The sequence below is a fragment of the Phyllopteryx taeniolatus genome, chromosome 16 (assembly GCF_024500385.1).
Source record: "Phyllopteryx taeniolatus isolate TA_2022b chromosome 16, UOR_Ptae_1.2, whole genome shotgun sequence".
In the NCBI taxonomy this organism is placed as follows: Eukaryota; Metazoa; Chordata; class Actinopteri; order Syngnathiformes; family Syngnathidae; genus Phyllopteryx; species Phyllopteryx taeniolatus.
The window spans coordinates 20566729-20683328 of NC_084517.1; the positions used below are offsets into that span (position 1 = coordinate 20566729).

A 116600-nucleotide genomic window follows, 5' to 3' on the forward strand; every position below is an offset into this window, starting at 1 on the left:
GCCTGAGGAAGACCAACATAAAAGAGACAGCAGGAGGACAGAAGGCGCTTCGCTGACTATTTTGGAATATCTGGAATTTTTTTTTTTTTTTTTTTTTAAATGCCCATTTCTCATTTGCTAACAACTGGGCAGAGTGAAGGGGACCTCAGGCAGCTGAGAGCATTCAGAACATTTATCACCTCTTTTTGATTAGAATTTATTGTGTCTTCCAAAAACAAAAATACAACTTGACTCTCCCACTAATGAGTCAAGCTACCAACGTGGGCTTGTTTCCAGCGCTAACGCTAGTTAAGTATTGCTAGCGCTGCCATTTTTGTTGAGGCTGCGACAACGTTGTCTACGCGCGGTGAGGCTCAAAACTGCGAACGACCCCTTCAAATAAAAATCGTACTTCAATATCATTATTCAACAAAAAATGCTATTTGATTGGATTCAAAAGTTTCATAAAACTCAACTGCACTTAATAAACGTGCTGTAACTTGAAAAGGAAAGTTTAAACATGCCGCATGCGTAGCTTTTCATTTCATGTTCAATCGTATTTCATGTTTCAAATGTTATTTGTATTTGATTCATTTATTCTTCACGAGTGGTACTCGTGCCGCACTTTGAAAATCAGTAGTGTAGCTTAAGGACCCTTTGGCATTTATTGTACCAGTGTTGCAGACGTGGTTATGTGTTTATAATGTACAAATGATGTATGAAAAAAAGAATTATAATAACATTTAAAAAAAAATTACTGGTGAATGATTTTAAACACGTTTTACCTGTGGGAAGCAGGAAATTAAACTTCAAACCGCTGTTGTCACCCAATCAAAATGTGCCCCGCCTAGGCACGTGACTTTGACGTTTGCCAAGTTTCGGCAAACGAAGCAGCTCGCTCGCTCGGTCGCTCGCTCGCCTTCAACGTGCAACTCGCAGGAGCCAGCGGGCGGCTTTATGGCTGCGGGTCGTCAAGTTTATGCTTTTATCGGCTTCGGAGAGCCATATTGATCTTCAAAAGGGAAGATGCGCCGGAACGAGGCGGGCAGTAAGAGAGACCATAATGCATTCACAATCCACACGCGCTTGCACCGCGTGCACGTTGGTGTCGCCACACTGCCATCTAGCGGCCCGCACCGAAACTGCTGCAGCGGGCGAGCCGCACTTCATGTACCACGCCTGAAAATCACATCATTCATTTTAATTGCAGCTAATGGGGTTCATTATCAGAACCACTCAGTCATGAGTCGAGCACACAGTTAGCAGGATTGCACCCTCTTTTCTTTTTTTCACTCAACAGTTTCCAACAACTGTGGTGAGTGACATCGAGTAACATACTCATAAAGGCTAGTCTATTATTAATTAAGATGTTTTGAAGAAGCCCAATTAGGATGTAGTTAACCCTTTAGAGGGCCATGATTGAAACACTTAAAAATATTTCATATTATATATAATACACTAGTGAGGACAAAAAAAAAATGAATGCGTGGATAATTTAGGCTACTTTGAATAGTTGAATAGTTTGGTTTCTTATATGTTGGTAATGCCATGGAAACAATACACAATTGCAATTGAGAGACAGTGAAGTAGAATTCAAGACTCAACTGTGACCCCCAGCGGCGAGATGAGGGAAGTGCTATGAATTGGAGGAAGTCGGAGTAACACACTAAAATCATCTTTCAAATCCATAATCCATGAGCCATAATCATTCCTTATCTCAGTAGAGTAAACCTATATTTATTTTTAATAATTTAATGTTAATATTAACTTTTTATTTTGTTTTTAATAATACCAAAGGTATATTAAAAAATAATAATTAAATTGAATGCATCTGCTGTGAACTCGTTTGTCTTTAATATGAATTAAATGGTAATATTTTAAATATTTATTCCCATATAATATTGTATTTACTTTAAATGAAATTTAATTTACAAATAACTACATTTAATGTGTGAACAGTGAAACAATATTGAGTTCTTATATGAATTAATTGTCAATAAGTATTTGTAATATTTTATTTTCTAACTGATATTGTAGGTTATTTTAACTGAAAATAAAAGTATATTAAAAACAATCAAAGTATGAGCAAGTACAGTGACCTAAGTATTTTTTATATTATGTTAAGGTTGATAATTTTTTGAAATATTTCTCATTGTATTTTGTATTAGAAATGAATTAAAAAGTATCATTAAAACTTACATCTCGACTAATATTTGACATTTAGCGCCACAGTCCTTGCGTGGCCACTGGAGGAAATACAGCTAGGGAAAAAATAAATCAATAAAAATAAAGCTATGGGGTGTACTGCATACATTCTCCACGAGGGGGCAGCAGATTACTACTATAAAAACAGAAAGGGCCCTGGCGTGCAACACCTTTCCAAATGGTGAAACTCTTAAAGGATATCATTGAGACTGTGAGTCACGACAATCAGCCAAAGTCTCCTAAAGAGGGATTAGTGTCATTTTGAAGGTTTTTACAATAATATAAGGAGAGGCTTGTTGACAGCAGCCTGGCTGGCGCTCATTTTCTCAGCACTTTTGCAGAAATAACGAGGACCGTTACTAACTGAGGGCGTATCTCTCATCCGAGGCCTTGACAGCCAATTACTGCACACTCGGCGGCCAAACATGAACGCCAGCACAAGAATGTTTAAATTTGCGAAGAAAAGTGTGCAGCGTCTGCAGCAGATTTCCTGCCGGTCACCACCTACAAGAAATATGTCCTTTACATTTATTTAAATTGAACATGAGTTTGAATGTGATAGGATAACTATGAACATAGCCACATTCCCTGTTATAAGAGGGTGTGCACACTTGTGCAACCACATTATCTCAGTTGTTTACTTTTATTTCTCCTCTCAAGAAGATTTCTGGGCTGGTTTTTTTTCCAATTAAGTTATGTGGTTTATCAGTGACATTAATTGTGGGAAAGGTTTTGAAATGACTTATCATCTCGTTTTTTTTTTTTATATATATCACTAAAACCTGGCATTTGAACAGTGTAGACTTTTTTTTATATCCACTTGGTGTACTGACAACACCCATCTTGTACAACTGGTTGAAAAAAAAAAAGTTTCTCATAGAGACGTCAATCATTTCTAAACAGAGCTGCATATGATTGTAATGTGTGTGCCAGGCCAGTAGAGGGCGATGTCTGATAAGTAACAACCCAGGCGGGCGTGTTAGTGGTTTAGCAAATGTAGGAGGAATGTGTAGCAAGGAACAAGTGATATTTAAGGTATGCATACAACCACAACCTCGTAAAAAAATGTGCTGATTCAAAAAGTTTCACATTCAGAAAAACAATATGCCTGCAAACATTGCAATGTGCATGCCAGGCCAGTAGATGGCAATGAAAATTGCCCATGTTAGTGGTTTTAGCATAACAGATAGCAATAAGAATGAGTGGTATTTAAGGTATGCTTACAACAAGCACCTAGTACATTTGGGACATTTACTTTAAAAGGTTACACGTACAGACGACAATATTACCTAAAAAGCTCCTTCTGACCATGAAAAACATTGCGATATGCATGCCAGGCCAGAAGATGGCATTAGTGGTATAGAAAATGGAGTAGGGGAAAGAAAAATAAGTTTTCTTTAAAAAGTTTCATGTACATGTATGAATACATCTGAGTCCTTCAGTCTTCTCGTGCCAAAGCCAAGGTTAAGAACACAACTGAAGGTCCGCCTCAAAACGTCTGTTAGCTACAACCCCAATTCCAATGAAGTTGGGACGTTGCGTCAAAGATAAATAAAAACAGAATACAATGATTTGCAAATCATGTTCAACCTATATTTAATTGAATACACTACTAAGACAAGATATGTAATGTTCAAACTGATCAACTTAATTGTTTTTAGCAAATAATCATTAACTTGGAATTTTACGGCTGCAGCACGTTCCAAAAAAGCTCAGACAGGGTTTGGTTTTCTGAAGTGTTCCTGAGCCCATGCGGTGATGTTCCTTACACATTGATGTCGGTTTTTGACGCAGTGCCGCCTGAGGGCTCGAAGGTCACGGCCATTCCATGTCGGTTTTCGGCCTTGCCGCTTACATGCAGTGATTTCTCCAGATTCTCTGAACCTTTTGATGATATTATGGACCGTAGATGATGAAATCCCGAAATTCCTTGCAATTGTACGTTGAGGAACATTGTCCTTAAACTGTTGGACTATTTTCTCACGCACTTGTTCACAAAGAGGTGAACCTTTGCTTGTGAATGACTGAGCAATTCAGGGAAGCTCCTTTTCTACCCAATCATGGCACCCGCCTGTTCACCTGTGGGATGTTCCAAACACGTGTTTGATGAGCATTCCTCAACTTTCTCAGTCTTTTTTGCCAGCTGTCCCAGCTTTTTTGGAACGCGTTGCAGCCATAAAATTCAAAGTTAATGATTATTTGCTAAAAACAATCAAGTTGATCAGTTTGAACATTAAATATCTTGTCTTTGTAGTGTATTCAATTAAATATAGGTCGAACATGATTTGCAAATCATTGCATTCAGTTTCTGTTTATTTATGTTTAACACAACGTCCCAACTTCATTGGAATTGGGGTTGTACAAAAAAAAAAGCAAAGCATGCAAAAAGAGAGTCAGTTACTTGCGTGTCAAGGTCTAGACGTGCCCTACCAATAACTCAAACAACAACTCTAAACCTACATTTAACCTTTGACCCTGTTCCCTAACCTGAACCCTAATTTGAATGTTGAACCCTAACCCCTAACTACCAAACCCTCAGATTAACCCTGAAACCCATCTCCTAACCTCAACAGTAACCGCCAACCACTAAACACTAACCTTAACACCTTCCATAACCTGAACCCTAACCCGAACTCTACTGTATCCCTATCCCTAATCCTAACCCTAAAATTTACCTTACATCTATTCCCAAACCTTAACGCAACCCCAATTCCCTAATCCTAACCTCTAACTCTCATCACCTAACTTTAACCCTTGTTGCTATTCCCTAATGTCACCCCAACCCCTACCCTTAACCATAACCCCTAACTTTGACGATAATATTAACCCTAATTCTAACCCCAATCATCTACCCTTATCCCTTCCCATTAACCCTAACTCCGTCCCCCAACCTAAGTAATCTCAACACTGCCCCCATGGTTTCCAGTGCCGCGTTTGTTAGGTCTCTGCGAGCTTCTAGAAAGAACAATTCGGACAGAAACACAGAATCGGGACAGAAGTCCTCAGACGGAACGACATACAATACAAATGCCCGGAGGAGTCAAATGATGGATTACTCTGCCCAATTCGTCCATTGGATATTTAAAGCCCCACCCTAGCGAAAATATTCACGCTTCTTGGGGAAGATTTCAGGTCAAGTCCACCAATACTGCAGTGTTGTCGCCCGAGATCGGACGATTTTACAGTAAGACGTCCAACCTCTTCGAGACAATTTTCTCACGCATTTACTTCCCAGATAAGTGGAAAAAAAAAAACAAACAAACAAAAAATAAATCCCCAAAACATTTCCACAGCAGAGCCCCGCTTTACAAAAAAACTCACTCCTTCTCCCACACACACGCATAAACACATACACCTCGGAAAACAAAGGTACCATTTTACTCAGGAAGGGTCAGCAGTTCTCTCCATCAGACGGGGGCTTGTTCTTGGTCAGAGGCTGCTGCCCAATCTCAGACCAACCTCCCCACCACCACCAACGAGCTCTGTCGACCCCCCCCTTCGGCCCCCCACCGTCCCCAGAGACAAGCTCCCCATTGTTTGTGCCGTACTAATAAATGACAGTTCTCCCGTTCTGACACGAAATACACGCGAAAACTGATGATGCAATTTACGCTAAGGATCATTTGCCATGATTCCCCACACTAAAAGGTCACCTGACAGGAATGATGAGGGGCTACTTTCCACAAAAGACAAACAAAAATAATAAATAGGTGTCAATAATGCGCAGTACATGCTCCTCCTGCTTCCCCGCCGGTCGGGAACACAGTGGGTCATGACACCCAGACGTCGGAGTTCACCATCAGGTCATGGTGAGCTTTTCACCTGCTACTGAGGTCTGGCTCTTTGAGTTTGATTCCGGACATGAGAAATCACAACCCGAGACCCGAGATCATAAACACATCATTAACACGCACGGCCGCGGCAACGCGACCCGTTTACCTTTAGCGCCATGCGAAAGACCGTCTAACAGCCACCCCGACTGCGCGAAGGCAAAGACTCAACAACTGATGGAACAACAAAAAAATGCTCAAATGTTCAACTAGTTAATTGATTGTTCGGAATTATATCGATTGCGTGGACTCGATTGTTGATTAATCACATCTTGAAGGGACAAAAGATGAAATGCAGTACTCAACTGCAACCAGCAGAGGCGTTGTCGATTTCGTCTCAACTAGTCTGCGATCTAAAGAGGAACATCAGTTTAGCGATTTGTCATGTGGTGTTTTTTATTTATATATATATATATATATATATACGTGGTAAAAATACACTGTTCTTAGTATCTCCTGCCATGCAAAATTAACAACGCAAAAATTTGCATTAATTCATTGTCAATTTTCCTGATAGTTGGAATTTAGTCGAATGCTAATAATTTGCTCAAAGTTCTAACCTTATTTGACAAACTCAAATAAAATGTGAGACTTTGCCTTTTGCCAGCGTAAAAACCAAATCCCCTCTGAAATTTTCAACTTGATCACGAGAAGATTAGTCAGAAAAGACAATGCCAAGGCACTGCCACAAAGCACTTAAGCGTAACACTAGAAGGACATATATCTTTAGATTGCAAATTTGCAATGATATCAACCACTGATATTGACCTCGCTGTTGCGCCGTTTGGCATTTTAGCTCGGCAAATGAATTTCAGATGCTACCGAAGGGCGGTGGCCAGTTCTGAAATCTGGACAAGAAGGTTTCTTTTAGCACCGTTTAAAACGCATCCCCACGAGGAGCGTGAGAACTTTCGACAGTTCCACGCAGGCAAACATGCTGAAACGTTTCGCCCGTGGTGGGAAGAAAATTCCTGGGGAGAGGGAAATCAGCAGCGGAGAAAAAAAAAATACTTGAGCTTGTTAAACGAGTCAAATCCCGGTGTGTAAATGGTTCTCTGCTGCGGTTGGGCCCAAGCCTATCATATGACAGCGCGCTTGACACTGCGTGAGAAAGCCAATTCCTGAGCGCTCGGCGACGACGGCCCAGAGACGTCAGGAAAACTTGCTACCCCACCTAAAAAACAACTCCTTGCTCACTTTGATCAATGTTGAGTATAAAGAGTGGACCTCCATTTCCTACAATAATCTACCCATCATGGCACTAATTATTTGACTTAGGAGTGAACAAGGTACAGGTGTTTTCCCAAGTTGTAAAAAAAGTAACGGGAAATCACAGAGGAGCCGAAGACCCAAATTTATCAATGAAACAACAATCCCTATGTTGGGGAAAAAAGGGATCGACGATACACCATCTATGTAAGCGAACATTGCTTATAAAGCATACAAGACATTAAAGGCTATAAGAAAAATGAAAACAAACAAAAAAAACTTCTCATAACTTTTTCAGAATAATATAATGGACAGAGAAGAGCAAAGTAACGGCTAATGAAACACGTTTTCATTTAGCTATCATTGCTGTCCAGAAAATGAATGTACAATATCTCTAGTTTCTCATTTTATTCCTAGATGTAATGAACTTTTTTTTTTTTGTCATCTTTTGAATGTAAAAAAAAAAATAATCTTTACAATATTTGGCAATGCATGTTCATCAAGGACAATGGTCGGCCCCGACATCCGGTGTTTCAAGGTCACGTACGATTACGCTAAATTAGCACTGCACTTACTGTTGTTCATTTGACTGCTTTTTCACGCAAACATTTACTGTAATTACAACTTTAGGTTAGTGATTGACGACGGCGTCTTCCGACTAGCGTACGCCAAATTCGGGTTATGCCATAGGAACTTAGTTTATGTACATATGTGATTAGTTTTCAATTTTAAAGTATCAATATTTGTTGCTGGTGCATCGATACTGCAATAGAATCGAGAATCAAGTATTCTACCAATTAGCCCATCGATTAATCGAGTAGTTACAAAACACGATAACGTGGATGTGAGGCGCCCCGAAACGTGGTACGCTACACAAACCTTTTTTTTTTTGTATTATTATTTATTTATTTTTTTGCTGCTGACACGAGTAAACCACGTGTCTATATCGGTCACCCGGGGGGGTCGATCAAGGGTCACGTCTGCAAACATGCGCCTTCTCCGCCACTCACATATGACAAAAAAACAGGAGGAAGAAGACGACGAAGAGCCAGTGTTTAGTCAAGGCCCCGCTCGCTGACACAAAGTCTGTCATTGTCCGCCTCCCGGGGTGCCGGATAAAGGAATTCTTGTGTGTCTTGGCCGTGGTTGGGGGTGGTGGGGTGAGCGCCGCTCTGACCGAGTTTATTTGACACTTCAGCTCCTTTTGTGAGGGCAAGTGTCCCACCGTCAATGCCGGCCATGAGAGTCACTTGGCACTCGACGGAGGGTCCCTCTTCAGTGGAGAAAGGGGGGTCTTGTGTGCTGGATTACTGACATATAAGAGGTGCTGTGTCCCTCCACCCCTGACAATAGACGCCGGTGTTTGTCGCTGAGACCCTCGCATACGGGCTGCTCTTTATGTTTGCCAATCGAGGTGTGATGATCCTGTGAGCGTCTCACCACGCTCACCTGAAGCGATTCAGCGTGGGACGGCGAGGGGAGGCTGCGAGCGATAAGGAGCAGGTGCGCAGGAGGTCATGGGATGAACGTAGAGCATTTCCGAGGGTCTTAAGACGAACCGGGGCGCGAGCAGATCACACGTGACTCAATTCAGCCGTATTGGAGCAGGTTGGAGCCAGGTTGACGTGGACGCAACTTGGCTCAAGCGCAGTTTATGCTAATATAACAGCTGAGCACCTTATTTCTATGTGGTGTTGTAGAAGTACAACTATAAGCCCAATCAACTTAAAATAAAAAAATAAAAATAAAAAAAACTATTACCAGCAAGTATGTGCAAATGACAGCTACCAGAATGCTTTCTTGCCAATCACTAAAATTGGCAAAGGCAGCCCAAGAGAAGCTGACCTGAGACCAGTCTTGATTCTGGAAAAAGGAATCAGTACCCAACAAAAATACTGTTGTTTTATTTGATTTGATTTGATTTTTTTTTTTTACCATTGGCACATTTGCTTAAGTCCTACCCCTAAAAGTACTGATTTTTCTCCAAATTTACCATTGTCACATGACATTATTGCAATATTTTGCCCAGGATATCGCAATTTTACGATATATATATAGCGAAGGGAAAACATCTACGACACATTCCAATATAGATGCAACAGAAAAGTATTGAAAACATTTGTTGAATTCAAATGAACAGTAATCATCCCCATCCTTTTGACAGTTTTGTGGTTATATAAAATGTTCTTGTGGCCCAATTCCGTTAAGTTATCTTGCTCTGCACTTTTCACTACTATTTCTTCATCAGTGAGCCTTAATGTGCCTCACAATCACTGACAATATTCATCATCAACATTTCCGTACAAATCCCACATACCTGCTTGATCAGGTGATGCTCCGTGAGGTCTCCCAGCATCTAGGCACCTCCGTAAATACTGTAAATATTCCAAAGTATGACAAGTTATTCCATTCCTTGTGTTTTCAAATCAGTCCCATCCACGGGAATATAAAATAAACGTGTGATGATGACGTTATCCCGTGAGAGTCGTTGGTCCCACATGTCCAGCAGCCGGACTTGAGGGAAATCACATTCCATTAGAAAACAAGGTGAAGATTCCACAAAAGAATTTGTTTCATCCATAACATTGATCCATATTTATCCATGTTCATGTGTATTACGATTAAATGTATTTTTTTTTAAAATTGTTTTTAGAAAAAAGAAGAAAACTGGCGGGTTTAAACTTCTCCACCCCCCCCCCCCCCCCCCCCCCCCCCCCCCCCCCAAAAAAAAAATAAATAAAATAAATCCTCGCGACATCCGTCGAAATTGTGTGTATTGGAATAAAAAATTCCGGCGATTAAATGACGTCCAGAGAAAGAGAGAGATGTAAGCAGGTCAATTCCTCAGGATGTCTCCAGCGCGGCGATGTACGAGGTTAGCGGCCGCTCGTTTCCTTGAACGCACCACTCCCGCCCAGCGTCGCAGTCACACTGAGCCATAGTTGCAACACCGCAGCCGAGCACGTGCTGCCCGCCCGTGACGTCTCGCGCAAAGCGACCTGGGACTTGGAGTTTCACTCCAAAAGGGAACACGTTCCCACGTATTTGGACAGTTGCGTTTTCAAATGATTGCAATGCAATATTTTAAAATGACCAGCAAGATATCATACAAGAAGCACAATAAGTAGTGCGAAATATATGTTTGCTTGTTTGTGAAGAATTATTATTTTTTTTTTTTTTTACAACAAAGAAAACAATTTAATATCCAATTTCCTGCTTTCTAAACAGGTAGACAGGTAATAAATAAAATTACATAAAATAAAATTTTGGTAATTTTACATCACTAATGAAAGTCGAGTAGATTTTATGTAGTAAAACTATAAAGAAAACCCTATTTGGCATAAAAAATGATTACAATTTTTAAAAAAAATGTTTCGCCGCAAAATATAAAATTACTTTTTTTAAGTCGGTATTTTCTGCACCAAGATGAAAGACATGAAAAAAAATGATCAAACGTCAATTAATTAAAAATGCAAAACATAATATTGTTTTATTTTATTTAACTATTAATTGAATCAATGATAAATTATTGTTTTACACATCTGAGCCATGCAATTGCATATAAAAGCCTATTATTCCATAACATATTTTCACAATATTAGGTGAAGGTTTTTTTCCCATTTGTGTATTATTCAAAATGATCTCCTTTTTATTGTTTACTAAATATTTTATATGTATCCATGTCACCATAAGTTAAATATGATAATAATTAACATTTAAAAAAAAGTATATTTGTCACACCACCGATCAGAAATAGACAGCCAAGTGTGTGATGATGTCATTAATGGTGGCAGTAGATTTGATTATCAGTCATCAGGCGTCAGCATGAAGGAGGCTTGCGTGTGAGCAACGATGATCACCTGTGGCGGCGCGCAGACACACGGGGGATGTTGCCGCATTAAATCACCTTCCCGTGAATGAATGAATCTCTTGTCTTTGCTTACTTCACTTTCATGTCCTCACGCCTCCGGGCCCGCTCGTGCGCTATTCCTGGGATCGGAGCTTCCTTTACAGCCCAAAAACAAGCACTGGAGTCTTTGGGAGTTGACTGGAGACGCCAGCGGGACAAAATACAGATATAATTGGACATTCAACACAATCTAATGAGAGCCTTTCGACCAGTGATTTTCAAAATCACTGCCTAAGTACAGTTCGGTTGTATTAAACCTTTTAGTACAATTAATTTGCATTTCATCTTGAACAACAGTTTCTCTTTATTTAGCTTTTATTTATGTACTTTTTCTAAACTTAAATTTTATCTGTACTAGTGAATCATTAAGTAGTTTTTAATTTTTACATTTTTTTTTTTTTTACACAGTATTTAAGTGTTAGTGTTCAAACTGTGCATGATGTTACACTTGCGTACAATATTAAATATACTTTTAGGAATAAAACCTTGGTTCTGCTTTTGATTAACACTTGAGCTTTGCCAAGCTTTGTAGTAAGTGTAGAGGCTATCTTCCACATACAGACGTTAAAAGAGTGAACCGCTGATTGGACGCCTGTTGCTAACCAAAACAGCAGCACCTACAGAGGCACATTCACAGATTTTTCAGATGAGAGACGATCTTACCGAGACAGTTTCTTGGAACGTCACTGATGTGTGGTCGCTCCGCAATGTCGTGTGCGTCCATTTTTGTGCCTCTCCCATCTGCAGTTAAGCGTGTGAACACACCTGGTTACTATTTGCAGAAATGCAGTACTTGAGTTCATAGATGCGATCGTTCACGAGCACAGAGACATTGAAGAGTTTACTGCTGAGCTCATTGGAGCCCCAGTTGCTAACCAAAACAACAGCACCTGTCACTCCACAATGTTGTGTGCCATATAGCCATTACCTACAGTCTTTTCGGTCTCAGAGTTTCACTCGACATAAATTGTAATATTGTGGTCATTTAAAAAATGCATTTGATCAAATTAAGACCTCCCCAAGTAGCAGTTGAATATATATATATATATCGAGTGTTGGCGGAAAGATGTGTGTATAAAATATGCTTTCGTTTACGCTCAAGGACATCTAAAAGTTAACTGCTGAGACTGTTTGAACACCATTGGCACTACTTTTCAGTTTTCTGTCCTAAACAAATAATAAAGAAATAAGATAATAAAATGCACCTCATACATCCCAATACCAAATTCGTGAGTAAGACATGCGCCTCATTATTTCAGTAGATATTATTTTTGTGGCATTTTTGCTTGACGGTGTGCTGTGAGATTTTGGCAATAATAATAATAATAATAAAAAAAGACTGCAAATGATTGAATTTAAAAGGCGTGGGGCCAGCCTAGCGTCGCTCCACTCCAGCTTTTCCGATTGTCCGCATTTGGCGACGCTCCAGTCCGCTCCCGCAATATCTGAGCCGCACGCGATTCTGTCAATCGCAGCTACTTGATGGCTTTCTTGTGTGCCAGGCGCTCAAAAGTTGCTGGTGTGTTTTTCTTTTTTTTTTTCTTCCTTTTTTTTTGCGCACGCACAACATTGCGTGACTACAGCCGGGGATGAAAACACAAAGACATTGTTTTCAGTGATCAGTAACCCCTTTATAGTAACAGAACAGCATTCCTGTCTCACATTCCTAAGCCTCCGCTGCTGTGTGAAGCCTTTTTTTTTTTTTTTTTTCTTCCTCTTAAGGAGAAAAATAAAGAAAGGAAAGGAGGACTAGACTTTCTAATGAAGCTCACTGTGTGGATCTCCCTCAGCTAGAATTACATCGACGATGAATTAGGCTCAATAAGATGAAAGGACACTTGGGGGGAAAGGGATCATATCTGAAACTATGTGACGAACGTAAATAACAGTCACATAGAACAGTTTGTTCTTGATCCGTGAACAAAATATGAATTTGGCCTGACTCATACGATTATCTTTAAATTTTAATCACACACACTGAAGAGTTAACTGCAAAACATGTCTGATAGTTGCTGACCAAAACAACAGCACCTATCGAGGCGTGGAAACAATCTCTCAGACACGCCAAACACACACACATGCCACACGCACTGGGCAGCTCGAAACACGCTGCTATTGGCGGATTGGTTGACGGACGATCGTGACTTCCGTGGCTGCTAACCAAAACAGCAGCACATGCCAAAGCGCGGTCTTTCAGAAGAAATTAAGCGCAGGGTCTTCCCTCATGAGTTCCCTGCGCAGTACTAACGATAAAGCTACATGTGTTCGGGTTTGCACTTGTGGCCCGGATGTAAGACCATGACAACGGCTATTAACTAAAACATCATAACATAAAAGAACATAAAAACATTTGGAGACGCAGCACGGTATATTATTAATCAAGTCAAATCAAAAACCTTAGCCATGAAATCCCACGTATCAATGAAACAGCTTTTGGCAATTGACTCGAGAAAAGAAACAACCGACGGTCCATTTTGGATTCTGAGACAAAGTTTGGGAAGACCTGGTCTAAAGAATAAAGTCTGATTTTGAAACCGAAACTTGAGATTTTCCGATGTAGACGCTTAAAAGATATGGAAGCGGTGTACCGTGCCGTAGCGCCTTGTGATAGCCTAACGGTTGCTAACCAAAACAGAAGCACCTACTAAGGAAGTTTTACTTGACATACATCGTAATACGGTGTCCCTGTAATACGGTTTAAATCATATTAAAAATGCACGATTACAAATAAAGTTCATTCCGCCTACAACAGACTTTTGTTGCACGGCTGCAAAAACGTGCCGATTATGATTTATTTGGTCAAATAAAAAAGCCGCGTGTCGTTCAACTGCGCGTGTGCTTGACGATCAGTAAAATAGCTCACGCCATTTTACCCTGACAGGTGACCCAATAAACATCGACCCGCGACCCTTTCACTTTTACTGATTTGGGTTCCCCCAACAACAACCACTCAGCCACGATGGCTCTCCATTTCCTTCAAGTCTTATAAACACAACCTTTTATAAAGCCACAAAAGTGTAATTATGTGCACGTCCTGCTCGAGCCAAATCTAATATTAACTGACCTACGCGGCCGTCCACCAACGCGGCAGCGAGGACAATGGCGTCAGTCATATCTTTGGGGCAGAGTGCGATCGTCACAAGACTGGAGGACATTCATTACTCGGACAGAGAGGGGGCTTCACAGCGCAGCGCTTGTGTTCAAACTGTTTGGATGTGCTCTCCTCTTGTATCTCTTTGACTACCTCCCGCACAAGCACTCCATTCAACGACGGCGGAAACAAATGTTTCCTTATGCGGCTCCGACTTCCCGAGCGCCGTCAACCGGAGCGCCGCGAATGCCGATGAGATGGAGGCGCCGTTGCGGAAAAAAATTCATCACCACAGCAAATTTGACAATAGTAATAAAAGTGGAGAAAAAAAAATTGTGTTTGTTTTTCCTTCTACGCGTTAGCCAGCTGTTACCTGGAGGCTAGCAGGCTAGCACGATGTAAGACAATGGCAATGTACCATTATGAGTTCTTGGGCTGGGAGGAATGCTTTCATTGTGAGTAAAAATGCAAAAAAATATGAATCTAACAGAATGGAGAACAATTTTGTCAAACGCAATATTTTTTTTGTCCTTCCATATGAACATAGAACTTCCTGGTTCACCGAGGACAACGTAAGACCGTGGGAATGTAGCATTTTTCATTCTGAGTTTGGGAAAACGTGTCTACTGTGGCTCAGAGATGAACGGACTGTTCTATTTTTGATTCTGTTGGGGGGGGGGGGGGGGGGGTGTTCAAATATGACTTGGGCAGCAACTGCGTACGATATGTTAGCTGGCTACTTGCTGGTTCAAGTGAAAGAAAAAATAATTGTTAAATACCAAATTCATTATTGTTCATCCTTCAGTATGTTAGCAGGCTATCTCCTGGTTTACGGAAGACCATGTCAGACAAAAATTCCGGGTGGGGAAGGCAGCTTTCAAATGGCGAAAAATAAAGAAATAATCATTTGCATTTTTGCAGAAATGTTTTTAGCGTAGCTTTGCTGACTCGCACTTGGCGGAGGAAATAATGATCCCCCATTAAGCAACAATTAAATGAACTTCTGACTCACAATGAAATGAGCGTGCGTGACTCAGGCATTCTTGTTGCGTGCATGCGAGAAAACATTTATTTCAACAAACACACCCTTCCGGGAACTGCGTGTGCATTTCCTCGGATGTACAACACAACTTTTCTGCAGCGGAAAGAAAGTATTCAAAAAGCATTTTTCTTTAGCCCTGCACTGCGTTTCACTGATAAACACAATTTGGTGTGGACACGGCTATCATAACGAGGACACACGAACAAATCTCGAGCAGCCATGCGCGAAATTGAACAGGACGTCTGCCATTTTGGTTACAAGAAGCCCAAACTTCTACTTGGCAATCCGTCCAAATGAGAAACGGAAACAGAAGCAGGTATCCTCAACTGACTGGCGAAATTAACTTGCCAAGCAACATCTGTCAAGTTCAGTTCAGTTCAGCTGTGTTGAACTTTTAGGTATAATATATTTGCATTTATTTCATTAACTTACATGCAAGTACTGTTTAGTTAATTTTCCTACATGGAAGCACAGTGCTAATGTTCCAGCTGTGCATAATGTTACCGGTGTGTATGTAGCAGCTGGATTTGTCCTGAAAAAGGCAAATCAATGTTTTTGTGTGTGTGTGTGTGTGACCGCAGATTTGAGGTTTTCCACTGCTGGCATCCACCGCGAGTGCAATATGTCTGCTGGCACCGGCGTGTGTGTCAGTATCAGGTTGTGTGGGAGTGTGGCTGGGCTGTGCGTGACTGGGACAGATACACCTGTCTCTGTGCTCAGGTAGGAAGGAGTGTTGTGCTGGGGGTGCAGGCGGGCAGGCAGGGGCCTGTCAAGCGAACAATGCTCTCGATTGTACGCGCAAACCTGACTGCAGACGCTCGCACGGGAGGAAACCCCGCGTGAAAGCGTATCCCTCGCACACTACAAGACATCGTCAAATTATTTATAGTATGCACGTTACGCCGACCGCAGGCGCCCGCCGGCTAAACCCCGGCGACGCTGCCTTTTACACGCAAGCTGCCAATCACACCTTTCGGACTGTAACAAAAAAAAAACAAACAAAAAAAAGTTGCTGCGGGCTTCATCTAATGAACTTGTTTCGTGTAACATTTTCAGCTTATTCTTGTTATGTTACAACTATATTCTCTGACGTTTCGAGCGTGCTCACGTAACAAATTACACTCTTTACATTTTCCAAATATTTAACATTTTTCTGTATTTGAAAAAAAAAACAAACAAACACCACAATCACCTGTGATTATAATTCATTCTTGTAACTGTAAACTGCACGCATAGGGGCACATAGGGGCACCTTGGGTCAAAAGTATGGGGGCATATGCCCCCAATGCCCCCACAGTTCTGCCGCCTCTGTTCATAAATTACTTCTTTTCTTGTAAATTTACAGCTTCACTGTTGTAACATTTCAACTTTATTACGACAATACGACTTTTCTTTCGTGTTACTGATCTTTATTTTCCTTATTTCTTGTAAAAATTGGGACTTCTCTTACAATACTATGCCTTATCGTCGTAACCATTTGACCTTTTCGCCGAAAAATACGACTTCGTAATAGTCCACATTGATTCACATCACCCATTAATACTTTCCGATTTTATGACGGCTAACTTTTGATTCCTGAATGAAACGAGACATTTCCTGGTCTGCGGTTCACAAAATGATACATGGTGAGATCCAACTGATCAACAGCACTTTGCCATCGCAAGAGACTGGAGGAGTAACAAAAAAAGCATAGAAGTGGACTCCCTTAGGAAATAATCATGTGTCACACACCACAATTTTGAATTTTGCTGTTCAGCAGGAGAACAGCAAGTTGTGCAAAACACCGAACAGTTGGATGTCAAATTGGGTTCACCTCGAAAGGTTATAGTGCATTTTAGGTTCATCCTGAACACTTCACCCGAAAGTCCAACATCTCGAACGTTTTGTAGAGTGGCGTGTATAAATAGTGTTACCATTTTTTTTTTTTTTGTCTTTTAACTGTGGCCTTAGTAGAGTGACGCTGAAAGCAAAAAAAAAAAAGAATGCAAAGTTTCCTAAAAAGATGGGTGGGGGGAAAAAAAACAAAAAACCGTGTGGCTCGGCTTTTGTTGTCTGTTATCGGTCCACTTTATCCCAGGAGTTTTGTTCTTGGCGCAGATAAGCGATGGAGAGCAAAGATAAACGAAAGAGGAAGACAAAGCAAGTGACACAAAAGTCAGACAAGGATGAAGGGCGGCGGTCGGCGAGCTCCAATTTCTCGGCCACTCTCATTTTGTCCATTTGTTGACGGGAAAACCATCACGTGGCAACACATTTTTTGCTCGTCGATCGCCGAATACTTGTTTGACACAGCTGTTGCACACATGCTGGATATTTTGCTTTTTTGATGGGAAGAAAATAAAAATAAAAAATAAAATAAAAAAAGGTCTTGCCTTACATGGCTGCAGTGTCATCGTCATCATCATGTTGCCATGAGATTCACTAGCAACCGTGCGTGTGCGTGCGTGTGCGTGTGTGTGTGTGTGTGTGTGACTAACGCAAGGCAGTCTCCATAAAGGTAGTATTGTTAAGTTGCGTGCGAAGCTCATGCTCTGGGCTTCGGGTCCCCGCCCACCCCTGTAAACCAGGGCCACCCCCCCACCCTCCTGCACCTTCCCCTTTCTTTTTGCTACAGGTAAACATTTGATGTCCGCACGCAATCCCCGGTGAGACTCCGCCCTTTGTTCTCGCGGCTGGCTTCTTTTCAGTGTTACTCACACACTCGGCTTCACTCCCCATTCTTTCTGGCATTCCTGTCCTCACTGACTCAGCACCTGTTTCCCTGAAGAGGTTTTGTGGCAAAAATGGTCTATGCCGCAAAGGGCCGGGACGTGTGTTCATATTTCAATGAAAGCGACGTTAATGCAACATGAAATTGTGAGTCCAAACTGTAATAAAATGGCTGATAGGAAAGTAGCAATTTGCGTTTTTACAGGTTGCGACATACTGTAAATGCCATTTATTTTCAAGGTTGAAATGATATTAATTCATTCACTGCCAGTCGTTTTCGGAAAATGCTTGAAAGCATTTTGATTCATCTTTCAAGAGCCGCATTTTGATTCTTGGCAAGAGAAAAGAGTACATTCTCCTCTTTCACCAGAAATGTGAAGTTTTTTCACCCCTGACCTTTTCCATTCTTAAAAAAATTATTATTTTTTTAATTTAAAAATTTCAATTTTCACCAAAAATCAGAGAAAACGAGCCTTTTTGTCCTTCTTCACGCAAACTATAAAACAACAAAAACAAAGACAGAGAAAGCACCTTTGATGGCAAAATCTGAATTTATTTACAGACGTACAACTATGAAACGGGCCGTGAGCGAGTTGAACGTCAGTGCCGTTTTTTACATGCCATTCACTTGCAAAAGACTTAAAATACACTCGCTACCCGCAACAAATACCGCACATATAATTACTGTGTTCAAGTGTGAGCTGCCAAAACCGTTCTTGCATTTCTTGTCAATTTCTCTCACATTTGAAAAATCAATTGAAATATGATCTGAAGGTTTAGAATTCTTCTAATATTGTGGACCATAATATGCTCGGCAAGTTCCCATGCTAATCAGTCACTCCGCCATATCTTGTAAATCGGCCTCCTACGCGGCCTAAACCGACAACAATGGTAAGCAACAAGACGCGGTGAAGTCTTTTCGATCGATTTTCCGAGCGTACTCGAGGACAAAGCGATCCCGCGAAAGAGATTATTTCAATCCCGGCATTGTTGTGTCTCCAGCGACAACTCGCGGTCACCTCTCGCTTTCATCGAGGGGTTTTGGCGGCGTCCGACCAGCCCAATTAGCGGCCCCGCTGAAGGCGGTGCTTTGTGCAACTACAAACTATTACTGTACCGGCAAGAGCGGCCCCCGCTGCCGCCGCCCACCGCCCCGCATGGGCCATGTTAAAGGAATATTAGATTTGTTGTGCCTACAACAAGTTACCTATTGTTGTGCTGGCCTTTCTGCTGCTCTGGAAAAGCCATTCTAACAAGATAATCTGTCTGCGTCCCGTCAATGCAGCGCTCTGTTCCACCGTGCTCGGATGAAACCCTCGAGACAAAGGGGCTGTTTGATTGCGAATACGAACACAAGGCGAGAGAAATGACCGACGGTAGCCATTATTTCATCTTCAATATTTCCCATGATGCAATTTCTGTGATTGTGTTTTGTTGTATCCATCCATCCATTTTCTTTAGCGCTTCTCCTCAGGCGGGTCGCGGGGCTGCTGGAGCCTATCCCAGCTGTCTTCGGGCGAGAGGCGGGGCACACCCGGAACCGGTCGCCAGCCAATCGCAGGGCACATAGTCACAAACTACCATTCGCACTCACATTCACACCTACGGGCAATTTGGAGTCTTCAATCAACCTACCACGCGTGTTTTTGGGATATGGGAGGAAACCGGCGTACCTGGAGAAAACCCACCCACGCACGGGGAGAACATGAAAACTCCACACAGGCGGGGCCGGGATTTGAACCCCGGTCCCCAGAACTGCGAGGCAGATGTACTAACCAGTCGTCCACCGCGCCGGCTGTTTTGTTGTATTTGTTACACAATTGTCTTTTGTGTCATCTGGTCCAGTTTTGCTGGTTGTCACTGGAGCCCAAGGATGTCCTGGATATGAGGTGCGACAGCTGGGTCGCAGCGATGAACGAGCTTATTGTCTCTGCTTGCGCCGCAAGGTGTGCCTGGAGGCATGCCAGCGACCTGGCACCGCTACCAGGAAGCATGCCCGCCCGCCCTCCAATACCAACTGTATTTTAAGGAGCTGCCCATCAGGGCCGTAATCAGGATTTTAGAAATTCCGAGGTCATAACTGTGGAGGTCCGAACAAAAAGTTTCAATAGGCGGATCCATCAGGAAACCTGTATTTTGAATGGACATTGTGTGTGTGTTTGTGTATGGAGTACCGAGAGTGCCAAAATTAAATAAATACATACATCATTAAATGTGTCATGAACTACAGTATTACATTATTGTATTTCATTATTTAGATTTTTTTAAATTATTTGACTGTATTTAATTGTCGCTCTTACTCTGTGCATCATTAAATAATTGTATCTGTCACTCTCTCCCATCAAAGACTAAGACTCGTTTATCACTAACTCTGAAACGACCATTTGTCGGCAGTTAACATTTGCTAGTTATGTTCTCACTAGTGACGGTTGATCACTAATTTGGGTCATCAATGTTTTGGATGGTTCATACTCATGGAGGAGGTTCAGTATCTGAAGTACTGTATTTTGGCCCTAAACCATTTTGAGCTTTACACACTAGCAAGTGTATTTTAATCAAATCTACCCTCTGACAGACAGGGAGCCAGTGTAAAGATCTCAGAACTGGAGTGACGTAGTCCATTTTCTTGGTTTTAGTTAGAACTCGAGCAGTGACGTTTTGAATTAGCTGCAGATGTTTAATGGCTTTTTTTTGTCAGCCCTGTAAATATACTGTTACAATAATCAAGCCTACTGAAGACAAATGCATGGCCGGGTCCTATTGAGACATCAGTTTTTTTATGCTAGATATGTGTTTTTAAATGATAGTAGGCTGACTTTGTAATTGTCTTAATATGCTTCTCAAGATTGAGGTCTGAGTCCATAAGTACACCTAGATTTTTAGCCTGCTCTGTGGTTATAAGATTTAACGAATGGAGCTGTCGGCATACTTCCGATCGCTCTCCTTAGCTCAAATGATAACAATCTCCATTTTGTCCTTGTCAAATGTAGCAAAGCCATGAATTTTTCAATTTCAATGCATTTAGTCAGTGCCTGTATAGGACCACAGTCACCTGATGAAACTGAGATGTATAATTGTGTACCTTCTGCATAGCTGTGGTAACATATATTATTGTTGTTTTCTATTATCTGAGCTACTGGGAGCATATAGATGCTAAATAGTAGAGGGCTGAGGATGGAGCCTTGAGGAACTCCACATGAATTTTGTTTGCTTAGACTAAGGATAGGATAATCCACTGTGGAGTCCACAGTGAAGAGGAAACAGATGAGCATGGGGTTTCGGCATTGACTTATTTGTCAACAGTTATCTTTTTTTTCCACTCAGGAAAAAATACTTAAGACATAACCTTGGTGTCCTCAATGGTAGTTACAGCCCTGCCTGCTGCCAATTAAGATGGCTCAATTCCATGTTTTCTGCTGGATGCGTCCACATTTGACTACTTTCACACCGGCCATCTAAGACGGCTTTTTCCCTTGTCGCTGTCCAGGACACCGATGAAGGATATCAGAGATGTGGCTTTTAGCCGCCACGTCAAAAATCGCTCGGAACGCGTGGCATGCTTGCGGCGTTCTCAGAGTTCATGTCAAGCAGCTCTTTGTGTACACTCCAACCAGCTAATAACAGGGCTGAGAGGAAAAATAATTGAAAAGAACAAAGCATCACTGACAAAGCAGAAGCAGCTCTGTAAACTATTTTGGTTTTTAAAAGAGGCCATATTGTCATGTATTTCTTTCATTTCGGAAAGGACAATAGTCTCCCGAGTATGCATCCAATTCAGTCAAGTGAAATTGTCTACAGTTAGCCTGCTTGATGTATGAATGGATCATTTGTATTGGAGCGTACACACGTAAAATCGCAACCGCTTCAAGGGAAGTGCCGACGTGAACGCTTACGGCTCAGCGTATGGAGTCGTTTTAGCTGCCTTTGATGTGTGAGAACCGTCCAAGTTTTTCTTTTTTTTTTTTCATAGCCGCTGACTCACTCGACCGCAAGCTAGCGTGACAGCAAAGGCAGGTTAACGCAACCCCTTACCCCCGCGCCCTCGTCCTCCCATCTCATGGACGACGCAAGTGAAATGAGCTAATAAGCGAGCGCATGCCCCGAGGCGCCGGACTTCAAATCCATCAGACATAAACTTCTCTGCTTGAGTGTCATTATGTTGTCACTATGAGAACATTTTTCCCAAGCGTCATTAGACACGGCTAACCTCGTCTTTGTGTGGGAGAAGTTAAACATTTATTCTAAACACATTTATTATTTGCACATACGCTCATTATCATGATCGGTGCTGTATGAAGCCACAAGTGAAGATGAATCTCATCTTATCAGTCCAGGTTGCCCCCTGGAAAGTTTGACATTTGTTTTGCCCCCTGTCCCCGTCAACCACTGAAGTAAATAATAATAATTTCTTTTTTGCTAAAAATAAATCAATAAATCAATGAATAATAACAATTTCAATGCTAATTAAAACGTTTACTTGTAGACATATTTCAAAGGGACCTTTCGTTCAATACAAATACCTAAATAAAATATAATTTAAATTTCAAGGGAAAATTATGAAGGAAAAAAATGATATGTCGGGGGACGCATCACTAAAATGTTGCTTTTTTTTTTTCAAATTCATTTTGAACATTTTGCCACTGTCATTTTGTCATTGACACCGTAGGGAGTCGTAAGTCACTTTCACTCCCGCGTCCTGCTCCTCGTTTTCTACTGCTTGACGTTTATGCCGTTAACCTCCCAGTAGCTCTTTATGATTTCTTTTTTTATTGGGGTCAGCTGTTTTTGTTGTTTTTCTACGTGTGACACAAAGTCCAGAGTCTACCGCCAACACATTGATGACGACGCCGAGGGTTTGTTCACCACTGAACGGGGCAGATTACGACAGCGCGCTCGTTTCTCTGGTAGATAAACAACCAATGAAATCGCCACGTCCCGATTTGACCAAGCATCTCCATCAGCACACCCATTCACTTTTGATAGGAGACTTCTGAAGACTGTCAAGACGAGAACAGATCGCTTTTATTTTGCTTCAACAAATCACGTTTTGAACAATTATCTCCATCAGCCTGCCTGAAGTGGTCTTTAAAATGTAGTTCCTCTTTCTGCCAGCCCATTCATTTTATAATGGAGATGAGTAAAGACGTCAGTATTTTGGTTTAAAAAAAAATTAAAAATAATGAAAAAATAAATAAATCACGTTTTTCAGCAAGTATCTCCATCGGAATGCCAGAATTGTTCATCACAACAAATGTACTCTCTTTATCACAACTCAACCATTCACTTAATTTTTTAGGTAAACCAAGATTGGATCGCAGTTACTTTGTTTCAATAAATAAAGTTTTTTTTAAAAAAAATATATCTCTATATATATATATAGTTTATTATATTTCTGCTGTAGCAGTGAACAAAAACAGAAGTATTTAAGCTCATACATATCCGTTCAACATAGGAAGCCAACAGTACATGAACAGTGTACATTTACTCCACTTAAACATTTTGCAACAAAAACTGAAGTTTTAGTTTTGATATATATTTTTTTTCATGAAATAGTTAGCCGTTAAACAGATTTTTTTAATTCCTCAAAAAATATGAATTGGAAATGTGTCATACGTCTTTAGCTAAACTGCAATATTTTTTAACAAATATCCCCAATGGCCTCTGTGAACGTACCAACTATTTCTACTATTTATTGTTTTACTATGTAAAAAAAAAAAAGAACAAAAATTCAAATTTGCAGCGGCCTGGCCAATAAATTCAAAACAACATCCATCAAATGCATCACAGGCTACCACGGGTGATGAGGAGCGAAATCAAGCCTGTCCAAAAAGTTGACTTAAATGTGTCTTAAACGGGATTTTGTAACACAACACAAAGCTGCGCATCCACGTGTGGAAGTATTAGCCGAGGTGTTGCAGCGCCCCGAGGGCGACGGCGGCGGCGTTCTGCCAACTAGAAAAAGCGGCCTGCGCGGTTATCTTGGCTTTGTGCGAGGAGTTGCTGGCGCGCCGACAACATCCACAAGATTAATAACATCTAGTCACGACACGGCGAAAACCAGGAATACAGCAGAGCGGGAGGAGGCGGCAAGATGGAGAAGGCAACGGCAGGGGGGGGGGGGGTCAAAGGTGAGGACGTGTTAGCAGGGGTGCTAGCTAGAGCTAGATCGATAGATAGATAGATAGATAGATAGATAGATAGATAGATAGATAGAGCTTTAGTACAGGGGTTGGCAAAGTATGGCCTGCGGGCCAGATGCGGCTCCCTCCGTACTATAATGTGGCACACCGAGCGTTGAGATTATCAAGAGTCCAGTTGTATTGCATTGTCATTTTTTCCCCCAGTTTTTTTTTCATCTTCAACAAAAAAATGAGAATGAATTATTATTATTAAAATAAACAATGTTACCATTTTACATATATATATTTTAAATTGTAATTTATATTTATTTAATTCACGACATCTACAAATAACTGGTCCATTTGTCTGCTGTAAAAGCAAAATGTTATTTCTTTTGTAATATTAGAGCTTAATTCTCAATATATAACTGTTTTTTTTTTTTAAATCTAATATTATGATGCAAAAGTCTCAGGGAATGTCAAATTTCAGGGAATATTGAAATTTGTTTTGCTCATAAAATTACACATTTCTTTTCATAAAAGCATTTTTTTTAATGTTTTGACTTTGTCCCTCCTATCGTAACTTTATTCTTGTTAAAGTCAGATGTTTTCTGGTAATGCAAAAAAAAAAAATTTAATTCCCAGAAAATTATGACTATTTGCTTTTTTTCTCTGAAACTTTCAACACTTCAATTCAAGCAATATTTCAATTTTTAGTCTTCTCATTTTTGTTGTGTTGTCACGTACTATGTGGACTGCTGCCATCAGTATAGACAACAGTATTTTTCCAATTATTTGTAATGTCTGAGCATAATTGGGACAGTTGCGTGACAAAACGGGGGGGGGGGGGGGAAATAAGTTTCCAACGGCGCACCTGGTTGAAAACGCATGTCGCGAAAGCAAAACAACTCATCTCGGCGCAACCTTTCAGCAGCACTTTATTTATTTGGCACAATGCGCTGCACATCTGCGTCGCTGCTCAACGTGTCTTTCCGCAGAGGTGGCGCCCTTACTGTCTCAACATCCGATTGGGCCAAATCCTACATGTACTCGATCCCGGCCACACGGTCTTGGCCAAACACCTGCCGCTGGTTGCGGTGGAGAAGGTTTGGGAGGAGAAGGGAGGGGTGCTTGTGTTGGCACGCCGCTGCACTCGTGTAGCCCGGGGAATGTGTCGAGGTGGAGAGGGGGGATTTAAAGCGAATAAACATTATTCTTTCGCAGAAATGCTTTGAATCACCGTCGAACAGCACATTTAAGGCTGTTGTAAAAGCTTTAAAATCAGTCACAGACTTGAAGTCAAGGTTTAGGAGCCCACCCCTTCGCTACATGCCGGACACTCACGCGCCGCATTGCTGGAATAATATTAGACAATGATGGTGGTAGCATTTCTCTCATGTGAAAGTGGCATTTAAAACTTCACAGTCAGGAGATCTGAGTTCAAATCTCCATTGGGAGTATTTCATGTTCTCCCCGTGCTTGAGTGGCTTTTCCCCAGGTACTTTGGCTGACCCCCACATTCCAAAAACAAGCATGTCCGGTTCAGTGAAGGTTCTGAAATGTGCATACGTAGGTGTGAGTGCGAGTGCGGTTGCTTGTTTGTCTATAGGTGCCCTGTGATCGGCTGGCGAACAGTCCCGGGGTCTACGCCATCGCTCGTCCGAAGTCAGCCGGGAAAGGCTTCGGGTCAGCACCACTCGAGACTTTTCCCAAAAGAGGGCAGAGGGGTGAAACAACTCCATATTTTTGCTGTTGTTGGTGCGGTCCCAAAGGCAACAGTGCTGGGTTGCGGCTCACAGAGAGGCCAGTGTTTGCGGCACAGGAACTCGGATGGACGAGGCACAAAGAGACCTTTGGTTTGGCCACGACACAGCGGGAATGCAATAGTCGTTCAGTGGGAAGAGGCGAGAAACCACCAGACGCATCTCGCTTCCTCCCTCTCTCACGGGAAAGGAGATGGTGACGCCAACAAAGCCCCGACATGCAACCGGCCCGTGAATCACTGGAGGCATTATGTCCTTCGAACACACGCTCCATTGATGAATAAAACAAGAGTTGGTTTTTTTTGTCAAATCCATAATCAATAAATAATAGCTGTCACTTTGTTTGCTGACATACCAGAGAGGGAACACAAAACAATCAGCACCAATTCTGGGACTCGGTTCAGACTGCACATGGTTGGAGCAAAAGTGTGAGACCCCGGCCCGGGTCAGCCATTGGTCAGAACACATTGAAGTACAACAATAGGCAGAAATAGAGGGACTCCACATCAGCCTTTTGGATTCAAGGTGAAACATCTTCAACAAACAAGAACAGTCCAGTTGCCTTGAGGCATGACATGGATGACTGAGAATCCACACAGACGTCCCAGTTTGTTGGTGGAGGTCTGTGCTCCGGGTCACCTAAAAATGCTTTGTATTCTCAAGCTGCCCAAACCGAAAACACATGCGCCGACCTTTTTACCTTGAAATTGACACTCGCGGTGACCTCCGGGGTCTCAGGCCACCAGCGGAAGGTTACCCCTGCATTGTCTTTAGCCTCCCGCGGACACCTTGACCTAAAACCTCACGGAAACCCTCGACGCCCCGTGCCCTCGCTGGCACCTCTGCCCTACGGCCCGGCCTCATTCATCTCGCCGCCCCTCTTCGGCCAGGCGAGCTGAAGGCCCTCTTTGTAAGCACTCCCTGGGAGATATTAACCCCCTGTCTCTGCGCTCCTGCCGCACAAAGAAAGCACTTACTAACCGCTAAAGCCTTAACAAACAGCGTCTTTCAAATGAACCCTGCTCCGTGTGTTGCGGAGGAAAAGAGAGGGGGGGGGGGGGGGGGGGGGGAGTGGGGAATCCAAGAGAGGAAGCTCATAACATTTCGCTTGTTTTTAGAGATTACAGAGAACCTTGTAGTACTTGCCGTACTTAGAACTCATTAAGATGGCTTCCTATTGGGTTCCTGTTTGATGGCGCCACAGTGGGAAGTTACGGTTATGGTTAGGGGTGGGTTAGGTAAAACCGGAGTGCTCAAAGAGGGTTAGAGTTAGGGTTAGGGTTTTAAAGCCAGTATTGTTTACAACAGTAAAAGTTAGATTGGCGAGGCGTGTTCCGACATTCCTACGCGAGTAAAAATTCCGTTTATGAAGCCGCCGTAGGGACGCAACTCCGTCGTCGAATATACAAGCGAGGATCGCTTGTATATTCTGATGTTTGTTGATGTGGACACTCGAGTATTCATTTATTTAGCGCGAGTCCACATGTGGGTTGTTTCAGGGGTTTGGGAAATTGAAACAAAGTGATATCACATTGATATACTGATATACTGCGGGCACTAAGTCGGCCTCAGCAAATGTTTTCTTACGGTCATACAAAAACAACTGTTCGGGATTATTTTTGTTGATTCTACGAATCAAGCCCAATACAAAAAAAAAAACGTTGACTGTTGAGGTTTGGCTAAAATCCCCAACCTCTGTCTCGTGGGTCTGGAACACATCCCGCAACTATACGACGCTTTGTCCCTTCAGAGTAGATCACATAAATCGCCAGTCAAACATTTCGGCAAGAGCTTTAAGAGCGGCAGAAATAGCATCGGGAGATAAAGACCAGACACATTTGTGAGTTCTGTGAACACCTGCGAAGGCAACCCGCGATCACACGATATCATCAATGACGTGTTCCGTCAGCGAGCAGGTGAACGGCAGGTCAGCGACCTGAAAACGCTGCCAGCGGCCACAAAACTAACGAGCAGACAAAGAACAAGGTCACGCGCTAAAATGTGAGCCACACGCGCGAAAAGTGCTGAATAGAAAAGAAAATGTTTGGACAAAAAGTGGAATGTGTCGCGTCTTACTTTTGACGTTTAGAAAGTGGCCCAAGAGTGAAACGGGCGGCTGTAAAGCAGTTAAGACTTTACAGCCATTGTTAAGATGAGGCGTTGACCGTTCAACCTGAACAATACGACAACGGAGGCGTTTGGGATTTCCTTATGGAAGTTATTACGCTGACTGCATGTTTCCAGAGATGAAGTGACACACCATGTGGTATTCTTTGGATCATGAGCTGCTCCTTTCTCCAGATGCAGCTACTGTACATACAGTAATATAGTTAGATGGATGACACATGATGTGGTATGCTTTGGATCATGAGCTGCTCTTTTCCATAGATAGCTACAGTATATGAACTAAGTAGTCTTTTTTATTTATTTATTTATTTTGCCGTTACAGTCCGCTTGCATTGTGGGGCAGTGACCCATCAGATTTACGGGATGGCTCTACGTTCCTACCCTCACCTTCGGCCGAAATGAGTTTCCGCCCTTAGAGATAGGGTGAGAAGCTCCATCATCCGGGAGGATCTCAGTGTAGAGCCGCTGCTCCTCCGCATCGAGAGGAGCCAGATGAGGTGGCCGGGGCATCCCCCCCTTCGGTTGGCCCGGGAACGCCTCGGGATCCCCCCGGAAGAGCTGGAGGAAGTGGCTGGGGAGAGGGAAGTCCGGGCGTCCCTGCTAAAGCTACTGCCCCCGCGACCCGACCTCGGATAAGCGATAGAAAATGGACGGATGGATGGATGGATGGATGGATCGAGTCGCAGTGAAAAAAAAGCTTGTTATTCGTGCATTACTGCCACCAACAGGACTGTGGCGGAACAGCAGAACCAGCACATCATCAGGTGAACATGTTTAGGATTGTTCAGGCCTGGCAGAGGTCTTTTGGGTGGACATATTTGCATAACGACGACAACAACAACAACAACAACAAAAAAGGGCCAAGCTTTTTTGTCAATAAAGCGACTTAAACGGATGTTCTTGCACGACAATGACTTTGTTCGTTCTCTGGGGCCTCTAATGGAAAACAAACTGCCGTCTACTTAAGTCCGACAAAATTGCAGGGTAAACAATCCCACCGTCCCGTCTCAAACACATCCTCCTATCCGTCCAAACACATGGTTGCGCGAGGTTCAAAATGAGTCCCAGAAGGCGGGAGGCGAGCGGCCGCGCTCCGGGTTGCTGGAATCGTCTTCCCACATCTGACTTTTCCGCCGATGAATAAGGCTTTGTCTGCCGAGGAATGAGATCCATATCTCCCATTTGGCATCTCTGCGTCGTCACTAATCACAAGCAGATGAGCAGACAAGTTGTGCTTTGCGCTGCGTGTGCGTGTGTGTGTGTGTGTGTGTGTGTATAGAGCTTGGATTTTGTTTTTTTGGGTTGGTTTTTTTTTTTTTAACCACAGAACTCGGAACACGACCAGGGTTAGATTGTGGTTTTATACGCCAATGGGAAAATGCACGCTAACATTTGAATGGCCTCTGTCAGTAACTCATTAAACACGTAAAACCAAAAGGTTTTCTGTGGGCACTCTGTTTTCCTCCCACACTCGAAAATCAAGCCAGCCAATCACAAGATGTTTATTGAGAGACAGGCAACTGTTCACCCGAACTAATTTGGTAGCAACCAGACAAAATCTCTTGCTGTTGAAGGAAATGCCCAAACTGACCCAAAAATGGACGCTTCGAGACATTTTTGTGGGGCTACTCATGATAGATCTTCCAAATTCCATGTTGCTATGTGATCTTATGGAGATGACTAATTCGAGTTTTGTGTTTTATGGCGAGTACTCAAACATGGCCACCGTGCGCCTCCTATACGCAATTACGGAACTCAAAGTTTTTACGATTTAGCAGCACCCAACTGCGCTGTGTACATGGTTCAAATTTGGCAGCAAGCGCACAGAATTTAGCATTTTTGGTGAACTCCCCCACAGACTACAGACTCCTTCGTGTTGTTGGCTAGACAATCTCCTGGACCGTGCTAGACAATCTCCTGGACAGCTAGCGGGATTTTTCATTTGGTGTCAATCATTCAACTCCTGCTCATTGTTGCGAGTCGGTGGTTATATTGCGCAATGACCCCGGCGGAGCGCACGCAGCGGAGAAGCCGACGCTCTCAAGCGCTTAACAAAACACGAGGCTGGTCGAGGGCACCTGATGTGCAGAAACAGCAGGGTAGGTGTTTGTTGACTCCGTGCCAAACGCCTCGCGAGCTGCTGGAGTCAAGACATGACCGCGGGCGTTTAGCGGCGCGGTTCCCACGTTGGGACGAGCTGACGGACGTGCGGTCGACCCGGAGCGGCGATGTCGAAAGCGCGCGGGTCCCGATCGGCGGGGCCTTCGTAAAACTTTGTGATGTTTCTCAAACCGCGACGTTCCCAAACTTCTCACGGGCCGCATTCATTCGGTACAAAGGATCTCTGTTCTGCTCCGGTCTCCCTCAGTAGATCCCTTTGTGAACGTAGGGCAGCAAGTCCTCCGCACTGGAATGCCCCGTTCTCAGGGTGAGGAGGTAAAGCTCACACAGGGGAGGGGGACGCGCAAATACGTCCACGCTCCTGCTTATTTTTTCAAAGACGCTCATAATTAGATGTAAGCAGAAGTCACACCGAGGTCAGCGCGCTTCGCTCCCTGAGAACGTCTCCCTCAATTAAGAGCGCCGGCCTTCGGCTGTCGTTGGGGTTAACCGCCGTCCGTGATGTTCAATGACTTTGCCATTTCCGTGGACGTGAATAGAATTAGAGAAGGGAAGGGAGCGCCCGGAGAAGGACGGTAAGACGACCTCTCCGCCACTAGACTTTATATATCGCCCTTTGTGCTGAGCAGACTTTGGGCTTCTATGTTTGTTAAAAAAAAAAAAAAAAAAAAAAACTTCTTGGCAGGCGAGGCTCGGGGTCTACAGATGTCTGGACGGCACCGCTCGGGCTCACCCTCCAAAGGCAGCGAGCAGCTGTTGCCAGAGAGAGACAGGCTGCCTCGGAGAGAGACTGGGAGGGGGCCAATGGACCAAAAAAAAAAAAACAAAAAAAAAAGAGAAACAACAAGAAAGAGCCTCTTTCACTGCCTGGTATGTCCTTCTGGATCCTTACACAATGTATCCTTTGAGCACCCAGAAGAATAACATTTACGTTAAAAGTTTTCTCATCCCGGGAAGTTTGGGTCATTCGCCTTGTGAAGGGTTGACGCCGAGGTGAGCGTCGCAGGAATGGCGCACAAGCGGATTCGGTCGGGAATTCCAACAACCCCGGGAACAGATGTGAAACTTCCATCCGCACATTTCCTATACCGGCGCTTCTCAAACTTTTGACCCCAAGTACCACATCAAAAAAAAAAAAAAAAAAAAATAGTACAATAAATAAATGCTTGAAAACAAAACAAACGATTCTAAAAGAGAAAATGCAAATGTACTTGACTTCCAAGTACAACTGAACCGCACATAATAAATATACTGTATATATATATATGTGTGTGTGTGTAACACAATGCACAGTTTACATTTGATTCTTTGACTCTTAGCGTAGCACTAGATGGTGCCGTACCACCCTTTGAAAATCAACGCACTCAACCAGCAGTGACTCAGACAACATTAAACATTGATTGATTTCTATTTGACCGCTTCGTTAGTCTTGTAAAACCTCGTTGAATGTGATACCGTATCAAAGCCTGGGCCTTGAGCTTAAAGGCTCGATGATGCCAACCCAGACAGTTTACAACCCAGAAAGACTCCCCAGGCGGGAAATCAATGATGTCCGGTTTATTATTAATAAGCTACTGGCTCTGTTTTGACTCAAGGACCTTAAAAATGGGAACGACGCCCAAAGAAATGCAACCACTCGGTCGTATTAGAGAAAGAATTTGTAGTAGATGAGGTGTTGGTCCGGAGAAAAATTCAGGAAGTGGTACACCTAGCCTGCAGTTATTGAGTGTGTTTTTACGATTGCATTGAAAATGTCTAATGTAGCGTTACAAGGCAAGCACAGTTTCAATGTTTTCATTTTCAAGTAACCCAAAGGAAAACAAGCATACAAGTTTGTATTTTCATACTTCTATAATACAGAATAGTGAAAGTGGTACTCAGGCTTTCTAGCTAGGATCACTAAATAAAATATTTAAACTGTGCGTAGTATTATAGTGGTCCAAAGCTTTTTTTTAAGTCCTGTACAATTCAATTGTATTTACCTTCGAAGCGCAATACATTTGCATTTAATCTTTTAAAATTGTATTTGTATTGAACTTTTATGTGGAACACACTTGAATGGAATCATTTCGGAACATTATGTGTTGATGTTCCTATATTTAGGCGCAGTGTTCTCGTGCTCTGCCTCGTTTTTGAATTTATACGTCGTCGGTCGTTAAATCGGCGTAGCGGTTGGAGGGCCATTGCTATAGATAATATGAATGTGGTCTGATCTGTAACGCCTTGTGTGAGAGAGAAGGCACGGTGTGAAGATTGACGCAAAAGGAAAGCAGCAAAGGGAGGATGTCTGGAAAATATCCGCGAGACAACAGGAGCGCTCAAAACATGGAAAAGCAGCAATCGCCTCGACCGCAAACGGCCTCGTCCAGCCGGAGAATTCAGAAACACGCGATGGGCTTTCTTGGGATTTCTGCTTATCCCGTGAATGTCGGCCGCCGAGACAACGTGGGACGCAACGGACGAAGCAGAGACAGTAAAAACCTTTCACACGGAGGGGAAAAAGTAGGAGGGTGGGGAAGGGGCCGCTTGGCAAGCGCTGAGCTCCAGTTAGCGTTCTGTCTGAGCGCTCCCTCCTGGCTCGCGGCACATTCGATCAATTCGGTCACGTTGAGTGTGCCGCTTGACGGATGCGAGGAGCCAGCACGGCAACGGAGGCGCTTCGGTTTCATTTGCACGTCACGCAACCCGCTCTGCTGATAACGCTTCTCAAATCAAGAACACAAGAACACAACATACAATAAAATTAAACAAATACACATATGCCAAAAGACATAACCTCTTCAACCTTTTCACGAAAGTACAGCATGGATAACTGAATACTCTTGGTTGGCGGTTAGCACATCTGCCTCACAACTCTGTGGTTCTGGGTTCGAATCCTGTGTGAAGGTAGCACGTTCTTCCCATGCTTGCGTGGGTTTTCTCCGGGTACTCCAACAGCGTGAGCTTCACTGAGGACTAAATAGATGTCGGATGCATGGACAATGACGCGATTAGGGACGAGTACTGCGGTATTAATAATCTCCTCCCGGTCAATTTTGCAGCTCTACGGTTGCCACTCGAAGTGTCTCCCTCAACAGAAGCCATCTCATCCCAACTGCCTGCCGTCACCATGCCTAACGCCGCGTAACGCCGGTTCCGCGACATCACGGCGTTACCACAGGTGACGAGTATCTCCGAGAGACGCACAGTGCGCCCTTTCTTTGGGCCACTGTTTGGTTTTCCCTCGCTTAATCGTTGGGGAGAGCCGCGGCTTGCAGAGGGAAAAAAAATAAAAATAAAAATAACAAACATACATTTGTTTACAGTTTACTACGAACGGAGCAGCAAATGGATTCTTACCCTCTGCCTCACCAACACAAATTAAAGTCCACTTGCATCAGGGGACGCGATCTGTCATGACCAACCAGATGTTTTTGGGTTAATGCTAACAGTTAAACACAGCCATCGAACAACGGTCTCGGGGGGATTCAGGCCGTCTCCCTCACGTCGGAATAATTCCTTCGCTAAAGTCGAGAGAGTCTTTCACAACAATAAGCTAAAGCGAACCCCGTTCAAAGGTGAAAATGGACGATATAGAGACAATATCAAGAATGCTTTTAAAAGTTTGAACGCTCCCACACGCTTTAGAGATTAAAACTTATTAAAACACATTTTTAGCACCTGTTCTCCCTCACTTGATCACAGTTCTTCAAAAAAAAAAAGAGGCACAGAGTGCTCGCTTCGAGCTCTTTATCTGTCACTGCCGTTTGAAGTTACCTGTAAAACTGACACCAAATACAAAAGGCAATCAAATGCATATTTAAACACCAAAATGTTCAACCAAACCGTATAATTTCATCTAATAAAAGTCTGCTAGCTTAATGCTAACAGATTTTAAAAACAAACAAAAAAAAAAACATCATAACGGGCTAATGAAAATTAGCATAGGAGTTACAGTACGTCACTGAATATGCACCAAATTCCGACTTGCTTGTAACGTACTGTTAAAACTCATGAAAAACACCCCAAGAAAATCTCGGGGGGGCACAAACAATGAACGAGGGCTCCATGCACTTTTACAGTAAAGGGGTCAAATTGTAAAACAGGCCCGCTACGTGTGATCGAGATCTGGAAGGTGTGTTTGAGCGTCTTTATCAGTCAAGTCCAAAGGAAGACGGCTTCGGGAGGAAGCGTGTTATAAATCACTTCAACAAAGGAACGCTTTGTCGGGAGCGAGAGAGAGACGGGTGGGGTGAGGTGGGGGGGTGGGGGGGGGGGGACATCTTGAGCAAACATGCACATCACCGGTGAACTTTGAAAGGCCAAGCAAGATGTTCTCGTGCGTGCGAGCTGCGCTGCAGTTCGCTCCAGGGAGGAGGAGGAGTAGGATGATGATGATGATGACGATGACGATGCACTACTGCATTGTTTCCAGTAGGTGGCAACACCTCACTGGCGTTTATACACAATGCAGGGGGCCGTGACAAGAAAGACTGCGCTGAGACACTTTGGGAAGAGGGGCCATTTTAATCGCAATAAAGTCGTTTGAGGGCCAACTAAATGATGATCGCTTTCTTTGTGTATATCCGTAAATCTGTATTATTCTGCCCCCAGGTGGCCAAGGTGCACATAACTGAAGGAGCAGCACAAAGTCCATTGAATTGAAGCAGGAAAAAAAAAATGTCAAAAATGGTTACTTAATATTACTATACAATTTTATAAAGTAAAATATTATAAAGTGCTGTTTTTTTTCCCCCGAATAAAAACACGTTCCAAAGTTTTGGGGATTAGATTAATGCTGGCATGGGGAAAAGAGGATTGTTAGTTACGAGCGTGGTCACGGAACGAACTAAACTCGCATCTCAAGGAACCACTGTATTAAATCATGAATTGTTAAGCCAATTGAATGAAAATAATTAACCTTTTTAATTGGGTAAAATGCTCAAATCACAGGAAGAATGAATTATTTCCATTTAAATCACCAAGCAGTCATAAAACTTTAAATCACTTTCATCCACATTTGCAAAAATTCTCATACTCAGTGGCTCAATCGTCCAAATACTTTTGAGTCACTGTAAACGGAAGTAGGCTGTATAAAGAAATATTGAATACTATATTGTGAAATCTCTTCAAATAAAGTCCAACGTATTACTCTTATTTCAAATCTATAAAAAAATAAATAAAAAAAAGTCACTGCCCAAAGACTTAACTGATACGATTAACATACAACTTACATGTAATTTTTGTATTTTTTTTTTATGATGAATAACTCAAGCTCCTGCATTTTCAATGAGATCCCAGAAGCCGCAGATCGAAAAATGTTTTTAACAACTCATGATACGCTTCCAGCTCCTTCAGGTTGGACTAATCTCTAATCGGAGAAAAAAGGTCTTCTAATAATAAAATCTTGTATTCCTGGAATCAAGTAAGACCAAATCTCGACTTCGAGGGGGATATTGCCGCGCTTATCATGAGATTTAACCGACAGACGCGCTATCCGAGAGGAACTCGGATGTGCCCCGGTCGTCGTTCATTTGTCCATTTGTCAAAAGGCTTCAGCCTGTGCGCTGACAGCCGAGTAATAAATCCAGATAGCGTCCATCACACGTTTGCCAAAGATGGCGCTTCGTCATCTGCGGCGAGCGACGACAGATAAGGCTGACAAAAGCTCCTTTCGTGGAGCCGTGTTCTGTAATCGCTCAAAGTGTCGCTTTTACTCCAAAGCGGCTTCGTAAAAATGATTTCAGCTCAACGGTGACAAAAGGCTCTCATTTGCACGCCGGGCAAAAAAAAGTTGACCCTAGACTAAGGGTTTCCAAAATACGGCCCAGGGGGCATGTACAGGTACTACGAGTCACCCAACTTGGGAGTTTTTCAAGATACAAGCTGATTTCTCCGTCTCGAGTTGCGAGCGCTAAATGGCAGCAAATAGTGAACGATTCTTCAAAATCTTCATCCTTCTTTTCCCCCCCCCCCCCCCCCCTTTGGATGCCAAGTCCATGCCACTCCCAGTTAAAGTTTACACAAAAAAACAAAGAGAATTACGCATTATGGATTAAAGTCAGACAAATACACCATCAGTCACTGTGATCCACTGTGCAATATATTATGAATAACTAAACAAATGAAGCCTTGAGTGTAACGAAATATATTTAAGGAAGTCACAGGAGAGCAAGTGCAACCCGTTACGTCGATATCGATTCATTTCAATTCAAGCGTCCATGTTAAGAAGGATGTTTAAATCGATCCGCTTTGAAAACTGTTTTCAAGGGCTTTGGCTTTGCCCTCTGTGGGGGGAAAAAAAAAAAAATGTAATTTGAAAAAAAGAAGACAGCAAAGATCCAACGTTGCCCTTTTTCAAGAGTAGTAATCGACTCCACTTTGAGCGATTAAGGCCTTTGGCGCCTGTGAGGAAATTGATCCAAGTCCTCTGCAGTCAAACACCCCTCGGGAGTTTCTCCCATTTGATTCATTGATTTGAACCATCACGCGGCGGACAGATAGTGGGCGAGCTCGGATGTCAATTCTTTCAAATTACCGCACAGTCAGTCCTTCTGTTCAATTTTCATTCCCCCCCCCCCCCCCCCCCCCCCCCCCCACACACACACACCCCAGTCTGCAATGGAACACTCCAACTGAGGACAGCTTCACATCACCATAAAGTTTTACATCACCCCGAGAGTCACGTCTCCTGCGCCGGTTGGGACGGAACTCAAGTAGCTGTGACAACCTCATGACGACCAATCAAACGCATCCCCTTTTTCGCTCCATTACAGTCACCGTAGGAGGCTGCAAAACGCAATTTGTGCAGAAATTGCGGCTCGATGCGGAACAGCTGACGCTGAACTGAAATGCTGTAGAATTTATTGAAATGTAGGAAATGGAGAATGTCAGAAACACTGCATTTCGTATGAATGTCATGAGATAGAATGCTAACAGTTGCAAAAGCAGCACAAAAAGCGCCAAGGCCGATTGATGAGGGGTTTCCACCTTGCCCTTTATTCATCTACTATTTCTAATGAGAATGGATGAAATGCTGAATCGGTTGAGAAATGTTGAATGATTAGGAAAATGTATACAAATGTTTCCCATGGTGAAGGGAATGTTGCCATGGAAAACGTGGAATTCTAAAATTCGAAGGGATTTTTGGAATGTGAAAAATAGTTCCCAAGATGTCCTGAATGAGCTGATCGTTTTGACTTTGGAATGGTTTGAATCGGTTAAGAAACAGCAATATTTGTCAAATGTCTCCATTCATTTGGGCATTTTACCATGCAACGTAGAATTCTAGAATTTTGAGAGTTGTTGAACTTTTAAAATTTTCAACGAATGAGCTAACATTGAGAAATGTGCAAGTTTTGTAAGGACAAAAAAAAAAAAAAAAAGCAGGCATCATAATAATCAACCTAAGAATATATAGCATAAGAATAAAAATGTCTAATGTGCTTCAGCTTTCCCACAATAACATGGCTGGATAGTTTTTAATCTCTTCAGAAAGACAAAAGACAGCAAGCCCGATGTGTGGTCTTTTTCAACTTTTTTCCTGCCCCTCCCCCTCCTCCTCCCCCGATAGCATGCCTTATCCTCGCCTGGCATTTAGGTTTATGGCATACAAGCTAATTGCAAAGCTGTCACAAACGCGCGCACACACACAGGCTTTTGATCTCAGAAGAAGGTCTGGGTCTAGCCCCACAGAAGAGCCAATCTTATTGTCCAATGCTCCAACCACACACTCATTAAATATGGCAAACACGACCTCTGTATACTGTTTGGTGGATATAAAAAGTAGTAAAAAGCTCCCATCGGGAGCCAAAATCAGCCTATTACAGCAGTCTCACACTGATAGGATTGCAGTCAAGCCTGACGGAAGCAAGAAAATTAAACTCAATAATGATGATATCTTTCTTGCCCATAATTGTACTATTTTTGAAGACCTTTCCTAATTCCTAATCCTTGTCACAGACACTTAAACCAAACCAAATATACACCAGTTTAAGACAATTTATGGAAGAACGGCATAAGGTAGGCCTCTTTTATAACTACTATACTTATTAACATTGTTATAACGCTATATAAAAGTGTTTTCATGATGATGAGATGTGATTTAAAGGTTTTGTTACAAAATATTATATAGCTGAGAACCTTCCCAACGTGCTGGCTTAGCGGTATTTTATGTTCCATCTTGAGCCTTACGCTCACGACATGCTGGTCTTTTGGGAAGTCCAAGAGCTAAAAAGAAGTCAGCATGTTCTAGAGCATTCTCTACTGGGACTCCAGTGCGCGGCAGAAATTAGAGCGGCTGCAAAATACACACTGAATAAGACGACTGTAATGATGCAGAAACAGCGCATTAACTTTTCATGCTGAGTTTTTCCCAAAACAAATTAAAAAAACGCAGCAAATGAGACGCCATTTGGCATCTTTGTAAATATCATTAATTCGTGTTGATTTCGCCACTGCTATACTTATTGCCTCACCTCTCTCCAGAACATTCCACCTCTTGGAATCATGACACCCCCCCCAACAAATTTATTTCACCATTCATGCTCTGGTCAGGCAATTTGTCAGGAGGAGCATCTTCGCGTGAAAGTACCCCAAACAGGCTCAGTGGAGGTGGTACTAGTAATGCCTGGATGCTGCACTGCTGGATGGCTGGCTGCTAAATTGAATGTCAAAACATAAAAAGTTCACGCCGGGAGTGTCTCCGGAGAGGGAAATGAATAAATGCAACAAGTCTGCAGGTGACACAAAACCTCTCAAAGAAGTATAAACAAAAAACTTTATGTGCTCTATATTACTGTCATAAACATTGCAAAATACCGAGAGTTGTCTTTCTAGTTTATGCTTTGCTAGGAAGAAGAAAGAATGCGTGGAGCAGACATGCACGGAATGCAACATCTGAGGTCTTCTGGCTAACAACAATTATATTCGCTCGTTTACATTCATCAACTGGAATTCAACCATTCACTGCCACCAACAAATATATTCGTCAATTAGGCTTTTCAACAGGTAAGGATAAACGCCCCGCTTGTCTTTTTTAATAATTACCAGATCCCTGTAGATGGCGACGTTGCATCGCTTTGGATTTGAGATCAGCACAGCTTTTGAGTATAAGATAAAGATTAGGTGCCGACGCTGCGTGACGTTTCGTTTCATAAAAAGCACATTTTCTCCGCTTTTAGCTCAGAAACCGGTGTTTATGGTGACGTCAAACCATGTTCCACCGTTGTTGTTTACAAAAGAAGTTAGAAATAAACTATACTTTCTGGTGAAAGAGGATTTCCTATGTGCTAAACATTGAGTCGCCTCCTAATCACAAACATACAGTTGTTTACAAGGCGTGCAAAAAAAAAAAAAAAAAAAAAAAAAAAAACCTTGAATGAGGATCTACATCATGCTTCACCATGTCTAAGGACAGACACATTATTATATGATCACATGTAGCAGCCTGCTCTGGTGCATTTTCCTGACACAAGGTCGAACTGAACACCCTTGAAGCTTCCCGAGAAGATCGACATCATCACACTAGGGAGCCTCTAAACCATGTGCGCCATCATAATTATTTGTTACTGTGTTGAAAAACATCACCACTCCTGCTGTGAGTGAATAAGATGAAATTGTTTATTTTGTTGCTTGACTACGGTCAAAGAAGTCTCACGTGGGGCAATTGGACAATGGTACACAGGCCAAATCCGAATGTGTTTTGCTTGCAAACTTTCAGAGTCAACTCGCACATGCTGCAGATCTGCATTCAGCCAGTTTGTGTGCAGCCTCGTTCCGCCTCGGGTGCGTGCGGCATGTCTCTCCTGAGAGGCAGCAGGCCTGACGACAACAGGGAGCCAAAGGGAGGTGAGAAGATTCCGTGATCACCAACTGCTCTTCAACCTCGTGTAAAAGCCACTCTGTGAGTTCCATAATGTCGGGATAGTGGCGGAATATGAGGTTTTGTTGTTGTTGTTTTTATACGTACTGATGCAGATGGAGGAATGCAATGGTGCATCCTGGTGGCACAGTTGTTTAAAACACTATTCCAATTTCGTGTCTATATATGATTTTGGGGGGATTGTTTACATACAGAGGTTAACAATGATTAATACATAACGTTTGGAATGGAAATTTACCAGAACTGGCTGGAACTTGCGATCAGATGAAAAATGGTGAAGCAGCATGTGGTTCATTGTCAGCGAACCTCAGCTATTAGCGAGAGCTCAATATTCCCCTCGAACAGCAAAAATCCACCAATTACAGAAACTATCCCCCAAAAGAGATTTGTAATTGTGTATAGATACCACAAGATGGCAACAAAGCACTTCAAACAGATAACACCATAAAGTACCAATAGTATCAATAGTATTACTATATACTAGCCTAAATAACAAACTGACATGACATCAAATGTGTATACTAGCACTTTACACAAATAATACTCAGTCATTAAACTCGCCTTGTGAAATTTAAACAATAAATAAACATCAGGGAATACAGGCCAATTGGAATGGCAAAGTGGACAACACGGGCTTTTAGTCGCTGCATCGGGAGAGAGAAGCAGAAACATACTTTCAGTTTCACTTTTGACAGATATGTTCCGCGAATAACGTTGAAACGGTTCCAAAAACAAGTCTGCGAATATGCAAATTCATGTCTGCCAAACTGCGAATATGTGGACTTTCACTGTATAACTACAGTAGTACAGCACAGACACGCTCCCACAACTCATTTTCAAACGGGGGAATTTCGGAATTGTATCAATCAATTGAATTTCACATGAACCATGTTGCGTCACTCTAGACTGAGTTACAACACTGTCACATTCTCGGAATCATCTGATTGCTAACAAAACAAACCTGATGAGTTATTTTCCTGACTTTTTTTTTTTTTGCTCTTCTGTAAAGATGGCATCACCAATGCAAAATGGGGAATACCTTACGGCATCACCAATGCAAAATGGGGGATACTTTTCTTCCCAAAAAATGAATCTCCAAAGTTATGTAGTGAAAAATAAATAAATAAATAATTTAAAAAAAAAGGCAAATATATGGCTACAAATTCTTGCATACCGCTCAACTATAACAACAGAGGATTACCAATAAGTACACAAAGAAGACAAAGCATGCGGCAGGAGCTACAGCCAACAATCTAATTGCTTATTTGAGGACAACAGGTGTGCATGTGAGATTGTCATTTCCAGGGGGAAGTGAGAGTCAGATGGGCCCGGTAATTTCACTTCTGAATGGAAAAAGCTTCGTCTCTCTTTTGGTAGCTGAAAAACAGGAATCGGAGAAGGAGTTGCCAGAGAGGCTTTCAGTGAAGGTTCCTGGGAAAGTCTGTTGGAGTCATTTCAAAACAACCAAAGTCATTGGCTTGACCAACGTCAGAACAATGGGAAAGTCCAAAGAACACAGTGGAGATCTTAGCAGAAGTTGGGACAATCTTTTTTGAGTCATTTTTAAGCAACTGCACTTATTGGGGATCAACCAATACTCGGAAGAATGGGAAACTTTGAGGAGCTCAGTGAAGGAAGTAGAAGAATTAAAGATTTACACAAGTTGGGACATTCTTTTGGAGCCATTTCTGAACAACCGCAGATTACAAGACATCAAACAACTGCACACACTATGGGCCATACGTCCCTGTTTGTGGGTACAGTACAGAGTTTTTTGGTTTTTTTAAACACATCTGGCTTGCGTACCTTTCACTTAAGCGCATTCACCCATCGTGCGTAGCATGGAAATTTGTGCACAACCACCAAAGAGCCGTGACTCACTGAAGTCTGAGGCTGGCTGTAAATCATGGAGCATGGAACTTTCCTGAAAATTGTGAATGTCATACAATCCACTCAGAAAATATAGCACACTTTAAATATGAAAATACCTTCTGTAGCATTGTTGCTAATGCGATGTGTAAACCGCTCATCTAACACACGATACTTTGAGTTGTGTGTTGTTGTTGTTTTTTTTTTAATCCTGTATGTGTGTGCATTTGCGGCACAGTGGAACGGTGGTTCCGCCTGTTATTAGACCATAAGTCCAACATATGCAGCTCGGGTCAGAGAAACAAAAAGTCTTCTAAATTCCGAGCACAAATTTAAGCAAGAGAAGATTGCACTATTTTCCATAGCCATAGTAGCCCCTCAAGCCTTCAAAGAAATGCAGCGTACGCAGTTGTATCTTTACGTCGTATTTCTCGTTCTGTTGAATTCTAACGACCCCGTCGCAGTCGTCAACCGCGCCGCCATCTGTATTTGCATTTAGAGAGAAGCACAAGTGAGAGCCCACTGACCACAAGTGGTCTCAGGAGGCACGTATTGATGTCCATGTTAATAGCACGCGTGGATGCGCTCGCAATACATCTTAGTGGCAGCTCGGAGTCAGCCAGCCTATTACATATGATAAGTAGTTCGCCTCCAAGGGAAGCATCTTCAAGTATTTTAAGCTATTCATATCAGTGAGGTTTGGAACTTCAGTTAAAAAGGATTACATGGGGCCTTTGGTAGTGTAGTGGTTCACATAGCTGACTTTAGTGAAGCTGGTGTGGGCTCAATTTCCACTCAATGCGTCGTCGACAGTCATCTGTCATTGACAGAAAGGCTATAATTAGTGTGGATTTCACAGGTTGCTGTATTCATGTTGCTAGTGTAGTAGTTCACATTGCTTACTATTGTGAAGCTATTGTAGGTTCAATTCCGTCTTCATGTGCGCGTCACAACCACTCTGGTATTCAGCAACCTTTAACCTTTTTTCGGTTTTACAGGAGAATGCACTTAAACTGCAGTTTTTCACTTTAGTACTCTTGTCTCTCTGCACACAATAACATTTAATAATCAACATTTGCTCGTGAGTATGATGAATTTGATGTCCATTTCTTATGATTTTGGTGGATGAAGTAGGGTATGTTCCCACCAAATGCACAAATGCCCATCCATAGTTTTATTTTACAGTGCTTCATGATTTGCATTGGAAATTCGTTCCGCACGCTCACTGACTCCGTGGTGACGAGCACTCAAAAGTCAGCGCTTCCCAAGTCGTGTTTTTCAACCAAAACTCCCATCTCTGCACCGTCTTGAGGGGCCGACGAGTGCCGCTGCCGCGAGGCTCCCGGCGCATCTGCCCTGATTAGCTGCTCTTGGGTCACGGCTCGGCGGCGACTGTGTCAGCTGGGTTATATCGGCGCTCCCCGTGCGACGCTTGTTAAAAACAAACGCAGGTGCTCCTTGTTGCATCGCCATGGCGACACTTTTGGACTATCTCTGCAGCGGAGTTAGTAGTGGGCGGGTGGGGAGCGGAGAATCATCATGGTTGCATGCAGACCACAATGAGATTAGGATTGCTTTTTTAATCCGTATTCGGTTTAGGATGACAACATCCCAAAACAAATATAGTAATCCTTTCATATTTAGATTGACGCGTTCATTTAAGAGATAACGATATACAGTATGATCCGATGCACGTCATTCTAAGATTCTTATTGAGCCTTGTTCGGCTCTTTGGATTATAAAGAGTATTTAAAAAAAATATTTATTCCTTCAATTTAGACCAGGGTTAGCGCATAACTCTGTGCTCAAGAGCCACGTTTGATTTTTAAATCAGACAGATGGGCCAGGTCGTTCGTGAAATTGAGACATGCAGTTAGCTAGCGAGGCTATGCCTACACCGCGAAAATGCATCATCCCTTCGCATAGTCCGCTAGCATGACTGCTTTAGAGCGCCTCGTTGTCAGCCGTGAGTGCGCGCAAGTCCTGGTGAGAATGACAGAAGTGCAAGGAGGGGAGCAGAAGGTGAGACATGGAAAAAATAAAAGCCAGAATTGTCAGCCAGCGTGTAAACCAGGGCTTTGCATTGGTGTAGCTGCTTTAGAGTGACTCGTTGTTGGTCACGCGTACATGCATGACACGAGGAGAAAAGCGGAAGAGAGGGGGGTGAGTTTTTTTATTTTTTAAGTCTGAATTGACAGCTAACTTGCTTTGGGTTGGTGTGGCCACTTTAGAGCGCCTCGTTGTAGCGACATGGAAAAGCCCCCCACTACCAAAGGCTTTCAGCGGATATATTTTCGTGGCTCAAACATGTAGCTATGTGCAGGCATAAAGATGCTGGATGACGTGGCATCCATTTTTCATTGGACTTGAAGCCTCATTTTATGTACGTGGCGATTTTTTAAATCATTCAAATTTGGCAGGGTTGTTCACAACACTTCTCTGGGGTGTTCAATTTATTTTCACCTTAGAAGTTGGAAATGACAAAATATTTGCATGTAGCAGTTCAAAACAAAACAAAAACAAAGCGAGGTGAACTCAAGTGGCCAGCAGAGGGTTAAGAAATCTGACAACTGTTTTAAATCACGGAAATATTGCATCAATATGTCTTCTTTCAATCAATACGCCGCGATTGAGCCCCGAAAGCAGTCGCTCATCTGTTGCCTCTGAGTCATTCCCGCCTCATTTATATTTCACGACTTGTAACGTTTACAAATGCGCCATTATGCACTCGATAGCATGTGGCCTCGATAGTAAATAAATGCGCGCGCGGTTTGTTAAATATTCGGTGTTCATTAAGAAAGTGTGACTGCTTTATCGACACGCAGCAGCCGCAGGCGCCCGTGCCGGGCGCAGGAAAATGTAACCTTCATGTTCCATAAAATTCTCTGCATACTTTATCTCCTTACACAGCCATCTGGCCTTGTTTTTTAATGGCTTTCATATTGTTTGCTGGTAAGGAAACATTATACAGACCTCTGTCTTCCATTTTATATACACTAGCTGCGGTGTACTCCAATAAATCTTGCAAATTGCTTCAAAGTGACGGACTGAATTGAATTCGGTTTACTCCACAAGGATAACATGAAACTAAGCAGGAACCCAAGACATATGGGCTATTGGAGACTCAACTTATTTTGCAACAAGCAGCAGTTTTTTTTTATTTTTTTTAAACAATTATTCCAAAAAATGATTCAATGTGTTAATTGCCACTCCCAGTTGGTGTTGACTGTCAAACTAAATATGAACAAGAATCACATTGCACATTTAAAACACATCACTCTGTATGTCCGCTAGCTTAATGCCAACAAACAACGCAAAACACCCTAAACAGGCTAATGAATAACAGCGACACAGATGATATAACAATATATATATATATATAGGTGAAACAGTGGATGACTGCTTAGCACATCTGGCTCACAGTTCTGAGGACGGGGGTTCAAATCCCGGTCCCGCCTGAGTAGAGTTTGCATATTTTCCCCGTGCCTGTGTGGGTTTTCTCCGGGTACTCCGGTTTCCTCCCACATCCCCAAAACATGCATGGTAGGTTAATTGAAGACTCTAAATTGCCCGTAGGTATGAATGTGAGTGCGAATGGTTGTTTGTTTGTATGTGGCCTGCGATTGGCTGGCGACCAGTTCAGAGTTCACTCCGCCTGTCGCGCGGAGCTAGCTGGGATAGGCTCCAGCACGCCTGCAACCCTAATGAGGATAAGGGGGACGAAAGATTAATGACTATATATACTCTTTATCCTTTGCAAAAAAAAAAAAAAAAAAAAAATTGACTGCAGCTTACCGAGTCAGTTGTGAAACTCTTCTTAGTGTGTTTCTGTATGTGTGTATTAAACCGCCCCCTGGTGGCCAAGGCACACACGCCAGAGGGAGCACAGTGTGGAGTCAGAATCGATTAATAGCATTCCCATGTTGTTCAAAGGTGTTTTGAGTTACAAGCATCACGGAACAAATGAAACTCGTAAGTCAAGGCGCCATTATACATTATTTGTAGTAAATAAATACTGCAAATCTTTGCAAATCAGTCTCTTCCCTCATTTGGCGAAATAACCTATCCTCTGTTATTTGTTTTTGTTGCACTCAGGCCAAAGCCATGTCTAATATCAAAATATTGTTTTGGCAACATCTTTTTTTTTTTTAAAACCCAGAAAAATTCTTGAATAAGCGGGGATAAACCACTAGTAAAGGTTTTTGGTGTCGGTTCCCCCAGAAAAATGTAAAGAAAATGTAAAAGGGGGGGAAAAAAGGACTTTTTTTTTTTTTTTTTTTGCCAAACTGTGACTATGCGTGGGTCCACGATACTCACTGTAATAACTTTTGGCCACATTAAGTTAAATCAGATCATTGGAAGCCCCACACTTATACCACGTATTAATTTTGAGTACTAAACGATGCCAGCTTTATTTACGGTGCCTGCACACTATCGACCAACACAGTAAATGTCTGGTTTAGAAAAGCACTGTGGGTACACTGTGCCACTGTTCAATGATAACATTGTCCAGGCAGTGAAAAACTCAGCGTTGTGACATTTACAAAGCACCCCCCAGTCCCCCCCAAAAAAAGGATAAAAATAAGCACATCAGGGGAGGTGGACATTGTCCACACTGATCCACAGGGAGTCAATACAATACAAAGCAGAGAAAGATTGAAAATGGAGACCTACACCAGGTCATGTTTCATGTAGCTTATTAAAATGGACACTCACGTAAGCCTTTAGGTGGAGAGGCTGTGCTTTTATAGCCATTGTGATGCAAAAAAGGCTACACTACAATGTGGTGCTTATTAACGCTCCATAATGGGAACATTCACAGCCTATCAAACACTGAAAAGAGTCTAATTTCAGTTAGATGGCATTAAGGATCCCTGCTTTTTAGTCAACGCTCATTTCCATGTCTGTCATTATTGTCACAGTCTGCGAGGACAACCAATCACGTGCTGCTAGCCACACTCAGATACAGCTCCCTATTTAAGGCTTTGTTGATGATGCAATCATTGTCATTGTACACACCTCAAGACAAATGGACTGTTTTGGTCCCAATTTTCCCGACAATGGACGTCGAACGCCAGACTATCTTATGTCTAATAAGATTATCCTTGGGTCTGATGTGTGTTGAGAGTGGATTGGTCCCGATTATAGGGTCCAAAACGGCTCGGGCCGGCAATCTTAAGTATTGAACGCGTGCAATATTTACGACCAAAACTCTTCATGTCTGTGGGCAAGGCCAACTACTCTCGAGACATGAATTTGTGAACTGTGACGTGAAACGGCATGAAGCCAATCAAAAAAACTGTGACTGTGGAGTCAATGAATAATGTGGACAATTGTAAAATGTCTTTGAGTATCATGAAAAGCAATAAGTGTGCCGTATAAGTGTATTATTATTATTATTATTATAATAGCAGCAGAGATTTTGATTTGTTTTACGTATGAGGCCTTGAGAAAAATAACAGTACAATGTTATTTATGATATTATTTGCAATGCAGCATAACAATAAAATTGCCGGGCTTCATGAGAGTCCACATGGAATAGACAGATGACGCATACAAGACAAATAAACCTTTGTTTGAAATTACAGTGGAGGCATTCGACAGCTAAATGTCAAGGCTATGCTCGTAGCTTCTTGCTATTCTATGATACTTTTTTTGTGTGTTTTTACAGCTTTTTAATACCAACATGATGTTTATTGTCACTTGGTTCCATTTTCTCAAATGTCAAGAGGCCATTATCCATCACCCAAAGCATGTGCGCAACATAGAGCAGACACATGTGAGACCGCAGATGGGATTTTCATTTCAGCCTGCGTTGCGCTTCAGACACCCTTGACACGCTTCACATACTCCTTGAAACTCAACCTGTTGGCAAAAGGCTGCCCCCTACTGGTTTGGAGTGTACAATGATGGCCGACAAATGCCGCTTTTACGATATTATTCGCTTGTCGATATTGTCTAAAATGGCTAATAAAAGTTTTATTGACTTACCAAACACTGTAATTTGAATTATTTAAACATTTTAAATAAATTAATTGATTCATTACTAAATAAAAAAAAAAAAAATAGACCTGGGTTCAAATCCGGCCTCACTTGCGTGGAGTTTGCATGTTCTCCCCGTGCCTGCGTGGGTTTTCTCCGGCTACCCCGGTTTCCTCCCACATCCTAAAAGCATGCATTAATTGGAGCCGCTAAATTGCCCGTAGGTGTGAATGTGAGTGCGAATGGTTGTTTGTTTAAATGTGCCCTGCGATTGGCTGGCGACCATTTCAGGGTGTACCCCGCCTCTCGCCCGAAGATAGCTGCGATAGGCTCCAGCACGCCCTAGACCCGAGTGAGGAGAAGCGGTACGGAAAATCAATGAATGAATGATACTTGAAAATAATGTTAAAACATATTAAGAAATAATTGCACGAATAATTTTATGACAAATACACATGCATTAAAATAATAAGCAAATTGATAAATAATCACATTCACTGCCATTGACAGCTTTAGAAGTCAAATATCCATGTTAACTGGAAAAGGTGACCTCAATGAATGAATGAGTTTTTAATAATACAAAATTTATTGTCATTGACTAAAAACTAATTACAAAAAGTGATGTCAAATATACATTGATATATATAGTATATATATATATATATATATATAGTAATACTGTACTGTAATAATGATACGTTTTATATTGCACCGGTTGCTAGGCAGTTATATAATAATGATAATAATAATAATACGCGTTCAACAAACTCAGTGTTCAGGGAATGACTTAAAAATAGTCATGACGTGTTCAAATCCAATGGGAACATTGTATCACGAATGACATGATTTATTGTATCATTTATTGTATCACATTCAAGATAAGACGTACAGTGTTGTGCTGTGTTGTGTGTGTTTTTATTTATAAAGGTAAACGCACAAATGGAGCAAATCAAAAGTGAGTGGACACAATCTTGTCGCCTGGCGCTTTGGTTGACTCGGGCCGTCGTTATCTCAGCAGCCAGACGCATTTTATGTGCACAGCATGTGAAGAGGACACACGTTGCAGTTTTTTATTTTTATTTTTAAAGATATAACATCGAAAATCTGGGGGGAAATGGGTTGGCTACAAAAAAAAACAAAAACAGTTTTTGCTGACTCCAAGCTGGCCTCTGTGTTTCGACACCCTGTTGGCTCCGGCAAAAATTCAATTTGCGGACAACAGCTGACACAGAAAGTGAGATAACAGTCATCTATAAACAGACGTTCTGACAATTAGAAGATGAGAATACACTAACTAAAAGGTGCGTTTTTAAGGCATATGGCAGAATAAATTGGGCACCGTTGTGGAACCTGCGGCCATTGATAATGAATTTCTTCAGTTATTGCAAAAAGTGTTGTCATGTTGTTTGCCTACTCTCCTCGTGGCTTCAGGCGACAAATTGTTTTCAATTTGTCCTGGACAAGATGTTTAATCAGTGTTTGGTGCACTAAAGGTGCTAATCACGCCTGCCTCCTCGGAAAGCAAATGAACAAATACTGTAAAACGCTTGCACCTCTGTCCTTTTAAAGTAATTCCAAATTAATTAAACTGGAGATGCACCAAAGGACACAAAACTCCAAGGCCACTTTAGCTGAGAGTGTGCATTGATTTTCAATAGCTACAATTGAAACCAGAAGTTAACATACACTATATTAACATTTACAATAGCTGAACATTGCCATGGTGTTTATACTACCTTCAGGCATCTGGAAATTGCACCCAAGGATGAACCAGACTTGTGAAAGTCCACATCTTTCTTCCCGAAATCTTGGCTGATTTCTTTTGTTATTGCCATGATGTTACGCAAAGAAGCAGTGTGTTTTAAGTGTGCCTGTGTTTCTAATTAACTTAAATGTTGTCAATAAAAATATCAGAAGCTTCCAAAGACATGGCATCATCATCTGGGTTTTCCCACCAATTTTTTAAAGGCATAGTAATCTTCCTGTATGTAAACCGCTCATGAAAAATTGTCTAAAACAAATCCTCTCTTTATTTTGGCAGTCATAAAATAGAAACAATTTTGGTGCTCTTAATTGACCTAAAATAAGGAGAGTTTAGTCTGATTTCATGTCAGACAGTGAGAATTGTTTTTATATAGTGTATGTATAATTCTGGTTTCAACTGTATATGTCTAAACAAATGTCGGTAATAAATGCCTGGTACTCTGCAGTTACGTACATAAACATCCAGAGCCACAACATTAAAAAATATGATCATAAAAAATGATTTGTACAAATGAAGGCCTGATCTACATCTGATATTCTCTGCAAATAGTTCCGATATAGATTAGATAATTGAAAAATAAATGCCATACCCTTAATAAATGCCTTGAACTTGAGTAAATAAATGCTCCCAAGGTACTATATGAGGAAATGGTGAATTCCAGTCTATAGTTTTTATTATATCACAGAGCTACTGCATTTTAAATTCACTTGCATGCGGGGGGTTATATCAGAATGAAGATCAGACAGTTTTACAATATCTGGACTGGCTTTAATGACATCTAAAGCCAAAGACAGATTAGGACGGACTCAGTGGACTCACTAAAGTGGATTTTTACCTGGAACACACAGCGATCACATCAGACGCGTCACTCCAGTCAAATGAATAATAAACATTGAAGCCGCGCTGTGAAAATGGCTTTTTGCTTCTCACAACAACTCCACAGAAACGACAGACACTTTGTGATTTTCTTACTTTTTTGTAAATATTGACCATGATGAAATGAATGGATGCTAATATACATAAAAACACGTTGATGAAAACAAAAATCTGTAAAGACTAGTCGATTAGTCGACTTTACTATTACACAATGATGCTTCGACTAGTCGATAGTAACTCATTTTTGGCTTTAGATGGGGCCTGCCATTATGTCACAAATTCTGGCAGGCTCGAGCAGGATTTTGAATAATATTTCGGCCCTCACGAAGTGAGGAATTATTCCACCGCAGAACAGGTGTGCAAACACTGCAAATATCTGAGGTGGGCCCAGAACAAGGACAGTTTGGCAAAGTTGTGCAAGCGTTACCTGTCTGCCGAGAGGCTCCCCCCCCCTCCCCTGCTAAAAATAGCAACACACCACAGCGGGCGAGTACTTCAGCCAGCCCACGTCCATGCGCTTGTGTTCTTACGCGTATGTTCTGCGTAAATTCAGTTTATCAGCTGCCCTGACATATCACATCAATACGGTGGTGTTAGAACGTTTTAAGTAATGGATATTTGAACACAAACGGTGCAGCAACACATACACACAGACACTATATAAAATACACACAGGCATATATTCTTGATCCTCGGTGAAGAATGACTAACTGCAGTCACACTATTATACTGCCCACCCTGGTGGCCAAGTCGCACACACCAAAACGAGCCGCAATGAATGTTTAATTTTTTTTTTTACATTCTATTTCCGTATGTTTTTGTTATAAAAAGTAAAACATACAGTGCTATTTTCTCAATTAGAAAAACAGAATTTTTGTTGTGTATTGGGGATTAATGGCATTTTCATTGATTTCAACATAGCAGAATGTACAATTAGTCTAGTGGAAGAGCAAATCATTTACCACGACACACTTGATGATCTCTTGGTTGTATCACTGTACTAATCCAGTGTGTGGCTATTATTTTTGAATGTGTGTTTTGTGGCGATAGCATAAATGACTTGTGCTTGTGTGCACGTGCGCTCTCTCTCTTTCTCTCTCTCCTGTGCATGCGCATCCTGAAACGTCTCGGCGCTCTCCACCAGGATTCACTTGTGAGTGCGCAACAAAGGCGTGCATATCATTCGCTCTCTCGCTTTTATTTTTAATTCAAACAAATGAGATTTTTACGAGTACGTCGCACAGTCGGAACACCAGGACTACTTTTTTTACTTTATGTTTTTGCACGCAGGTAAGACTGGTGTTGACTTCCATCCTTAGGAATTGTGCATTGTCATCATTTTTTATAACTGTGATTTGCTTTATTTGTTGAATGCATGCTCATTATTTACTATATTTAGGTAATTACCATGAATTAAGATTGACTGTAAACCTACATTTGTACAGCTGTTCCTTAAATAAATCCTAAATCAATGTTATAATAATTTTGTCATAATTGTAATTTGTATTATATATAAGTGAAATATTATTTTGAAGTATATAATAATCTTATTTTTCCCCCAAATAATTGAACTTATTTAAAAAAAAAAAAACAATTGCCAGAAAGGAGATGTAAAAAAGTTTATACTTACAAAAGCAACTCGATTAAAGTAATGTTTGTCAAGAAAAAAAAACATTTTTCATAATTTTGTAAAGCCTGCTCTACACTGTGCTCCAAACGCAGTCATTCTAAAATGCGTTGTGCAAAATGAAAAATGAAATGTTAAACATCATATATACAACATTATTTTGTGTTTTTCTTCAATTCATATTTATACTGTTGGTCTAGCTAATACAATAATGTGCTTCTGCTATGTAAGACAATGGAAAGCTTTCCTAATGAATCGTAACCATTGAAAGACCCCCATTGTGCACTTGAACGTGATTGCAGCGCCCTTATTGGCAATACAATGATGCCACACCTCCTCTCCCGCTTTCAATTAACTTCGGCTCATTTACATCCACGCCCAACCCCCCCACCCCTAATAAATCCCCCCTCCGCGCCTCTTGAAAAATGCCTTGAGCTGTCAGGCAGGGACCATTTAGAAAGAGAGCATCCTCCCCCGGGGGGAAGATACTGAGTCTGCGAGTGTGTAACAAGTGATTTCCCCAGGCAGGGCCGAACCTGGTACTAAATGAGCACACGCTCTGAACGGCACCCAATCCTTTGAGAGCCTCCTCGTCTTGCATGGCGTCAATCAAGGATGGGGGGGAATCAGGCGCAAAATCTAGGAGAACCATCCACCCTAACCGAATGCTCAGTTTCAACCAACTCCGAGCCTGAATTCTCCTCCAGATGGCGGCGTTTTTGTTTGAATTGCCCATTTTGTAGTTCATACAGAGCAGTGATTCGATTCTCTCCTAATCCTTGTTGTTGTTGTGCACCATCATCACCTGTTTTACTGGCCGACGGAGCAGATACGATTGATAGTAAGTCATAAAAAGATTTGTTATTTAGGAATTCTGCCTAGCAACAATTGAATATTGGTAGTTCTGTCAGATACGTCTTCTGTATAGTTATGAAGGTTTTTACAGTTAAAAAAAAAAAAAAAAAAGGTCGATTTGGAACTGCAGCGAACACTCGGATACTCACAATTCGGCATTTTTTTTCTTCAAATTTCTTTGCGTTTTTTCTTTGTTGTCGGGGAAACCACACGTGAAAACACTTATTTGTGATTTATCCTCGCTTATTCAAAAATGGGCGTCAACCATCCGCAGACTTTCTGGTCACTATCACCCACGAATAGCGGGGGTCCGCCGTATACGATTTTAAAAACTTGGCCTAGCAAGGACAAGGACCAGAGTAATTCTGTCGATCAACGTGAAAGTGCCTGCTATGTACTTGTGAAGTGTGGGACTGGAGTAAATTCATAAATTATTGCTGTTGTCTGCAATTATACAATATATGAACTGTTCCCAGCAACAAATGTCTGCACAAAAATGTGCAGACATATTGTTATATTGTTTCGCCTACTCACCAGAATTTAGGGTATTGGAATATCAACTGTAATTTGTTAAAAAAAAAAACATTCCTTAAAAAAAGGGTTTAAAGAATAATAATGAAATAGTCTAGTCAGAAAAAAATCCATCACTTTTTTTGTCCAATTTCCTACTAAATTCTCACGTTGACTCAATATTTACAGATTAATTGTGTTTTCGTATTGCAGATAGGATGTTATAATTCCAAGAGTGGGCGAGAGCGAGATCGGCAGCATGGACTCCTGGATCTTCCCGTCATCCTTTCCGAACATGTCGGAGCATCTCATGTACGGCGGCTTCCTGCCGACGAACGAGTCGGACCCGCAGAGGAACGACGCGGACCAGAGCTTCAACAGAACCAGCACGGTGGTCATCACCTGCATGTACTTGCTGGTGTGCACCGTGGGCCTGTGCGGGAACGCCCTGGTCATCTACGTCATCCTGCGCTACGCCAAGATGAAGACCGTCACCAACATCTACATCCTCAACCTGGCGGTGGCCGACGTGCTCTTCATGCTGGGCCTGCCCTTCATCGCCATCCAATTGGCGCTGGTCCACTGGCCGTTCGGCCCGGTGCTGTGCCGGGTGGTAATGACCGTCGACTCCCTCAATCAGTTCACCTCCATCTTCTGCCTGACGGTGATGAGCGTCGACCGCTACCTGGCCGTGGTGCATCCCATCCGCTCCACCGAATGGCGCAAGCCCCGCGTGGCCAAGACCGTCAACGTGGCGGTGTGGGGGGTGTCGCTCATGGTCAACCTGCCCATCGTCATCTACAGTGGCATCCTCACCAAACACGACAGCTGCTTCTGCACCATCGTGTGGCCCGAGCCTCAGGAGGCCTACTACACCGCCTTCATGTTCTACACCTTCATACTGGGCTTCTTCCTTCCCCTCGTGGTCATCTGTATGTGCTACCTGCTCATCATCATCAAAGTGAAGTCGTCGGGCATCCGCGTCAGCTCCTCGTCCATGCGACGACGCTCGGAGAGGAAGGTGACACGAATGGTGTCCATCGTGGTGGCCGTTTTCGTCTTGTGCTGGCTGCCCTTCTACGTCTTCAATGTCACCTCGGTGACGGGCACACTCAGCACCACGCCGGTACTGCGCAGCACCTTCGCCTTCGTAGTGGCGCTGGGCTACGCCAACAGCTGCGCCAACCCCATCCTCTACGCCTTCCTGTCAGAGAACTTCAAGAAGAGCTTCCAGAACGTTCTGTGTCTCAAGAAGGTGGGCGGGCTGGACGAGGTCGAGTGCAGCGATAGCCGCCAGGACAAGTCCCGCATGATGGCCAACCCCACAGAGACTCAAAGTAGTCTACTGAATGGTGACCTGCAGACCAGTATCTGATGTTCCTTGTCTCCCTGTACTCACCTTGACATGGCTCTACTCGCTAATCATGTTTTCTATTGGCAAAAGCCAACTACCAGGGAGGTAAGCTGAGCTCAGCAACAGCCGTGAAGGCAAGTCTCGCGTGACAACTACCCCCGCAGAAACCCTGATGAATGGTGACCTGTAGACCAGTATCAGATCTTTACTTGCTCTCCTTCACTCCCGCTGACATGGCTCTGCTCGCTATTTAAATTTTTCTGATGGGAGGTAGGATGAGCGCAAGAGTCGCCAGGACGAGTCTTTCACGACGGCAGACGCAACGGCGACCTAAACTACTTGGTGACCTGCAGGCCTAGATCTGATCTGATCTGACCTGACCTCTTTGGTCACCTTGACATGGATCGACTCACTACGGACACTTTTTCAATTGGGAAAAGCCAACTGAGCGCAACAATCCCTAGGACAAGTCCCACATGATGCCCAACCCCATGGAGATCCAAAGTACTCTGTTGAATCTTGACCTAAAGACCAGTATGTCACCTGACTGACTGTCTGACCTGTTCCCCTCTAGGGCCAACGCACACCGAGCAACGTGACCGAACAAAATTGAACTGTCGCGCAGTGAGCAAGGTTCTATAGCGACTTTTCATGAGTGGCACACCAGCGTCAAGTAGTTTTGCTGCGATTCGTAGTTTGAATCACAGGTGAACAGCGTTGCAACGTCGCACTTGTAACAGCCAATCAAAAATGCTCCGTTGTATCACATGATCTTTTACAGCAAAAATGACATTTCCAGGTACCGAACGAGATCCAGCCGGCTTCCGTCGAGTTCAGCTCCTGTTGCCAGGACAACCTCTGCATGATGGCCGACCCACGGAGACCCAAAGTACTCTGCTACTCGTCCTTTGGCAAAAGCCAACTACTATTGCTAGTACCTGATCAGTGTTGATCAGATGACTTCTGGTGAAGCAGATTAAGAACGTTAGCTCGCCCGTTGCTGTGCCATAGCTCTGGACATGGCAGTACTATACTCCACAGTCTCCACTTTGCCGCCATTATTTCTCCTCAGTCTAACTCACCATGCAAGTGTTTGTTCTGCGCTGTAAATGAAACCGGGACTGTTTCCCTCGGTGTATATTGACATTAGAAAATGATCCCTCAGACGAATGAACACACAGATGCGCACACACTTCCTCAGAGGCACTGGATTATTTACATGACCCGCGTGACCGTAGTTTTGTGTAAATATGACTTCAAAACTCCATTTCAAAGTCCAACCTTCCCCTAAATATTTTCTCCGGAGCGGTTTTAAATCAGACTAAATGGAGGTGGCACTTTCAATGGACTTCGGTTTTCTTGCTTGCTAATTATTGTATTTTAGTGTTATTTATTCTGTCATTCAATGTGATGTAATACGAGGGAAGAAATGCGCAATTTACTGGAGGAACAGAACAACATGTGACCAGCTAAATTATATTGGATGTCACTTTAAAGCCTATTTCATTTGATAGTAGTTGTTTGCATTTCATGGTTTTCTTTTGATGGGATGAGTAGTATTATATTTTTGTAGTAAAAAAAGAAAAATTATTAAAACAATTCATGATCAATACATGTGGGGGGTGGGGGGGACTATGTCTTATATATGCTTGCATGATTTGTAAAAAGTATTCAAGTTTTGGTAGTGTATTTCTTTCCCTTTTTTTGCACCCAGCAAAACATGAATTTGAGATCGGCTCCAATATTTAAACACTTAACACACAAATATAACACATTTGTTGGATCGCTGCATAGGGTTTAAGTTTTTTTTTTTTTTTTTTTTTTGCTGGTGCTGATTTCATGTATAAGTGTTGGCAGACATGCCAACGTGACTAATACAAATTGTAGTCCACGACTGCCTCTTTTTGAGGCAGGAGGACACACTTGGAGTGTTCTATATTTCCATAGCAACAGTGACCACAAGTGTTGGTCCCGCTGAATAATGCATAAGCACCATAATACAAGAAATGACTCTGTGGGATGACTAATCAAATTTTGGTCCACTCCACTTCTTACTGCGACGCTTACGGTGCTTTTTATACGCCCATTTGTTGTTCGTCAGTATGTGGCACCATTTCAACAACAGCCCGTTTTCCTCATAAAGTGAACTACTCACATATCAGGATGAACCTTAAATCAACTCTAACCTTTACAGGTGAATTTAATTTGACCTTCTCCAAACTTTTGAATGCACGTCCACCACAGTGGCATGTGTGTTATGTGCGCCAACTGTTCAATGTTCACATACTCCTCCCCCCCCACGCCCATAACTTGCCATCTTATAACAACGGGCTGAATGGCAAAAATTACGACAGGTGTTTGATTCATACATTTCCAAGGACATCCACTTCTATTCCTTTGTGTGACGTTTCCAGTCTCTGTTGTGAACTGCTAATGGCACTCTAAGCACAGAAAAGATACAGTATGTCACAGTTTAATAAGCATTGTAGTAAATATGCTATATTTCCACAAATAGTGGCCAGGGGGCATTTATTTACTCAACTGTAGATGTGATTAGGCATATATTGGGGGGAGTCAGTTACAGTATTTTAGAGGGGAGCGCATTTTCTCAGTTGCCTCTTCACCTTAGACAGGCCCATTCACTTCCTGTTTTTAAATAAAAACATGCAGTTTTTTTTTTCTGGCTTTTGCCTCAGTTTGAGATGTTGACTTATATACTGATCTCTTTTTGTGTTTTACTGTTAAATTGTTTTCTGCTATTTTTCAAATTGGTGTTTATACCTTCGGTTTGTATCGGTCTTTATCTACTTACGTGTATTGTTCCTCGCTGTTTTTATTTCGATGTTGTTTTAAGCACGTTGGTCAATTGTAAGGTTCTTAAAGCGCTCTATAAACAAAGCTGGATTGGTTTTATCGCATGGAGTAAATTAAACAAAGGAACTGGTGTATTTCAATGTACATCAAGTGAAACTGTTGCTTAAGACTAAGTAAGACTACAGAACATAAACATGGAGGCACACAACATTGTCCAGCAATTAAATTGGAGTGGTTAGGCCTTGGAACTCTGCCCTGGATGCCATTTTTGTTTTGTCTGTTCTCGTCCTTGTTGTTGAGTCATGAACACTGACCTTAACTGAGGTAAGGGATGCCTGCAGTTCTTCAGATGCTGTCCTGGATTCCTTTGTGACCTCCTGAATGCATCGTCACTGTGCTCTTGGGGTCATTTTTGTAGGCCGCCCGCTCCTGGGAAGGTTCACCACTGTTCCATGTTTTCTCCATTTGTAGATAACGGCTCTCACCGTGGCGGCACGGTGGCCGACTGGTTAGAGCGTCAGCCTCACGGTTCTGAGGACCCGGGTTCAATCCCCGGCCCCGCCTGTGTGGAGTTTGCATGTTCTCCCCGTGCCTGCGTGGGTTTTCTCCGGGCACTCCGGTTTCCTCCCACATCCCAAAAACATGCATGAATTGGAGACTCTAAATTGCCCGTAGGTATGACTGTGAGTGCGAATGGTTGTTTGTTCCTATGTGCCCTGCAATTGGCTGGCAACCAGTTCAGGGTGTACCCCGCCTCCTGCCCGATGACAGCTGGGATAGGCTCCAGCATGCCCGCGACCCTAGTGAGGAGAAGCGGCTCAGAAAATGGATGGATGGATGGCTCTCACCGTGGTTCGCGGGAGTCCTAAAACTTGAGAAATTGTTTTGTAATCCTTTCCAGAGTGATAGATGTCAATTACTATATTTCTCATCTGTTTTTGAATTTCATTGGATCATGGCATTTTGTTGCAAGCTTTCTGGGATCTTTTTGGCTGACTTCATTTTGTCAGACAGGTTCTATTGAAGTAATTTCTTGATTGATCAGGTGTGGAGGTAATCAGGCTTGGTTGTGGCCAATGAAAATTAACCCAAAAATGTGATTAGCCACAGTTAATTTTACTTTTTCACACAGGGGCCAGGTAGATTTCAATCATTTTTTTTCCCGTGAATAAATAAGATCACAATTTAAAAACTGCATTTTATGTTTATTTGCATTATCTTTGTCTGATATTAAGATTTGTTTGATGATCTTCGACATTACAGTGCGGAAACGGCAACAACAACAACAACAAAAAAACATTTGAGAGGGAAAAAGCTATCACGGCACTGTGTTTCTACAGACCTCTGTATGATGGAGAAAATTGCATGAAGTATATTGAATTTTTTTTTTTTAAACAAGCTCTTTTTGTTGTAAAATGAAATAATTACACGCAACAAAATGTCACATTATTGTAATTTGTTACAGAATTCAGTGCAAAATCACAGATTAAGATCTCCCCTTGTGTTTCCTATTATGTCCAGTGAGTGTCACTATAACACCTTGTAGTCATATTTTGAATGCACAACATTACATTGTAATAATTGCTTTGGGCCTTCTCTGAAATGTTCCTATAGGGGCACAATCCATCACAGCAGACCTGAAATTACGCCCTTGCGTATGCGCTTTACTGTGGAGTGCCGTGTTTATTGCACCGCACTGCGACACGCACCGGCAAACGCAACGTTGCTGTGAAGAAGTTATCACCCAATCAGGCTCAGGGATGCGGTCCCGTGCATGTGCAATGCAACCTGCTTTACAGGGCCACAGCACACATCAACTGAGATTCCACTAAGGAGTTGTTGTTATAGAAGACAGCAGCGTGGTCATATGGCTGTTACGGGCCATGTTTTGGTCCATCCACAGCAAAAAAAAAATAATAAAAAAAATAAGGTAAGCCTCCTTTTAATCAGCACCATCATCATCATATACTAACAATTCCACAAGAATGAAAGTAGCATATACGTCCAGAAATATTTCCAGTAACAGGAACAGCGAAGGACATATGAAAAATATTTAAAAAATAAAATAAAACACAAGTAGTAAACAAAGTAAATGTGTCCATGAGTGCTAAAATAACCATAACAAAAAACAAACAAAACAAAAAAAAAAAACAGTCCCTGCCGGCAAGCAGATTTGAAAACATCGGAGACGGTAAATTGATGAGGGAGCACACCGACAGTCCAAAGGGTTTCCATGGTAACGCTGGCCTTAGCAACAGGCCTGGCGGGTAAGCGTCTCTTGGCTCGTCTCAAAAAATAAAAATAAAATGAAATTTAAAAAAATGTATTTGATCCGCTCATAGCATATAATAGCCATAAAAATGCTCCTGCAAAGTTCTTAATACATTTATTTATTTTATTTTTGCTTTCCCGTGATGCATAATGGCGGCCATCAGAATTAAATGCTTGGTCAGATGAGACGAGAGCACCGTGGGAGAGAATTTTTTTTTTTTTTGGGGGGGGGGGGGTCAGAATACTGTACTAAGATGTGCCCAGGGACGTCTCCTCTTACTCTTCGTCCTCTTCATTCAGTTTCGTCAGGTAGATGCCAAGAAGTAGCTCAGTGCTTGTTTTGTTGTTGTTGAAAGGTTGCATGATGTCATACGTTGTCTTTTGTTTTTTAATGTCCTCCACATTCGGAGGAGCAGCCTCTTTTTTTTTTTTTAAGTCAGTCAGGTAGTTCAGGTAGGCTTGTGTGCATGTGTGTGTGTGTGTGTGTGTGTGTGTGTGTGTGTTGCCAACTGTCCAACAGTGGTTCTTCATGGTCTTCACGAAGAGGAAGGAGGGGACAAGAACTACTCATACTCCAGGAACTGTTTATGGTAGAATAAGAGATACCTACAAAAGGGTGGGTGGGGTTCAAGACAGAAAATAAAGAAGATATATTCAATATACAAATGTGTTTAGGAACATTTTGTTAGTGTTCTTGTACTTCGGTAAATGGGAACGCTCCATTTTCACCCCAAAAAATACATTTAAAAAAGAAACAAGACTGTGGTGGAGTGAGCGAATTGGGACGGTGCAGCCTCATTTCTTAATCGTTGCGACCTCAAAACTCCTCACATGACTTCTTAGTTTCTTCTAGTTTGAATGTATTGTTTTGTTACATTTATACGGTTGGTGCCTTGAGATTCGTGTAAGGCAACTTACAAGTTTTTCCAAGATACGAGCAACATAAAAAATGTCTAATTTGGGTGTTGAGCTACTAACAGGTTGTTCATTTTGCTCGGGTGTATGATTTGCGTGGCGCCTTCTCACCCTTCGCTATCAAGTACATCCTTAATGCTGGCCTTGGTGATGATGGCGTCGTCACATTTGAACCACTGGTCCTTGTGCTGTCGGATGAAGCTGGTGTAGTGTCCGCTCTCTAACGTGCCTTGGTGGTTGACCACCGCAAACAAGGAATACCTGGGCATAAAAACACAGCTTGTTTTTGTAAGTCTGTGTCCTCAAATAGTGGGCGCCAACTGTAATAGTGTCTCAATTACTCTCATTACCTCAGACTGTATCATTTACACGTGGGCGCTTAACTGCTAAACTCATTTGAACTCAGTCGCAAACCAAAACAGCAGCACCTGCCAAAGTACGTAGATGCTGTCTCAGTTTAAAGTCAGAATTTCATACTTACTTATTATCATTGTTTAACACGTCCACCGTTTGTTGGTACTGCCCGTTCATTCTGCTCTCTTTGCTGTGGGAGACATGAGAGAGATGAAGATAAAAAAAAATTTTTTTAAACATGCAGCAGTGTTGTAGAACGTCCACAACGTGGTGCCATTGTGCAATTTGTGACGCACACATTCTGTTTTTTTTGGGGGGGGGGAGTCACGTGTCTCAAAAGAGATGAATGGACTGCTCCACGCAGGGTGGGGCTGCACACTGCTGCATGGTCCACTGACACTCATACACACCAAAACATCCATCCATCCATTTTCTGAGCCGCTTCTCCTCACTCGGGTCGCGGGCGTGCCGGAGCCTATCCCAGCTATCATCGGGCAGGAGGCGCGGTACACCCTGAACTGGATGCCAACCATTCGCACTCACATTCACACCTACGGGCATGTTCTCCCCGTGCCTGCGTGGGTTTTCTCCCACACCAAAACAGTATTATATATATATATATATATATTTTTTTTACATGCATTCAAATTCATTTAAGAATGTTTTTATCACGTTATTATTATTACAACTCAACTGCATCATACTGAGAACTGCTTCTATTATATATTTATATGAGGTTAACAAAATATGATAAATTCTTCAAAACCAAAAGCATGTTTATTACAATGAATATTGACAACGGAGATTTACATAACTAACTGTGGAATTAAGCTATATCTTAGTTTTTCTTTTTTGGATTAGGTTCACATTTCGTTTAATCTCTTCTCAATGCTCTTCTCTTTGTTTTTGCTTGTACTTTCTATCAACCTACCTATGAACAATATGATTTGGTAAACGTACAATATTTAATAAAAACCCTTGGATTGGATCTCATCGGATACGTGATGTTATGTCTGGTGAGTGCACAGAAACAAACACAGCATTTCCTACGTGACGTGAGGCTGCAAGAAAAGGGCAATAGAGTATGTGGGATTTTGTGTGCTCTTCTTTCCCCCACCTGGATGCCATGAAGGGCGTCATGTCCAGCTCGAGAGGAAAGGAAACGTACGTAGTGATCTTCCGCCGCAATTTGGCGGAGTGCTCGAACCGCTGGGGTTGGCCGGAGAGGGAGGATGGGAGAGGAGGGAGAGAGGGGTGGGGAGGGGGGAGAAAATGACAAGTGGGAGACAGGGGGGTGGGGGAAGGGGGTGAACGGAAAATGCAGAATGGTTACAACAGATAATAAAAGACAGCTTTTTTTTTTTTTTTTTTTTTTTTTTTAAACCTGGCTGTTACATGCATGTGAATTAACAGAAATGATAACAACAACACGGATTTATCCAAAACGACCATCTTTTAGTCGGCCCGTTTCTCTGAATTGCATCAATATATTATGAGCGTCCGAGACTATGATAAATAAAACATGGCGGACGAGGGTGCGCTGTGCCAGCGCTTCACGTCGAAAGTATTCTTGGACGATACAAATGGATCCAATTGTGGAATGAACGAAAAGCTGGTCAGCCTTTTGGCAAAAGATGCAATTCAAATGGTGCAATGGTGCAACAATGAGACGGGGGAAAGCCTGTGTCCGGACTCACTTTGAGATGGAAACACGCTACAATGGGCAGCTTCTTCATCGTCAGCTGTTTGGTGGACTCCTGGTAACTATGGCAACCGCCACACTTGATTTTGGCACCGCTTCCAAGATGCTCGGGCCGCGTAAACCTGCGGAAAAGTCATGGAAAAGGGGCTTAGGAAGGCTTAGGTCCGGTCGTCCTGCATTGCATTGCATGTCGGTACACCCAAAAAGCGACTCGGCCTCGCCGGTGTTGCCAACGCCTCTATCGCCACGGCAACCGGGCCTGTAGCTTTAATAGACTTTGCTGCAGCGACTAAGGGGGGGTGTGAGGAGCCGCAGCAGAGGGGAGGGAAAAAAGTCAGGGGAAAGGCGAAGACGACGACATTGGAGAGGATACGAGGGGGAGAAAAAAAAAAAGAAAATAAAAAGCAATTCGGCGAGCAAATAAGATAAGGAGAAGAGGGGAGGAGGGAAAAGACATTGCAAGAATTGGCAACCTTGTTATCAGCTCTGCCGATAACAAGGTTGTTAGTGAGCATACAGTGGTGTGAAAAAGTATTTGGCCCCTTTTTTATTTGTTTGTCATCATCAAACAAATTTAAATATTAGTCAAAGACAACACAAGTAAACACAAAATGCAGTTTTCAAATGAAGGTTTTTATTATTAAGGGAGAACAAAAAAATCCCAAACTACATGGCCCTGTGTGAAAAAGTGATTGACCCCTAAACCTAATAACTGGTTGGGACACGCTTGGCAGCAACAACTGCAATCAAGCCTTTGCCATAACTTCTTACAGCCCATGTGGAGGAATTTCATCTTTGCAGAATTGTTGTAATTCAGCCACGTTGGAGGGTTTTCGAGCATGATGCGCCTTTTCAAGGGCTTGCCACAACCCAAGTTCAGACGGCCGGACATTCTCCTTCAGGATTTTTTGTTAGACGGCAGAATTCAAGGTTCCATTTTACACAGCAAGTCTTCCAGGTCCTGAAGCAGCAAAACAGCCCCAGACCATCACACTACCACCACCATGTTTTACTGTTAGTATGATGTTCTTTTTCTAAAATGCTGTGTTTCTTTTACACCAGATATAATGGGAAACACACCTTCCAAAAAGTTCAACTTTTGTCTCATCAGACCACAGAGTATTTTCCCCAAAGTCTTGGGGATCATCAAGATGTCTTCTGGCAAAATTGAAACGAGCCTTAATGTTCTTTTTGCTCCGCAGTGGCCTTGCAGGCCATTTTTGCCCATTGTCTTTCTTACGGTGGAGTCATGAACGCTGACCTTAACTGAGGCAAATGAGGCCTGCAGTTCTTTGGATGTTGTTGTGAGGTCTTTTGTGACCTCTTGGATGAGTCGTCGCTGCGCTCTTGGAATAATTTTGGTCGACCGGCCACACCTGGGCAAGTACATTGCTACATTCGCCATTTATGGATAATGGCTCTCACTGTGGTTCGCTGGAGTCCCACAGCTCTTGGTGCTCTTTCAGGTGTTTACTGAATGCCGGGACAACAGTAAAACACAAACGCATTGAGCAACTCACGCAGCAGGCCAGGACACTTACACGCAGACTCACCGATGCCACACGCCAATTCCAATGAAGTTGGGACATTGTGTTAAACCTAAATAAAAACAGAATACAATGATTTGCAAATCACGTTCAACCTATATTTAATTGAACACACTACAAAGACAAGATATTTAATGTTCAACCTGATAAACTTTATTGTTTTTAGCAAATAATCATTAACTTAGAATTTTGTGGTTGCAACATGTTCCAAAAAACTGGGCCAGGGTCATGTTTACCACTGTGTTACATCACCTTTTCTTTTAACAACATTCAATAAACGTTTGGAAACTGAGGACAGGACTGAGGAAAACTGGGCAGCCGTGGCCCAATGGTTAAGATCATCGCTTGCCACCGTGGGGGACCTAGGTTCAAGACCCCGACTGGACCATCCGCCAACATTCCCCGGACTCACGGCTGTGGTGTCCTTGAGCAAGACACTGATACCCCGAAATGCTCCCCGGGCGCTTCACCTGCCCCCTGCTCCAGTGTGTTCCACTAACATGTGTATGTGTTCACTATGATGGGTTAAATGCAGAGAACAAATTTCGTGTACATGCATGCATGTTCATGACAATAAAAGATGATTCTTCTTCTTCTTCTAATTGTTGAAGGTTTGTTGGTGGAATTCTTTCCCATTCTTGCTTGATGTACAGCTTCAGCTGTACAACAGTCCTGGGTCTCCGTTGTCGTATTTTACACTTCATAATGAGCTACACATGTTCAATGGGAGACAGGTCTGGACTGCAGGCAGGCCAGTCTAGTACCCGCACTCTTTTACTACGAAGCCACACTGTTATAACACGTGCAGAATGTGGTTTGGCATTGTCTTGCTGAAATAAGCAGGGGCGTCCATGAAAAAGATGTTGCTTGGATGGCAGCATACGTTTCTCCAAAACCTGTATGTACCTTTCAGCATGAATGGTGCCTTCACAGATGTGTAAGTGACCAATGCCATTGGCACTAACACAGCCCCACACCATCACAGATGTTGGCTTTTGAACTTTGCGTCCATAACAGGTTCTTTTCCTCTTTGGCCCGGAGGACACGACGTCCACAATTTCCAAAAACAATTTGAAATGTGGACTCGTCGGACCACAGAACACTTTTCCACTTTGCATCAGTCCATCTTAGATGAAACTCGGGCGCAGAGAAGCCGGCGGCGTTTCTGGGTGTTGTTGATGAATGGCTTTTGATTGGCAATGATTTCTCCAGATTCTCTGAACCTTTTGATGATATTATGGACCGTAGATGATGAAATCCCTAAATTCTTTGCAATTGTACGTTGAGGAACATTGTCCTTAAACTGTTGGACTATTTTCTTACGCACTTGTTCACAAAGAGGTGAACCTCGCCCCATCTTTGCTTGTGAATGACTGAGCAATTCAGGGAAGCTCCTTTTCTACCCAATCATGGCACCCACCAGTTTCCAATTAGCCTGTTCACCTGTGGGATGTTCCAAACAGGTGTTTGATGAACATTCCTCAACTTATTTGCCACCTGTCCCAGCTTTTTTTGGAACATGTCGCAGCCATAAAATTCAAAGTTAATGATTATTTGCTAAAAACAATAAGGTTTATTAGTTTGAACATTCAATATCTTGTCTTTGTAGTGCATTCAATTAAATATAGGTTGAACATGATTTGCAAATCATTGTATTCTATTTTTATTTATGTTTAACAGAACGTCCCAACTTCATTGGAATTATTGTTGTACATTTGTTATTCTAGTCATTCATATTATTATTGATGTTATGTTTTGTTTTATTTCAGTTTTTTTTATTTTGCCTTTATTCTTCCAACCTCGAGGTGTCATAAACAAGTAACTGCCCTGTTGTATTATTGGATAACCAGCACAGATATAGAATGACTCTAAAATGGAGAAGAAGAAGCATTTCATGTCAAGTGTACCTGCGTAGGCAGTCCGTGAGCGTCGTGGACCCCGACAGGTGGCTTTCCCCGTTGACAGTGCCGCCGTCGCCTCCAGGACTGAGGGGCCAAAACGGCGTGGATGAGCCGGGCAGGTCCAAACTGATGTCCCAGAAGGGATCTATCGTCGTGGAAACCCCACTGCAAAGGTGGAGATGACAGGAAACAGTATCATTCGAGAAGTAACGTGCGCTTGTGTGTTTTGTGTGTACGGAGCTTTGTCTCCCATAACGAGTCCTGATGAGAAGATGATGACACGAGTTGTAATCACGTGAGCTTGCATGCAACACCGCCATACTTTTGTGTGAGCAGTACTCTCTTTGACTGGCCATTACTCACAAACTTCATTTTGATTTTGATATTTAGTTACATAGATACAAGTCTAACCAGTTCAATTCTTATGGGAAAAAAAAAAAGAGGCTTCAAGCTGTTTATTTTGCCAATCCCACCCTATATTTACTGTCAAAACATAAAACAAAGAGCATTACACTTTGTGTATTTAAATCAACTGCATCACTTAATGATGAATATCAGCTAACTTTATGCTAACACACAATGTAAAAATACCAGACGGGCTAGCGAAATCTATGGGTGTCGTGGTGCTAGTGAACGGTTATGTTGAGGGTCTGTATATACAGTACAGATCGTGGCGATCTGGTTATGTGTGTGCTCACTGTGCTGAGCTCTAGTGATCATCTTGAGTATAGCACACACTGTAAGCGCAATAAATACACGCACACAGCGATTGAACAGTGGGTCTATCAGTTATGATACTAAAAATTGTTAAGTGTGTACATTGGACGCCGGCATACCCGCGGTTCGGCACCTGTGGATTCACCGATCGGTGGATTTCTTTTTTTTCCAATACGCTTATTTGTTTATCTCCACTTTTTAAAGAAATGTTCAGGTAAAAAAAAAATAATAATTCCAGCGCAATTAGAGGTTAATTGGAAATTCTAAATTGCCCGTAGGTATGAATGTGAGCGCGAATGATAGTTTGTTTCTATGTGCCCTGCGATTGGCTGGCGACCGGTTCAGGGTGTACCCCGCCTCTCGCCCGAAGATAGTTGGCATAGGCGCCAGCAGCCCGCGACCCTCGTGAGGATAAGCGGTGAAGAAATGGAAATTATCATGGAAGTCAGTTATCTGCAGCTTTTCGGGATTCGCGGTCCAGCTCGGTTGTTATCCCTGGTGAACAGCGGGGGTCCACTGTACCCCGCTTGACTGAATGCAAAGGGACTGCAGTCATGCTCACGGTGGCAGTCGACCGAACCGATGAGTCATGATACTGTAATACAAAGAGGTACCAGCAGGTAGCCATTGATAACCTGCATAACAGGGCAGCGATTTTGTGCCGTTCCAGGAGAAAAACATTCTTTTGCACAAACTACGGCGTCAATGAGGATTTGATATGGCCTAAATGGGCCTTTAGAGTGCTAATGCTCCACGAGCTGCACACGAGCGGTTCATATTGAGCAAGGGTGCAGCTTGGCTGGCTGGCTGGCTGGCGGAGGTCAGTGCACCGTGCTCGTGTTAATGTGACAGAACAGCTCAGGGTTGGGGTGGGGACCAAGCTTGCCGTCTAGACAACTATGCCCCCCTCCCCTCCTTATCGTCGTCCCACCAACTGTATGGGGACTGGCCCTTGCGCAGGGATGAGAGGCGACGTGGCAATTAATGACTTCTGCTGCGAAGGAGCGCTCTTATCTGCTTCGCACTTACTGGCAAACCTGACAGGTAACGTCCGACTGGAGCCCTCCGGTGAAGATTTGGTCGATGATGCAGTTACAGTGGTTCGGATTGTTGGCCTTCTTCCCATTGTCGTCTCCTGCGGAGCGTGGTGAGGTGATAGGTTAAATGCAGATAACAGACACTTTAACACGTCAAAAGGCCTCGCTCTCACTCTCACAAGAAGCAAATGGAGGCGGGCTGCTTGCTGCTTGGTCAGCCCGCCATCATTGCACCAATTGACATTCCTCACAATGTCGACTCGGCACACAATATTGTCAGTCAAGTCAAGGTATGCCTCAAATTGCTGCATTTGAGAACACTGGGAACTTGGACCTTGACTAAGAAAAGAGCTCTGACTCTGATTTCAGCGGTCCATTCAAACATTTTATAGTCCGCAAGTTATATGTATCCATTGGTTATGCAGTGAATTCTCGCCTAATCGAGGCTCTCTCGTCACAAATTCCCCTATTCACTTTTTTTTCTGTGGAACCTATCCCCAGCTATTTGCTGAAAAACTCACCTATTTTATTAATTTTTTTACTCTTTTACAAACCAAAGATGCCACGAGATGTTATCAATGCGCTGGCTGATATGAAAGTACTAATTGGTGTCAAGGAAGTATGCTGAGGTGATCTTCGTATGTCGGGGAGGAGCTAAGTGTAGCCTGTGTTGTTAGCGGAAGTTAGGGTGCGTCTTTGGCACAAGTGTACATTTTTACTCTATTATTACTCTTACGCTATTAAAAAGCTCAAGTCAGTAAACAAGATAGGTCTCGTTATTGCTTGATAATTGATATTTTTACAGGTTGGGTTGCAAATGCAACATTTTTACAAAATCAAAACAAAGTTTTTTATTTTTGAGGTTAATGTTGTAAGACAAAATTATACTAGTGTTTTGGAGTCAGAGTTTGTGGTATATTTACAGTTTAACTTGAAAATATGGAAAAAAATGAAGAATTATCGGGGATCATCAATTGTTGTTTTCGCTACTCACGGCAGCGCTTTCCAAGCACTGCAACACGAACCATTACATAATTCATAAAATAATGAACTCGACAAAGGTGCACACACAAACAAACCCACCCAGGTGAACGCGTCCAATTACCTTCCTGCACTTGCGACATACAGACCCATTCGCACGTCGCTATTTAGTCGGGAGGCCGAGCTTACTGATGGTGTCCCCTTTGCAGTGCCGGTGTAGAACATCCAGCGCGGCGATGAGGAACTCGTGGGCGTCCTGCTGCTCGTAGCCGGCCAGGTGGCGCGCGTGCGTCCACACCAGGTGCAGCAGCCGGAAGGGAATGTGAGGCGAACGGTGGCCCGAGTAGAACTGCAGGGGAAGGAAAGAGGAGGAGAGGTGATCATGTCGTTGCGGCTGCATCGCTGTCAACTTTGATTTATTGAGGCGACCCGTGCTGAACATTTAACAGAGACTTTATCCTACAAGTTCACTTAGACACAAAGCGTTTGCTCACGTAGCGTATGTCGGCTTTCAATTGATATCTACACATTCATTTTCGATACCGCTTATGCTCATTAGGTTTCACATTCACACCTAGGGACAAATAAAGAGACATAAAGAGAGGAAGATGGAGTACATCGCAGAAAACCCCCACAAGCACAGGGGAGCACATGCTAATGGGGTTGGATAATGAGAAAAAGATAATGACATTCAAACAAAACAACAATACAATAAAATACGTTTTTGGTAAATTTCAGCGATTGGCGTGACAGTGAGCACACATTTCTTGACATGAAATTTTTTAAAAACAAGTTTTAAAAAAAAAAAAAAAAAAAAAAAAAAAAAAGGCTCCCGTTTCAGCTTAACATTGTCTGTGTACATCATATATCTCAAATGCAACGTTGTCAAAGATAACATTTTTTTAACATCTGAGAAAGGTGGCTTTGGTTTTTTATTTGAAGTCATCATTTAATGGCAAAGAAAATAATGGAATAGAAGAAATGGGATTAACGTTAAAGGGCATCATGCATAATGTTTCTTTCAATAACTTCATTCATTATGTCGCTTACACACTGCATGACTTAAATCTTTTGCGTGTTTTTTTTTTTTTTTGTCCTTGATAATTCCTCTCTGTTGTAAAGTGAAACAAATACTAAAAGACAAAGTACTGTAAAACGGTCAAATATTAGACTTGCAATTCATATCTTTATTTTTGTATGCATTAAGGGACCCAAAACTTATTTTATTCATTACATATATTTTTAATTAATCGGCCATCGGAATTTTATTCTGCCAAATATCAGAATCAGCCTCAAATAATCCATATCAGTCGGGATGTAGTTCTAAAAATTTGGGGGGTATTTCCCCCCCCCACACACACGACTGCTACCCTCCTGCTGGGGCACAAAAAAAAAAAAAAGTTAATCATGGAAGAAGTCTCGCACAATTTGTTGCCATCTCGCACGACTACGCTTTATTTCACTTGTGACAGTTTTGACTTTGGAGGTTCCACAAATGTGTGAATGAGCGTGTATTTTGTGTCACACGGGCGCAGTTCAATACTCAGTCAGCGTCTGCTGCCCGCCCCGAGCGATGACGAGGGGGGCGAGCGATTAGGGCTCAGCCGAGTGAGACGAGGCAGGGGGATTGCTCGCGTGCGCGTCTGTATATGCGAGCTGAGGAAGAGGCGAGGGCGATGACTCAAATCATTCTAGCGCCACTTCCCATCTGTGAGGCCGTTTACAGTATACAGTGCAGTGAGAGGGTGTCGAAAAAAACAAAAATGAGGCAGTGTGGGAGCGCAATAGGCAGCGATTATGTAACCGTCAGCGCCCATGACTTGCAAAATGGTGTAAACGAAGAACGAGAATTGGCAAGAGAACAAAGTTGAATCATTACCAAAATATTGCCTGAATTTTAGCAGAACAGTCAAATAAGTGAATTCAGTCATAATTACACGAGAACAGTCAAAATTACAACAACAACAAAACTTTGGACCAGAGAAGAAAAATTATAAATTAATGACCATAAAGTCAAAATATTGTGGTGTTGCACATATAGTTGTGACTTGTATGAGATCAGTCATAATTTTACCAGAAATTTTTTTATTTTGGTTTGTACAGGAAATTCAACATTAAATAAAAAAACATTTCTATTAATATTTAGTTTTTAATTGTATAAAAGTAGAGTTATGAGCAAAACTTTCATGAGAAAACATTGATTTTTGTGTGAGAATTTTGACATTCAATCTCTCAGATCCACTTTACAAAAGTATTGCGTAACTTGAGAAAAAAAAAATTGTTTTACATGAACAAAGCTGTAATTTTAACAGAAATCAAAATATTACAAAAATATACTATGTACATTTGTGTTGGAATTTTTACGTTTATTCTGAAATCCTTTTAGTACAATTACCACCGTATTCATGTAACACTGACTTTTTAGTGGCACAAAAGCACAGTTGTAATTTTTACAACAGATTTACACGTTTTAAACCACCTAACTTTGCATTATACGTAAGTCCACTAGCTAAATGCTAACACACAGTGGAGAAGGCCATAGACGGGCTAACAAATCTAGCATTGATGTGACGGTGTTATAACTTTAAGCAATGGATATTTGAACACAAACGGTGCAGAAACACACATAGACAGACAATAAAAGTACTCAAAGGCGTATCATTTTTATTTAACACGAGCATTGCTGCAGCTGATTGGGCAGTTGTGTGCGTTTATAGCCCTACGTCTGTATTCTACTACCTGCACAAAGAATTTACAATGATGCACAAACTGTTGAAATGTTTTTATTATGTTATTCCTGTATTTTTTGTTTTTTTCATCAAGCACCGCCGTATATTCATCACTCATCGTTTGTCCTACCTCCTGAAAGAGCTGCGACATCTCGCACACCAGACAGGAGTTGGATTGCATCTCACACTTGTGCCTGTCGGAGAGGAAGAAGTCCCGCAGCAGCGGCGTGTGCGTGAGGGCCTGCACGATGCAGTTCATGAAACACGTGTTGCCCAGATTAATTAACCCTCGTAAACCTGCGGGGACATAACAGCGGGGGCGGGGGAGGGGGGGGGGGGGGGGGGGGGGGGGGGGGGGGTTGCGGGACAAACAAGCAATGCACACAATTTAGATCCCTTGAAGTGAGCACTGAATCCATGATCAAGAAGCATTTATCCCGACAGCTGAGCGGCGAGGAGAAAGCGGTAGTTTTGTAAGAATGTACAGTACTGATAAGGCAGGTCTGCCAGCGGAAACCGTGGGAATCGTGGAGGAGAAGCCAAAGCTGTGGAAGGATTCATTTAGAGAGCCGCTGTCTTCCAGTCGCGGCCAACGGAGCAGGTGAGTTACAGCGAGGTTTTGGGTGGAATCCAACAGAGCGAGCGTTGGGGTTTATTTTTGGGGAGACTGTGCTCAGCGTGGTTCCAAACGCTTTGGAGTGCACTTGGTGCGCTCGCGCACATAAACACGAAGGCCCGATGGGGCCTACGCTCAGCTCAATGCCGAACGGCGAACAACAACCTTGAGGGACATTTAAACACGGCCCACCTATGGTACAGTTCGTAGTGATTTTCCTCCGCTTTGGATTGTGTCGTAATAACTCGAGCTCTCGCTTGGTGGGCTCCCACGTTGTGTATTTCTCGCCTATGCCTGCGGATATGAAAGGAAAAGCATGAAGTTTTGACTATGAGGAAAACATTTTCAAATCACAAAAATATTGTTTTAGTATTACTTTTAGTATTTAAAAAAAAATATTAAAGGGGGAGTTTTACATGAATAAAATCTTCATTAAGAATAATATTTTACAAGAATAAAAAGTTTTAATCTTACCAGAGAAGTGTAAATATAGCAAGAATGTTGAAATTTTACAACAGTCGAAATATGTAAAAATGTAACTATTTTCGTGGGGAAAAAAGCATACCATAGCCGTTTACACGGCAAAACATGACAAGAACAAAAGTTTTAATTTTATGAACACTAAGGCAAATGTGACGTGATTTAATTTGTAACTTCATGACAACAAAGTCTGTTTAGTACAGGAATAAATTATACATTTGTATGTGGAAAAGATATTGCAAAATGGCAATATTTTGATTTGTGCGAAACCTTTTATATTCACCCATTAAAAAGATGTGTTGTTCTTGTTATATTGCCACTTGATGTTCCTACGATGACTACTTTCTTTTCATAGACTGACCATGTTTTTGTTATTTGTTGTTGTATTTTTTTTTCCCAGTGTGACTCCAAGTCAGAACTTGTGTATATACCTTGTAATTTCCAGGCTTTCCTCTGTTCCTCTTTGGCAATCTGCTCCATATCTTTGTCGTATATGTAGTCTTGACACACAAAACAATATATTCCGCCGTATAATAAGTCTATAGCTGGAAGCAGAAGGGAGAGAGAGAGACAGAGAGGGGAAAAAAAAAGAGATTGCGCCGTAATTACAGCACTGTAACACACAATGGGCTTTACTTGGCAGTTAGTTTGACCTCGAGACGAGCGCCGTCTCTTGGCCTAAATTTCCCACTCGAAGCAATCTTTTCAGTCTCCCGCTTGCGCTCGACAATCACCGCAGAGGACGGAACAGAATTAGTGTCTCCTGTCGCCACCTGTGTGTGCAGCCATGGCCAGCCAGCCTCCTCCATTCTCAAACTCCGCTGGAAACAATACCTCTAGCTCTGTTGCCGTGACAACCTATTTTTAGTCGACTGACAGATCTTTACATTTTTGGCATTGCCCACGCTGGGAAATTGAGCTAATGCGTGATGTTGTGTTACATTGGCGTTCTGGCGGAGGATGTGCATGTCCTGCATGACGGTGTGCACTTTTTGGATATGAAAATGTCGGGAAATCACACCAACCCGTGGTTGTAATTGTAGTTTAATTATTTAATGATGACCCCTCGTCATAGTGAAGTTGTGATTTGTAATGTAAAGTGACAGAGTGCAGTTTAAAGCTTAAAACGCTTGAGTTGATCAGCTACAGAGCTCAAATTTGAAGGGGTGACGTGCTGCGCTAGGAGAGTGGCTCATGTTCCTATTGCATGGAAAATCGTAAATGTTAAACCTGTTCAATATTTAGGATAGCAAATCTTAATGTGCGTGTGTGTGTGTGTGTGTGTGTGTGTGGTCAACAACAAATTAGGCCGAGTCACTCCGTGAGTGTGACCTGAATCTCTTATTGTTGCCGGACACAAACAGAGGATCAACTGGTTGTGTGGAGTCTTTGTAAAACGTGTCGAGTGTCATTTAACACAATAGAAAAGACAAGAAGTACTGCAACTACAACTGCAATACAGTTACCAGATAAGTTAATAGTTATGTTAGCTTCATGTATTCTACAACTACTCTTCAGGGATACAGCTATTATTTTGAGAATCAATTATTCTACCGATTATCCCATCAACTAATCGGATAAAAACTGACTTTGCATTATTAAACAACAAGATGTGGATGTGACGCACAGATATTATTGTTGTCCACTTGGGGTCGCCATCCTCACGTTTCCACATTATAATATATATATATATATATATGACGTTGAGTGTGTGTGGCTTTAAAAGGTGGGCCATGACCTGGTGAGTGACATGAGAGTCAGCAAATAAGAGGGTAGAGTAATCGTTTTGGGCCGGTCTACTCTTTCTTCTTTCTATATCTATACATTTGGCTTGGGGGCGGAGCCTCGCGATTGTCGACGGTGACGTCCTCCTGTGCGGTGTGCCGTATTGGCACAAAGCCGTTTTTTTTTCATCGTCAAGTTTGGCTCTCATAGTTTAAAAAGTGGTGTGTACCACGCTAGAATAATGACAACAAAAGAAGCATAAAATCAATCCATCTATACATCCATGTTTATGAGTCGCGTCCTTACCTAGATTGTGCCTCTTGTTTTTGGCGTGCTCGTGGATGTGTTTCTTGGTGAAGCAGCCGAAAAAAACGCAGTAGAGACAAGAGTGGAGTCTGTTCAGGTGGGCGCCACACATGTGACAGATACAAGACTTGGCCTGGGGAAAGGGAGACAGAACAAGAACGGTTCGGTTAGGAGAAAACAGAGGACAGTCAAGCAAAAAAAAAAAAAAAAAAATGACAAAATTTAAAAAAGAAATAAGCGCTACTAATGTAAGCGAGCGTGGCGGAACAGCCTGCCATGTGAATTTGAAGGTGTATTCTTCAGCACGCCCCTTGGCTGGAGACAGACGGAGATTACCCCAGTGCAAAACCAGACGCAGCCCAACGGCAACATATTTCCACTCTCAACTCTCTCACACAGCCGAGGCTTGATGGGATTTAATGCTTGGCCGGCAGAGTTGAATCGGGTCTGGAGCGGCTGCAGTATAGTGCGATCGCGGACAGGCCCAAACATGAAACGCGAGCTCAGGACTCAGGAACACAATTTGTCTTGTGTGCGCCAAAATTAAAACGCAGTCGCAAAATGGAGCGGCCGAGCAAGGACTGTTAGGGCAACCGAAAGAAACGTGTGGTCAGAAAATTACCACACTGTATCCCTTTAGCTGTTTTTGATAATGCATATGTATGGACCATAAAATGTGTTTCCAATAATAAGGTCAACATGAGTTCAATTTTACTCAATATCAATCAAAAATTTTATATTTGTGTAAATAGCATTGATTTTGTAATAGTCCTGATATAGTTTTTCTGAGAAAAACATTGAAGATTTGCAAACCAAATCAAAATTATAAATAGATGAAGTCAAACTTTTTCATCTTATAACTTCAGACTTTTACCAGTACAAAACAGTAATAGGCTACGGCAAAACTACAGTTCCAATTGTATGTTTTTTTTCCCCACCAAAACAAAGTTCCTAAAATTAGGTGAATACAATCTGACTTTATTGAGAATAAAGTGGAAATTTGACGATAATAAAGACAGAATTTACAATATGCTTGTAATTTTGTTGAATATATCACAAAATACAAGTTGTCGTTCTTTGACAATACAAAGTGATATTTTGTGTGAAAAAAGGTAATTTTATGAGAAAAATCATAATTTCTAGGAGTGATTCACTAGTTGAATAGTAATTTTACAAATTATTTGGCAACTCTGACTTGTTATAGTCACTGAAATTACCCCATAAGGGAATTTCTTTTATATATCATTATCAATATTGGATAGAAATGTTTGGCCCTTGTTGAGCTCTCAAGCAAGCATGCTGAATTGTAACAAGGTTATTTATTTAAAAAAAAAAAAAAAAAATAAATAAAAAAAAAAAGTGTTCTGTCCCTTTACAGTGCTATGAAGGCTATATCTGCATGACGATGCCAGTAAATCAATTTCGATTATTATACCATGTTTCAGCAACTGCTAAGTCAACAAAGGGCCATTATGCCAAATCGAGGGCATCTACTTGATCACACTGCAAGAGCTCCAGGTGCATTCCCGCTTGAGGAAGAGAAGTCTGAATAATAACAGCAGCGATGGAGGAAGGAGGAGGGGAGTGGAGGGTGTAGTGTGATCGGAGCGTGGCAGCAGACTTTTACAAGGTTTCAGTTTCTGGTGCGCTGTGTGAAAGAAACTAGATCATAACACAGACGCACACTCCCACGCGCCACAGATAAAGCTAATGGACACAAACTCCACAACCCCGCACTGCATTGTCTGCGTTTTGCAGAATGGAGAATACGATGCGGCATGAGGTGACACCATCCCGACCTTAACGGCTAGCATAAAAGTCGGTTTCACTTGCTTCACCCTGGAGGACGCGCTTTCGAGTCCAAATAAGGAAAATAAACAACTTAAATAGCAATACTTTAACATCAAACAAGGAGATATAGAAAATGTAAATTTATTCAAAGACAAACAGTGGGCACAAAAAAACAAAAACATTTTTGAGAGGTTGGCTTAATGCGCACTGTTATTGCTTAGAATTGCATAAAGAATTACATGGAGCAACACCAACATGTTTGAAACAAAAATACCCGTGCGTTGGAAAGGCTCATCTGTGCGAGTGGGCGGACTGGAAATTGGAATTTCTGCACAAGTGGGTGGGTGGGTAAAAGAGCAGTCCCATGCATATCTATGATGGCAGTGGAAAGTGCGTGTCCACATGAACCGACACAATGCGTCGCCAAACACACACACACCGGTTGGTGTGTTGACTTAGCCTTTGGAGGGCTCAATAGTGATGACATTGAGGTGCAGGGGATATTGCAGTTAGCACACACTAAGTTCCATTTGTTTTTACTGACATGGTACAGTTAGCCAACCGGGTGTGAGTGGTTTAGGAAGGAAGGGGTGACACTGAAGCGTGGGTGGCCTTTGCGTGTAGGGAAAAGAGCTACGAGAACCCAAACCGACGGCCGCAGCAGAGTTTTAAACGTTTGATTGCCAAGACAAGAGTCAATATCACGGACCAATCACCAGTCAATTGCAGGGCTTCATTCCTGTTGCTGCACGCAAATGGACAACTATGAACTCTCACGACACATCAGCGGGTTTAGTTCCACGTTTCTACCAAGCGGTCCAGTTCTGCTTGGTTCCCCGTACTACAGTTGTGACTTGTATTTCCAATGGGGAACTGTGTGGGCTGGATAACGATAGCTGCGTCACCCAAGCTAAGAGCGAGACATCCTCTCTTCCAAAGCACTTTGGACGCTCAATGAATAGACAGGCGATCATTTCTTGCTCCTGGTCCCCCGCTCGGCTTGATTTACTCTCACGGTTCACAAGCGATGTAACTCCTCAATCTCATCAGCCGTGAGTCGCACTCCACCCTGGGCTTTTAATGTTCTATTAGAGAAGCTATTGATCAGCCAGTGGCTCAAATGACTGGAACAACTGTCAGACTGGTACGGGGGGGGGGTCATGTTTGCAACCTGCTAGACCGGATCTTCCATCTGGAGCACGCTCTTTGACACCAGCTCTTTGGCTGGTGTTCAAAGCAATGACCACACTTCACTGAAGAAGAAAAAAGGCTGCTGGCTGATTGAAGAGCAGATGTATGCTTGTAATTACCGGGATGATGTGTTAGGTCCAGGGATCAAGCAATCCACATACCACACATGATCAATTTCCGTATTTTCCCATATGCATTCGTATTTGCAATGAGAGCCAGCTCAAGTAGATAGGATGACAACAACTATAAAGATGTGGACAAAGGTCTGGCTCCAAAGCGCACACTTCTGCCGCAAAGAACAGACCGGGGAGGGGGGGGAGGATAAACTCAATACAGTGCAGGCCACGGATATATGAGAGCGGTGACTCACACTGTATTTCGCTGGCACATAATTCTCAGCGTACATCTGCAGCACGTACCGAAATTAACAGCGGAGATGCACGCAAAATATATACATATTAAAACACAATACCTGAAATAGATATGATTATGACCCTATGGGGGCTGCAGCTGTTGCCTAACCAACATTAACACTGTTACACATTCGAAAAGAATTGCAATAGCTGATGGATTTGTGCTCCATTGGCTTCATTGTGATATTCAAGATTATAAAATCAGTTGATGAAGGAAACTTAAGGGGTAATTGTTCAAAATTGGCTCTATCCATTCATACTTTGGTAATCAATAAATCGATAGGCGGTCAGAGTGTGCTTACTTCAACAATCACCACCAAAAAAAGAAAAAAAGAAACCGGTCCAACCACCTCGGAAAGAAGAAGGAAAGCCTCACTGTACTAGAGCACCAGCCCATTTTAATGCAATTCAGGTTGACTAATGCAGCAGAAAAAACAACACAAAAACAGCAACAACCAAGTATACAAGAAAAGCAGATTAGGCACACAGCTGTGCTTAGATTGTGGCACAGACGGACGACTTTATTGTGACCTTAACAAAAGGTTATACAATAAATTGTCATCACAGCAACCAGATGCCATCAGGCGTGTTAGTACTGGCATCCTTTCCCTAAAGTAACTCACAACAGCTGGCCCTGGGGGACTCCGAGGCATTCCCCTGCCAGAGGGGAGAATCTCCCGAGAGAATTTGGGGTTTACCGACCATCTCCTACCTGATGGAGGTGTCAAAACACAAAAACTCACCTTAGCGGATGACCAGACCACCTCATCAGTGGATCTTCCGTCAAGGCCATTCGGATATCCATTCCAGAAGTCCTTTCTCTCAGGATATTCGTTCTGGAGCCCGCGGGATCTCCTACGGGACGGAGGTGTCTGACCCGGAAATCTTATCAGATAACCAAACCGCCTCATCCAACTATTCTCAAAGTGAGGAAGCAGCAGTCCTTTCGTTAAGTCCAGAGGGCCAAACTTCTTACCCTAATTCTGAGCTAGGTTAAGGTGGGCTACACTGTGAAGGGATTCCAAACCAATTCCATCATTCATGATGATCGTTTACAATCTAGTCAGGCATAACCAACAGACACTGGTATACCATCCACACTACAGCAGGTTAAGCACCAACGTATTCTCGCCCAAGTACAAGACCCTAAGATTCTTCAGTCTCATTCCTTCAAGGTATGAAGAAAATTACCCCAATGACATTGCAAAATCACTAAAGTGGGAGAATTGTGGAACTATTAGCACAAGACTTGTTAGGTCAGTTAATATTTGAGAGCAAACCGAGTTCATTAATTTGCAGACTGGCTAGCCATCAATCCATCCATTTTCTACCGCTTAATTCTCACGTTTTGCATTTTTTTTTTTTTTTTTTTTTTTTTTCCCCACAAGGACAAAAACCCATTTCCAGGCCAAAGACAGCACCTGGGGGTCCCAGGTTTTAACAAAAGAGAATAATCGAGTGTCCATGCGAGAGGAGATTGATTGCCTCTTGGGTTCTTAGTCTTGGCCAGACCCTGGAGAGTGATTGACAGGTCATTAGCCAGATGGTGATACAAAAGGAAAGCGCGCTGGCCGACTTGGGCCACAAGCAGCATGCAAGCTCGGAGTGCGGCCTCTGTGGTGTCTGCTGGCCCGTCAAATGAGGAGTAGCAGTGGGAGGATTGGCGAGGAAGAAATGTGGACCGGTGGGAGGGTGAGGTGAAGGAGAGAATCAATCAAAGGCCTCTTGTCTATGAGACAGAACGGGGGTTACACCGTGAGCTTCTTCAAAATCTTCATTGGTTCAAGCGTCCTTGAATATGATTGGCGGCAGGAGCACCCAATACTAAATATTTCGGAATTTTCAACCAACAAAAGTTGCTCTTGAAGACATCGTGTGTAAAGCAAAAGACATTGTAGATGTTTCATTTTTCTACAGGTGCATTGTCCCAGTCACCTTCCACGGTGCTCTGCCAGTGACCTGAACCGGAAGGAAGTGCCTCATCCTGTTTTGCCGAATGCGGACGGTGGTTGCACATAACCACATAACCCTATTGATGAAATGCTGACTATGAGTGCACGCTTCGCAGTACCGGTAACGCACTAATAATTGGTCACAAGCTTGCTCTTTGAGTTTGTGCTCAAGCAGTCAGTGACAAAAACATAGCATTGGATTGACGCTCTTTGATTATGGTACAAATTATCACAAGTATTCGATATTTAAGAAGCAAAACTTTCCCTGGCGGACGTTTGAGTAGTTTCACTCCTGCCGCTATGGCTACAAGCTACATTACATGAAAGAAATAGGCTTGGATGAGGGCCAGAGACCGAAGTCCGACGTGGCCAAACCCAGCAAAGTGTGAAATCTGTGAGGTAGTACGATGAGGAGAAACAGAGGAACCTGGAGCTTAGCTTATCAGGCTCACACCAAATTGGAAAAAAAGATTGGGGTTGCTGTTGCGGTATGCGAGTCAGATTTTGAGTTTCAGCGCAAGTTTTACTGGGGGAGAATAATCAATCCTTGGGGGGGAAACTGACGCCACAAACATGATGATGAGCGGAACAATCTGGAGAGTCATTTGAATCCCATCGGTGTGAATCTGCAATGAAGAGGGATAAAAGGGAGCATCACAATGAAGTGCCATCATTACAATTGGGTAGATTCCCAGCAACATTGTGAAAATTAGAGGACAGTGGGTTTTTTTTTGTTTTTTTTTTTGGCTCTTGTGATCATCGGTTCATTAAAAACTGGGAAAATGGAGCATTCATACAGCTTCCAGTCCTTTCATCTAATTGACAGTAAATTCTCCACAGGAAACCAAGCCTCCGTTGGATGGCCATTTTGCTTTGGAAAGCGCAACACATTCCTTCCTGGCAGAATCCTTTCTTCTATAGCGCTCTATACGGTACGTCGTATGCAGGAGCACACGCGCAATAAATAACCATGGCCTTATGAATATTCATGCGAACGAAGCCACTGGCATCCCCGTTCACAATATATATAAATTATTAATAGGACCAGCGTAATGCAGCTCGGTGAGGGAGGGACTCACCGGTTTAAAAAAAAAAAAAAAAAAAAAGGCAAAGAACTGATTTGTGGAACAACACGAAAAGAGCATAATAAGGCAGGGCTTAGGCCTACTATTTTTCTTGGTAGGTCGTCCGCATCTTAAGCACGGCACAGTGTGTCAAGGTAAACACGATCCCAAGACGATATCACCAGCGTACGGAAATATAAAAAAATAAATTAAAAAAACACACACACACATACCAGCCCACAGTGGGCCGCAACTCAATCTGGCATTTGTTCCGCCATTCGTTATCACCATACGGGAGTTTACAATTGTGCAGGCAGAAGAGGTGACGGCTTTTCGACCCATTTTTTCCATCGCAGCCTGGGAAACGATTTGAGCTTTGGGTGGATGAGATCGACAGCAAAAAATGAAGACAGGGCGAAAAACAACAATTTGGGATTAATGAGAATACAAAGACAAAAAATATATCTGTTGTATTGTTTTTAAATGGCTGAGACAGTCTTCAACAGTCAGCAAGGTAGGGACTGACGGCATCTTGGACTCCGCTGCTTGCAGTGCGGTTGCTATGACAGTCAAGGAGAATTTATGAGAAGCAGTACAATTGGCAACAAAGAGATACAGGTTCCACAACAGGGAAAAGGTTCTCGTCTGAGTTGCTTCCGCTATGGGCTCACCAAACATTCATTAGGTACAGCCGCACGATATTAAAGCCCTTTCACGGCCCCCGTCAAGGCCGATCGTTCCCCTCGTGTTGCTGGTAGGTAGGCAGATACTTCATTTTTCCCGGAGGAAATGCCGGTGACCTGCGAATTTTATGCCTTCAGACACAGTAACAGAGGCGGAATGACAAGCGTGCGAAAGGCAATGCGGGGTAGGCGACCGCCACTATTCGCGGGGGATGGGGACCTGGCCTTGCCGTGAATAACAAAAATCCGTGAGTAATTGACGCCTCCCCCTAAGATGGTCCAGAATTGCCATCAGCTGCCACAACATGGCGACAAAGCACTACTTTCCTATTTTACAGGCGCTGTGGACTGACTAAACAAAGTCTCAATATAGTTCCTAAGCACCAAGATGCCACAAGATGGCGTCAAACATCAATACCTAGTGTTGGCGAACGTAGATGTGCTGTTTGTTGTGGGAGACACAATACACTTCATCTTCCTTGTTACGTGTGAAATGATCCCAAACTTCAGACATTCTCTGTCGTTTATGCACTTTCCTCCTGGCTCGCCGTCATCACAGCAACGGAGTGGTGCATGCGACTTTAGTTACATTTGTCTGTGTGGAAAAATGATCCCCGCGACGCTTCGAGGCAGATTTTACTTTGACAATTTTTTTTTTTTTGTAGTTGAATTATTCAATTAATCGTTGCGGCTCTAGTACTGTCGTAAACAGAGGACGCCCTGTATCGATAGTGTGGTTCAGAATGTTTCTTTCAACAATGCCTGTAGAGTTAATACACTTTTACTGATGGTGACCGTTAGACCGAGGAACTGACAAAGCTGATTTACAAAAAAAAAAACACACATTGATGTTTTTTAATAGCGCTTGTCTATTACGACTGACTTGGGGCCAGAGGTGGGGTACACCCTGAACTGGTCGCATTGGCACGTATACACAAACAACCATTCACACCTCTGGACAATTAAGACACTTCAATTAAGCTAACAAGCATGCTTTCAGAACATTAAAGGAAACCCAGGAAAACGCACGCGAGCACAGGGAGAGCATGCAAATGCCCGACAAGTAGACCGGCGCTGAGATTCAAACCCAGAACCTCAGAAATGTGAGGCAGGCGTGCTAACCACTAGAGCCCTCCGCTGCCCGTTGTTGAAAAAGGAAGCACTGTATGCTGTGTGACACAGCAATGCAAACCAAATACACCATAACAAATATGTTATATGAGTATCGTGGGAAAACCAAACTGAGCATCATGACCTTGGCAGAGGCAGAAATTGGGATACAGATCTTGGGCAGTGCGCAGGTATACTCTGGCTCTTTCACAGCAGGGTACTGTAAGCCACACACCGGCTCCTGCCTCCAAAATCACATCACATAACGGCAAAGTTCTACGGATAGGTGCTACACGTGTTAGCTTCCCGATGATTACTGTACATGTAATGAGAGAGAGAGAGGAAGAGGAAGAAGATGAGCTGGAGGAGGAAGAGGATAAGCATCAACTCACCAGCTCTGTCCATCCCGCATCACCCTGAAGCACCTATTTCATCACAACAAAATACAAAATGTGTGACGCTTAAAAGGCTGCACAGCACAACTTGAGGCAGAAAAGAAAGGAAAAAAATCATTGAGAAATTGACACGACACACGGGCAGGAGTATTGAGGGAGCTCAATGGGGAAGTGAGTGGCCAGCTGGGGCGCACGTTGTAAACGTTGGCAGCATTGCCTCTTTTGCATGCACACAATGGGGTCCATTTGATATGGTAATGTTGACCCACCGACCCGAACTCAACACCGGCATGAATGAAAAGTGTTGTGTCTGGCTGCAAGGGAGCAGCACCTTTTGCCGACCGACTTGACCACTACTAGCGACGTTGATTTGTGGTGCATCATGTTGCACTCCTGCACCGTGCCCCTCTTCCTTTGTGTCACGTTAATGTCCCAGTGCATTGCAGAATTTATTTTTATTTTTTTTAAAGCAGACGTTGTTTCAAATTGTTGTTGTTGTTGTTTACCTTTCGTCTCCTGGTTTCAGCAGTGCTACTCCAAACAAAGCATTGGTATATGACGCGGAGGTTTTGCTTCCAATTGTCCACCTTATAACCGTTCACATGGGGGCACCCGGCCGGACTCATGACAGACAAAACATTCGCGGTTGGGGTTTGCCGGCTGACAGCGTCAAAAAGTCTCCGGGGTGATTGGCTTGGGCTAGCCAGCTAGCTGTAGCTCAACCACCCACCCACCCCCCTCCAACTATTTGTCCACAAATGCTTTCCGCTTGGAAACGGGACAAGCGATGGAGTATCCCAAAAACGCTCCGTTCCTCTGGCATCTGACAAGCGCCGCCTCGCACGTTAGCACCCTGGAAACATTCTTGCGGAGTCCACTCGGAGTCAAGTAGCCGTCTGCCGCCGCTGTGTTGACACTTGCTTATTTTTCCATGATCATTTTTTTTAAAAAAATTGTTTTGTTTTGTTTTGGGTTTTTTTAGCCGGCGCCTCTTACACTAGTCTGACGATTAGTTAGCTTTCTTTCTCCTTCACTTTAGCCTGCCCTGCTAACGCTTCAACTACTGCTTCACAATGCCCCGGCCAGCGTGCGCCGTGATTGGGCAAGACAAAGGGTGACGTCACTACGCCGAGCCCGACGAATGTTTTGGGAACGTTCGTTTCTGGTCCACGTCGCGCCGGACGAGCGGGGTTCACATTCTAGCCGTTGAGTTACATGAATGAAGTGACACTGAAAAAAAGCTAAAAACAATCCCAACTCTTGAATACCAAACCAAAATATCTCCACTAATGTTATATTTTGTATTAAAATATTTAAAATGTCTTATGTGTTACATATCATGAGATACAACTGTGTATTTATAAATAATACATTTTTTTTTTTAAAACTATTTACGATTTTAAAACCCACAGCAATGTGACGAAAACATCACGTTCTCACGAGCAGGCAAGGTTAAAAGACGATTATCGTCTGCCATCTAGTGGCCACGCGTAACAATTACTCAAGTGCATTAAACGGATTCAAATGAGGCGTGTAAATCTCAATTACCAAGACCTCGTTGCCATGATGTAGTGACCGCATAATTGCAGACAAATGGGATCAGTAGGTGTGGAAGCTGCGTTCACTTGAATAACTCGTGTTTCATGAACAAACTAGTTACATACTGCCTTGGATGGTCACGGCTGACCACCCCACTTCTGACACAATTTCTCACACAACACTAAGGAGCTGACATTGTCTAGTAGTGCCTCACAATTCTCTGGAGTCTACCCACTTCTTACACCTAGAACTGATGAGAAGCACTCTCCACCTATGATTTGAACTAACCACTACAAACAATTGTCATAATAGCACAGTGGTCACCAGTCCTACAGATCCTTCCAATTGGACAATGGGATAACCATCCCACTTCTCACACCAATTTCCATGGTACCGTCTTCCAGAACTGCAGGCACTCAATCGCATTAACTATATATAATAATAACTTCAAATGTACAGTAAACCTCCATTCATCGCAGGGAATATGTTCCAGACAAAAATCTGCCATATAGAGACCATATTAATTTTTTTCTACATCATTCTATTCCTCCCACACACTTTAAACACATTAAAATGGAAAATACTCTTGTAAATGCATTTGAATGAACACGAAAAAATTCCAAGCATAAAATGTATAGAAAATACTGTCCGCATTGTAGTGTCTGTGTGTTAAATATGTGCCTTTAAGAGGCGGGGCCTGGTTGGGTGGCGAGACGTCGACGAGTCTGTGTGTGTGTGTGTGTGTGTGAGTGTCTGGTCGTAAGCTGAGGCCTACAGCAGCTCCTGAGTGAGTGTGCTGATTGTGCTTTACTGTTCTCTGGGCATTCATATAAATAAACAACTAAAAAGTGCATCTGTGGCTCTTCTTTCCCACGTGCGAGGGCATTACAGTAAGTAATTTAAAAAAAAAAAAAATATCGGCGAAAACTAGATGGGCGCGAACGAGGAACTGCGAAACTAAGCGACGACTGTGATGGAGACCACGTGCCGTGGCCGAGTCGATGCAATACCTGACAACTGAACCGCACACACGCATTGTATTCCCCCCCCCCCCGCAGAGCGAGCTCGATTATGAGACTATTCACCATTATGTTTGCTTAACAAACGGCCCTATCAGTCAAGATAAACATAGACATATGCCACTATAGATATACAAAGCATCTTGTCGGCTTCCACTTGGAGGCAGCACAGTTCTACGTTATCCACAGTTTAGTGTCGCTCTGCAAATTATTCCCAAACACTGACGACTGAATGAGGGATATGAAGGCCAACAAGGTCTACGTATTTTTTATCAGGACAAATGACCCCTGACCTTTTTTAGCGTGCTGGACGGACAGTAAGTTGGATGGCGCTGCCTTTTATTTGTCGTTAAAGCTCCTCTCTGACAAATTTCGTTCCATTGTGTTTATTATGGGGTGAATGGAGGACAGACACGTGCCCCGGCCCGCGGCATTATTATGGATTCACACAAAAAGACTCTTTGACAATGTGGCCAACACACACACACCACGCGTTTTAGTTCATGTTTTACTGACAATAGTGTAATAACATTATGAATGCTCAACCACACGCACACACATACACAAAACATTAGACCAGCAGAATCTAATAAAATATGTAGAAAATATTCTTCGCAATGACTTAAGCCTCAAGGAAGTGATTGTTGTTTAAATATAAAATGAAAGAATGTTGAACAATTGATTCCGAGATGTGACTCATAGATGGTTAAAATCCAAAATGTTGTGCTTTGCAAATTGGTCTTTGTTTCTTTTTCTATGTCTGTAAATTTGTTTTTTCCTGCTGTCTGTCTTGGCCAGATGTCTCTTGAATTATTATTATTATGTTTTTAATCTCAATGGGACCCACCTGGGTACATAAAGGTTCAGTTAAAAAAAAAAAAAAACGAGAGAAAATCTGATTCATTTCGTCAGACATTTGTGAGAAAAAACAAAAAAAGAGAACAGAATCGAGATGATCAATGATTTATGGTTTTACGTAGCGCCGACCTCGCACGGTCGTCATGACGTTAACGAATGCAAGGCGACTCAACCGGATATTCCGCAGCCTTTATTGTCAGCACGTGTCAATTTCCTCACGATATAACGTTGCATATTTGAACAGAGCCCGAGTAGGTACTGCTGGGTCGTGACCCACTTTTCACAACTTAGCAATGCGAGGTGACCATGATATGACAAATATGGCCTACAAGCTCAAATCTGGGTCAGCATCAACGCACACTGTCTGTATGTAGTTTGTGTTCTGTACGTGTTATTACTTGGAATGGGCTGAGCAGCATTCGGTTATGCCTTTACGTTTAATTTCCGATCACGATTCGCTAAGGGTGTGTCCTAATTATTCGGCAGGTGTGAGTCTTTGAAATGAATAGTCGTGACGATATGTAGGTCAGTGTGCTTTTGAAGGTCAACAGATCAAATCCGGTCCATGGGCCGCGAGACAACAAAGCTATTGTGCGTACAGCTGTGTTCAATAAATGCAGCCTAATTGTAGTATCCGCAAACATACATCCTAGTCAGCGGTCCAACACAATCACTTCTGTGACGCTGTTTGTCCTCATTTCAGATTTTGTCTTTTTCCAATTCCTGTAACACAAAGTGAATTCCAGGCAGTTGTCGCCATCACAGAGCATTTATTATCTCAACAGTCACAGAAGTTTGTTTGACTTCCAAAGCATTTCTTTTCCAGAGCATTTTGGTGAAACTCTTCTTTTTTTCTTTTTTTTAACACTTTTGGGGCATTCAACAGTGCCAACATGATCTGAACGTCTCTACTATAGGTTCAAGGCCGCTTACATGACTGAGACCGGATATTATGGGAATTTTGCTCAATGAAGTGGGAGAAAAAGACGGGTCAGCTCAGCTGGATTCGACATGCCTGGCAAAGCGTGAGCAGCAAGCAGCGATGCATTCACAGATTGAGTCGATCCATCTTCTTTGTTTCTTCTAAAAGGACGAAGGGCACCCTTAAGACATCTAAAAATTGTTCATCACAGTCCACTGACTGAACCACCGAAGCTACCAGGTGTTACGTTTAGCTACAGGTCCTCAAGGCTGCTAGGTTGTACACGAGGAGAGCAAAATATTCCATCAACCTTGTTAGATAATCGACATGCAATTTTGGAGATTTGTCAACAGTGAAAAGAAGAGGAAGAAAAGAGAGGAAGAGAGAAACCAGACCAATATTACTCAATGTGACGCATTAAAATGATGCTGTCTGCCTGTGAGTGGTCGAGTCAGGTAAAATAATGATATACGTGTGTATGTAAATATAGCTAAACAAATCAACGGTGACAGACAAAATCTAAGTACTTCATCATATATACATATATATGTATATATATTTAACTTTAGTCCTTTGGTCGTTTATGTTCTGACGTCATCAGGAGGCGCATTTAGTGCATGACGCAATCGATCTGCGACGAGAAAGCGGGAAGCTAGCAATGATGGCGGTGCCGCAACCCAAGCAGGCGAAAGAGGGCGAAGATTGCTCTCTGCTGCCTTTGGTTCACGACATTATCAAGTGGTAAGTTAAGCGTCGTAACTTTAAGGGGAGCTCAATTTTCTTGGCGGAAAAGCATTATAATGCTTTCGTTGTTGACATAATCGCCCCAGCCGGACTAAGAAGAACAGCAGAATATAAAATGTCGTCTTCGGTTGTGTGTTCAAGCATGGACAAGGAGAGCCAGGACGTCCACCAGGAGCTGAGTAAGCTGAAGGCGAAGATCCAGGAGGCCCGGGAACAGATCTCCGTCATGCCGGGCATTAAGAGCAGCCCCGCCGAGCAACAGCAGCAGCTGGCGATGCTGCGGGAGCAGGTCCGCACCAAGAACCAGTTGCTGCAGAAATACAAAAGCTTGTGCATGTTCGACGTGCCCAAAGCGTCTTGAATTAGCAGCTCGGACTTCCAAGATGCCGGGGACACTTTGTTTACAGTGTAAGCCTTACACGTTGGTTCGGATCAAATGGACTTTTCACGAGGGACTGACTTCGAGGTTACTCCATTGCTCTGGGAGGCGATTTCAACGTCCTATATTATTTTTCTTTGGTTGGCTATATGTTTTGTAATGAAGTCATGCAGAACAACCAATTGAATCATTGGCTATTATTCTTTCGACACGTGACCCCGTGAAAGTTTATGGACCGTAGATTTAAGTGTTCTGAACATCGCAAAACATAGTTATTCCCCAACTTCTCCAACTTAAACATCTTCGTTTTGTATTTGTGCCTGTCTTCTTTTTTTTATTATTAATGCACCAGATTGTAACAACACTCAAATCTCAAACACCGTCTGACTACTGTGTGCAAAGTCAATTTTGTACATTACCTGTGCTGCTTTGAGTTCCACTAAGGTGTACAATTTTAGTGTTTTTAAGTTGATAAATAGTGGCTTGGTTGGCTCGTTTTTACGTCCAGCGCCAAAAAGGAGAACCGTTTACATTTTGTGATTTATTAACGTCGAAAACCATATTCAATGTATTGCATTCATTTCCCACAGCAGTGAGAAGCTGTCTACTTTATAAAAGCCCATTAAAGTCATTCGGTACACTTTTACCTAAAATTCTGAGTAATCGACCCTCCCCCCCCGAAAAGGTTTATACGGCACTGTAATTGCCTGCATGTATCACAAGATGGCGGCAAAGCGTTTGTCAAAATGAAACTCCTCAACACACATACTTCCTTGCCACTAAGGTGGCATCAAAATAATACAGCGGTGGCTTAAAGGTTACAACTAATGCTTCATTGATGCTAGTTTGGTAGCCAGTCTATGGCGTTTTGCACTCTGCGTTAGCGTGAAGCTCGTGATTTACGACGAAACATTTTTTACGTTTCAACTTGAAGTGGAAATAAACATCTTGAAGTAATGGAGTCTTATTTTTGGAAAAAAAATAGTTCATTGTCTGCACTTGTCACTGCCAACATCTCGTGCTCGCAACTCAAAATGTTTCGCTTTTTTCTTAAGAGCAAATAACGGAGGACGATCTGACGATAGGTGAATTTGCGAACAGCAAATATGCGAGGGTGTTCTTTCAAATGGGGCATCCAAATAAGAGGGAAGCAAGATTATGAAAGTAACCATTTTTTTTGTTTTTAATTCATTTGATGCAAAATCTATTGACAGACATAATAAATAAGTACACATTCAGATTTTGTTCGTAGTGTAACAAACATTCAAGTCTGCTGGGGCATGTAAACATGGCATGGAGGACCTTCGTCCCAGTCTTCATCTCTGCGGTCCCAAAAAGTCTTTCGTTGCCCTCTCCACGGGGGTCAGCATATGACGCAAGCTTTCTCCTTCGCCTGACCTCCTCCCACGGCCTTCTCCTTGATGTACATCAAGTCGCTGTGGACGCTGGGCCTTCGCGCGAACGGCGCCACGATGCCGTAGGCGTCCTTGCACTTCTTGGCGCGGAAGGACTTGCGGTGCAGCAGCTCGCACGACTGTAGCGACACCTTGCAGTGCCGGTCGGGGCTCATCTCGTCCGGCAGCTTGGCCGTGGCGAACAGCGTCTGGAACATCCGGTCCACGTTGGTGTTCTTCTTGGCCGAGATCTCGAAGTAGGCGCAGCGGCGCTCCTCGTCGCCGCGGAGCAGCTGCTCGATCTCCTCGTCCCGCACCTGGCGCTGGGACTCGCGGTCGCACTTGTTGCCGCAGATGACGAGCGGCACGTCGGCGCTCTCCTTGGTCTTGTTTCTCAGGCACGATTTGGTCTCGTAGATCTGCCGCTTGAGGCGCTGCACCTCCTGGAAGGAGTCTCTGTTGTCCAGGCTGAACACCAAAATGAACACGTCGCCTGCGGGAGACGGAAGGGCCAATTGGACGGTTAATACCAACAAATTGATGACGTGGCAGCTCTGCACAAGTATTTCGATGAATTTCTCGTTCAACCGAATTGCATTATGTTGATGAGGAAACTACATTGCATCTATTTTTATGCCCAGACCTTTTGATCTTGCGCACTAATGGCATTACATGACACGAATGAGCAACTTTGCATTGCATTGACTGCTGTTAATGACTAAACTGCATTGCATACTCCCCCCCCCCCCCCCCCTTCTATATCCCGAGTGAACTCTGTCTTGCCTTGACTTGAAATCCACACATTGACCATAAAATAGCGAATAAACTGCATCGTATTGATATCGCTGAAGCAGATCGCATGGCATTCATGAGGAAAACTGTGAGTAATTGAATTGTGAGTGAACTGCATTGGGCGCACGTGCGCTAATTGAGCACATGAGTTGAATTATAAGTCAACTGTTAAATGCACGTTAATTGTCTCCAAAACTGCAAAACGCACCTGTCAGGATGGAGAGCCTCCTCATGGCTGGGAAAGGATGGTTCCCGGACGTGTCCAAAATGTCCAGCTGGTAAACGCTCCCTCGGATGCTGTAGAACTTCCTGTGGAAGTCCTCGATCGTCGGCGTGTACTGCTCGTCCACCCGCGCGTTCAAAAAACGCGAGATGATGGCCGTCTTGCCCACTTTGGTGGAGCCGAGGATGACCATCCTGCGGCAGTTCTTGGCCGGGATGTTCAACTCGATCTCGGAGGGTGTCATCTTCTTGATCATGGTGGATGCAAGTTCCAAAAAAAAAATACAAATAAAAAAAGAATCCACTGTGTGTGAGGATGGGTGCTGGTGTGCAAGTAACACGCAACCCGTGGGTCTCACCGATGCCACAAGTGGTGCGAGGTGGCGCTTTTATGGAGGGAGATGGCCGCGCCTCCGCTGTGCGTCACGCGTCACGCTCCACAGCAGACACACCACCAAATGATTGTTACTAAAGCTGGGTTTTGGGGTGTGTGTGCGTGTCCGTGACATCAGTCCACACAGGCCTGTAATAAGATGGGGGGGAAAATAAAAAAAAATACTGCATCTCAAAAAGTCCTCCCATCATCAAACAAAACTGGAGTGCGAGGTTAGACCAGAAGGAGGCACAAAACCTCAGCAATACAAGAGCAGGCTTTCTGGTACAGTGCAGTACTTTGGATTCTTGTCGTTGAGGTTTGCAATTTGGGAAGATACAAAGTCACTTTTTTTTTTTGTTTGTTTTTGATCCGAGAAAAGGTGCAAAAAGCGCACAGTGTTTCCCAAACCTGATTGAGCCGAGGTGGCACCCATTTTACGTAAAAACAAATATAGATATATATTAGCGCACACCACCAAACAAAAATGGCACAAAAAAAAGTATAAATACTGAAATAATGATGATCTGGTGTCAACTGACTCAGTGTGAAATGTGGGCCTGTTCAATTGAACACAAAGCTGTTGTGCTTGCAGCCATGACTTATTCTGTTTAATGAATGGCAACGAGTGGATATCAAGTACACGAATCTTCCTGAACCGAACATTCTCGTTTTGGGACTATGGGACGATTCCAGAATAGCCAAAGAAAACCTACAAGCACGAAAAGGTGCAAACTTCAAAGATTCAAACCCAGAAGCCAGTGCCGTCACTAGGTCTATTTAAAAAATAAAAATAAAATTAAGCCAACATTTTTGGGTTGTTGTGGTTCGTCCAAAATGTATATCTCTTAGCCCCCCCTAAAATTGGTCTCAAGCCCCCCTAAATGATTTGGTCGTTCCCAATTTGTTTTCCAGGTGTCAGTCGAAACATGCACAATAGACGGATGACTCTTAAAAGTGATATGTGGGCGCCCTCCGGTGGTGTGTGAAAGAATCACTGAATTAATTGTTCCAACTGTGCATATCGCTACAATGGCTTAACTTTTTATTTATTTATTTATTTATTTATTTATTTTTTTATCATTAGTTAAGCACATATACCGTTTAGATTTTTGTACAATGTTCAAAGAAATTCTCAGAGGATGCCAGAGTGACATTTTCCATGTTTATGCTGACAAAGGTCAAACATATCCGAGAGGGGATTCATGACACTTAATGTGAATGTTGAGACCTGCAGCAGCAGCAGCAGGCGTGTTTACTCTGCTCCAAGGCCACCTTACTGCATCGGTGGACGTGCTGAGGGCTTTGCTGTTCTTCAGCCCCCCTCGCAGAATACACACAACGATGGCGTGCTACGTTAAAGGCACATATACAGTAGCAATGACCCTCCAATGGTTTTCAGGTGAAAATCCTGTTCCTGTTTGCCCTTTAAGTGCAAGAGAATGTTCTGGGAACGTGTTTTTCTTTCTTGTTACCATAGCAAGACCTTCTACAAACACTACCACAGCAGATTGGAAAACATTATTGCCACATTACATGACTTGTGAGTGACAATACTTACGTTTACGTCCCGCAGTGTTACAGCAGAGCGAACGGCTCGACGCGTGTGCCCGGCGGAGGGAACACGCCGGTTTCGTTGTTGACCAATGGTCGAAGGGAGCGGCGGCGGACCGCCTCCACCTCGGTTACACAAACCCGTCGCTCCGAGCCCAGAACAGCCGGGCTTAAGTACACCTATCTGATTTCATCCCTCGTAGCCTACACAGGGCCAAAAAAGGTCAGGGCCGTTTGTACGTTAAATACGATAGTGTAGAACTGTGTTTGATTTGTAGAAATGAATTTTTAAGGTGTGAAAACCAAATAGTCTATCTTGTCTATCCAGTGAGATCTAACGGAAACATTCTACCCACGAGGTCCACCATAAATCTGTTCGGCGATGCCTACTCGACTATCAAAGCACAATTTTGATTGGAGATGAATTACTTTTTTACTAATTCGATCATAAAAACTTAAGTAACTGTATACATGTTTTTCCTGTCCTACAAGTATACGCAGAAATTAACGGGTGTGATATTAACATAACAATCTAAACTCTCTTCACTTGAGCGGCTATCACTTTAACTCACTTTTTCATTTGAAGGGGACGAGACGCGATTGAGTCACGAAAGGCGGCGTCGGATCAAGACGGGAAGGAAGTCGACTCCAGCTGCACTCGCTCCGCTTTGGGTGGTGTTTGACGTGGCTTAATTGCATATTGAGCAGAAAGCTGGCACAGAGCAGATGTTAGTTTTCCACACAACGATACAGATTTAGCTGCTAAAAGTGTGAACGCGTTGGAACATGAAGAAGCAAATACGGGAATGATTTACAATGAAGACTTGAGTGTTTTATTTTTTGCACTTCAAGTTAAAATGCTGCGGGGAATGGCTCCAGCAGATACAAGGAACAACATCCGACGTCTCCGTCCAGATGAGTGTTTGTGTTCCTGAGTCTTCTGCTGCCCCTCTCAAGTCTGGAGTGCCTCAAGGTTCCATTCTTGGGCCTCTTTTCTTTTCCTTATCTTCTTCCTCTTGGGGCAGTCCTCCGCAGAAAAGGGCAACTCAGTTCACTTTTCATGCGGATCATGTGCAAATTTACAAGCCACGCAAGTGACAAAATATAAACTGTGCAAAACAACATCTGGAGTGTGTTGAGGAAATAAAGGCATGGATGTCTTTATTTTGCGTTTTATTTGTCATTGTTTTAGACGACTTTTCCAAACGGTGTTTTACCTTGTGTTTAATGTCGGTCTTACATCCCTGGTAAGATAATGCCCGGCTCAGATAATGGATGGATGGACATGATATGCTGTGTTAAGCACTTTGGTCAGCTGTGTTTTTCTTAAAGCACTTGAACACGGGTTTACACGGCCTCTCACCCAAAGTCAGCTGGGATATGCTTTAACTGTAACGAGGACACACGCTATAGAAAATGGATGTATGGATGGAGGAGACAAATTCATCGTAAAGGATGCCATTCAGTTGGCAAGATTGGCACAGACCGTAATCCACTTTATTTTGGTCAGTAAAATACATTATAAAGGATGATGACGCAGAAGCTGCAGCAAGCAGCAGCAGAGCGGACCTTCCGAAGGGTTTTTTTTTTTTAATCATGTTTTGTGGTATGAACCTCATTTGCAATTTTGGGGACAAAACGCAGATTGCAGCGCGAGAAACAGCAGATGTAAAAACAGATTTTCATACGGTGACACACGGCGAGAGTCGAAAAAGAGACGGTGCAAAAACACGTAAGCGAGCGACGCATGACACGTCGTCACTTGGTGCCAAGTCTCATGCACGGTTGCCCGCAACATATGCAAAGTGTATATGTGTGAATATGAGGGAGTTTGCATGCGTATTTACACGTCTTGTGCGTATGTGTGTATTAACACACGTACAAGCTGTTTCATTAGCTAATCTATTACATGAATAACCAATCTGCAATACATTTGATTACTTATTTGTGTTCATGAGTAGCCTAATCCCATCAGGGATTTCCACAAAACTTTGGCCGAGGAAGAACCAATTCGATTTTCATCTCAATGATTGGAGTGGAATATTATGTGTTACGATTTGGAATGAAAAGATTTGGGACACCCGACACCATGTTCTTGTTTCAATGTGGTTAAATTAGACATTGTAGTTTGTATTTCAGTATGTTGTTTATTGTGTCTGTGTCATCTTTTTAAAAAAAACTTATGTGTCATTTTCAGGATAAACAAGGTCGCCATTGACTTGTTTGAGTCAGTGATGTAACATGGGCAGATTGAAATGACTTTAGTTTGTTGGAGTAACTTGTTTACAAGCAATCAAATGATCCATCAAACATGCTCAAATGCAATAAAAGCCGTAGACCTGCCGGTCAGTTCCAGGCAGCTGTAACGAGCAACAATAGTTACAACAACAACAATTTCCCATTGGCGTCCACTGTTACTCATTGGGTGAGATAACATCTGCACGCTGATGAATGCGTTTGTGCGGGTGCACGGAAGGTTGTCCGACGGTGACGGCGTGTCAAGCAAGGCCAAGCTGTTGAATGAGGAACGGGGCCGGCGCACTTTCCAACACACTCAAGTCTGCCTGGAGCCCAGCTTCGTTTGTCCGACCGCACGCATGTTTTGATGAGCGCGTTATCGTCGGCGACACGCAAGCCGATGTCGATCTCTCGGCTCGGAGAGACACGATTATGTTTTGATGCAGGCGAGCAGTTTAAAAGATGATGAGAGCGGGCCTCATCGGAAGACAACCGACGCAAGATGGTCACCGAAAAGTTGTAGCCACGTGTACAAATGTTTGGTTGATTGGGTTTTACATGTTCCTCCGTCTTATTTACTGGAATTGTGGACTAGCGAGACCACGTAGCCCGCCGCATCCTCGCTGTGCGCTCCTGGTTGTAGTGCAGAAACTTTCGCCGGAGAGCCAAACAAATTCTTATGGGAACAGTCAATGTGGTGTCAAGATAAAAAGATGCGGTAATTCACTTTGAAATCCAAAATGAAAAGCGTCGTCAGCCGCCGCCCGCCACGCTGTTCATTACGTAACTCGGACGTAACTTCATATGACAGGATCCACATTTTCTCCGGAAAGTCTCGCCACTCTGCTCCGAGCTCTCAACGGCTGTCCTGGTAATTAGTCTACAGACGGAAAAGCTGATGTCTCCCTGCTCGCAGCCAGACTCTTCACCTTTCTACCTTGATGATAGAAGACTCCCCGGAAAGCTATACGGCCTCCATCTTATCTAATGCAACCTTTTACCGGCACTAACAGGATAATCTCGGTAAATGTCAATAGCGAGATGCAAATGCAAAATTTGGAGTTTATATCCGTCAAAGGGTGCCCGAAAAACACGGTACAATGACCTGAATCATTCCGAATGTCGCAAATATATATACTCATGCCTGAATATATATGTATATGACCCGAAGTCATTTTGAATTCCTCTAAAACATTCCAAACCTGAAGCAAGGGTACTCTGAGCACCCAAAAATAAAATCATTTAAAAAAATTGATCAGATTCCAGTTTGGTGATGAGAGAAATTTCAAATAAAAGCCACGGCAACTTTTGATGCAACAACAACACATTTTGTCAGCAATGCTTCTGTTTTGTAACTTGGGGCTATATTATCTTATGTTAGATGAGGGGATGGAAATGTGAATCCACTTTTGATCACGTAGCCAGGTTTTGAGTATCCAATTGGAAAATCAGGCCCCAGCACAAACAAATACCGTCTGGGTGCATTCTGCGGAAATTCTCCATGAAAACGGACTTTTTTCCAAGAAAATTAGTTCAATTCAAACTGTTGACTAATTATACCAATAAGACAAATCACTGCAGTTCGACTGCTGTGCCAATTTTGTATAATTTGTGTTTAAACTGCTTGTGTTCAATAAAGTATGCCGGTAAAGATGAGAGGACTAATGGAGGGCATTAGAGGACGGGTTAAGGAAACAAGGACATGCTTACTTCAGTGCCCTTGAGCAGGGATTTACTTCTTTCAGTGTACGCGTGAATGGAAGGAGAAACGCATCAGCGAAGACACATCATCATTGATACAGAGGTTAGCGGTAAGGATTCAGATGCATGAATGGGCTATGCAGGGGAGGGGGAGACTCAATGACCCAATGTTCCAGATTGGAGGGACCAAAATAATGTTCTTTCTTCTAAAAATAGCTTTTTTTCCCTGCAGTTCTTGGGCCATGTGACGAAACAACAAAAGTTCCTCCCATTTGCGATAAGTGGGGGGTGGGGAGGGGGGGGGGGGGTTCTGTGATGACCATTAAAACAGGCGTGACCCGCAGACTGGGTCAATACGTTCCACCTGTTAGCGTGGCAACAGAATGACACTGATTAAGTATAATTGGCTGGAGGTGCTGCATATTAGCGGCTGACGGGAACTGGACCAGCGCGAGCGCGGCGGCAGAGGTGAACAGGTGCGCGCGTAAGCGAAACACACGATGCACATGAATGCGGAAGACCTCATGCAAACGCAACACGGCATGCACTCTCTTACCCGAGCTCTCACCTGAACGCGTGGGCCGCCCAGGTCCGCTCATGCGTCACGGTCGGATTTGCCTTCTACCAATCGGGTTTACGGAGCGCGGCGGCAATCAACAACCCCTCGGACATGAATAACTCAATGAACCTGCTTACTTTCTGACCTGGGGGAAAAGGAATGGTTCAAACTTGATGAAAAAAAACACTCACTGACTATACAACATGTGCTACCAGGGAATACCTCGTGCATTTTACTGGCACGTCAGTAAGGTTAGGGTAAGTGGAGTCATGTATGAAAAACGTCGTAAAACGGGACCATTGTAAACTGAGGAGATTATTGGAGATTGTTGTCACGTGTAGGACACAGCCAGTACATTCCAGATATTCCTGCAGCTCCTACAATGTTGCTGTAGGCCTCTTTGCAACCCCCCCCCCCCCCCCCCAACATCTATAGATATCACAGAATATCCAAATGTAATTCCTTATGTTCTTTCAAGTAAAACACAAGAAAACATTTTGAGACAATGTTCTAAGAGAGGGGTGGCAATCTACATTTTGCTTTGCACCCGTTTGGAAAGTTGGTGTTGCTTGGAAACATCAGAGCTTGACTGATGCTCTTCTGAAACAGTTGTGTCACATGTCAATCCAATTTCCATTTTCATCATCTTAAAGTCAGTCAATAATATTAACAGGACATGACATTGCGCACGCGCACAAACACGAGGCGCCGTGTTTGCAGAAGTAAACGTGGCCCCTCGCGTCGGTCTCGTCATGATGCATTTGTGGCACTTGCAAAGATTTTGTACAAAACTTTCTGTTCCTTCGTCGGTTTTGTCGAACTATTCCGATGTCTGTCGTCTTTTGACGACGTGCGTGTCCATACTGCACTTGCATCGGCTACATATTCAATTTATATCCGCGTGCGGACTTGTACTGTTCACATTGTCAAGTCACATTGGGCAAAAAAAAAATATATATATATATATATATATATATATATATATATATATATATATATATATCTGACCTGACCTGCGGTGTGAACACAGCCCATGCCTGTATATTACCGCCCTCGGGTGGCCAAGGCGCACAAACAAGAAGGAGCAGCACATTGTCCATTGAATTTGTGGCAAAAACTGTTTACATCTTTGCATACTATTTAATTATATAATTACTGGATTCCATGTCGCTGGGTTCGACGTGAAAGGAAAATTTCTTGTGTCACGTCTCTCTGTGTGAAAGAACCTTCTAAATGTTAGCCAAAGGAGACGTCCAGAAATATTGTGTACCTTTAAATTTTATAGCAGTAAAAAAAATTGGGTTGTGTACTTAGTGCTGTTCGGTTAGTTGGCTTGCGATTGGTGAACTTTACAGCCGACGAGAGTGTGACGGCCACATTGGAAAACCTTTTGAATATCAGTCTGGAGACGGATGTATGCAGAACAGAACACATACTCCGGTGAGCACCAGGTGACCGTTGGTGCTCGTCCTTTTTGCACGAACAAGATGTACTATAACAATTAGCATCAGAGGTTGCTAATGAGCCGTAATCAAGTGCTATAAATGCAACGAGATTGTGTTTTAATCGGCAAAGTGGCATGCGTTGTCACCCCCCCAGCGGCAAAGTGTGTTTTTAGATCATCTTCATCATGTGAGCATTAGCAAATAAGATGTATTGAGGGAACGGGGTGTTAGGGTTTCGCAATTTGTCCTAAATTGTCCTAATCCTAACCTAAGTTTCCCACATAGAGGGGATGTTATGACTGAAACCACATCAATGTCGAATTGCCTCATCATATGATTACATATACACAACAAATTCATGGAAAAATAGTTTTGAAATTCGAAGTCAGGGATAATAGTTTGTGCAACTATTGTTCAAGTTACTGTAAAAGGGGGTTTGGTAGCAAAATAGTTTTTGCAATATCGGATTATTGTTTTCTCAAATAGGACAATTTAAAATTTTAGTACAGATTTGAGTTAGAATCGTGGAAGTTGACGCACAAGATTTGCTTTTGCGGGCCACGTAAAATGAGGCAGTGGGCCGAATCTGGCCCCCGGGCCTTGAGTTTGACACAGGTGGTGTCACCAGTTCCTAAACTACTTCTGATAATGTGTTGCCTCGCTATCAGGTGTGGATTTAAGGTAGTGCCAAACTTAAATCGTATCATTTGACTTATAGCAACTTATGATCAAGTTTATAAAGATGTTGTCGAACAATAACCAGCGTATAAACCATTTATAAACCCTCCATTTGAAAATAAACAAAATTCCCCAAATGTCTTTTGAAGAACATTGCATGCTCGCTGACACAGGTTACCGGGTTCTCAATTTTCCATTCAGTGTATTTTCCGCTTCCGAACGACGTGAAACATTTCTATGATTATTAACCGGCGAGGGACACACGCAAGGAAACGCGCACGGCGTTACAGCATCGGCAGCAACAGCGGCAGCAGGTGTTGACGACGGGGCTGCTGGGCGTCTGCGCCTAACCCCGCTGCTGTATTTTTGTTGTTGTTGATGGACCCACTGACCCATAACAATTACATATACACGGGAAAATGTGTAAGGGGATATTTGTTGCATAATTCATAGCCTTGATTGCGGCCAGAAAGCAGAATTGATGTGTACGGATTGTAAATATTTGTATTTGCACATGTGGGAGGCTTTTTTTGCGTGAATAATATTAGTAATCGGTATGTTTGCAATTTACAGTATGTGAAATGAAACAGCAGATTCAAATGAAATAAATCAAAAGAATGAATGTGAAGTGCAGAGAAAAATCAAGAATATGACCACTAAGATCTTTTTTCCACAAAATATATTGTAAATAAATAGTAAATAAGTCTTGTCTGTTTAGTGACGCATTTTCAATCTGGGGGGGGGGGGGGCGCACAAATCTTTACCCATTGACATCTGTTCTATTGCTGTGATTTGTTTTTATTTTTGTGAAACACTTTTTGGAAATGTTTTATCACCACAATTTAGTACGGATTTGTACAAAAAAAAAGTTTGATATTACATTCGATTCTGTCAATTTTTCAGCAATTCAAATATCAGCAATTGTTGTTTTGCCTTTTTTTTTTTTTTTTTAAACCATAAACAAAACCAAAAGTTGGAGAGAAGTACAAGTTCAGGATCAAAAAGCCAAGATATTATTTTTAATTATTTATTTATTTTTTATTTTTTTTAACCCAACATCACATCACAGTCAAAGTTTAATTAAAAGAACACTACACCCTCAGTACAGCTGTAGAGCTTTCAATGGAAAAGGTTAGGGAGGAGAGGACGACGAGATCTTGTTCACACACACACGCACGCATGCACGCGCACACACGCGCACACACTGGATAAGCTGTTCTCCCCTGACGAAGCAGGCAAAACACAGCCTGGCCTGTGAGCATGTGTCTTCACACCTTGCGCACTCTGCTTTCCAACAGTTTTCTTTTTCTTTCACCCGTGCCCTCCACCCAACGACGCAGACAACGTAGACATGCTGTTCTTGTTCTCGCTTGAATTGAGCACAGGTTGACTGCCTCCGACGTTATTCTCACAAAAAGTTATATAAAAAAAAAAAAATATTTGCCCTTTTTCAGCGACTGGACAAGCACCACGTAAGCATATGCAGTCAGCTCCCTTTTTTTTTTTTTTTTTTTTAAATCCCCGAACACGAATATGCAAAGACGGCTAATACCCTGAACAATGATCTATCTGTCCTTCCTATGTCCACATTCAGAGGAACATAATATCCTTCTTCTGCAGTGTTTGACAAATTGAAGTGCAGAGGAGTAAGCAGCAGGTGGCCCAGTATTGAAAAACTTGTTTGAGAAAACTGTTTTATCCAACGATATGTCTGTAGATTTAGCTGGAAAAAACATTAAAATAATGAAATACTGCCACTGACAGCAGCTTGCATTAGTGGCTGAAAATGAGAGGGTCGCGATAAAAACCATATACATTTTGAATCACCTCATCGTAGTATTACATATACACAATTGGTCCTGGTTGCATTTGAAATCAGGAGTCATCAAAATAGTGACAACCAAATATTTAAGTACATAAGTAACTATTGTTCAATTTATATTCGGTAGGGATTTGGTGAAAAAAAGGCTTGTAATATCTGTTAAAAGTGAGGAAAATTTGCAATTTGGGGACAGATTTTCTGCCAAAACGCTTAGCACAAAAGCCAGTGAGCAAGAATCATATGAAGTACAGTAGATGCACTTTATACCCGTTAGTGGACCGCAACACATTTTGTGGTGGGCCGGATCTGGCACCCGGTCCTTGAGTTTGACACCTATGCTCGAGCGCAGCTGCGGGGATTTTGTTCACACGGGCGACAAGAGGTTATTCTGAGAATTCTTGCAACATCAACACTGTCAATGCATAAACAGTCTGAAATTGATGTACAATGCGGAAAATCAATTGTTAGATCGATTTTGAGGGAGAGAAATTCCAACGCGTTGGAAGTCGAATACGTTGAGGCACCTGACACTCAAACAGAGTATTGTATAGTACATGCATGCATGGTACAAAGAGAGCATGTGTCAATCTTTAAGGTATGCTCGTCGTCACAATGGCGGTCAGATGAATCGGCAATTAGTCATCGTGCTCGTTTGTTCTCCTGATCTCGTCACTAGGACATCTTGTACAACATTCGGATTGCTCTGAAGGTCATTGGAGACAGAGGACGGTCTTGTTGACTGGAGCGAGCTGCTTGGCGTCCATGCAGCGGCCCACGCGACGGCTTCCGAAAACTTTGGCCAGCTTTGTTACGACACGTTTTCGTTGCACCGTTCGGAGTTAAACCATCGTCGTAAGTGATACCGGCACAATTTGTGAGACAAAGCCCAAATGTTTTTTTTAAATTACAACTACTTGGAAGTAGGCCTAGATGGTAGAGCCTTATAATAAAATCCCCAAAAAATTCAAATCGATTTTTTTGCTTCTTGTAGTTTTTTGTTTTTTTTCACCAACTGGGACATTATTTCTCCTGGAACCAAACACAGGCTTTAAGCAGAAGAAAGATGCTAGCCGGTGTGCTAACAACACTTCTCTACGGTGTGTCAAATTTCGAAGACTTGAACTCAAAGTCAATTAAAATTTGCCGTGTGCAGGTGACGGAAAACATCCTCACCCCCCATTCTAAGGTGCGCACTTTTTCCTCCACCGCGGCGATCGAGGAGACGGATGAAGGACGCTAAAGCGGGGGGGCCGGGTGCTTGAACACACGAAAGCTAAGTTGTAACCAGGCGCTGACGTCGATCCTGTTCTCGGTCTCACGCAGCAGCGCATGTGCCGGGTGCATGCTGAGACGTGCACTTGGACTCACACTGACTTACAATTTCCGCCGCCCAAATACTGTTTACACCCAGGAACACATCCCTGACATACGCCTAATGAGATTTGTTACATAGGATGGGTATTGTTCGTGTCTTGAAAGCATAAATAGGTTATCATGAAAAGTACAAAGAGCTTCAAATGACGCTGGACCTTGTACCTGCTCGTGAACTGACATATTGTAATTGAGTACATGGATGCTCTATGCGGTCGCGATGATGCTAAATAAAATGTTTGTGGACTTATCACGTGTGGATGATTCACAACCAAAACACCGTCGTTTCTCTTTTCGTTTCCCGAGATACAAAATTAGTCAGCCCAGGTGCTGTGCTTTTCTGTTTCGTACGAATTAACCTCTAGGAACATTTCCACACTTTCACCAGCAAGTGAAGAAGCAGTGGAAGAAAAAGCAAGGCATGAAAATTGGACTTGCCACGTGATGTATCATCAGTGGTTGACCGTTCAACTGAGGAAACATTGGCCATCGTTCACTAATAAATGCGTAGAAATGTTCTTACTCAGTGCAAATCATCGTCGGATTTATGACACATGCACACCGGCCAATTTTCTTCTTACCGCCTCGCATATGTCCGTGAATCAGAATTCATTGTAATTGACCGTTTCATGCCCGTCATTTGCAATCTGCACAAACCATGCCCATCTTTCCCTGCGTTTGAGGCATCGAAACAAGATCGGCAAGGAGGTTTGAAGTTGTGAGAGTTGGCCGGCAAATTTCAAAGAAGTTCATCCGTCACTTACAGGCAATTATTTATTTGTTCCTGTTTGGAATTTTTAATACCTTGCGATGAAGACGAGTGTTCATATACCTTTATTTCACATACATACATATATTTGGTACCGGGAGTGTAAAATTGAAGATTCAAGATTCTTAAGTACATGACTGATGGAGAAGTATCCATGTCACGGTTATTTAGGACATTTAGTCAACCCATTAGCAAATTCACAGTTTCAATTATTATCGTTTCGGTTTTTATGAATTAAAATAGTTTGCCTTGTGTTTAACGTTAAGCTGATCCTTCATTATTCGTGGTCTGAAGAGGGTCTAAATTTGCTCCCAAAGTACGAACAAATTCAACATGATTTAAGCACAAATTAGCGCATATTCACTGTTTGTGAATGAGGCTCAATGACCCAAGAGGGGCAGGATGTTTCTCTGACCTTGCCGCAATGATGCATCGTTGAGGAATGTATTTTCTTAATTGATTGCTCTTGATGATTGGTTAGAAGTTACATTGATTGCTTTGGGCTTTCCGCTTGCCCGGCAGGATAGCTTTGCTTCTTCCTCGCTGTCCTTCAGTGGACAACATGTTCCCATGCATCAAGACATCAGTTCCAGACATCAGGGTGACATTGCAATCCTCTGGGAACACACAGTACAGTAGTCGTCATTATATTCAGAGATTCGTCGTAGTTCCCAACAGGTCAGTGCGCTCTCTCAGACCTGACACAGGCCACAAGTACTTTCGGAGAGATTCCTGGCATTGCTGGCAAACTTAAATGGACGCTTCTTTTGGAATGAAGGTCGCGTGGCTTCCCTCCTACATGACTTCAGCTCCTGTAGCTTTTCGGCTTAATGGTCTGCGCTAGTGATGTTCTTCTTCGCATTGCCAGCCAATCGCAGGGCCCATATAAACAAACAACCATTCGCACACACATTCACACTTTAGGGCAATTTAGAGTCTTCAAATCAACCTACCGTGCATGTTTTTGGTATGTGGGAGGAAACCGGAGTGCCCGGAGAAAACCCACCAAGGCACGGGGAGAACATGCAAAGACCACACAGGCGGGGCCAGGATTTGAACCCCGGTCCTCAGAACTGTGAGGCTGACGATCTAACCAGTCGTCCACCGTGCCGGCCCATATAAACATAAGTGTACAAAAAGTTATAATGGAAGTATTTCTGAATGTGTAGTCCATTAGCTAAGCTAAATTGATATATATATTTTTTAAATACCGTAGTTAAAAACAACCCCAAAAATAAACAAAAACAAAGATATAATTTTGAGAACAGATCTCAAAACTCAAAAATAAGACCCAGTACTGTATTGTGCAAAAAAAGAGAAAACAAATGTAAATAACATTGTTAATATTAAACTCATTATACAACTAAACTAAAGATTCATCTATGTTTGATGGTAACCTACAGATTCATATGCAGTTTTCAGACGTATGTGCTTGCTGTGTAGCTAAAGTTTTACTTTCTCTCTGGACGCTGATTAAATTATCTCACCAATTAGTTGTCCATAGTTAAGTTATTGCCTCTGTAACGCAGTTTCAGGTATACTTCTTAACGTGTACGATACTGTACCACCTAAGCACTTATTCTGGTTTTTCGTTACCGTATTCTACAATTCGCTTGGTCTCAGGTTAGCATGGCTTCCCGTCTTCTGTTGTCTCTTCTTTCTCGGTTTGTCGTAATGAATCGCTACCCCTGGTCCTCCTTTAGCAATCACGACACTTAAGTTGTCACAAATGTATCCTATTCGTTACCATAGAGGCAATTGTTGGTGCGTTAAAGGAGCAGCGTCACACCCTGGAACGACAGTGTTTCGCCGCACCGATTGAGCGTCGTTCATCCGAGACCAAATGCCAAAATGGAGGCACCGTGTATACCCGGCTAATGAACACACGTGGAAGGAACGGGTGAGGGAAGCGAGCACGAACATCACGTCATCTCCTCTCATTAAGAAGCTTATCGGTTTATGATTATCATAATTCTCCCAATTACGTCAATATCTTCCGAAGGGAGCGGGCTAAATCCAGGCACCAGTCGCAGAAAGTACTCATTAGTGATTCTTTAAAATTTAATCTCAAGGTAAAATGACAAACTCTTCAATCCTCGCTGTGCACTGCTCAGTTCATCCCGGACACGTGAGCCGGCCGATCTCAGTGACATACTGATACTACTGAACTACTAAATCAGCTTCAATTAAGAACACAGGTCCACGGAAGATGCCCGCACGTGAAGGCCGTGGCGGGGGTTGACGCTCAATGTACACATTTCCTGTGCGTGTGTGCCAAGTAGGTGCGCCCAGGTGGGTCATGTCGCTAGCTCAGACTAGCTAAACAACAGGCAGCTCAGACACGTGCGTCCGATCAATTACAGAGGCTGGAGGAGATCGCATTGAAAATTCCGACTCTGGCCTTGCCGTAAAGGTACGTGATTGCTTAAAATGGAAAAGTGCAATTTAATTGCGAAAAAAAAAAGCCAGCCTTGGACCAAAATGCCACAAGAAAAGTACGTAATAAAAGTCCCAATTCGGCGTACACGTGCAGGGAAGGTGTTAATACGCATGGGTGTGCTTTTAAAGGCAGCACGTGCCAAGCAGAGAACACTGAAATATTTCATCGCCCTGCACCTAACATAATAACAGAATATGGATCGTTCTTATACTTCTGTATCCACTTTCCCCAATGCTAAACCCTTCCGAATCAATCTCCTTTTAAGCACCTTGCATAGACTAAATCATAAAACGTGGTTGTCCATTACTATTCTTCCAACTCCACTTTGCCTACCTGAGCTCTGAGCAACAGATGAATCCCTGGCTTGACCTCCATTTGCTGCAATTACGACCCCATCTCGCCAGGACGACGCCACCTCACTCAGAAGTAGGCTTGTAACGATAAGAGGTCACACGTTATGTTTACAGTCACTGTTGTTTTGTAGCGGTGAGTGTTTAGTTTCCCCATGTTTATTTGTTACTTTGCAGCTAGATTTTTGGATGGTGTTAATTTAGTGTCTTGCCTTTTTGTTTTTTTCGAAAAGAAATCATCTTCTTCTTGAACGCATCCTGCACTTCAGCCTTCTTGCCTCCAACACCATGAAAACACAAACCCCGACACTCCCAAACTTAATCTCATTCATATTACGATTATTATATCACTATAATTAATATTACAAGTTAATTTGAAAAAAAAAACAAAAACAAAAAAACTTAAGCCTAGGTTGAAGATTTCTGCATCAAGCCTCCTCTAAGTGCGTGTCATTTGTCTAATCAGCTGAGCAAAACTGGCTACCGCTAATGCCAGCTGGACTACGCGAAGCGGCACAGCGGGAACATTACGACTAATAACCATGACATCGCCAACCCTCCACGCTCATTTAGGTCAGCGGTATGAGAGCACGTCGGCTACCTGCTCGAGAACAGAAATGGAAATTGATGGAGATGGAGTGCTTCAAAAAACTTCCCCAAGTCATGGGCAATATGTCGAACATGTTAATGCATCTTCAAAGACAATTTGATTTAAGTGGATCACAGAAGAAAATACACCCACAGTCGACGAGGTGGTATAAATATTAATAACAATTTTATATTAATAACACTAGTTTATACATATAAAAAATAGAATCATGCATTGAACCGTGGGTCAAAAATTGAGATATGAATCGAATCCTAACTTTGGTGTATCCTAGAGTCCAAATAAGAAGAGTTATGGTGCCTCCTGGCAGGCAATGTTTAAACTCACATTTTAACATTATTAACTGTTATACATTCATTTTTTTCCCATATTAACCCTCACATGTACAAATTAAGCCACTAATGTAAGGTAAAGCAAACATAGAACATATATAAAACACTTTACCTTTTGATCGCAAGTGACAAGCACATGGCAGCCTGTCGGTTAGCGCTCAATGTAGCGCCGGAAGCTAACCAAGTACGTCTACATCGCTTCAATTGCGCCATGGTGTGATGAAAGTCTTATCACACCAACGGCAATTGTAACAACAAAAAACTAAAAAAACGAAACTAAACAAACCAAAACTTTGGCTAAGTCATCCACGTGGCTACTGGTGAACATCTCCAGCTAGCATGACAGTGACACATTTGCTAACGCTGGACATGGTCTTTTGGACTTTAAATGAGTATGCTTACTTCATGGTAACTTTCCATCTTTTGTTTTTCTTTTCTTACCATCCTCCTTCTTTCAGAAAAAAAGTGTTGCAAAACGTGAAAGAATGCAGCCCACCTTGTACATTTAAAATATATTACCATGACCAGCTCGTCCGCTTGACACCAACTCTGACTCACATGTTCAGGACAGCCAGTCAGCCATTTTGATTTGAAGGTGCCGTGGTGAGATTCGGGGCCTGATAACTATTTTCCTATGTAATTATATGCGTTGTCTTGCTCTTATGTCCAAACAATGTGCTGTCTCGTGGTGTTTTTTGTGTGTGTCCCCTTGTTGCCAATAATGTGCAATCTATAAACATCTATATGGTGTAGAGCGCTGATGATAATACACACCCATGCCACCCGTCTATATTTCTTTCAATCGGTAAACAAGCATGACAAGACATTCCAATCAGTGGAGAAATCAAGTCAACGCTTCAAGTAGTTCAACAATTTCTGTCTTGTCTTGCGCACGTGTGACTGCACGTGCCTGCAGGCAGTTGGCACAAGCTTTGTATCAATTTTGGGGACCCTTGCTCTTGACATCCGCGGGTCAAGTCACTTAAGTTCTCCTTCAGTCGAGATCTCTCCGACAAAGGCCCAAAGTGGCAAACGGAGCATTTTCGGCGAAGCCCAAGGGCGCCTTGATTCACATAACACATTTATTTCTCAACCTGTGCTGCACTGTAGATGCTGACATAATTGTCACTGCATAAGCGTCACCTGGTGTCCCTTCGTCAACCGCATCCAGTCGAAAAAGGCGCATATCATGAAAAATGACATTTGTAAACCAATATTTGGGTGGGACGACCTGGCCACCCATAAAGTGTGAAATTAAACAACCAAGTTTGTTTGCTGCCTATTTCTAAAAATGTGTCTGTGAGCATTACATCATAATCAGGAAAGTGAATTCAGAGATTTGTTTGTAAATACATTAACCATGTTAAGATGATTGCTGAAAATGTGCAAAGACTAAGTATGTTGTCTGGCATTATCCCCTTCCCTGCTATATAAGCACTTGAGCGCCTTGGTTAGCATCAGCAGTTGTCCGGTGCAATTGCAACATACAGTTAGCTAGCTAGCTAGGCCTGCACCCAGAAATGAACTTTAACTTTGGATAGCCTGCTGGCTGGGCCGCTTTAGAGCATTTCAGAAAGGTGAAAAGGAAAAAAATAAATAAAAGTTAGACGTGACAGGCAGCGTGTGGACTGCTGACGTGGCTGCTTTAGTGCGCCTTGTCGTCAGCCGCGAGTGCACGCACGTCACGGAGAGAAAGTCGAATGAGCGAGGGGTGGTTGAAAAAAACGTTTCACTTGGAAGCCAGCATGTGGACAGGGGCTTCGCGCTGGCATAATCGCTTGAACGTGAGCGCCTCGTTATTGCTGCGTGGATGTAATGCCTGCACATTTCATACATTTTAATGATGGCGAAATAATGACTTCAATTTCCATTGCGTCCTATGGTGAAATCTAGTTACGAAGTCACAGTTTCAAATTAATTCCTAACAGCACTTTGGGTGAATGGAGGTCAATTATCGTGTAAGTAAGAAGGAGTCAGAGGCGAAAGAATCTCCTTCAGTGAAACCTAATTGACACCAGGAAAACCAGTGAAAGGAAAAGAGATAAATAATGAAAGTCCTAATTGGACGAGCACGTGTAGGAAAAGCGCAAGTCATTTGCATGTACGTGTATTCACGTGTCACCTGTCAAGCAAGAGACTGTGGCAAGTCGTTCATCAGAGCCTGCATGCTAAACACGCCTGATGTTCTATTCCGTTGCCTCCCAAAAAAACAAAAAAAAACAAAATCTGCTTTGTAACGCATTCAATGATAACGAGCAATGAGAATGCTGCGCGTCGAATGTGAATTGTTGATGTTTAGGATGTTTTGAAAGCAAAAAAATACAAATATTAGTTACAGAGACACCGTATGCTGTTACCGTTGGAAAAAAAAAGATTATTTGAAAGGGCATTTAGTCAGGAAAGATAAAGGTGATAATTTTCAAAGTTTTGAGACCTATTTTAAAAAATGTTTGCAACACTTTTTGTCTGTCTTTCTTTCAAAGTTGTCTTGTGTCAACAGCCCCAAAGTATGAACACACAACACAGTGGAACCTCAAGATTCCAAAGCCATAAAATGGGAAAATACCAAGAAAACTACAGCTCTTAAGTCAGGGTAATACTCGCAACTTATGACGAGACGTCAGAAAACCTTTTTTCTCCCCAACCTGTCCTGTTCAGCCGCTAGGTCGAGCAAAACGAAGGATCTGTATCCCTTTTATGCCCCAACAGTTTTGTTTGTTTGTTTGTTTTTTGTACTGCCTCGGTTCTTCTTTCTATTATGATGGATATTTATTGCAAATTTCAGTCGGACAGAATGAAGTTTTAGAGAGGAGTGATGAAGTAGAGAAAAAGAAAAGTCAGGACCAAGCATGATAAGAATACTACAATGTCACATTGGATTCAAGTTTTTGTTGTTTTTTTTTTTACAGGACAGTAGCGCTAAACCCTGTGAGGGCAGAACAGGACAATGTAGGACAGGACAGCACAGGACAGGACTTCAGCAAACCTTGTGAGATCAGTGTGAAGAGGAAAACACCATCCTTAAATGAATCCCCAAATAAACATCACCCTAACCCTAAACTGACCTAAACTAACCCTAAACCCGAACTCTAACCCTAACTAACCCTAACAGTAGGGAATGCTGCATGGCTCAGAAGGTCCTTGGACTCGGCCATCAATCCATTTAATCAATAGATGTCAGGGCCCCAGGCAATTGCCTGTGTTTTCCTAATGATAGGTCCGAGTGTAAGAATATAAAGACGGGAAAAATCCCGGGTTCAACAGGGAGTGTAAAAGTGTCTTGTTATGTGTGTCCACGTGTGAGCGCATGTGTCCCAAAACCACAGGCAACTGTCACATGCTGATTAGCAGTTTTTTGGAGAAGCCTTTCTTTCACTTGACATTTTGCCAAGGTTGTTCCACTTTCATTCAAAAAGCAGAACGTCGTCTCATTGGTCATCGCGGAGAATAGCCCAAGTCAAACCAATCCCCCCACGTTTAGGCATACGAAACTCGCGAACCTCGTCTGTGAATTGTATTCCAAGCAAAGGCAAATGTAAACTACATACTGTATCTGCACCTGGGGTTTGTCACCATGACAACAGATACTGTCACTAAGCACTGCTTTTAATATTTTTGTGGCCTAAGTGCTAGTGAAAACCCTTTCACCCCCCATTCTTCTTCATTTCCCATTTTTGAAATGGATTTATTCCTCACAAAGCGCCACGGCTATTACCGTGCGCCTCTTTTTGGATGTTCACAACATGAGGCTTCTTGTTTGGAACCTAGCCACTCTCCTGAGCAGCCACAATGGCGCTTTGTATACCTCCACTCTTTTGGTTCATAAACCCGTCCATAATGGCTTTACGAGACTATTTTAAGATCATTTATAATACAAGATCAACACCATTATTATTATTATTATTATTATTATTATTATTGTGTTTTTCTAAATTTGCAACAAATTCAGAATGTTTATTTTGTAAAAAAAAATAAAAAAAATAAAAAAAAATTACATATGTTCAATTTTACCATTGAAAGAATGCATAACGTGTGAATGTTTTGAAGTCCGGGTTAAAAACTCTTTTTTTCTCATGCTTTTTAGAGCTTTTCCAGGTTTAAATGATATTTCTTGCACTGTACGCTGTTTTAATTGTACTCTTTTTTTCCTCTTTTTTTAAAAATGTTTATAAACTGTTCTTTCTTTGTTTTACAATGCTTTTAATCATGTACAGCACATTGAGTTACCTTATGTATGAAATGTGCTACATAAATAAATGTATTCATTGAAACAAATAAAAAATCAAAATACACCAAAAAAAAATCAGACTTTTAAATGATCCTTGAAAAACTACAGCCCCATCAAAAACATTTTTAAAATGAAATCATAATAACAATAATATTGGCAATGATGATTACAATAACAAAAATAACCTCACCTCTGACGTCATTCACAGACCGATGATACATTATGACCCCGCAGTTGCGGAAATGTTGTTTAATTTAACTCACGCGTTCCTAAATATTTAATGTGCATTCAGTTCTATATTTGGCACATATCAATATTCATGCAAATATGAAATAGTGCGTCATTGCAGACACTGGGAAATGATGTTGTTTCAACACTCATGTGATTTTGCGGTACATTTCTTTGAACTATGGTTTTAAATGAGCACGTTTTTATTTCTTTGTGTGTATTTTCAGTTTTGAAACTTGACTCACACCGTAACCGTTTTGTTTCCAAAGCCAAAGTCCTCACAGATGAACAAACGCTGCCTCGTGCAGCATTTTCACACAGCCGTAGAAAATAAGAGCAAGAATGACATTGTCCGAAAAAAAATATCAATAGTTTTATTCAAAAAGTGAAACTCATAGCTTCATTAAACACACAGGAAACTATTTCAATGTCAATTCCTACTTAATCTTACCTAAAATCATTTTCCCTATGTAATATTTTTATTACACTACATCTTGCTGAATTTTGGGGTTTTGTTTGCTGTGAGCGCGAATCATCAAAATTATATTTAAAAATATCAATCATAAAATCTCTTTGTGTGTGAATCTTTATATATGAGATGAACATTTTGATTTGAAAAACCGAAATTAATTACATTTTCTACGATATTCTAAATGATTGACATCCACCTATATATATATATATATATATATATATGATATTATATATTCCTGCAGCCTTGTCTGATGGTACTGAGACATTGTAATTCATCTTTTATTAGTGATGAATTATTGTCCAGTATGTAAGAAATAAAATGATTACTGCTGTGTTCTTTCAAAAAAAAGTGTGAATAATAGAGCTGGTACAGTGGGTTTGTGTACACTAGATGGCGCTACAGTGTCAAAGGCAAAGTCGCAAAAATGTTTGTGTGTGCTGCAGTGCCATCTTGCGGAAGAATGCTCAATTAAAATAATAAATAAAAATCGGCTCAATTTATGGAGGCATGTTTATAAACAGGTCTGTTTAAGCGCAACCAAACAACTAAGCTTGATTTATTTTTTTCTTCAAAACTTTTTCATGGCTAATCCTGGGCTCTGTGGCTGGTTTCCATGGTGATGTGAACAGGTGAAGCTTGGCCTGCGGTTGTTGTTGTTGTTGTTGTTTTTTTTTAAATCTCCAAAACACAACTGAAATTCCCTACATTGAGCACACAATATGCTCCATTTTTTCCATTTCCCTCCTGTACGAGGAGAGGAGGCGTGTGGGAAGAAGGTCACAAAATGAAGCATTTATTCTGCTCGGGTTTGGTCAATTGAAAGCGTCGTTCTAATTTTAGGATGTTTCCAATGCACGCTTAGTCACGTTTGCTGAAGGAAAACTACATCCCCACTGATGGGATTACAGCTCCCATGTGCCGATTTGCAAGGTGCTGTCGGCAGCCGTGCCGCGAAGATTGTGGCGAGAAAAGAGGTTTCGGCCTCAGCTGTTGTTATGAACCGAGGACCTGCGTGCGTAACCGGACAGCTGCCAAGCGAAGGAGGCCATCAGAAAAGCAAAGGTTATTACCACGCCGAGCAGTTGTCCTCTGCTGGCCTGCACTGTTATCATAGCCGATGGCGCATTGGTACTGTATTTTCTTAAGGTCATTTACATATAAATATTGCATACAGACAGGACATACAGAATAAAATTGCGTTTGTGTGCTGAAATGTGTGAACATTGAATTCTATGTGGCCCTTTTATTGGACAAGGAACTACAATAGAGACACTCTAATGATATTAATGTAACCAATGTAAAATCTATGATAAAATATAACTAGATAGATAGATAGATAGATAGATAGATAGATAGATAGATAGATAGATAGATAGATAGATAGATAGATAGATAGATAGATAGATAGATAGATAGATAGATAGATAGATAGATAGATAGATAGATAGATAGATAGATAGATAGATAGATAGAAAAGAATGACACAGTGTCCAGTGGGGAATTGTTATACAAGTGAATACAGTTGTTTTTAAATGCGGGAATATTTGAAAGACATCATTATGATTAAATGAAATAGTAATAAAGTACGTAGAACGTATCACAATAAATGGACTTTTGTTCGATGCATTTTTCGCAGTCGGCAGATTGGCGACAGGCTGTGTCATATTATGTCTCATTAACGGCTACATATTGGATCGAAGGAGATTGATAAAAGTGTATTAAGAAGCAGTGTCGTGCCCTACCAAGCAGCCCAATCTTGCAAAAATCCTTGTCACGTTGACCTCGGAAGATCAAATTTGAATGATTCGTCGAAAACGGGTGACATGGCTTGGGGTTGCAAAAGCAAAGCCGCAATTATGGCCAATGAAAGCTTTTCTGGACTGAAGTCAAGAAATGCTGACAAAGTGAGACTAAACATCACAAACCACACTTGAAAGATTTGCACATGTGCTGCTAACCCCAATGCCCCCCTCCCAACGCCCACTCCTGCTCCCACCGAGCTCCACTCCTGCCTCATTGGAATTAGTCCCATCCCGCAAGATGCATGTGTAACCACACATGTTACGCTCCATGAAGATGCACCCTCTCATTATTGTGAGCAAAGAAAAACAAGAGTTGATGCAGACATGAAAGATGGGAGAGAGAGAAAAAACTACCCAAGTGGCCACAACAGCGGCATCAATGAAGTCAAGTATGTAATGAAATTCTTATGCAAAGCATGGTGGAATGGTCAGTGGTCTCTCTGAGGTTAATCTTTGCAATCTCTATTTAAAGGCATGAAAATAAAATTACTTCAAAGTTCAGTTTCGCTTTTAGGCTATTTTTTGTCTCTACTTTGAAATAGGTATGGATTTCTATGATCACGTTATGCAGTATATAAATGATGCGTGGAGTTCCACAGGGCTTGCCTCTTGGTCCCCTGTCAAACACATTTTATTTATTATTCATTTTATTTATTATTCTGGGCTGTGTGTTGTCCATGATTTTGGACGATCACTGCGCAATATATCAATGATACATGGAGTTCCACAGGGCTCACGTCTCGGTCCCCTGTCAAACAGTTTTGTTTTGTTTTATTATTATTCTGTGCATTGTGTTTTTCATAATTTTTTGGGAGTCTTTAAGTTGACTGAGATGTGAATTATTCTGATATACATTTTTTGCACTAGTTCTTGGTTTGTTGCCCATGCTTTTTGACCAGTGCTTAAGTTTGGACAAGTTTTTAATCTTTTTTTTTTTTTTTGTATCCAAATGGACCCAGATGTAAATCTTTACAATCATTTTTGCAGTGTATCAATGACCTTTGGAGTTCCACAGGCCTCGGTTCTTGGTCCCCTGCTATAAATCAGAAAACAAAGTTTTTATTCAAGGCAGAATGAAGGGGAACATTGAATTCGTTGTTCAATTGTTGTGATGTCTAAAAAGAAAATGTCTAAAAAGAAATTCAATTAAATGAAGATGATTTAGTATATCATAGACATCCACTGACTGTCGCCCTACAGCTGGTGATACTATCATTTCCCTTCATTCAAATCAAGATTAGCCCTTACGCGTCTATGCCGCTGTGTCTATTGACGTTGGATGTCATTTAAAGGCGCTGTAACCAAATCAAACCGCTAGTCTACTGTGACAAGGGTGTCGGTTATCAGGCACATCGTAAATGCATGAGCCCAGTGACCCCTTCAGTCCCCCCCTGACCCCCCACACCGCCACCACCCCTGGTTTCTGAAATCCAGTGTCGCGGTTGCAGGCGCCAGAGGATTGTACGGCGGCTGACCTCTGCAACCACACAGAGGTTTAGAGCGCCCAACGTTGCTTGGCCACAGTTAACTGACACAAACCGCTGAGACTTTCCTCTTCTGATCATTCTTGTTTAAGCTACAGTCGGGAATGCTGCTTTATGTACCAACATTGAATAAGGAAGAATTTAATGTCACATTTTTCTCTTATTCTAAAGCTTCTTGCATTCATTTTGAGGGTTAACTCTTCCAAATGTTTATCACTTTTTGTTGGTGTAACGGCCAAGTGACCCGTTACTTTTGTCCATTGTGTCGACATGGAAGAAGGCTGCTTTACCAATTTTGCGGGTTTTTTTTTTTAACTATTAAAATACCTCAGCTTTGCAGTTTCCTGAATGCAAAGCCACAATTGTGATAATTTGTTGCCAAACACTTGAAGTGTAACATTACACATCTAATTTAGAATAAGAACCCTGTTACTATTGATTGAATTGAGTGTTTTTTTATGTTGTTTTGTTTTTAAAAATGAAAAAGAAAAAGAGTGAAAGGGAGTGTTCATCATTGCCCTGAATGTGATCACGTTTAAACCTAACCCTAACCCTAACCCTAACCAAAAACCTTAATTCTTGCTAGGCGGAAGATTTAAAATCGGACTTTTGGGAACCAAAATTTATTCTCTCAAAGCCTTTCTCTCTCTCTCTCTCTTTCTCTTTCTCTCTCTCTCGCACACACACACACACACACACTCACACACACGCAACACACTCATGCACGTACCCAGTTTTTATGTTGCGTACGGATCAACTTTCTCAAGTCACTTGTG

General features: G+C 42.5%; 4 protein-coding genes and 3 long non-coding RNA genes across 12 annotated transcripts; 4 read left to right on the forward strand and 3 right to left on the reverse strand.

Annotated features, from left to right (window-relative positions):
* Positions 1-9926: 9926 nt before the first annotated feature.
* On the reverse strand, positions 9927-58278 carry LOC133465937 (uncharacterized). Of its 2 annotated transcripts, none has more exons than XR_009784783.1 (3): positions 57934-58278; positions 11797-11874; positions 9927-11271 (listed from the first exon to the last, which is right to left on the reverse strand). It is a non-coding gene; the product is annotated as an uncharacterized LOC133465937 (long non-coding RNA). The 2 variants fall into 2 exon arrangements; XR_009784784.1 differs by lacking the exon at positions 57934-58278 and having other exon boundaries at positions 9927-11083; positions 11168-11271; positions 11797-12753.
* On the forward strand, positions 17687-20188 carry LOC133465936 (uncharacterized). Its single transcript, XR_009784782.1, has 3 exons — positions 17687-18122; positions 19261-19743; positions 19821-20188. It is a non-coding gene; the product is annotated as an uncharacterized LOC133465936 (long non-coding RNA).
* LOC133466276 (uncharacterized) lies at positions 30002-30960 on the forward strand. The gene is made up of 2 exons (XR_009784906.1): positions 30002-30680; positions 30791-30960. It is a non-coding gene; the product is annotated as an uncharacterized LOC133466276 (long non-coding RNA).
* LOC133465934 (somatostatin receptor type 2-like) lies at positions 51617-58057 on the forward strand. Its single transcript, XM_061749132.1, has 2 exons — positions 51617-51749; positions 53665-58057. The coding sequence occupies exon 2, from the start codon at positions 53711-53713 to the stop codon at positions 54824-54826; it is 1116 nt and encodes a 371-aa protein (XP_061605116.1). The 5' UTR covers positions 51617-51749; positions 53665-53710; the 3' UTR covers positions 54827-58057.
* Positions 58279-59545: 1267 nt separating the features above from the next.
* LOC133465932 (ubiquitin carboxyl-terminal hydrolase 22) lies at positions 59546-84581 on the reverse strand. Of its 5 annotated transcripts, none has more exons than XM_061749129.1 (14): positions 84006-84581; positions 83497-83529; positions 74901-75033; positions 73301-73414; positions 72582-72683; positions 71904-72070; positions 69234-69393; positions 68056-68161; positions 66316-66474; positions 62857-62983; positions 62277-62368; positions 61287-61349; positions 60917-61066; positions 59546-60496 (listed from the first exon to the last, which is right to left on the reverse strand). In XM_061749129.1, exons 1-14 carry the CDS (start codon positions 84123-84125, stop codon positions 60454-60456), a joined length of 1569 nt encoding a protein of 522 aa, XP_061605113.1. In that variant the 5' UTR covers positions 84126-84581; the 3' UTR covers positions 59546-60453. The 5 variants fall into 5 exon arrangements, 4 of the variants coding, with proteins under 4 accessions (XP_061605113.1, XP_061605112.1, XP_061605115.1 ...); XM_061749128.1 differs by having other exon boundaries at positions 60917-61084; XM_061749131.1 differs by lacking the exon at positions 83497-83529.
* A 3847-nt stretch (positions 84582-88428) lies between these two features.
* On the forward strand, positions 88429-90285 carry med9 (mediator complex subunit 9). The gene is made up of 2 exons (XM_061750123.1): positions 88429-88578; positions 88723-90285. The coding sequence occupies exons 1-2, from the start codon at positions 88496-88498 to the stop codon at positions 88940-88942; spliced, it is 303 nt and encodes a 100-aa protein (XP_061606107.1). The 5' UTR covers positions 88429-88495; the 3' UTR covers positions 88943-90285.
* Positions 90117-91744, reverse strand: LOC133466425 (dexamethasone-induced Ras-related protein 1-like). Its single transcript, XM_061750122.1, has 2 exons — positions 91355-91744; positions 90117-90847 (listed from the first exon to the last, which is right to left on the reverse strand). Exons 1-2 carry the CDS (start codon positions 91623-91625, stop codon positions 90324-90326), a joined length of 795 nt encoding a protein of 264 aa, XP_061606106.1. The 5' UTR covers positions 91626-91744; the 3' UTR covers positions 90117-90323.
* Between the last annotated feature and the right edge of the window lie 24856 nt (positions 91745-116600).

Coding starts and splice junctions, on each gene's coding strand:
- LOC133465934 (XM_061749132.1), top strand. CDS start 53,711: ATGGACTCCTGGATCTTCCCGTCATCCTTTCCGAACATGTCGGAGCAT.
- LOC133465932 (XM_061749128.1), bottom strand. CDS start 84,125: ATGAGTCCGGCCGGGTGCCCCCATGTGAACGGTTATAAGGTGGACAAT. Junction 72,684..73,300: donor GAAAGCCTGGAAATTACAAG/GTATATACACAA, acceptor TCATATCCGCAG/GCATAGGCGAGAAATACACA. Junction 72,071..72,581: donor CACTACGAACTGTACCATAG/GTGGGCCGTGTT, acceptor ATGTCCCCGCAG/GTTTACGAGGGTTAATTAAT.
- LOC133466425 (XM_061750122.1), bottom strand. CDS start 91,625: ATGATCAAGAAGATGACACCCTCCGAGATCGAGTTGAACATCCCGGCC. Junction 90,848..91,354: donor GAGGCTCTCCATCCTGACAG/GTGCGTTTTGCA, acceptor CGTCTCCCGCAG/GCGACGTGTTCATTTTGGTG.
- med9 (XM_061750123.1), top strand. CDS start 88,496: ATGATGGCGGTGCCGCAACCCAAGCAGGCGAAAGAGGGCGAAGATTGC. Junction 88,579..88,722: donor GTTCACGACATTATCAAGTG/GTAAGTTAAGCG, acceptor TGTGTGTTCAAG/CATGGACAAGGAGAGCCAGG.